This window comes from Sciurus vulgaris (assembly GCF_902686455.1).
Source record: "Sciurus vulgaris genome assembly, chromosome: 9".
In the NCBI taxonomy this organism is placed as follows: domain Eukaryota; kingdom Metazoa; phylum Chordata; class Mammalia; order Rodentia; family Sciuridae; genus Sciurus; species Sciurus vulgaris.
In genome coordinates this window covers 88,634,872-88,771,313 of record NC_136469.1, presented here as the reverse complement: position 1 = coordinate 88,771,313, position 136,442 = coordinate 88,634,872, and the positions used below count along the sequence as shown (strand labels likewise).

The 136,442-nt window shown below is 35.8% G+C and overlaps 3 protein-coding genes and 2 long non-coding RNA genes across 18 annotated transcripts; 2 read left to right on the top strand and 3 right to left on the bottom strand.

Annotated features, from left to right (window-relative positions):
* Positions 1–4,933: 4,933 nt before the first annotated feature.
* Positions 4,934–14,427, bottom strand: JCHAIN (joining chain of multimeric IgA and IgM). Its single transcript, XM_079153043.1, has 4 exons — positions 14,234–14,427; positions 10,785–10,911; positions 6,688–6,768; positions 4,934–6,100 (listed from the first exon to the last, which is right to left on the bottom strand). Exons 1-4 carry the CDS (start codon positions 14,295–14,297, stop codon positions 5,890–5,892), a joined length of 483 nt encoding a protein of 160 aa, XP_079009169.1. The 5' UTR covers positions 14,298–14,427; the 3' UTR covers positions 4,934–5,889.
* A 1,155-nt stretch (positions 14,428–15,582) lies between these two features.
* Positions 15,583–56,267, bottom strand: LOC306669157. The gene is made up of 3 exons (XR_013766041.1): positions 56,060–56,267; positions 32,269–32,374; positions 15,583–15,673 (listed from the first exon to the last, which is right to left on the bottom strand). It is a non-coding gene; the product is annotated as an uncharacterized lncRNA (long non-coding RNA).
* Positions 45,414–47,312, top strand: UTP3 (UTP3 small subunit processome component). Its single transcript, XM_079153009.1, has one exon. The coding sequence runs from the start codon at positions 45,574–45,576 to the stop codon at positions 46,981–46,983; it is 1,410 nt and encodes a 469-aa protein (XP_079009135.1). The 5' UTR covers positions 45,414–45,573; the 3' UTR covers positions 46,984–47,312.
* A 212-nt stretch (positions 56,268–56,479) lies between the features above and the next one.
* Positions 56,480–132,499, top strand: RUFY3 (RUN and FYVE domain containing 3). Of its 14 annotated transcripts, none has more exons than XR_013766033.1 (19): positions 56,480–56,953; positions 89,728–89,781; positions 101,255–101,428; positions 102,179–102,296; positions 103,436–103,537; positions 106,394–106,517; positions 108,208–108,269; positions 109,509–109,574; positions 110,854–110,923; positions 113,339–113,431; positions 114,921–115,004; positions 116,643–116,810; positions 117,635–117,732; positions 122,199–122,318; positions 123,359–123,449; positions 124,945–125,031; positions 128,115–128,142; positions 129,345–129,410; positions 130,966–131,088. XR_013766033.1 is itself a non-coding variant. In XM_079152981.1 (19 exons), exons 1-19 carry the CDS (start codon positions 56,617–56,619, stop codon positions 131,107–131,109), a joined length of 2,064 nt encoding a protein of 687 aa, XP_079009107.1. In that variant the 5' UTR covers positions 56,480–56,616; the 3' UTR covers positions 131,110–132,496. The 14 variants fall into 14 exon arrangements, 11 of the variants coding, with proteins under 11 accessions (XP_079009107.1, XP_079009113.1, XP_079009112.1 ...); XM_079152981.1 differs by having other exon boundaries at positions 124,945–125,009; positions 130,966–132,496; XM_079152988.1 differs by lacking the exon at positions 56,480–56,953 and adding an exon at positions 72,296–73,034 and having other exon boundaries at positions 124,945–125,009; positions 130,966–132,494.
* LOC306669158 lies at positions 60,547–72,079 on the bottom strand. Its single transcript, XR_013766042.1, has 2 exons — positions 70,032–72,079; positions 60,547–69,993 (listed from the first exon to the last, which is right to left on the bottom strand). It is a non-coding gene; the product is annotated as an uncharacterized lncRNA (long non-coding RNA).
* Positions 132,500–136,442: the final 3,943 nt, after the last annotated feature.

Here is a 136,442-nt window from a genome sequence, read left to right as displayed (position 1 = left end):
GATATATGCCATACCAGCATTTCTCAAGTTTTACTGTGCACATGAATCTTGGCAAAATGCATATTTTAATTCAGGAAATTTGGAACAGGATCCACTGTTTTGTAGTATTAACATGCTCCCTGGGGGTGATGGCTTAACATGTTGGTGGACAAAATGTGGGTGGCAAAGTGCTAGGTGATTTCCCTTAAGTAAGTGATAACTGCACATTTACCAGGGAAAAGATAGAAAGATCTTGATCACAAAAAAACTAAATAGCATCAGTTGAGTGGATGTGTATAAATGAAGAATGTATGTGAGAAATCTAATAGAGATAGAGAGGAACACAGATCCTCTCTCTATTCCTACATCTATGTTACGCTTCCTCCTAGCTCTTTGCCCTGCTCATGTATTCCAGAATTTTCTACTCTCATCTGTGAAAACCTTATTTAGTTAAAATATTCTCCAAGATTATCCCAACCCTAATATCCCCAGTGTCCCCAAAAGCTCACAGTATGTCATCTTTCATGTTTAATTACTTTTGTCCTATATCATGTGCTCATTTTTTCCTGTATTAGTCTTGCCTATAAAAGAAGCAGGAAAATTTCTAAAAAAGTGAGGTCAGTTCTTATTTCTCTTATGTATCACTCATAGTAATTGGCACTGTGCTGGGCACAGAGTAGAGGTTAAGTAAACTTCACTTTCTCTTTAAATACATAGGTAAAGTAATAAAACTTTATAAATTCCCCAAAATTAATAATTGAAATATTAAAATTAATAATCACTAACATTTTTGTAATTTAAAATATGCACTGTTTGTAGAATATCTAGAAAATACTAAAAAGGGAAACAAAAATATTTTGTCCTATTTCCCACAAGTCTTTTCTCATGTATGTATATGGAGTTGTTCTTAAAGTCATTCTTTTATGTAATATCCTAATTTTCCTCTTTGCATTGTATAAGCAATTTCTATAAGATTAAAAATATTTTTAAATTTTGTTTTTATTGTCTGTAAAATATTCAAGTATGTCTATATTATCATTCCCTTCATGATAAACTTAAAGCTATTTGTGGACTTTTTCTATCATAAATAATGTCATGATAAATATCTCTATTTCTCTTTGTAATTCTGGTTATTTCCTCAGAATTACTGGGGGAAATGATCTGAAAATGTGTTCAGACAGAATAATTGAGAGCACTGACTTTTACAGTCTTAAATCCAATTATCAGTTCTCCATATACTACTTATAAAATTTTAAGTGCTAGGGAGATAGCTCAGCAGGTAGAGTGCTTGCCTCGCAAGCACGAGGCCCTGAGTTCGATCCCCAGTACCGCAAAAAAAAAGAACTACCTGTCTAAAATTTTAAGCAAGTTAGTTCTCTTCACATTTCAGTTTTATCATTTGTAAAATGAAGATAGTGAATTTTTCATTGGGCAGTAAACATTAGCTAAAAATGCATATACATTGTACTTCATAAATTAACCACTAGGTGGAAGTGTAGGATTATAATTCTAAAGCCGCAGTTCTAAAGCAATTACCAGCTGCAGCAGAATCAATTTCTCCAGCTGCACCACAGTACTATTTAATCACCACGACTGGGGATAGAATTCAGTAATCTGCTCTAAGGAGTCCTCCAGGTTATTCTCATGCACTCTAAAGTTTGAGGATCGCTGATCTCATATATACCTTCATTTTCATCGGTTTATTGCCTTGGCAGAGAAAAAGTCAAAAGACAAATGAAACATAGTGACAACTGCAATTTACAGTGGATTATTCCCCACTTCACCCCTGACGATCAAACAAGTTTTATTATGGAAAAATTCAGAGTAATTCAGTACAAAAGCTGTACTGTCACATACATACATACATTCATACATACGTAGGGGATGTATCCTGATTTTTATAAAAATCTACAAGACATTACTTTTATTTCCATTTTTAAAAAGAGGAAAACACCTTTAAATTGAATTAAGTTGCCCAATGTCATTTAGTCTGTATTCCAATTTAGGCTGTGGATTTACCCACCAGATTATATAATACACCACTACTCCAAAGCAAAGACCTGGAAGTCCATTAAAGAGTAATTATCCTATCCCACTGTTCCCAGGTCAAGAAGTATGTGCATGTCTACTTATGAGTGTGCATAATCTGTATATTTGTGATTGTATAAGTGTAACTATGGTTCATTTTGAATATCAAGTCACATAAAACCATTAAAAAGTTACAATAGTCTTAAAGTGAAACCCGAGTGTTTAGCTTGGGTCTATTGGTTTCTAAGAGCTTGGCACAAAGAGTTATTACTCTAATTGTTAATTCATTTTCTTTTAATCTGGTTGGTGCTGAGTGCGCTCACTTGGACAAATGGTTTACTTATCAAGACCTATGCAGAGGAAAGAAAAACATTTCTCACCAAAGTTACCTACTTTTGCCTGTCATTTAAAAATGTTATTTGTTTAATTCAAACTTTAAAACAACATATAGAAGCTAGGTATGCAGTGCATGCCTGTAACCCCAGCTACTCAGGAGGCTAAGGCAGGAGAACAAGTTTGAGGCCAGTCTGGCAACTTAGAGAGACCATGTCTCAAGATTTTTTTAAAAAAATAATTTTAAGATGTGGTGTAGTTGTTGAGAATGTAGCTCTATAGTAGACTGCCCCTGGATGCAAAATCAATGGATCACAGAAAGTGTACAAATGACACATTAAACACAAAATGTCACATGAGCTGCAAGAAAATGTTACGGTGAACATGACTATCTAAGAACCCCAACTGATGTTTGTTAAAGTATGGGAGCATAAAGAAATAAATAAATATAGGTGAGTGATTCAGAGTTTTCATTACCATTTACTAGACATGGGAACAAGTCAAATTGCTATTTACCCACTGAGTTAGCATTCTCCTTTATAATATGAAAATAATACCCCAAAACATATTATGAAGATTAACTGAGAGGACATAAGTAAATTATTTGGCATGTGAAGAAATGCAATGTTCAGTATCATCATTAAATCAGACAGATCATAATTAGATATTATGTTAATTCAAACCCTGTAGATACAGATTGTGAGATGAGATCTGTTAGGAAAATACCTGTGTGGGAAAATGGGGAGGGAGCCAAAGGCTATATACAGTAGGAAGGAAGACTGGGTAGGTAATATCTAATGGTAATGCAGTGCTAAAAAATTTCAGCAAAGCTGAAGGACAGTCTCCAAGTCAGTAGTTCATCAGAAGAATCTTCTATCCCCAGAAACTGGCCTTAGTTTGCCACACTCACTCATCATTGGCTGGGGCATCTGATAGGAAAGCATGACCTCACAAAAACAGTGAGGGATGTTAAAACCATAGGTCAATTATGCTCCTTAAAGGAACAAATAAGTTCCTTTCATGACTGACGCATTAATTGCCTAGTGAACCCCTGCTGAATGTTCTACTAAAACAAGCAAACATGAAGGAAGCTAACAGGAAGGCTTTACTCTTTCATCATTAACCCTCATTTAGGAGTCATCAGCTACTCTGAATTTTTATTGAATGAGTAAATATTTATAAAGCACTGAGATTGACACTTAGTGCTAAATTGTTATTAACTTGGTGATCTTAGAATTTAACTGAACTTCTGAAAGAAAGAAGACTTGCAAGATTATAAATTTGCCATCCATTTCCAGCTAGTATTTAATGAGGTATAATGCTGGAATAAGGATCTTTCATACAAGAATTGAAAATGTAATAGCAAAATTATTTCCTGTTGGGTACACAGAGAAACTAAGGCAAAGATAAAAAGAGAGTAGAAGAAATTCTTTAAAAGTAGTCCCCCATAAATTCTCATAACATTTTTTAAAAAATATTTTTAGTTGTAGATGGACACAATACCTTTATTGTATTTATTTATTTTTTATGTGGTGCTGAGAATCGAACCCAGTGACTCACTCATGGTAAGCAAGTGCTCTACCACTAAGCTACAACCCTGGCCCCCTCAACATTTTAGAGCCTATTTCTTTGTCTTTATCACCTTCTGCCAAATAATTATAATTCTTTATGTACATATATTGTCTCAACTCATGTTTATTCATTCAATTAATACATATTGAGAGCCTCTATGTGCCAGATAAAGTTCCAGATGCTAGGGACATAAAAAAATGGGCAAAATAAAACTGCCTGTCCTTGTGGAGATTATACTCTAAAAAGGGGAAACAGACCAGAAACATGATAAATAGGTAAACTATATAAGTCTCCTTAAAGGTGATAAATACATGGGAAAAATAAATCAAAAGAAAGGAATAAGAGGTTTTTTTCTAATTAAAATTTTAATTTTTTAAGAAATAGAGTGGCTCTAACAGAGAACTTAGAGAAATCTAGGGAATGAGCAATAATGGTGATTTTCTTAAGCTTAATCACCATAGAACAGTTTTATGCAATAGATTAATAGTTAAAAACATTTACTAATTAAATGAAATTCAGTTAAAACCACATTCTAAATCACAGATGAATAAATAATGTATATGAAAACTATTATTCCTACTGACACACAAGAGAGTCCCATCCTCATCCTTAAAGAAAAGCTGAATATCAATATAATCACAATGGAAGTTACTAAAACAACTATCATTATTTTAAAAAGGAAACAGAAGAATGCCTCTTAGAGAAATTGACTTTTGCTAATCATTCACTCACTATTTTAAATAGAGAGTCAGTATGTACCTTCCATAATACCCTTAGATATATGTCATTTGGCCCTAACTTTCTGCCATAAAGTTTTATGTGCCATGAAGTTCTTGCCTTTTTATTAATTTTAGGTGTAAAATCACAAGGCCACCTTGAATATGTACAAATATGAATTCAATGATTAATACATCATTACACTATACTTACAAACTATTCATCAAACAAATTATACTTAATACACACATGAGAAAGTTAACACAAATGAATTTTCCCCAATAAATTATTTCACACAGGTACATGCTGATGAATCTATTTAATTGTTCAAACTGTGCTGGAGAATACATATTTTAGAATACATATTTCATTATTTAGTTGCAATATAGATGATTTATAATGGAAATTTCTTACATTAGCCTGATTGTCAAAAAATTTTCTTATTGGGGGCTGGAGAGATAGCTCAGTTAGTAGAGTGCTTGCCTTGTAAGCACAAGGCCCTGGGTTCAATCCCCAGCACCCAAAAAAAAAAAAAAAAAATTTCTTATCAAAAAAAGAAAAATTATATTACCTCTTGCAAAGTCTATGTGTCATATTAGAACATATTTTTATTTTCTTTTCTTTTTTGATGGTACTAAGGATTAAACCCAGGGCCTCTTGAATGCCTGGCAAGCAGTCTGCCACTGAGTCTCATCCCTAGCCCTCAAAATATATTTTTAAATGATGCATTTAATTATATCACTTTTAGCAGACTGGTTTCATAAATATTAGCGATACCACTTTAAATTATTTTTATAATTGGTTCCAAATAATTAGCTCTCCAATTATTTTTCCAATGAAGGCATATAAATGGCCTCTGTTTACACATGTATTTTCTCTACACAGCAAAACATTTTAAAAAGAGAACAGGATGTGCAAAAGCTCTGACTCTCCAAGGCAAAGCAAACAAACAAAAACAACAAAAGGCATTTAATTTATGTCTCTTGATTTTTGATTTTTAGTCTTCAAGTTTTAGTTTGTCCCTTTGTCTATTTTTTTAACCCCTTCAGAAAATCATAATTGACTGATTTTAATACCTAGAGTTGAGAAGTAATTACCTAATAAAATAACAATGTTATTATTTCAGTTATTTTGAGGGAAAGTTGATGTTACATCACCTAAAAACAATCTTGGTTTCAAATTTATTGCCAGTAAATATACTAACTTTCTGGATCAAAACGGAGAGCCTTTCAAGAAGAGTTGTGCAGCCAACAACTTTAATTAGTCTGGATAGCAGGAATCTGGAGTCAAAGCTGTTTGTACCATTTTGGTCTCACCACCATATGTAAGTGGGACCATAGCTGTGTAGCACTTGTTTCTATCATAGGTGTAGCAGGTCTCTGTAGCACTATCTTCATCACAGATATTGCTCTGGGTGGCAGTAACCACCTGATTATCCAGCTCCACTTCTATAGGATCACATTTTTTACAGCTGAAAAACAAACACATTAGAAGTCCCCATTAAATGCTATCTCAAAATATGAATGACTATGCATTTCTATCTCAATCAATTAGTTGTTGCAGCTCTAACCTATAATAAAGGATGAGTCCTTTCAGACCCAACCAGCTCTTCAATACAGAATAGTTTGAGATTTTTCAACCTTTAACATACAAAAATTAGTTGAAAATAAATAACAATTAGCCATATCTATACCATACAGCAACTTCTACTATGTTTATTCCCAACTTTATACTTATTTAAGTGAATTATTAATAGTCACAAGAATACTTTTTAAAAACTGTTTAATATTGGATTCTATCATTTCCAAAGAAACATCTGCATGTTTATAAGCTAAAATTCACTTACTGAACTATTTAGATAAACTGGAAATTCCTATACAAATGATAATAATTTCTTCTTTAGAATAAATTTATAGGTACTTTTTATATGTGTCAAAATTTTAGGAAGTTATAATACCTAGTAATTGACACAGTTATTAATGTATTCAAAAGTTCAGATTTTCAGAAACACAAGGTAAATTAAAAATTATTAACTTATTATGAAGGAAAATCTCTTACAGATCAGACAAATGGTACACGAATTTGGTTCTCAACGGTGAGGTAGGGTCAGAGATATTCTCCCTGCTGTTGAGAGGAACACTAAAAAAAGGAAAGAAAACAAAGAAAAATAATGGAATGCAAATATTATATTTCTGGTAATAGGTATAATGCTAGAACAGTATTTTTCATGACTTTAAGCACTCTATAGTAGTACTATCACTCAAGTTTTTACACGAATTTGCTGTATTTTAAGTATTTCCCACTTAAAACTCAAAGCAATCCTTTTGTCAACTCTCTTTGATTACTTGGCAAAACCCTGATTTTCCTTTAAAAATCAGTTCAAGTTTTATTTTGATCTATACACCCTCAATAAATGTCCTTCCCTGTAGTCTCATTAAAGCTCATATACATTTATTATAATAAATGCTATATAGTCACTTGTCTACAGAGTGGTTGTTTTTGTAAGCTATTTAAGTTCCTTAAGGCAAAAACACTTTTGTATTCCCAGTGCCTAACTTGATGTGTGATGTGGAATATGTTCAATACTTGTTAAATGAATAGGCAGATATTATTATCCACATTTTAAAGATGTGAAAATTGTAAATGAGAGGGGTTAGTGACCTAATCAAATAAGTAGTAATATTGAAACTTCTTCATGGTGCTGTCCCACAAAAAAATTAAAGATTATTGACTGTTCATATTATTTCATTAGCTTTAAACTATTTCACCTACATCATTTCTCCTCATATGTACCCCATATGAGGAGTACCAAAAGAAAGAAAGAAAAACGTGTGTCTCCTAACTCAAAATTTAGCAATAACATCCACATAAATATCCAAGCCAAAAACCTGAACATTGTCCCTGAATCCTCCTCCCTGTCACAGACCATATATCTAACCATCTCAGAGTCCAACTGACTCTAATTTTTTTTTTTTTTTTTTGCATATGTGAAATCCATCCACTTATCTCTTCTCATTATTACTGCCTTTGTTCAGGACACCACCATTCTCCTAGCTAGTAGTGACACCCTTTTGTCTTGACCCTTCCAATGCATTAGTCACATTATTACCCAAATGATCTTTCTAAAATACAAGCCCAATTTCCTTCTTCACCTAACCAACAATGTCACTTCCACAGATAACAGGGTATCATTAACATAGCATAGAAGGCAATCCAAAATATGCCCCTAACTCTCCAGCCTCATCTCTCACAATGCCATCATGTCCCTCTACATGCCATCTATAAACAACAGCTTGCATTTCCACAAACTTAAGATGGTTTTCTCAACAGTTAAAAAAGAAACAAACAGTAAGTACTCACAGTGTACCTGATACTATACTAAACATATTACATGATAATCTCATATAATTCTGCTTCCTTTTCCTGGAATGTTTTGTCACAACTATCAACCCTCTCACTCCCCATATGTATTTACCTAACCGACTCCCATTCAGTTAATAACCATCAACCATCCCACCACTTGCTACAAACACCCTTTCCTGCCTCCCACTGCAGCCCTCCTCCTGCTGCATTGGACTGAATGCCTTTTCACAGCATTCCTATAACATCATATGCCTTTCATAGCATTTACAATAGTATTGTAATTGCCTTTTTAAGTAATTAATTTAAGGTTTCCCATTAGACTGCAAATTATTTAATGGAATGGGCTAGTTTTATATAGATTGTTGTAACCCCAGCACCAACCCACAATATTTGGCACTCATTAAATAAATATTTGCTGAATGAATGAATGTATCTGTTCTTTATTATAGAGGCTCTTATCAAAAAAGATTTTAATAATGAGAAAAACATAGAATAAACATTATGAGGTCTACTATGAGTCAAACACTGTCCTTTTACAAATTATTATATTTAATCCTCAAAATTCTATATGTGTATGTGGATAACTAATTTGAGCCTGTTCCTAAACTGCAAAAAAGGATAAATGTCTGCATAAATATATATACATATATGTGTATATTATATATGCACATACAAATATACATACATAATTATTCCATTTTTACAGTTTAGGAAATAGGCTCAAATTAGTTAAGTAACGTCCCCCAAAGTCACATTATTGTACTAAGTGATGGAGCTGGGAATAATGCCATAATTACACAGTTAATTATGTGATTTATCTGAAAGTAATATGCTTTCAGTAATTTATCTGAAAGTAATATATTTTCAGAAACAAGATTAGGAAAAATCAATATACCTCAGGCAAAGATATATGAAGTAACTAAATTAGCTGATTTCAGTAAACAATATGATAAAAAGAATAATGTTATAAAAATGATGAATTAGAGAATCATGAGAGTTATTTGAAAAATGTCTCTTCTGGGTGTGGTGGCACTCAACAATTCCAGCTACTTGGAAGGCTAAGGAAGCAGGATCACAAGTTTGAGGCCAGCCTTGGCAACTTAGACAGACCGTCTCAAAATGAAAAATAAAAAGGGCTGGCAATGTAAGTCAGTGACAGAGCATCCCTGGGCTCAATCCCTAATATAACAACAACAAAAAAATGTAAATCTCCTTTTCCTTAAACATAAGATAAACACTCATCTTCAACATGGTTTAAATGTCAATGTCATGGATGCCATTCCTTTCAGTTACAGCCTCTGCAACTGTTCCATCCCTAACAGAGTAGTGCTAAGGATCTAAGTGATCAAAGAAAACCTGGTATAAGTGAAGGCTAGGCTAGATACTGTGGTACACGTCTGTAATCCCAGCAACTCTGGAAGCTAAGGCAGAAGGATCTCGAGTTCAAAGCCAGCCTCAGCAATTTAGTGAGGCCCTAAACAATTCAGCAAGACCCTGTCTCTAAATAAAATACAAAAAAGGGCTGGGAATGTGGCTCAGTGGTAAGCATCCCTGGGTGAACCAAAAAAGAAGTGATAGCTAAACTAAAACATGCAGTGTGAAGAAAAGTTAATCAGACTGAAAGGGAGGGGAGAAAGTTTTTCAAACAGAGGAACCAGTAAGGGATAAAGACAAGAGAAAGGAAACACTGAGAATGTGAAGAAATAAAGACACCGCAGAACTGCTATATTTTTTAACATGAAGGAAAAGTGGAAATGGACGAGCTTGAGAGTTATGCTAAGCTTCATAGATTAAGCATAGAAATTTGAAATATATCCTAATAATAATAATGGAGAAACCACCAAAAGGGTTTTGAGCAGCATAGTGATAATGATAACTGACACACAGGTTAGATGAATAAATAATAGCAAATATTTTTTAATGTATGACTAAACTAAACAAACTCTAAAAGGAAAAGACTTCTCGATTTATTTTACACTAACACTATGAAGTAAGCACTATTTCACCCCTATTTAAAAATGAGAACACTGAAGTTTAGAATGGATAAGCAACTTGTTTATAAATGCATGCAGTTATTACATGTCCCAGCCAGCACTTAAAACAAATTTTTTTAACACAGTATACTTTTCCCATGGATTAAATGGGATTGAACACTATATTTTCTTTCTATAATAGGTATTTGATTGGGGGAAAACTATTAAGGTAGGAGTATTTAATAAGGAAAACTTATTACTGATTGGAATCTCATTTTACAAACATTTTTAGCATTCTTGCTACTGAATACAAGCTATATAGCATATAACTCTGGAGTATGTGGAAGGTGAAACGAATACCTAAAACCCAATCTACAACTGAAAACTGAATCAAATTAGACAATTTGATCAGTCTGTTAATCTTAGTGCAGACATCTGAATATAGTGTAAAATACTCAGTTGTCCATATATGGTATAAAATAGGACTTTTAGTATTATCTAAAGTTTCAGTTTGAACTGATCAAAGATAACTCAGTTCTGATTCAAACTGAAATTACTCCATCTAAACAGGATACGTTAATGACTAGATCAGAACCTTTGGCTAGAATCTGATCTAACTGATTTTTTGTCTGGAACACTTTGTTCCTGTCCTCAGCTTCTACAAAATTGCCTCAAGCTCACTAACATGATTTGACATCATGTCAAGTACTACATGTCAAAAAGGAAGTAAAGATGTAGGTATTACATCTAAATAATGCTTAATAACATAAAGTATCTGTGCTAACAACAGGAACAAAACAAATATAGAATGTCACATACATAATTCGGATATTTCTCTCCACAATGTCCTCATTAGGATCTTCAGTAGAACGGATGATCCTGGTAGTAACACGGGCACACTTGCATTTGTTGTCAGCAAGAACAGTCCTCTCATCTTCATCTTGGGCTTGAAAGGTAAAATAAATTGTCAAAAAAATGGAAAACAAAAGTCTGTATATATATATACATATATATATATATCTTCTATTGAGTTCATTTATATTTCTTGCCTGCAGAAAAATTAACTTCAATCATTAATCAATTCCAGCATTTTCTATTTGTTTTTTTTCCTAATCTAAAACAGCTAAGTGGAAGCCAGATGTGGTGGTACACACCTGTAATCCCAGTGACTCAATGGATCCCAGTGAGGCAGGAGGATTGTATGTTCAAGGCCAGTCTCAGCAACTTAGTGAGACCATAATAAGCAACTTATAAAGACCCTGTCTCAAAATAAGAAATAAAAAGGGCTGGGGATGTGGAATGGTGGTTAAGCACCCCTGGGATCAATCCTCAGTACCAAAAGAAAAAAAAAGTTAAGTGGAATCTCACATCACAGTGAAAGAAATCCAAATGACTCTAGAAGTAATTTTCTCTTTGAACCTTGGGTCAGTCTATGAGAACCTGAACTGAAAGAATTCCAATTTTTATGTAATGCTTCTTTAGAGGCACAGCTCTTTGAATGACATAGCCTTATAAAAACCAGTGCTAAATACCATAGTGACGAAGAAAACAAAAATCTAGATTTTTCCCCAAAGTAACCCATTCAAAATAAACAAAAAATAGCATTAGCCTTTATGAATCCAATTTAAAATATCACATCCTAAAAAAAAAATCCTTATCCTTCCTCAAATCAAAAAAAAGTTCTTTTTTTGTTTGTTCATTTGCTTAAATTGCATTATAGGTAAGAACAGGCATGTTTTTCTCCAAGATACCTTATTTCCTAAGACTTTTAAATTATCTCCACCATAATTTCCTAAACTAATTATATTTTTAATGATAATAATCACATTATTGTGGTACAATGATTAAGTCAAATCAAATAAAGGCTATATTAATATTTCTTATAAAAGTATATATCTACATTCTATATATTTGAAAAAATAATTTAGAAAATATTATAAGGTACTAGCCATACTGTAATATGGCAATATTCAGAAAAAAATGAATAAATGAATTAATACACAGGTGACCAAAAGAGTTAAAGCCTTAACTCTTGAGTGTCAACATATATTGTCTAATCTAAATATAAGATAAAGAAGTCACGTTACAAAGATAAAAACAATTTCTTTCTGGACTTAGCTCATTTAACAGATATTTGAAGAGTTAAAAATATCAATATTTAATAGTGCAAATTTTAAAAATGATGTTAAATATCCTTACATTCTTATCATTTTAGCTAAGTGACCTTTAAAAATTTCTCCCATTATGCCTCAACCAAAAATTTGCAAAGATTTAGCATATGAATTTAGATTATAAGGGCTATATAATCAGGATAGAATTATAACTGGAAGTCTAATTATTCCTGAGATGATTCCCAGAGCAAAGACCTAATTGCAATATTTCAATCTTAATGATAACAGCTATTACAAAAACATTTAAAGATCATTGTTATTTTCCTTATAATTGCTTGAAGTACTTTATAATGCATTATTATCCCACTATTCATAAGATTTTAATAAATCTGACTGAAGTCTGTATGGATTGAAGAAGCATTGTGAAATCAATCCAAGATGGTAATATAAATTGTATTAATGTTCTGAAAAGAGTAAAATGATTCAAATGGTATCCTCTTCCCTACTTCTGTACCTATAACTCTCAAATGTTTTTCTCAATGAAATATAAAAAAGCATATAATGCATAACTAAAAACATACATTGAGTCAAGTAAAAGACTTGACTATTAAATATTAAATTTAAAATGTCCATATTGTATATGGCATGTAATTTATTTCCTTACTAGATACCTAAGAAGAGACTGTCATTACTGTTAATATGCAAAAATATTAGGCAGTCTAATCGACCTATCAGAAAAAAGTATAGATACTTTCAATTCATTAACCTCTAGATTTTAACATTCTCTCATAGAAATACAATATTTTTCCTAATAAACCTGTTATTAGGGATTTGCCTTACTTAATTCTAAGAGGGCTTGATAGACACAGTAGGTACTTAATAAATATTTAAGCTTAATTTAATTCTACTCAAACAAATAAGAAAATAATTACATAATGATGCATGGTAGATAAGACCACATGAGTTTACTAAAAGGTGGTTCCCTTATGCAGGCAGAACAGGATAGCAGTTAGGAGCATGAACTACAGGGTCAAACTCTACCTATCACTTGCTGCTGTGTGACTCTGGGTTTAAGTTATTTCACCCAAGTTTCAAATGCTTCAGCTATATGTTAGAAATAATAATGGAACCTAGCCTAATATAGGTATTATGAAAATCAAATGGAATGTGTAAAGCTGTTAGCATAATATAAAAACAGTACTCAATAAGTGATACCCATTTATATATAGCTACATATAATTTCATATATGTGCTTATAAGTATATTAACATGTTTATAAACATACTTTACATGTTTATGTATATTATATATGCTTTATTACTAATATTTTTATATTTTAAATATTATTTATTCTTAATGCCATTATTACATATGTTTGTAAAATAGCTATTCTTAATTACAGTTTGATTATGCTCTGTCTAGAAATAAAAACAGGTGCAGTGTTAGAATTAAACCAAATCATATCACTTCTAATTCATGTGCCCTTCTAGATGAAAACTATTTAACATAGCACTTCCATATCCCGAATGTGTTCCAATTTCTAAGTTTCCTGAAAAGTTAATAAGCAAAATACCAGAAGTTCAGCTATCAAGACACCAATGTGTTTAATGTTAAACATTGTTAAAGGTACAAACAGAGAAACAACATGTATCCCATTTGTTTACAATAAAAAAAAAAAAAAAAAAAAAACATTGTTAAAGGCTCATAATACATGTATGGTCCAGATCTAGGAAAGCTGTTATAATTAATACCAATCCCTCTGACTAAATAAAATCACAATGTATTCTATGTTGTACTTATGGTAATTATTACTTCATTTCTCTAGAATATTATGAGATAAGAGAATGAATAATTTTTAAGAATCAGTGTGGACATTCATATAAGTATGGTATCTACAGTTATCCAAAACAAAAAAAAAATCTACATTCTTGTTCTAAAGATTATAGTAGGTAAATAAGAGGAAAAAAAAGAATAAGAAGAATCACACTGAGTCTCATCTATATAAATATCACTACCCATATAAAGATTAAAGCATGTTAGAAGAAAGTGACTGGTTATCTGGCCAACCAAAGCATGAACATAAGTCTTCAAATCTGAAAAACAGATCTACAGTATATTTTTCCTTTTAGCTGAGTTTATTTTATAAATACCACATACCTGTCACAAGAACAGCCTTAATAAAAATGGCAAGAACTCCCCAGAAAAGCAAATGGTTCTTCATCTTGACTCCGCTTCTTTTGAAAAAGTTGAGCTAAAAAGTCAGGGTTAAGGTGTGTGTTCGCTAAGGAGTGTGCAAATGATGCTGCTTCTGCTTTCTTAAAATAACACTCCCTGTAGCTACCAAACTAAAAACAATAACCACTGCGGTCGAAGTCTGAACTTTAAATGCTGCAGTGGAAAGAAATGTATGATTCATATTAAAGCATTTTCCTCTAGGGTATCCCCCCAAAACCATGATTTGACACAATCACTTTTATACTGCATTAATGCTATATAAATGTGTAAATCAGAAAACAAATAATACTTTCAAGTTAGAAGTCTATTAAGAATGTTCAAATAGGGTTCTCAACTTTATTATATAGACATATTCATATTAATCTTCAAATCAAATATCTGACATTTGTTGTGGCTAGAACCACATTATTATTATTAATTTAATAATTAAGGGAAGGGAAGAAAAAGGGATGAAGGAAAAGAATAAATCAGAGTCCTTTAAGACCTCAGTTCTATCCTGTGTCAATTTTTTCTACTAGTCTTTAACTAAGTTACCAGATTTAAATATCTATGTATATTTTCATATTACTTTCAGTTATTTTATAAGTTCAAACATAATTAGAAGTAGAAATTGGTGAATATGGGATGAATCAAGTTGCCACATTTTAACTTGATAGCATTAAGGCAGACCTGTTTCCCCATCTAGTAACACCTTTCAGAATTATATGTTTATGAGATGATTTTTTTTTTTTTTTTTTTTTGGAGATGCCTCAACTCAATTGCTGAAATATTTTGCTTAAAATTTTTCACTTAATTCATGTCAAAAAAAAAAAACAAAACTGAGCTTTGGGATAGAGCACCTTCTACCCACACTCCAATATGCTAGAATTCCCTAACTCCTAGGACTGATTCCGGGAATATGTTGGTTATATTTATACGCAATGGCATCAAATCTGTTACTTTTGATTCTTAGGGTCTCCTAGAATATTAAGAGGTAATTAATACCACTTGGAAATCATAAGTAAGCAAGCTGGAAGTCAGAAATGGAGAAAGAGATTAAAGGTTAACACATAACTGCATTCCTTCAAAGAATGTGATATGAAAGTCTAGCAAAACTTAAAATGCCATCCACTAGAACAAACAATATTACTATAACAACAAAATTTATTCTCATTTTATTTCTACTGTTGGTGGAACTTAGAAACTACTTAGGTTTAAGAAAAATATACTGGAATCACATGAACAATTTTCTCTATTAGAAAAAAAAAAAAAGCCAGACATGGTGGCACATACCTATAATTCCAGATACTGGGTGGAGGGAGGGGAGTGAGGCAGGAATATTTCAAAATCAAGGCCAGTCTGGGCAACTTAGTGAGACCCTGTCTCAAAATAAAAATTTTAAAAATGGTTAGAGAGAGAGAGAGAGAGAGAAAGAGCGTGAAAGGAGCAAATTCAAAAAAGCACAGTACTTCAATTTGTGGTCAGAATGTCAAAAGAAGTGTAAATCACTCTTAAGGGCTCCTTGCCCCAACTATAGTTTCTAAATAACTGAGTTATTCTATATCCTGAAAAAAAGAGAAACCAAAAATTAAATGGATACTTTTTAAATTGATTAGTTCCTTGAAAATATATTCAAGGCTCAACTGCTTTCCCAAATCCCTGGGAACAAATTAAAGCTTCCCCCAAAATTTTTTATAAAAGCAAAGATTATTTAATTCATAATTACTAACCTAAATTAAAGCTCTATATTTTCTATTTCCATTCTTTTAATTTTATAGTTTATTTCTATTATGTAAAATGTTTTTAAGATGAACTAATTTAATAAAAATAAGTTGTGATAATTTTGTCACCAGAAGTGAGTGGCCTATGTTGGCAATATAGGATCTAGAGTGTTTTACCTCATGTAGTCTACAGATCATCTGCCTAGAATCACTTAACGTACTAGTTAAATAAAAACTTCTTGGCTACACTTAGAATTTCTGGAGATTTGGCCTTGGAGTATGCATTTTCAAAAAGCACCCAGTTGATTCTAATGTACACCAAGTCTGAACACTGGTAGACAGGCAGCCTGTGGAATAGTGGGGAGTAACTAGTAGCTTTATTTATGAAAGAGCAAGATTTTAAGAAGGGTAATTTAAAAAAAAATAGACTGAAAACAAACAGATTTCTATTTACATTTACAATTCTGGGCTATAGGTGATTTTTTCATATTCTTTTTTAGCATTAACTAAATATTTATGTCCCAGTTTAATTTTTAAATCATTTCATCTCCAGTATCAGTTATGTTCTTCCCACTAAAAAAAAATGCAAAAATGTGAATAGTAGGACCCTTTAGATTCAAGTGAGTTATATGAGAACTTAGCTACATGTTCTAAATACATTACCAAAAAAGGCTTATTTTACGTTCATATTTAATATTCATGTAGTAAGAGGCCTAGTGATAGACTCATCTAGAGAAAAGATATCTTAAGGGTAATTTAGTTACTCCCACTCAAATTCTATTTCAATTTCCAGTATACCAGACATTGCGAGTTCAGTGTTTGTTTGAAAACCAGCTGAAATAGCTGGATCCTATATTTTAGGATATTCAAATCATGACAAGATTTTATTTTCTTGAGACACTGAGAATATACTCCCCGTTTTCCTTGTCTCTCTAGTGACTCCTTACTCTCCTGGTAAATCTTCCTATGAATATTAAGGGAACCAACAGTTAATTCTCAGCTTTCTCTTACTCTCATTCTCTACCTAATTAATTTTATTTCATCCCATGGCTTTGATTATAGGACATGCTGAGAACCCTCAAATACATAATTCTAGCCTTGACTCTGCCCATGGAGCTTCAAATTCCTGTATACAACTTTCTATTTAGTATCTCCACCTGACTATCTAATGGGTCACTAAAACTTAATCAGGCAAAAGAGTACTCTTGATGACCAATTAACCCTCACAATCCTATATCAATTTCTTTCTATCTCAACTCTTCCCCATCTCAGAAAATGGCACCTCCATTCCCCTGGTTGCTCAAGCCAAAATTCTCTTCTTCAACTCCTTTCTTTTCCTCGCCCCTATATCCCATTTACCAATGTGACCTGTTGGTTTTACATTCCAAATCCACCTGATTCTCTCCCTTTCATTACCACCCTAGTCTAAGCAACCATCCTCTGTCCCAAATTACTAAATTAGCCTCTGTAATAAAAAGTAACTTTTCCTTTTCCCCAAGATAGGGACTAGGACACACAGTTAACAAAAATGACTAAGTACTCTTGGGAGAAAATCTTTACTACATGCACCTCAGATAAAGCATTCATCTCTAGGATATATAAAGAACTCAAAAATTTAACACCAAAAAAAAAAAAAAAAAACCCAATAAATGGGCTAAGGAACTGAACAGACACTTCACAGAAGAAATAAAAATCGATCAACAAATACATGAAGAAATGTTCAACATCTCTAGCAATTAGAGAAATGCAAATCAAAACTACTCTAAGATTTCATCTCAACTCCAGTCAGAATGGCACTTATCAAATAAATGTTGGGGAAGATGTGGGGAAAAAGTTACACTCATACACTGCTGCCTGAGACTGCAAATTGGGGCAACCATTATGGAACGCAGTATGGAGATTTCTCAGAAAACTTAGAATGGAACCACCATTTGACCCAGCTATCCCACTCAAAGGACTTAAAATCAACATACTACAGTGACGCAGCCACATCAATGTTTATAGCAGCTCAACTCACAATTGCTAAACTATGGGACCAATCTAGGTGTCCTTTAACAGATGAATGGATAAAGAAAATATATGATGGCATATTATTCATCTTTAAATAAGAATGAAATTACGGCATTTACAGGTAAATGGATGGAGTTGGAGAATATCATGTTAAGTGAAATAAGTCAAATTCAAAAAACCAAAGTCTGAATGTTTTCTCTGATATATGGATGCTAATTCACAATAAGGGTGGTGTGCTAGGAAAGAACAGAATTACTTTAGATTAGGTAGAGGGGAGTGAAGGGAGGGGAAGGTATATGGGGGTAGGAAGGATAATAGAACGAAACAGACATTATTACCTCATGTATATATATGACTGCATGACCAATGTGATCCTACAATATGTACAATCAGAAAAATAAGAAATTATACTCCATTTATGATTTATCAAAATGCATAAATGCATTCTACTGTCATATATAACTATTTAGAACAAATTTTTTAAAATTTAAAAAGACAAAGAACAAAAATATAAAAAAAGTTACTAAATAATCCAAATTCTAAAGTAAGCCAGATACTCTCTCCAAAAGAAGGAATAGAAAATAGCAATAGAACTCAACTTACTTCATCAAATTACTTCCATCAACCACCACCTGAGCACTCCCATACTCCCATCCTGTCTTTAGAAGACTAGAGAGAGAAAAGGGAAGTGTCATCATATGAGTTGTTGACCTTGTAGAAAGAGACTCCCTCTCCTTTGCCCTTGGGAGAGTGAAGTTTCCTTTCCCCGAAATTAGATGAAAAAAAAAAAGTTTAAGAAAATCACTCTGAGAGATTAGGGACCCTTAAAGAAGGGGAAATTGAGATGCATTATAGCATATTGAGCCTGACTAATTGGGTTTATCTCCAAATTTTACCACTCTCTAGCTGGGTGACATTGAAAAAACCTTAGACAAGTCACTTAACCTGAGTTCCCCTATCTGTAAAATGAGGAAAATAACAATACATACTTTTTTTATTAATGAAAACATGGTTGTGGATACATAGGAATATAGAAATGGATATATGCTGATGCTACTTAAGGTATGAATGAAAATATTAATAGTTTTTTTTAACTTGGGGTACATGGGGAAGTAAAACACTTGAAAGAAATGTTAACTTTGTTTGCAACAGGCTAAAGCTGGAAACAATATAAATGTCCAGAAACAAACTGGATAAACAAATTGTAGCATATCCATAGATGAATCTCAAAATAATTATTTCGAGTGAAAGTAGTCATATGAAAAGATAGTACTTACTATATAATTCCACATTCTTCATATATATATATATAGATAGATAGATATTTATTTATATATAGAGAGAGATATATATAAATATATAAATAGATATATAAATATATAGAGATATATATTTAGAAAATACAGGCAAATCTGTAGTTGGCAGAAAGCAGGTTGCCTGGGAAGGTAGAGACAGAGAGAGAAGAAATGGAGGAATATAAAGGAAAAGAACAAACTTTGGGAGATGATGGATATGTTTACTATATTGGTGGTAATAAACTCTTGGGTATATACACATCATAATTTATCAAATTATACAATTTAAATATGTGCTGTTCATTGTATGTCAATCACATCACAATCAAGCTCTTAAGTTCACATGTTCAGAATTCAATTTTTAAGTATGTTAAGCTTCTCTTGGATGTCCTTTATTAAGTTGAGGAAGTGTCCTTCTATTCCTACTTTGCTGAAAGCTTTTAACAGAAATGGATATTGGATTTTATATCCTTTTCTCTATTGATGGAAATAACCATATTATTTTCCTTTATTCAGTTTGTTACTATGGTGAGTTACATTGATTTTTAAATGTTAAACTGACCTTTCATCCTGGAATAAATATCACTTAATCATGGTGTAATATCCTTTTTATAAATTGTTGGATTTGAGGGGCTGGGGCTGTAGCTCCATGGCAGAGCTCTTGCCTGGCATTTGTGAGGCACTGGATTCAATCCCTAGCACCACATAAAAATAAATAAAATAAAAGCATGCTGTCCATCTACAACTACAAAAATATTTTTTTAATTGTTGAATTTGATTTACTAAAACTTTATATAATAAGGAATATTGATTGGAAATGTCCTTGCAATATCTTTGCATGGCTTTGTTATTATAATAATGTTGGCCAAAAATGAGTTTAGAAGTATTTCCTCCCTTCAATTTTCTGGAGGAGTCTGTGTGAAATTATTACTTTTTCCCTAAATGTCTGGCAGAATTCACCAGTGATGCCATGGCTTGGAAACTTTCTCTAAAGCAATAAGTTGAGGCAATAGTGGTGGTCTCCTTTTTTCTTCCCTGTCTTAGAAATCACTGTCTTTTGTTGCCAATGTCTTAAAACCCATCATTCAAAAATTTTGTCAATTTTTTTAAGTTGTTTCAGATGGGAGGGTAAATCTGGTTTCTTATTTCATCTTATTTGGGACTGGAAGTTGGAGACTTGAAGTTAAAAGTGAGTTTGAGAAGAAGCTTTTACACTGAAGTAGACTTTTAAAAATAGGTTTCAGGGGCTGGGGAGATAGCTCAGTTGTGCAGGGCAAGCACAAGGCCCTGGGTTCAATCCCCAGCACTGCAAAAAAAAAAAAGAAAGAAAAAAGAAAATAGGCTTTATTTTTATAGTAGTTTTAGGAGCACAGCAAATAAAACAATAAAACAATAATGGAAAGTTATGAAAAATTTTGTAATCTTCTTAAAATATCATCAAGAGAAGGCAAAGGAAATTTTACTGCAGTAATTTAGAAGCAATAATGGGGAAAAATATGGTTTCATGTTTAAAACTCATTCAACTATTAATTGCATTCATTTTTTACCCCACAAATCATTATTCACTAAGCAAAGTGATCTTTTCAAAAGGTAAATCACATCCCCTCTGACTAAAACTGTTCACTGGCTTCTCATTACATTTAAAATAAATTCAAATTCATTATCCTGTCTGATTTCCCACGACTCTGCCTTTCATTGATCATTCCCCAATCTTCTTCTACTCAGGATCTTTCTGCTTTCTAATCCCTCTGCCTGGAACTCCTTTCCATATCCTTGCATGGTTGATCCCTTATTCAAATATTAAGTCAAATGCCACTGCCTTGGAGAGAACTTTTCTTGTTATCATCCCACCTAATCACCAGTCACTGTCATATTACCTATTTTATTTTTTTCATGGTATTTTAAGAATTTTTTTTTTCATTGTATTTATCATTATTTGAAATTCTAATTTGACTTATTTGGTATCTGTCTCCTCCTTATTAGAATGCAAGTTCCTTGAGAGTAGCATTGTCTTGTTGCTCACTTCTGTTTCCAAGAACAAGCAAAGAAATATCTAAAATATATTGATTGAATTAAGGATGTGGAACATTTTTACAGGAATTGAAAGTTCCATCTATGTTTAAGTCCTCTAACAAATATTAGTATCTTTTTTAGATAGGCACCATATTGTCAATGTCCCTTTTAAAGTACAGTATCTAGATATGTATATAGTCAAGGGTTATCCTGTCAGTATGAAACATAGCAAAATTATAATATTTGTTAGTAAATCCACTTAAAATGATGCAGTCTCTTTTTTTTTGGTAGCCATGTTATACAATTGGCTTCAATTAAGTGTGTAATCAACAAAAATCTATTTTAAAAAAAAAGAGTTTCTATGCTGAAAAAAGATAGAAAGACCTCCATGTTCATGGATAGACTGAATTAGTATGTTAAAATGGCCACATTACCAAGAGCAATCTACAGATTCAGTGCAATCCCCATCAAAATACCAAGGATGGTCTTCAGAGAACTAGAAAAAAACGATCCTAAAATTCATATGAAAGAGCAAAAGACCCAGAATAGCCAAAATAATTTGGATCAAAAAGGGTAATGCTGGAGGCATCACAATGCACAATTTCAAATTATATTACAGAGTCATGGTAACAAAAAGGGCATGATACTGGCATAAAAATGTGTACAACTATAAAACAGAATAAAGTCAGAGAAAAATCCACACAGCTACAGTCAACTGATTCTTGACAATGGAGCCAAAAATGGACATTGGAGAAAAGACAGTCTTTTTAACAAATGGTTCTGGGAAAACTGAATATCCGTATGTAGAATAAGATTAGATCTCTATCAATCACCTTATATAAAAGTCAACTCAAAACAGATCAAAGACCTAGATATAAGACCAAAAACTTTGCAACTGTTAGAAGAAAACAAAGGGAAAACACTTCAATACATAGACCCAGGCAATGCCCTCCTGAATAGGACCCCTATAACTCAAAAAATTAATAGCGAGAATCAACAAGTGGAATGGCATCAAATTAAAAGCTTCTTCACAGCAAAGAAAACAACAAAGTGAAGAGAAAACCTACAGAATGGGAGAAAATCTTTGCCAGCTATTCTTCCAACACATAATTAATATCCAGAATATATAAAATCTCAACACCAAAAAAAAAAAATGGGCAGATGAATTGAACAGACACTTCTCAATGGAAGTACAAATGGCCAAGAGTTATATGAAAAATGTTCAACATCTCTAGTCATCAGGGAAATGCAAATCAAACATACACTTGAGATTCTATCTGACCCCAGTCACAATAGCAATCATCAAGCATATAAAAAACAATAATGCTAATGGGATATGGGAAAAAGGAACCCTTTACATTGTTGGGAATACAAGTTTATACAGTCACCACCATGGAAATTAGTATGGAGGTTGCTCAAAATCCTGCAAATATAACTATTTATGATACAGTTGTACTATCCCTCAGTATTTATCCAAAAGAATTAAAGTCAGTATGCTTTAGAGATATATGCATACCCATGTTTACTGCAGGATAAATCACTACAGCCAAATTATAGAATCAGTCTAGGTGTCCTTCAACAGAAGATAAAGATAATGTGGCATATATACACAATTTTTATTTTTTATTCAGCCATAAAGAAGAATGAATTTATGTCACTAGCAGGAAAATGGATGAAACTGTACAGCATCAAGTTAAATGAAATAAGCTAGACTAAGAAAGACAAGTATCTTTTCTCTTACATGTGCAAACTGGAGGTGGGAAAGAATGGAAAGCAGACTTATGGTAGAGGAAGAGGATAAGGTGGAAGGAGAAGGGAAAGGTACAAGGATGTACTGGGGAATGAAACTGCTCAAATTATGTTCCATACACATAATGAATATGCCACAATGAAATCCTCTATTCTGTATCATTAATATGTACCAATAAAAATAATGTTTCTATAAAGTATTAACTTTGAATACTTAAATAGTTGGGATTTGGGTATGAGATTTAGCATTGGTCCCTATGTTTTACCTTGCTAAACTCAGCATAACATTACAACTTATTACATTCTTCTTTAGTCCAGATTCTGAATCTGTACATATTAGTTATTTCTCTCAACCTCACAGTATCTGCAAACTTGACATACATGCCATCAGATCCTCATTTAAGTCATTAAGAAAATTACTCAATGGGGTAATGCTTAAGATAGATTTCCACGACACACATCTAAACTCCAATCTATAAGCTAACAATAACCCATTAATAAGCACATTTTAGTATAATAATTTATTTCTTATTTAACTGATATATCCATACTACCACACACTAAAATTACCCATTTCATCCATAACAACAGCATAAACATTTATCATAAAAAAGTCTCTGCTTCAGCCTATATCTTGAATATCATCTGATTTTTCTGTTAAAATCTTCTCTAATATAAAAAATAGAGCAGCATGGCATTTTGCCACTTAAACACTTAACAGCATAATATTTGTAATAGCCTTCTTGGCTTCAAATCTAAGATGTAGCCAATTTTCCTTTTAATGGATTAAGTTCATGTAATATAATAATGCATATTTCTCATTTGTCCTTGAATTTTAAAATACAAAACAAATTTTGGTAATAAACAGAATTGCCCAATCAACTAAAAAAAAATCAGAAAACAAATGCAGTCCACCTTAAACCTAAAATTAAATGTCAATCTCTAAATTCAAAGTGATTTAAAAGTCTTTTAGATTTTAGAAGTAACCTCTTGGTGTTTTCAAAAGTGACACAAAAGAAGAACTATATCTTTATGTGCAAAGCACTAAATATATTTGAAAGCATCATTAGTGTTATTATAAAGGATAAGTGAAATTAGAGTCAACAATCCTGAATCTCTTTAAAAATTATCTTGTTTTATTTCCTTAGCACTTTCATGAATAGACTTCAGAATCTCTACTGATTCTAAAGAAGAAAAAAATTAATTTTAAAAGACTGTAAAATGTATACATTTAAATTAAAGATTTTATATCTGAAATATTTACAGTGTGTAAAAGAGAAATTGCATGTATAGTTTTATAACCAGGAACACATAACCACCTTAGAAACCAGAATTAACTGACACTTCCACAAGGAAGATATATGTGGAGAAAGTGACATGAGAGTGTTCTCTCCCCAAAACACAGCTTCCCAAATTTGTTAAAGGCTAAAAGAGGGACAAATGAGAAGGCACCTATGCTGGTATAACAAATTACCACAGGATAAATGGTTTAAAACAATACAAATTGCTTATACTCAGAGCTCTGTTAAGTCAGTAGTCTGGGTAGGTTAAGCTAATGACTCTACTTCAATTTCCACTCCAATGTGGAAACCAACGTGTCAGGCAACCCATGCTCTTATCTTCTACACAGGGCAAGGAGCAAGGAAGAAAACCCCACAGATAGAGCAGGGTGTGTTTGGAGATGGGGGAAGCATAGTAAATGACACCGTGCACTTTTAGAGTAAGATTTTTTTCTATTTAAATTGTACAACTTTAGAATCTATTCTGAATTTTAGAATCAATCTTAGTCATTCTGAAGCTAAAAATGAAGTCAAGGTCTAACTTCCAGTTCTTTTTACCTCCTTCAATACCAAAAGACTATTTTTTCACATCTGTGTGGAATAATTTCTTCTAATTGGCTTTTTTTTAAAACCCTACACACTTTGGTATTTTTGCATGCAGAGATCACAATATTGATTTTTGTTTTGGTAGTTGTAGATGGACAGCTTGCCTTTATTTTATTTGTTAATTTTTATATGGTGCTGAGGATTGAACCCAGTGCCTCACACATGTGAGGCAAGCACTCTGCCACTGAGCTATAGCCCCAACCCCTACAATACTGATCTTCATCCAATACAGTATATGTAAAATTTATATATAAATATCAGTAGGCAAAAACTAAATTTAAGAAGAATTCAAACCAGGATGAAGAAACTTCATCCCAAACTCTTTAAAAATTAAAAAATTAAGACAAACAAAAAAAAGCTAACTCTTTTTTTCCAGCTTCCCACTTACACTCTTAGGGCAGTATTTTGTGGTTGAATGTTTATAAGGAGAATTGCACCTGTGCTGTGGTCTGTTTTTAAATAAACTTGCACCTGGCAGTGGCTTTTCATAACTGCTATTTGGGATACTACACGTCAGTTGTTTCACCATCACACAAAGCTCTTTTCCCCCACCACACTACCCTGTGAACAGGTACTGATTTTGTAAGTGGCCTACTTCAAAAAAATTGAAACATATGTTTAGATTTCATGATCATTTCTCTCAAGGCACAATAATAAACAAAGTTCCCAAGAAACCTCTCAAACAATGATAACATGAATAGTTCATGAACTCTAGCAGTATGATCCCTCTCTGCTTTAAGGAAACTTCTAATCTATTTTGGGGAGAGCCTTCTACTGCAGTCAAATGTCTGTTTTCTTTTTCCTATTGTATATGATTTGCTAATTTCTGTTTCAGAATCTTTTTATTCTGTTACTTTATTTACCATGAATCTTCCAGCCAATTCTCATCAAAAATCTTAAAATCTTTAATTCTAGTAAGCCCCTACTTCATGTCATCCCATTCAGTTCATTCCTTTATTCTCATTTCTTCATTGCCAACAAATTCATCTTATATCTCCAAATACCACTATCTAAAGAGCATATTATTGTACATTTTCATCATTTTCCTTCACATGTGTATAATTTTTCTCCTATACCAAATAAATGCCTTCTAGATACAGAGAAATAATCAGAAAGAGAAGTATCAAATGACACTCAAAAAAGGATATGAAGAGACACCAAAAGGGAACTATAGGGCTATCAGTATAGCGCAGTTGGTAGACTGTGCCCTTGCATGGTTGAGGGGGCCTGGATCCAATCTCTCTCTCTCTCTCTCTCTCTCTCTCTCTCTCTCTCTCTCTCTCTCTCTCTCTCTCTCTCTCTCTCACACACACACACACACACACACAGAACTATAAAGACATATTCAGGAAAACAGTGAGAAAATAAAATTTTTCTTGTTCTAACTCTTCTATTCACTGTTTATATCATTTGTAGTGATTTAATTCATAAGTGCTATACTAAATCCATCTTCCTCAATAACAAGGAAAAATTGTAAATTTATAATGGAGAATACTGAGTCAATTATTTACAAAATATTGGATGTAACTATAAAGATGTCTTTGTCTTAGAATATTTTTATTGGTTCTTTTTAGTTATACATAGCATTGGGATTTATTTTTGACATAAATATGAAAGCATGGAATAGCATCTGCTCTAATTCTGTCCAATTCTGTCCCCAGTACTTCCCCTTTCTCTCCCCTCCTCCTTCTCTCTGTTCCCTTTCCTCTACTGATCTTTCTGCTATTAGTTTTTTTTTTTTTAATTAGAGTCTTGTGGATACATATAATAGTGAGATTTACTGTGGTATATTCACATATGTACAAAGGAAAGCCAGATCAAATGCATTCCACTGTTCTTCTCTTATCCTGTTCTTCCTCCCTCTCCCTCAATTCAATTCCTCAGCTCCACTAATGTCTTAAGAGACACATCTACTTGGTATTTCTACCAAACAAAGAGCAAGACCTCTGTTATCAGGTATTGCCTGAGTTCAACAGAACTTTAGAGAGCTATTTAAAAATCTCCTTCCCTCAGTTTCATTTATAAAATGGGATGGCTATAGTATGTGCTTCATAAGATTGATGAGAATTAAATTAGTAAGTATAAAGCACCTAGAATATGGCTGCAACATATAAACAATTATTTCAGCATCCATTATTATTGTTCTTTTATATTAAGATAAGGTCTTCATTCAGATAAACATAAAAACTAAGCTATTATGATGGGCAGAAAAATGACTCATCAAAGATACCCACGTCCTCATTCACAATACCTACAAATATGTTACATTACCTGGCAGGGGAGAATTCAGGTTGCAGATGGAATTAAGATTGCTAATCAACTGACCTTCAGATGAGGTTGTCCTGGATCATCCTAGATTATCCAGGTGGGTTCAATATAATTACAATGATCCTTAAATGTGAAAGGAAGCCAGGTGCACACACCTGTAATCAAAGCCAGCCTCAGCAATTTAGCAAGGCCCTAAGCAATTCAGTGAGTCCCTGTCTCTAATAAAACATAAAAAAGGGCTGGTGATGTGGCTCAGTTGTTAAGTTCCCCTGGGTTCAATCCATGGTCCCCAAAAAAAAAAAAAAAAAAAAAAAACAGTGCGAAAGGAGACAGGAAAGTCAGAGAGAGAAATGTGAGGGTCTTACGCCGCTGGCACTGAAGGTAAAGGAAGGGACCAGGAGCTAGGGAATGTCGGCAGCCTCTAACAGTTAGAAAAGGCATGGAACAGATCCTCCCCTGCAGACTCCAGGAGGAACGGGGCCCTGTTGACACCTTGATTTTAACCCAAAGAGACCATGTCAAGCTTATAACCCTTGAGAGTATAAGAATAAAAAAATATATTGTTTCATGTCTCCAAGTTTGTAGTAAGTTATTATAGCATCAATAGGAAGCTAATACATCCATCTTTCTGACTCATAATTTCCTTGTATAGCTGGGGCAACCACATATTTTTACTTAAAAGAATTTCTCTTTAACACAAACTAAAATAAAGTTTCCATATGGCAAATGTGCAATATGGCCTATAAGGCTCAGGCTGCTTTCCTAGTCCTTAATTCAAATAGTTTTTCAATAATTTATTCTTTCATTGAGCAAGTATACATTGGCATTTACTCTACATGGTAGGGATGCAAGTGAATAAAATATGCATATCCTTCAGAAGCAAATACCGTATACTCAGTAATAAATACATTCTACTCAGTAATAATTACATTTTCATGATGATATGGTATGTTGTGTCACAGAAGCACAGATGGTAGGGAAGGATAGACAGGCTCATCCTCTCTCAGAGGAAGTGATATCTAGGCTAAAACTGTAAGTTGAGTGAAAATCTGGCCGGGAAAAAAAAAGATGAATATGTTCAGGTAGAGACTATAACAGCATGTTTTCAGACTTTATGTTTATATATACCTACCCCTAACCACTTAATACAGTGATGTTTGCTATGTAAAACTAAAACATTTCACCTACATTTATATTTGGCATTATTATTGTGTTTTGCTTTTTTAAGGTTGTACGGGGGAATGAACCCAGGGTCTTGTGAATGCTAGGCAAGCACACTACCACTGAGCTAATGCCCAGCTCCAAATTTATAATTATTATGTGATATGATTGTGAAGTAGTTATTTTATATAGATGACTATAATGTACACCTGATAATTTAATACTTTCATCCAGTTTAGTTCATTAGCAACTTGAAATAAGTTTTCAAATATAATATCAGAATATTAATCATTTACATTTCTCTCAAAACACTTAATGCATTCATATACTCACTGTTATCTTAAATATTATATACTATAACATTAATTACAGTAGTTAGTAATTACAGTATGAAGTAATGTTCTGATATGGCAATCAGGATAGTCAAATATAAATTGGAAGAAAATAATTTATATAGTAAATAAAGTTTTATCAAAATCAGAAGCAAAAGGTAAGGACTATATCTTCCCAAAGTTAATCAATGAAGGAACAACAAACCAGTCTCTGAATAATAATCTCAGAGTATACATTATGATTTTTGCTCATACTCTGACCACATCTACTACAATCATGATTTTCCAGGCTCCAAACAGAACTGGAAAGATGCAACATGACTGATGCTCCCTAATTCACCTATTTTATGCCATTATATTGGTTAAAAATGATAGTATGCCTCTGAGTAATCATAGCCTATAAATCTGAGGGTTCAAGTTTTTTCAATACCCACCAAAGCAGAAATACATTTGTCTATGGGCCACACAAGGTTTTCACTGGTGATAACACACATTACTATTATTATTATTATAAATAATAATGTAATTCAATAGTTCAGAAAACCAACCTCAAAGTGAGACACACTTGGGTTCAACCACCTATTATTTAATCTTGGGTAAATAATTTTACATTTTGAGCCTCGTCTGTAAAAAGGAAAATAATAAAGGCACCCTTTCTCATTGGCATGTTGTGAGAATGAAATAAGATAATAGACTTAAAGTAACTAGAACCACCTGGCATGTAATTAGTACCAACAAAAATAGTCAATGCTATTGACTATTGATAACAAGTGAAGAAATTCCAGACACTATTAAAACTTCTGGGGATGACAGAATGTGAACTAAGTAGATAAGAATGCTTTATCAGATATATTTTTGGTCAATAATTTTTCATAATTTAGTTTCACAAAGTTAGTAGTCTTAAACTTGAAAAGGTAATTACATATAGCTCATTTGTTAATCCAAGCCTTTTTAATTTGTCTCTCCCTCCCCCTCTCTCTCTCCCCCCCTCCCCTCCCCCCCTCTCTCTCTCTCTCTCTCTCTCTCTCTCTCTCTCTCTCTCTCTCTCTCTCGCCTGGCCTCTATAAGGTGAGCAACACCAAGCACAGTCCAAGTACTCCCCACAATGATATGCTACCCCACCACAGGCCCAAAGGCAATGGAGCCAATAAGATCATGAACTAGAACCTCTGAAACTGGGAGCCAAGAAAACCTTTTCTTTTTTTAAGTTGATTATCTCAGGTATTTTGTTATAGTAGTTACTGAAAGCTAACAAAGAGATAGTCCTGTAACTATAATGCAAGTATATAACTCTTGGTCCACTAGTTCATGTGTGCAAGCTACAATAAAAAAATCCAAAATCTTATTTTTTTTGTTTTCAGTTAAATATCAAGTATGGTCCCATGTTCCAACTGAATTTGAAAGACTCTAAAATCTCTCTCTCTCTAGTTCAGATCTTTTATCCAGGCTTAAGACCTATATATCCAATAGTCTAGAAGACATCTAGACATTTGAATATCTTCATAGACACCTCAAATGCAGCGTGTCCAAAATTTAACTTTCTCTAATTCCTGCCCCTGCTAAACTCTTTCCTCCAGAATTTTCCATCACAGTACAGAATAAATCATCCACTCAGTTATTAAAGAAAATGTGAGAGTGACTCTAACTCCCATTCCTCATACCTAATAAGATATTTAAATCCTATAATATTACCCCACAATCTGCAGAGTTCTCATATTCTTATCTTCAGGACCCTACCTAGTTTAGATATTAAAATTCAACCCTAGATGACTTTTATAAACTTTTCACATTTTAATCAGTTCTCCTATTTTACCAGATTTAAAACCTTCTAAAGGTTCCCCTTTGTCTTTAATGTAAAGTCTAATGTACCTCTCAATATCAAAACTAAATATAGATCAAGGTCACATCTGCAAACAGCTTATTATATTCTTAGGTTGCTTTTTAATAACTTCTAATACCTTACTGAAATTTAAGAGCTCTATTTATCTCATTATTTGATCAGCTATTGATTAGTATTTACTACATGTAAGTAATCATATTAGATAATAAAAGTTTTATAGAGAAGAATGGTAATATATCTGGCAGAAAACAAGTATATAACTAGTCTTGACATGAGAAAATGTTTAGACATGCCTAACATAGGAAGAGTTAAGGGACCATTAAATGTTATTGGAAGGAAGTATATCAGAGAAGACAGCCTGGAGATAATCATGATTTTAGGTGAACCCTGAAGGCCATGTAAGAATTGAGATGGTGGGAAGCATAAGCAAAGACCAAGAGAAAGAAATCTCAAAGGAGAAAAAGAACAATGAATAGTTTAATTTGGTTGGAATGCAGAATTCAAGAAGAAAAGTAGTAGAAGACCAATTGGAAAAATAAGTTGGGGGTAAATAAAAGCAGGCCCTGAATGTTAAGCTAAGAGCTAAGGACTTTACTCCATAAACAATGAGGGGTAATGCCAGGCATGGTGGTCAGGAGGATGAGGCAGGAGGATCACAAGTTCACAGCCAGCCTCAGGAAAAGTGAGGCACTAAGCAACTCATGAGATCCTGTCTCTAAATGAAATACAAAATAGGGCTGGGGATGTGGCTCTGTGGTGGAGTACCCCTGAGATCATTCCCCGGTATTTACCCGCTCCCTCGAAAAAAAGAATGAGGGGTGACTAAAGAAAAAAATTTTCACCTGAGAGCTTTACCATCAAAGCCATAATTATCATTGGAATAGTAGCTAATGTATAAATAATGGTATCTATAAGTTTCCTCATGGTTAAAATAATATTTAGAAAATGATTACAGAGTTTTTAATTGGATAAGTGTTTGGAAGAACAAGCAATGTCGCAATTTCATTAAATTCTTCATCTTGTAATTAAGAGTATCAAACCAAGTCATTTTTACATAAAAGCTTATAAAAGTTCAAATATTTATCACATATTTCAGTAGAAGTTTCATATCTTACTAACTAATCACTTTTGTGCCTTAAAATACATACAGGTCTTATTTGCAAAAAGAATCTGTTACATATTGGTTTCAGAGTAAGTGGTTCCTGACAGAAATGAAAGCAGATGGCAACTATACTTCACCTCTTTTTCTTTCCTACACCTAAAAATAATCCTTCTTCCTTTATTATACCAAGAAATAGTTTAGTGAGATCATGTGAATATACTATATAAATAGCCATTAGCACCAAGAATACATTTTCCCCTTACTACTCTCATATGAAATTACTACTTTTATTATTAACACTTCAAAAAACATTTAAAAGAAAAAAGCTACTTCTTATAACAACTTCAGTCATCCCAACCATTAAGATAAGTCTTTAATGCTGGGATAAAAAGTAAATATGCATTCAACTATCATCTTAAATTTACAAGAACTGTATATTAAATATTTCACTTTTAAATGTTAATTACTTTGAAATTTAAAAATTTAAAAACCTGTACTGATAACTGCAGAATCTTGAAAGACACTGAACTATTAAACATTACCGCTTTGAAATACTATAGTATAGAAATATATGCTACACTGAGAAAAGAAGCATATTTACCTGGACTGAGTCTCCACTGTTCTTCCATCCTCACCACGAAAGAATCTTATATAATCTAGCATCCACTTTGGAAACCATAATCTTCAGACTCTGAGTCTGAACTTGGCTGTGGACCCAAAGAAAAAAAATTACTGTCCATCTGAACAACATAATTCAAGCATAGTTATGCACAATTGATATGTATAAATCTAAGAAGTCCTAACTATACCTATACCCAGTAATCAAATGAATCTATTTTTTTTTTTTACCAGTCTCTGGAATTTGTCCGCATATAGCTATTCAAATAGTCAGTGAAGTGGCATAAATTAATAAACTACTTTGTCTTTTTTCTTTTTTAGAATTAGAGATTGAACTCAGAGGCTCTCTTTACCACTGAGCTACATTCCCATCTGTTTTTATTCTTTATTTTGAGACAGGGTCACACTCAGTTGCTTAGAGCTTCACTAAGTTGCTAAGACTAGCCTCTAATTTGCAATCCTCCTGCCTCAGCCTCCCAACTCACTTGGCATATGCTACCATACCTGGCTAATTTGTTCATTTTTTATGTTTGTACATGACCATCTAGACTTAGTGTACTTTGAAGAGAAATTTCAGGAACATGTTTAAAACTGGTATCCTGTTATAAGAGAGTTCCAATTGTTATTGTTCTAGCAGCCAAAAGAATTCAGTTATTTTACCAGTTCCTTATTCTCATTATGCATGCCAAAAATGGCAACATAGAATGAAAGGAAGCCTCAAATAAACAAAATGTTTTGAATGCTTACTACCTACGTAACAGAATACTCAGTAACATGGAGATTTGTGAATTAAAATTTCTTGCTCCTTATATTCAAAAAGAACGCAGTCTATTTGGAGAGATAAGATCTATATACTTGATCCCTTCACTCAATAGTCACAAATTCTTTTATGGAATGGGCTTGGTACTGAAGATTGCCTCCAGGGCCTCACACATGCTAGGCAAATACTTTACTACTGAGCTGCATTCCCAGCCCTTTTATAAATCTTATATTGAGAATGGATCTCACTAATTTGCCCAGATGAGGCTCAAACTTGGGGTTCTCCTGCCTCAGCCTCCCAAGTAGCTGGGATTAAAATCAAGTGCCACAGTGCCCAGCCAACCTAGATTCTGGGAATTAAAAAAATGACCATGTGGTGCCAGGTTAATGGCACAGGCCTGTAATCCCAAGAGCTTAGGAGGCTGAGGCAGGAGGATCAGGAGTTCAAAGTCAGCCTTGGCAACTTAGTAAGACCCTAAGCAACTCAGCAAGACCCTGTCCCTAAATAAAATATTTTTTAAAGGGCTGGGGATGTTTCTCAGTGGTTAAGTGTCCCTGGGTTCAATCCCCAGTACCAAATAATTTTTTTAAAAAGACTCTATGGGTGCAACCTTATGGGGTTCATAAACGTAGTAAAGTATAAACAGAGAAGCATGAAACATTATGAAATGCAGACAAGGATGTTCTTCGCCATTCCTGGAGAGATCAGGAAAAGGCTGTCACAGTAATATTTATAATTAGTCTTAAAAGATGAATAACAGTTTTACAGAAAGCACAGAAGAAACAATAAGTACAAAGGAAAGGATGTAAGAAAGAGCACAGCCTACATAAGTCAATATATAGTGAGACAGTGCCACCTGAAGTTGTGGTGGCAGTGAGTGTGGTGAGTGGAAGTTTCAGATCTATGCTGGAGTCAGACCACAAAGCTTATGAGCTTCTTCCTATAAACATTGGGAAGTATGTGAAAGACTTTAAATTGGGGATTGATATGGTTAAAATTGTTTGCTCATTGTTTTTTTAATTAAACCTCAAATGCAGTGAACTATGCTCTACAGTTGCTGATATATTATCATTATTGGTCTATGAAATGTTCCTCTTCAATTCCTTCTAATCTCCAGTCCTCATCCCATTATTTACCCCTCCTTAAGCAATTGTTCTTTTGTGTTTATATTATTTTGTTTGGATGTGTTCTCATAAAATACACATTATTATATTGTTGCATGTGTATTTTATGTGAATGGCATCCCATCACATATAATATTCTGGTTTTGACTTTTTGCCCTTAGCACACTTATATTGCTATGTGAATATATAATCCACTGCTTCCGATCACTGAGTGGTTAAGAACATAAGTAGGAAAATAAAATAACCATAAAATTGTATCTTATTTTTATTGTAAATGACATAAAATTTATCATCTGAACCATAAGTGAAAGGTGCTCTTAATAATTACACTAGAGAGGTTTCAAGATGGCGGCCTAGAGGGTGGCTGCATTTCATGTTGCTCCAGGACTCATGATTCAAAAGAGGAGATATTGAGACACTTGGGACCAACTCAAAGCAGCCGGGTGATTCTCACCCATTGGGAAGGCATCCCGGATGGGACGGTGGTCCCGGAACGCAGGGAACTTTGTGAAGTAGAGCTGCTGGCCAGACGCCCCTCCCCACCGCTGGAGCAGTGAACTCGGACAACTGGGAGCATCCTAAAGGAGGCCGCTCGGCACAGCGCTGGGACTCGGAGCAACCACTGGGGCTCCGGCGGCTGCCCAGGGGAGGAGTGGCGAGGAGAGCTGTGTGGACTCAGAACACCGGGGCCTGCCCCGAGGAGGAGGAGGAGGAACGTGGCCACTTGGATGCAGAGTGACTGCACCAGAACTACAGGCGGTTGCCAGAGGAGAAACCGCGCAGCGAGCTGTTTGGACTCAGAACGACGCTTCTGAACACCGGGGCCTGCCCTGAGGACGAGGAGGAGGAAGAGGAGCGCGGCCGCTTGGATTCGGGTGACTACACCAGAGCTACAGGCGGTTGCCAGAGAAGGGGCTGCGTGGCGAGCTGTTTGGACTCTGACCACTTCTGAACCCCGGGGCCTGCCCGGAGGAGTAGGAGGAGGAGGAGGAGGAGCGCGGCGGGTCGTTTGGACTCGCAGTGACTGCATTAGCGCTCCAGGCGGCTGCTCAGAGGAGAAGGCGAGTGGTGAGTTGTTTGGACTTAAAGTGACAGCTCCTGAACACAGGGGGGCTGCCTGGAGGAGAAGCGTGGTGGGTCGCTTGGTCTTGAGTGGCCGCACCAGAGCTCCGGGCGGTTGCCCAGAGGACCCGTGCAGCGGGTCACGTGGATTCAGAGCCACTCAGAGAGACCGCTCCTGAACACCCGGGGGGTTATCTGGAGAAGGAGGAGGAATGGGGAGGGTCACTTCGACTCGGAGTGATTGATTGCCCAGGGCTACGGGTGGTTGGTAGGAGGAGGAGGCATGAAGTGAGTTTCTTGGACTCCTAGTGTCCGCACCGGAATACTGGGCGGCTGTCTGGAGGAAGAGGCCTGTGGCGGGTCTCTGGGACTCAGAGCAATTGTTCGGGGCCCCAGGTGGCTGCTCAGAGGAGGGGCCGCATAGCCAGGCGATTAGGTGCAGAGCAGGGTCCCAGGATCTAGGAGGCTTCTTGGTGGAAGAGCCGCACAGAGACAGGCTTAGGGCAGAGCGAAGGTTCCAGGCCTGCGGGCAGATTCTCAGAGGAGGGGCAGCCTAAGGAGATTCATCTGCGAAGGGTGAGGCTCCCAGGCCCAGGAGGTAGGGCCGGGCCCCTGGGAACTTTGCAGAGGAAGGCAGCCCAGCCCAGGCGGTAGCTGTAAATTGAGGGGAACCTCTAGGAGGGAACTGACCAGCGAGACCTCCCCACCGGGTGAGTCTTCCCTGCCGGGTGAGGTTTCCCCACAAGGACGGTAAAACCAGAGACTCAGGCCCAAACAGGCCTTGCCTCAGCCCGCAGCCTAGTTACCCTTTGGATGACCATTGGTCAACAAGTGGAGGCACCTCTGCCCACTAGCAGGGATTATACCCCACCTGAAGGACACCACACCTAGAGAGGCAGCTTCCTTGTGGAGCACCGCATTATCAACTTCCTCCAAGACTTCAGCCTACTGAAGGCTAAGGGGGGATATATATAGAAATCTTCAGGGACATTGTAAGTCAATAGAGGAAATCTGCAATATCTCAGCGGTCCACTGATACCTGAACAATATGAGAAAACAAGGAAAGAAAATGCTGCAAACAAATCTAGATGTTACATCAATAAAACCCAATGACAGCATGGCAGAAGAAATGACAGAAAAGGAGTTCAGAATGTACATAATTAAAATGATCAGAGAAGCAAACGATGAGATGAAAGAGCAAATGCAAGCATTGAATGATCGCACCAATCGACAGTTAAAAGAGCAAATACAGGAAGCAAAAGAGCATTTCAATAAAGAGTTAGAGATATTGAAAAAAAACCAAACAGAAATCCTTGACATGAAGGAAACAATAAACCAAATTAAGAACTCCATAGAAAGCATATCCAATAGGATAGAACACCTGGGAGACAGAACCTCAGACATTGAAGACAAAATATTTAACCTTGAAAACAAGTTGAACAAACAGAGAAGATGGTAAGAAATCATGAACAGAATCTAAAAGAACTATGGGATATCATGAAAAGGCCAAATTTAAGAATTATTGGGATTGAGGAAGGCCTAGAGAAACAAGCCAATGGAATGAACAATTTATTCAATGAAATAATATCAGAAAATTTCCCAAATCTGAAGAATGAAATGGAAAATCAAGTTCAAGAGGCTTATAGGACTCCAAATACACAAAATTACAACAGACCCACACCCAGGCACATTATAATGAAAATACCTAACATACAAAATAAAGACAGAATTTTAAAGGCTGTGAGAGAAAAGAACCAAATTACATTCGGGGGAAACCAATACGGATATCAGCAGATTTTTCAGTCCAGACCCTAAAAGCTAGAAGGGCCTGGAACAACATTTTTCAAGCCCTGAAAGAAAATGGATGCCAACCAAGAATCTTATACCCAGGAAAACTTACCTTCAAATTTGATGATGAAATAAAATCCTTCCATGATAAACAAAAGCTAAAAGAATTTACAAAAAGAAAGCCAGCATTACAGAACATTCTCAGCAAAATATTCCATGAGGAAGAGATGAAAAACAAAGAAGCAAATCAGCAAAGGGAGGAATTATCCTAAAGGAATTGTCAAATAAAGGAGGAAACAAGTTGTGTCAAACAAATAAATAAACAAAATTTAAAAAATGAACCAAATGACCGGGAAACCAAATCATTTCTCTATAATAACCCTGAATGTTAATGGCCTGAATTCATCAATCAAAAGACATAGACTGGCAGATTGGATTAAAAAGAAAGATCCAACAATATGTTGCCTGCAAGAGACTCACCTCATAGAAAAAGATACCCATAGACTAAAGGTGAAAGGATGGAGAAAAACATACCATGCACATGGACTCAGCAAAAAAACTGGAGTATCCATCCTCATTTCCGATAATGTGGACTTCAAGCCAAAGTTAGTCAGAAGGGATAAAGAAGGACATTTCATACTGCTTAAGGGAAGCATAAATCAGCAAGATATAACAATCATAAACATCTATGCCCCAAACGGTAGCTCATCCATGTATGTCAAACAAATCCTTCTCAATTTCAGAAACCAAATAGACCACAACACAATAATACTAGGTGATTTTAACACGCCTCTCTCACCACTGGACAGATCTTCCAGACAAAAATTGAACAAAGAAACCATAGATCTCAATAACACAATCAATAATTTAGACTTAACAGACATTTATAGAATATACCATCAAACCAAGAGTGAATACACTTTCTTCTCAGCAGCACATGGATCCTTCTCTAAAATAGACCATATATTATGCCACAAAGCTAATGTTAGCAAATACAAGAAGATAGAGACACTAGCATGTATTCTATCAGATCATAATGGATTGAAGTTAGAAATAAATGAAAGAGTAAAACACAGAAACTATTCCAACATCTGGAGATTAAACAACATGCTATTATATGATGAATGGATAACAGAAGATATTAGGAAGGAAATTTAAAAATTCTTAGAGGTAAATGAGAACAAAGAAACATCATATCAAAATCTCTGGGACACTATGAAAGCAGTACTTAGAGGGAAATTTATTTCATGGAGCGCATTTAATAAAAGAAGTAAAACTCAACAAATAAACGACCTAACACTACAGCTCAAAGTCCTAGAAAAAGAAGAACAGACCAGCACCAAAAGTAGTAGAAGACAGGAAATAGTTAAACTCAGAGCTGAAATCAATGAAATTGAAACAAAAGAAACAATACAAAAAATTGACAAAATAAATAGTTGGTTCTTCGAAAAAAATAAACAAAATTGATAAACCTTTAGCCACACTAACAAAGAGAAGACGAGAGAAAACCCAAATCACTAAAATTCGGAATGAACAAGGAAATATCACAACAGACAGGATTGAAATACAAAACATAATTAGAAGCTATTTTGAAAATCTATACTCCAACAAAATAGAAAATTTCGAAGACATCAACAGGTTTCTAGAGACATATGAATTGCCTAAACTGAACGAGGAGGACATAAACAATTTAAATAGATCAATTTCAAGTACTGAAATAGAAGAAGTCATCAAAAACCTACCAACAAAGAAAAGTCTGGGACCAGATGGGTTCTCAGCCGAGTTCTACAAAACCTTTAAAGAAGAGCTCATTCCAATACTTCTCAAAGTATTCCATAAAATAGAAGAGGAGGGAACCCTCCCAAACTCATTCTATGAAGCCAATATCACACTGATACCTAAACCAGACAGAGACTCATCAAGGAAAGAAAATTTCAGACCAATATCCTTAATGAACATCGACGCAAAAATTCTCAACAAAATTTTAGCAAATTGCATACAAAAACATATTAAAAAGATAGTGCATCATGATCAAGTGGGTTTCATCCCAGGGATGCAAGGTTGGTTCAACATCAGGAAATCAATAAACGTAATTCACCATATTAATAGACTTAAAGTCAAGAATCACATGATTATTTCAATAGATGCAGAAAAAGCATTTGATAAAATACAGCACCACTTCATGCTCAAAACGCTAGAAAAAATAGGGATAGTGGGAACATTCCTTAACATTGTAAAGGCCATTTATGCTAAGCCCATGGCTAATATCATTCTAAATGGTGAAAAACTGAAAGCATTCCCCCTAAAAACTGGAACAAGGCAGGGATGCCCTCTTTCACCACTTCTATTCAACATCGTTCTTGAGACTCTGGCCAGGGCAATTAGACAAACCAAAGAAATTAAAGGGATACGAATTGGAAAAGAAGAACTCAAACTATCCCTGTTCGCTGATGACACGATTATATATTTAGAGGAACCTGGAAATTCCACCAGAAAACTCTTAGAACTCATAAGTGAATTCAGTAAAGTAGCAGGTTACAAGATCAATGCCCATAAATCCCACGCATTTTTATACATAAGTGATGAATCTTCAGAAAGAGAAATTAGGAAAACTACCCCATTCAAAATAGCCTCGAAAAAAATAAAATACTTGGGAATCAATCTCACAAAAGAGGTGAAACACCTCTACAATGAGAACTATACAACACTAAAGAAAGAAATTAAAGAACACCTTAGAAGATGGAAAGATCTTCCATGTTCTTGGATAGGAAGAATTAATATTGTCAAAATGGCCATACTACCTAAAGTGCTATACAAATTCAATGCAATTCCAATTAAAATCCCAATGACGTACCTTACAGAAATAGAGCAAGCAATTATGAAATTCATCTGGAAGAATAAGAAACCCAGAATAGCTAAAGCAATCCTTAGCAGGAAGAGTGAAACAGGGGGTATTGCAATACCAGATCTTCAACTCTTACTACAAAGCAATAGTAACAAAAACGGCATGGTATTGGTATCAAAATAGAAAGGTAGATCAATGGTACAGAATAGAGGACACAGACACAAACCCAAATAAATACAATTTTCTCATACTAGACAAAGGTGCCAAAAATATGCAATGGAGAAAAGATAGCCTCTTCAACAAATGGTGCTGGGAGAATTGGAAATCCATATGCAACAGAATGAAACTAAACCCATATCTCTCACCATGCACAAAACTAAACTCAAAATGGATTAAGGACCTTGGAATCAGACCAGAGACCCTGCATCTTATAGAAGAAAAAGTAGGTCCAAATCTTCACCTTGTTGGTCTAGGATCAGACTTCCTTAACAGGACTCCCATAGCACAAGAAATAAAAGCTAGAATCAACCACTGGGATAGATTCAAACTAAAAAGCTTTCTCTCAGCAAAGGAAACTATCAGCAATGCGAAGAAAGAGCCTACAGAGTGGGAGAATATCTTTGCCAATCATACTTCAGATAGAGCACTAATCTCCAGAATCTATAAAGAACTCAAAAAACTCTACTCCAAGAATTCAAATAATCCAGTCGACAGATGGGCTAAGGAAATGAATAGACACTTCACAGAAGAAGATCTACAAGCAATCAACAAACATATGGAAAAATGCTCAACATCTCTAGTAATAAGAGAAATGCAAATCAAAACCACCCTAAGATTCCATCTCACCCCAATTAGAATGGCGATTATCAAGAATACGAGCAACAACAGGTGTTGGCGAGGATGTGGGGAGAAAGGTACTCTCATACATTGCTGGTGGGGCTGCAAATTAGTGCAGCCACTCTGGAAAGCAGTGTGGAGATTCCTTAGAAAACTTGGAATGGACCCTCCATTTGACCCAGCTATCCCACTCCTTGGCCTATACCCAAAGGACTTAAAATCAGCATACTACAGAGATACAGCCACATCAATGTTCATAGCTGCTCAATTCACAATAGCCAGACTGTGGAACCAACCTAGATGCCCTTCAATTGATGAGTGGATAATGAAACTGTGGTATATATATACAATGGAATATTACTCAGCCATAAAGAATGATAAAATTATGGCATTTGCAGGCAAATGGATGAAATTGGAGAATATCATGCTAAGTGAGATAAGCCAATCTCAAAAAGCCAAAGGACGAATGATATCGCTAATAAGTGGAGGATGACACATAATGGGGGGGAGGGAAGGGTTAGTGTTAGGGTTAGAGTTAGGGTTAGGGAGGGGGGCAAGTATGGAGGAAGGAATTACTGTATAGAGGGTAAAGAGGGGTGGGAGGGGTGGGGGGAAGGGAAAAAATAACAGAATGAATCAAACAACATTACTCTATGTAAATTTATGATTACACAAATGGTATGCCTTTACGCCATGTACAGAGAAACAACATGTATCCCATTTGTTTACAATAAAAAAAATAATAATAATAATTACACTAGAATAACAAGTTTAACAGGGCTATCCAGAGTAAATCATGGTCATCCTGTGTGCCTAAAATCCATAGTGTTCATCCATGACATTTTACTGAACTACTCTTCCAGGGATGATCACCCAGGTTATCTCCAATTCTCTTCTACCAAAACAAACGAACAAACAAATATTTTCAAAAACCCTAATAGAGACCCCTTATAAATAGACCTGAATGAGAATTCTAAACCAAAATGTTATCTGTAATGATCTGTAAATTTCTACATAGGTCATTACTGAACATTGAAAAGAGGAATAAAGTGATAAAGAAGGAAATTATAGTAGTTAAGCACTTAGGTTAGTATGAAAGGTTTTATCAGGGAATTAACAGAAAGGATGTTGTGGGTCAAGATTTTAGGAAGGCCATGTATGCTGCGAATTTTATCTTGATATGAACTGAGAGTTACTGAATGTTTTTGAACCAGGGTATGGGGTAACAGAAATGGAAGATACTGGAACTTCTGATACTGATAGTAGGAAAATACTGGATCAAATACAGCACAGACACTAAAAATTGGGAGACATATTAAAGGAAATTTTTGGGGGGGTGATTCAGAGGATTGAATTCAGGGGCACTTGACCACTGAGCCATATCCTCAGTTCTATTTTGTATTTTATTTAGAGACAGGGTCTCACTGAGTTGCTTAGCATCTCGCTTTTGCTGAGGCAGGCTTTGAACTCGAGATCCTCCTGCCTTAGGCTCCCAAGCCACTGGGATCACAGTCATGTGCCACTACACCCAGTTTATTAAAGGAATATTTGAAAGTCAGTACAGTATAGTAATTATAGAACAGCATGGATTCTGGAGCTAAGACTGTTGGGTGTTTGTTTTAGGACTAGGGATTGAACCCAATGACACTTTTACCACTAAGCTATATCCCCAGTCCTTTTTATTTTTTTATTTTGATAAAATTAAATCACTAAATTGCTGAGGCTGGCCATGAATTTACAGCAATATGATCATCCTCATTTAAAATATCCAAAATAGTTTCTACTATACAAAATAATATGTGCATTTTTGGTTCCAGTATGACTACAAATTCTCAAATAATCTGCATAAAAATGAACAGAGCAATTGGTATTTCTTTTATATGACTAAATGGAATAGTGCTTAGATATAAGAAAATTGTAACATATTTAAAACAAGGATATAATTATAATCCCAGTTTAGATGCAACATTCTTTAAGCAATATTCCCAAAGTAACAATCTAGAAGAAATTTCTTATACCACTGGGTTTAAGACACACCCCCCACCCGGCCCTACATTTTAGTATCCTGTGTATGTGTTTGCTATGGTTTTTTCTTGTGGGGGCGGGGGTTGTTTTGTTTTGTTGTACTGGGGATTGAACCCAGGGGCGTTAAACAACTAAGTCACTTCCCCAGCCTTTTTAAATTTTTTTTTATTTTGAGACAGGGCCCCACTAAGTCAATGAGTCTGGCTTTGAATTTGCAATCCTCCTGCCTCAGCCTCCCCAATGGCTGGGGTTACAGGCATGCATCACCATGCCCTGTTGTATTTCTACCTGATGATAAGCTCTTTGAGGCCATGTCTTCTTTCTACTTCATTACATGCTCTGTAACTAATTTGCTTTTGGATGTACTATAGTACATGTTATACTATAAATAGTAAGTAGTTAAGATATGCTGAATGAAAAAATTAAAACTTAACATTAAAAAATTAACTTCAAAGCCCAGCATCATGGCATGTGCTTGTAATCCCAGTAACTCTGGAGGCTAATGCAGGAAGATCAAGAGTTTGAGGCCAGCCTCAGCAACTTAGCAAGACCCTGTCTCAAAATAAATTTTAAAATATAAGGGTTGGGGATGTAGCTACATGGTAAAGTGCTCTGGTTTCTATCCCACTACCAAAAAAAAAGTATGTCATGGATAATGGATTTTTACCTGCATGTTTTCATTAAACTGTACTTTGTAAAATCTTATAATGCTTAAGACACTGTTAAGCAATTTTGAAACATTAATTCAAAATATAACTTTTCTGAAACTTTGTATTATTTTTCTAAGGACATTATACTTCCTGCAAAGAAATTGTATGTCACCATTAATTCTTACAACAAACAGAAGTTCAGCTTCCAACATGTGAAGGTATTATTAACTTTGAACCCATCATATGCAATGTCTATAAACTTAAACATTAAATTACAGGGCAATTTTTTCATATCTCTAGCCCTGACAATATTTCTACAGACCAGTTTGACTAATTCTTCCCCTAGAACCACCTTCTTCCAAATACTTTCATCTATAATCCTGGGTTTTATCACCCAGCAAAACCTAACCCCTGGAAAAGACCATAGACCTTTACCCACACCTTCCCTCATTTATGTAAAGAGACAAAGGACTGACAACTCTCCAAATCTGGTGTTGGATCTGTTCCTGGTTTCTCTGTTGGATTTCCTTGTGTAATCTCCCCAAGCCTGTTTCCACATGTATAAAATTAAAGTCAAAAATTAATCATCCCGGAAATTCCTTCTAGCTCAGGTTATCTCCCTTAGACATGATTATACTTGCATGCATTCATTTATTCACTCACTCAGCTTTATACAGCACCTAAGATAGGTAATCAAATACTGTTATTTTAATACTTATTTGTTGACTGAAAACCTACTTTGTGCCAAGTATTGTACTTTAAAATCCAAGTGTTCATAGACATCCACCCAGTACTACTGAGGAACTTGGGGGGAAAAAACAACTTTAAGGGAGTTAAAGAAAAGATAGCCGAGGTGCATACAGCTGAAATGCCCCCAGTTTGGGCAGGAATACCAAATCCTTTTAAAGGCGGCTGGTACGTACAGGGACATTAACACAATGCTGAGAGTTTTCAGAGTTGAAGGCTGGCTAACACCGGAATGTGTGTTTACGTATTCACAGTACTTAGCCCGGTCATAATTTGAAATGTTCTCTACGATTCGTCGATGAGCTTGTAGCCCCTGCCAGACCACAACTGCGGGAACCGCATCTGCTTTGGTCACCATTGTTCTCTCACAGCCGGACATGATTAAAGCACGCCTTTGGTGCTTTAATCTATGTTGAAGGAGACGCACTCTCGGATGTGTGTCTCTCAATGGTCACTAAATGTTACAACTACACTCTAAACAATAAGGGATTTATTCTTTAATAAACAAGAGTCCTTCCCTGAAAGTTAGAATGTGATTTCCCAAGCATCTGGGAAGACCGTGCCTTTCCTCTTTACAAAAGGATCGACCCTAGAACCCACTTGAGTTCCTCAGGAAGTCAAGCCCTACAGTGATGCTCTGCCTCCCACCGCCACCCCTCGGGTCACCTAGGATTTTCAAATGCACGGGGAGTGGGTCACTGAGCCCTGCGGTCAGGGAGACGCATGATGAACTCAGCACAGCCGAGACCACCAACCTTCGCTCTCGCCGCGACACGGCCATGAGAATTTAGAAGCCCATTTGGCGGCGCATCTGCAAGTTGCAGCGGGGAAAAAAAAAAAAAAAAAAAAAAAAGGAGAAAACACACTAACTTAGATAATGATAAGATGAGAAAACAAACCCTGGCGCGAAAACGATCTCCACAAGCATTCCACTCCCATGTACAATTATCTAGGCCGCCTCGGGATCGGTCCTGAGCGTGGGGAACCAGCGCCCCCGACTGGCCAGTGCGAACTGGGTTTATCAAGCTGTCAAGATTCAGAACCCCCGCCCCAGCCACGCCCAGCCTCGCGAGATAAAGTACAGTAGTGTCCTCCGGAAAAGGCTCAGCGGAACGGAATTTCCTCAACCTGTTGTTCCTACACGGAAAGATTTTAATTCGCCGGATCCGACTGGCATTAAGAGAACACAGCGAAAAAAAGGAAAGCGCTATCAATGTGACTAGGCCATGGGACCGAGCGGAAGTCCTTGTTGACACGCCACGCGGAGAGCATCCTGGGGCCGGAAGGAAGTGATAACTCCCCCAGCCTACTCCGGCGCCGGTAAGGTCGCGTGGTAGGAGAGCGCGCGGCTGTTTAAAGCGGCTTGCTGCTGGAACGCGTTGTTCGTGTGCCAAGGCCCGGGTGGCCGAAATCCCGGCGTTGCTGCAAAACGTGAGGCCGAGGGAGAACCATGGTTAGGAGATCCCAGCGGCGCGGAGTGGCCAAGTGGGCAGCTGTGCGAACCAAGGCAGGTCGCACCACCACAGATGAAAATGAAGACTTAAGATCGCCACCCTCACCCGAAGACTCCAGCTACTTCCAGGATCAGGTAGATGATTTTCATGAGGCACGATCTCGGGCAGCCTTGGCCAAAGGCTGGAGCGAGGTTGAGAGTGGGGATGAGGATGGCGATGAGGAGGAGGAGGTGCTGGCCTTAGACATTGACGATGAAAACGACAAAGATGAAGAGAGTACGGGGGATGAGGAGGATAGCGATGATGATGATGATGGTAGTGGAAGCTCCGTGCAGAGTGAAAATGAGGCCTTGGTGGATCCTAGTTTGTCGTGGGGTCAGAGGAAAAAGCTTTACTATGACACAGACTATGGTTCTAAATCCCGAGGCCGGCAGAGTCAACAAGAAGTAGAGGAGGAGGAAAGAGAGGAAGAGGAGGAGGCACAGGTAATTCAGCGGCGTTTAGCCCAGGCCCTACAAGAGGATGATTTTGGAGTTGCCTGGGTGGAGGCCTTTGCAAAACCAGTGCCTCAGGCAGATGAGGCTGAGACACGGGTCGTGAAAGATTTGGCTAAAGTTTCAGTGAAAGAGAAGCTGAAGATGTTGCGAAAGGAATCACCAGAGCTCTTGGAGCTGATAGAAGACCTGAAAGTCAAGTTGACAGAAGTGAAGGATGAGCTAGAGCCATTGTTACAGTTGGTGGAGCAACGGATCATTCCATCTGGAAAAGGAAGCAAATACCTGAGAACTAAGTATAACCTCTACTTGAACTATTGCTCCAACATCAGTTTTTATTTGATCCTAAAAGCTAGAAGAGTCCCTGCACATGGACATCCTGTCATAGAAAGGCTTGTCACTTACCGAAATCTAATCAACAAACTATCAGTTGTGGATCAGAGACTGTCCTCTGAAATTCGTCATCTACTCAAGGGTGATGCTGTAAAGAAAGAACCGAATGCAAAAGAAAAATTCACCAAATCCAAGCCAAAGTCTGTTTCAGAGACTTCTGCTTTGGCTGTAGATCTCTCTGATGGCTCTGATTTTGATGAAGCTGCATTGAAACGCTACAAAGAAATAGAAGACAGGCAAAAATTGAAAAGAAAGATAGAAGAAAACAGCATTGAACAGGCTCTTGAAGATCAAAATGTAAAGAGAGCCATTACCTATCAGATTGCTAAAAACAGGGGACTTACACCTAGAAGAAAGAAAATTGATCGAAATCCCAGAGTGAAACATAGGGAGAAATTCAGAAGAGCCAAAATTCGAAGAAGAGGCCAGGTTCGAGAGGTTCGTAAAGAAGAGCAACGCTATAGTGGTGAACTATCTGGCATTCGTGCAGGAGTTAAAAAGAGCATTAAGCTTAAGTAAAGTCTTCACTGAACTTACATAAGGTTTTTGCCAATAATTTTAGATCAATAAATTTTTGTTTTAACTGAAATGACTATTTATGTATGATACCTAATCTTTCAAAATTTTTGTTAACAGGGAAATTTTACTTGGGTTGTTGATTGATTTATTTGCCCTTCAATTTACATTATAGTCTTACTGAGGGAGCAGTATGAAAGTGCTTAGGGAAAGATTGTGTTGAAAATAAGTTCACCAATATTTTGTCAGGTATTAGCCTAAATTTCCCAGCTAATTGTAGAGCTTTACAGGAACTAGAGTATTTGTATAACTTTTCACATTAAGAGAATGCACCTCTGACTGTCATCTTCTTTGTAAGATAACCTATAAAATAGTTCTGATGTATATTTCATTTACCTACCTACAATTCTTGAGTAGGATTCTTATTAATATATGGGTTTAATGTTAACCTGGATTTTGCACGTTCTGTGAAAAGCATGGGAATAAAGAGCTTTGGTTAAAAGTAGAAAAAGAAAAAGGTATACCTAAATTAGGCCAATTTGTAAATACTTTCTAATAGTCTTTCATGTGGTAAATAAGGCAAAAGTTCCGTTTTTCCTTCTGTGGTGATTTACAATGGTTGTTAATATTCATAGTCACTTCGCTGAAAATTTGTTATGCTTACTGGTAGGTAAGTGGTGACTTTAAGTGGTAATGCAGTTACAATTTATAGTTATCCTGATCTTCATAACTGAAAAATATTGTTAGTGAACCTAAAAATACTCAGGATGAAGCCAGGGAAGAAAATGAGAATATAGTGAAGGAAAGCACAAAAATAGTCACCTCTGCCGCTGTTTATTCATTAAACATTATGTTTGGGATGTAGAGAGGATCCACAGTTAATATTTATTAAACACTTGCCAAGTAATAGTTGTGTATCACCTCATCTAATCCTTAGGTAGTACTGTTCTCTCAGTATCACAGATGAATTTGCTGAAATTCTAAGTCAACTTTCTAAGGAATATTTGCTTGGGATGTGAACTCAAACCAACTTAATCTGAGCAGTTGTTCTTAACCTCTCTGGCTTAAAGCTGCTTCCTCAGAGTACCGCTCATACCAGTTTATTTTCTTTTGTCTTACAAAGAAAAGAGGTAAGTTAGAAATAAAAGTAACACTTAGTACTTATTAAGGTACTTTTCTGAGCACCTTATTTGTATTTATTTCCCTATTCCTCAACAAACTGGTGTGGTAAATTGTACTATCTACATTTTGAAGGTCACATAGCCATTAGTTGTGAAAGACAGGATTTCAAGCCACTCTTTCTGACTTCGAAGCCCAATCCCATACTTCTTTTGTAATAAAATAGAAAAACAGGCATACAAGTCTGGAGTTACTCACCAGGGGGACTTTTTTTGTAGAGTAGTGTCCAAACTAGGCTGTCTCATACATGTTAGGTAAGCATTGTACAACTGAACTACATGGTACCCCAGCCACTAGGGGAATTTAGAGTTAATTGAACTCGAGTTTTATTTTATTCATCTATGTGAGGCTTAGAGAAGCCTTTTAAACAGTAGTAGGAGCAGACTATAGTTAAGACTACTCAAGTTCCTAAGCTGGCTCCATCATTAGTACGTTGACTTGGGTAAGTTACTCGCTCACCCTGAGTTTTTCCCATCTAAAATCTGAATAATGAGAGTACTTATTTTGTAGGGTTATTATGAGGCTTAAGTGAATTAATAGATGTCAAGCACTTAGAACAGTATTGCATAATAATCACCTAAAAAGTGTTAGCTTATCAGTAAAAAGATTAATATCCTAAGTTTGGGAGAAATAAGGGGAATACTAAATCTAGAAATCTGGAGCAGGGCCAAAAAGGGATATGAAGTTTGAAAGCATTTGGTGCTCTATGTCAAATTCCTGCTATGTATATATAGTTGGGTTAAGAATAAAATGTCTTAAAGACAAATCTTTGATTTAGGAAAGTGGAAAAAATTAAACCTGACATTCCTTACCAACACTTTATTAATTCATTCTGTAATACCTAGGATGTAGATAGTTCTGTCTTATAGACAAATCAAAGTTGCTGGATTTAATATTTACATCTCCAGAATTTGTTTTAATATTTAAAGAAGCCAGGCACAGTGGCTAACATCTGTAATCCCAGCAACTCGAGAGGCTGAGGCAAGAGGATCACAAATTCAAGAACAGCCTCAGTAATTTAGTGAGACCCTGTCTCAAAAATTTAAAAATGGGCTTGGGGATGTAGCCTAGTGATAAAGCAACCCTGGGTTCAATCCTCAGTACAAAAAAAAAAAAAAAAGGAAATTTAAAGAGCACTGAGATGTGCTGAGTACTACTCCATTTTCGGTTTTCTCAGTACAGGGGACTGAACCCGGGAGTGCTTTGCCACTAAGCTATATCCCCAGCACTTTTTATTATTTTGAGACAGGGGCTTGCTAATGTGCTGATGCTGGCCTTGAACTTGCAAACATTCTGCCTTAGCCTCCCAAGTCACTGGGATTTACAGAGACCAGCATGCGTGGCCTGAGTACTATTCTGAGGTATGAATAATAAGTTGCTAATCAGTGTAGTGGTCATTTTTCATAGTGACTGTAAATTCCAGGAGCTTCATCAAGCCAGAGTTCTAATGAAGTAGATTACTGGTGTTGAGCATCAGTATAAAGCACAACCTGGTGATTGGGTTTGGTTTGTGTGGTACTAGGATTGAATCCAGGGACTCATGCATGCTAGGCAAGCACACTACCACTGAGCTACATTCCTGGCCCACAACCTGGTTTTATGGTAGCATGTTAAAATACGGACAGCTATGGAAAAATTAGACAAAAACATCAAAATTAGTGATCCAGTGCCTTACTCAGCTGAGTTAAACAGCTGATTGGTTTAGGGCAAGTTTTCTCTAAACCAGTTTCTTATCTATATTCTTAACTATAAGAAATTAAATAAGCATGCCCCTTTTGTGTAGAAATAAACTTTATTAACCTAAAAACTACCTTATAGTTGTGTTTGGCAAACTAGAAAGTTAACATTTTGTGATCTTAACACTAAAAATTAGCTTAGGACTGGGCAACTTGGGAGACTAAGGCTGGAGGTTTCTATATTCAAGAATAGCCTGGGGGGTTGGGGTTGGCATTGTGGCTCAGTGGTAGAGCACTTGCCTAGCATGTGTGAGGCCCTGGGTTCAACTCTCAGCACCGCATATAAATAAATGAATAAAATAAAGGTCTATCAACATCTAAAAGAAAAAAAATTTTTTTTTTTTTTAAATAACCTCCGGAACTACCTCAATGAAAATAATTTGAAAAAGAGTAGGAGATATAGCTCTATGGTAGAGTGCCCCACGGTTCAATCCCAAGTACAAAAAAAAAAAAAGTTCAGATATTGAGTAATTGTAATCATTTCCATATCTCACACAAGAAAAAATATCTAGCTAAGGAATGGCTGGAATTGTTTATTTTGACTTGTTTCTGAGATAAAAGAATTTTAATTTAAATGTAATTGTTAGCATTACTGAAATAATTCAGGAAAGATGAAACAGAATACTTTATATGTCAGTATATTTTACACTGAATAGATGATCCCAAAGAAGTGTAGGATTTAATTAGAATTTTAAATGAAAACAAAGTTTTTTGTGGTTATTATATTTTTATTCTTTCAGATACTCATTCCCATTTGTTGTAGTTAACTTTAGCTATGTACTCCAGATGATATATTTTCTTGAAAAAGTGAAGCTTTAAATGACAGTAAATATAAGAATAGACATTTGTTAAACTACAGAATAAAAGCTGGTGGAAAATAGTCAAATGTTTGCCTTTAGAAAGACAGAATAGGGTAGCAATTAGAAGCTTGATCTCTGAAACCAGACTGAGTTCACATTTTGCTTCTCTACAGTTTTGTCATTTGCCATGTGTCTTTAATCTACTTACCTGACCTCTGCCCATTTCCTCTGAATAACATAACTGTTTAGAGCCATTAAGTAGTTAATCCATATAACATTTTAAAAAGCATTTGGCAGGTAGTTTGTAATTAGTTACTATTAATCCATTTTTTAAAAGTACTTCATTTGAATGAGTTAGTTTCTCCTTGATTTTACCATAATTGTTCTTCATCTAGAATGCCCAAGAATCAGTTGGTAAATTTAAAATACATATTCCTAGGCCAGGCATGGTGGTGCATGCCTATAACCCCAGGAACCTGGAAGGCTGAGAGAGGAGAATCTCAAATTTGAGGGCCAGCATCAGCAACTTAGGTAGACCCTGTCTTGAAACAAGAACAAATTTTTAAAAGAGCTGGGAATGGTAAAGCACCCCTGGTACTGGGTTAAATCCCCAGTACCAAAAAAAAAAAATATATATATATACACATACACACACACATACAGATTTCTATGCCCTATCTCATATTCTGGTTCAGCAGGTCTAGTGTGAAGTCCAGGGCTTTCTCATTTTAACAGGCATTCCACAAGATTCTGATCTAAAATGGTCTACAGAACTTGGAAACATAACTCTGGCACACTGATTTTTTTAGGTTCCTCTCAGGTTATGATATTAAGCACATGAATAAAATTAACTACATGAATGAAACATAATGTATACAGGATTACAAAACCTCAAGGGTAGCCTTAAAGAATCTGTTGAAAATAGTGCCCTGACCCGACAAGAGCCTTAGGATAGGTCTAATCAACATTCTACATTCCATGTCAGTAGGTTTCTAGACTCCCTTGAGCCAAGAGTCCTGGAATCTCAGAAAACTTTATGCTCAGGGAATATTACTTTTACCATGAGTAGAGGAATGAATTATTCAAATTAAGTAAATGACAACAAAATTTTATTAGTGCCTAGAGTTTTTTTACAATTAAGTGAGCTTTTTAGACATTTTATTGAATAAACATAGAAAAGAAAATTAAAGCCTGATAAGAATAAAACTTTCCCTGATGGCCACCGACAGAATCAAAGAATTTTGATAGGATCTTAGGAGTCTGAAAAGTGAAGGAGAGCTGAAAACTACTTAAAGGAATACATCTTTTGTACACTGTAAAATGGAGAATATAGGCCTATTACAATTAAAGCAATTAACTGCTTAAATAAGATACTACCGGAGCCTCAAAAAGAGGCATGTCGGGTGACCAGAAAAAATGTCATATGTTAGAGCAGAATCTTGGTAGGAGAGTGAGAAAGTGGGTATGGCAACATGAGGAATGCCAAGCATGTTAAAGTTAAGCCAACAGGAGATGAAGGAAGGTAGTGAGAGAACATGGAAAGGTAGGGGTTAGATCATGAAAACCTTCCTAGGTACTTAAGCTTATATTGTATGAGAAGCCAATCAAGGTTTTTGAGAAATGGTACAACGTAATTGGTCGACCTTCAGAAAAGTAAAAATTATACTACTAGTATTTGTTGTTGAGAAAGGGAACTGGGATGCATTAAAACCAGAGGCAGCAAAACCAAGTCTTTTGCAATAATTAGCAAGAAAAGAGTAACATTTAAATTAAAGCAGAGAGAACAAATTAAAGGACATTTGAGAGAAATCTGGAGAGCGTAAGAAGTGAAACAAACTAGATGAAATCATTAAAAGGAAAATAAAAGCAACCAACCAGATGGCTTCAGCAACATTATTAAAATACTAAACACACTAAATAGACACAAACTATCATAAGTTCCTAGGGGTTTGGGACTCAATACCAAAGGAACACAACCTTCCTGTTGGTAAATCCTAATTAAAGATATAATTATTTAACTATTAATCAAAATAACATTTTCTAATATGAAAGTAACATTTAGACTGCATGCAAAGACAAAAAAAATAGAAAAATACATCCATGTTTCTACCACCCAGAGAAACTCATTAGTGGGTTAAACTAAATATATTGCTTGTATTTTTCTTTTTAATTTTTTTAGTTGTCAATGGATCTTTTATTTTAGTTATTTACACGTGGTGGTGAATATCAAACCCTGAGCCTCGCACATGCCAGGCAAGTGCTCTACCACTGAGCCACAACTCCAGCCCCTTGCTTATACTTCTTAAGAACAATAAACAGGATGTACAACTGACTAATTCATGTTTTAGAAAAATAAGTCAATAAATTAATGAGTCATCAAAATTTATTATGCAGAAGTACAGTGGACACTTACATTTTTTTCACATTTGAAGCATTATAATAACGTATAAATAAACTGCATTTATTAAAATTAGTTTAACATTGTTTTGGAGGTGTTTGTTTTGGTACCAGGGATTTAAACCAAGGGCACTTAACCACTGAGCCACATCCCCAGCCCTTTTTATTTGTTGAGACAGGGTCTCACTAGGTTGCTAAGACTGCTTCAAACCTGTGATCCTCCTGCCTCAGCCTCTAATGGCCTGTGCCACCATGTCCAACTTTAACATGAAGTCTTAAATTAAGAGTTTTCTCAAGTACCATACTGAAGTGATTCAAGGAAACCATTATCTTATAATTAATCTTGTACTATACTGAAAAAAGTAAATCTACCCTTTTCAAGTGGTATCTTTTCTGATTCACAGCACAAGTAGCTTATACTAAAAACACATTATCATCCATGACACTGATCTCTACAAGGCTTTTGCTATAATCTAAACATCTATCTTTTTCAGACCACCAAAGGGTGTTTAAAAACCACACATGGGTAACTAAAACTGCAGATAAAAAGGTACCTCCTGCTTTGTTTCACAAGAAAATTAAGAGCTTGATTCTCATTTATAATGCTTGGATTTTGTCACTCTAAAACAAAATAGCATAGGAAGATGTTCTGTGCATTTTCAAGAAGGAACAACATAGTTAGCCTTGTTTGTATTCCTGGCTTCCTTAAATGTGTAGCAGCTGAATCAGCCCTTTACGTCACTAAGACTAATGCAGAGCTGTGATTATATTATTGATCTAAAAGCTAAAAGCATAAAAAATTAGGAACTTGGAGTACTATCACCTTTAAAGAGAAGTTCATAGTCTTGCGTATAAATTTTAAAGGACTAGTATTTCAGCTGATTTTTGGTATTTATCATACTGTTAATGACAATATAACAAATAGAACCATTTTCAAACTAGAGAGGCACAAAAATACAATAAACTGCAAGATTCCACAGATGTCAATGTTTCTATACCTCTGTTTAAGTATCTTGGCTTAACAAGAAAGGATAAAGCTGGCTTTACTCTAGATAGCATTTCATACCTTAACTTGGTGACTTCCTTGGCTAATTAGATTGGCCTTTCTCAAGAATAATTCAGAAAATCCTACAGAACCTGGCTGGGGAGTGGAAGGCAGTGAGGAGAAGCTGCTGGAAGCAAATCATGAAGACCAAGTATATGAAGATGAAACAGAGTTGTAGTAATCTTCAAGTCTACAGAAATGTATGTCATCTAAAGTCAAGAGTTAAAGCCAGTAGTCATGGTGCATGCTTGTCATCCAGCAACTCAGAAGGATTGCAAATTCTGCACTAGCCTGGAAAACTTAGTAGGACCTTGTCTGAAAATAAATTTAAAAGGGGGTGAGGGAGTAGTTCAGTGGTAGAGGGTCTCTAGGTTCAATCTCCAGTACCACACACACACAATAAAATGAAAAGTTTAAAAAAAAAAAAAAAGAATTCAGGAGGCTTCTGATTTCTTTTCCTTTACCTACAATGAGATAAGCATAGACTCTTGCCAAACTCTTACTGAAACATTGCAAAATATCTTTATGAAAGAACCTGGCAAGCATAAACTGATCCTGCCTTGCAGTGGCAAATGCCTGTAATCCAATTAACTCAGGAGGCTGAAGCAGGAGGACCACAAATTTGAAGCCAGCCTCAGTCATGTAGCAAAACCCTACCTCAAAGTAAAAGATAAACAGAAAGAAAGAAAAAGCGAGACAGGGAATGTAGCTCAGTGATAAAGTGATCCTGGATTCAATCTGGCAGCGGGGGGCAATTCTCACCCACATGCCCTTTGGAATTTCTTAATACAAAAACAAAATGAAAGATGCAGTTCAGGACAGGTATTAAAGTCATATATCTGGAATCTTTTTGTTTTTCTCTTTGAAAACATACAACTCCTGCAAGAAATGTCTTTTTACCAAGATTCGCCCCCATCAAAAAATTAAAGCACAACAAACCTCCATGCTAAGAAAAAGCATTTTTCTCCCAACTGATTTATTTTTGTAAGTTACATACTGTTTTGTCAAAATGATTAAATATAGTTAAAAATAAGTACTTAACCTTATATTAGATCATGTTTTAAAAGCCTTACTTATACTTCTTAACCTTCATAGGATCACTACAAGTTATATTTATATAATCATTTTACAGAAGAGGACAAATGACTTACTCAAATAGGCAGGACTAAGATCAACAGGTCAAGGAAATGCCAGAAAAAGCTACAGAAGAAAATTTTAAAAGATTGCTTGAAGTTAACTTCTTGTAGACATTTTCTTTTTAAATGCTAATTTTCAAAGAATGGTGAAGAATGATATTAGAAGTCTCACCATAATCTCTGGTGGTAATTCAAGAGTGATTTACAGAGAATAACAAAAAAAAGGTTTACTTTTCCTTTCAGAGAAGTGTGACTTCCTCTACAGAGGGAAAGACAGAAAGGAGGGAAAAACAGGTGGGCAAAATGTAACACAACAGTGATTTTTAACTGTGAGTCAACATGGAGTCTATGCCAGCATTTTGCAACCCAAACACAAAGCTAAATAGCTAGGAATCCAGGTTAAAGAAAAACGAAAACAACTGGAAATAGTCTTTCATAGAGAAAATTACTTCTGGGATTGATTTAAATATTCAAAATAAAGCAAGGTGGTCAACTAGTCGCAAGAGACAGGTCTTTGAAAGTGAAAACTGTCAACCTGTAAGAGACAAGTGTCATATAAATTCTAAACTGGTTGGCTTAAAATGCGCTCCTGCACATACGGAGTACTGGAAAACCAAGGAATTAAAACAAACAAGATTTCTATACAACGCGGACACGAAACAAAAGAGGAGGTGGAAGGGAGACACGTTTTCTCTGGTTTATCGTATAAAAAGCTCAAAAGAATCAAAACCGTGAATCAACGGCTGAAGTTCCAGTATGAGAATGGTAAATAGCACAGTTTAATACCTGGTAGGAGAGAGGTTCCTTTTAAAAAAAAAAAAAATCAGTGTCGCCTCTTAAACCCAGATTTTTGTGCCTCCGTGCTACCGACAAGTTGGGGGTTGCACACAAAAACACCCCTAGATATTTCGCCGGGTCTCCCACCTTTATGCGCCAGCGGGGAAACACACCTGACCGCCTCAGGACGGGTAAGGACCGGCCCCGGCTCCGTCTCCTCCCCCAGGGTCGGGAGGGAAGCGGAAGGTAGGGAGCGGGGAGAGGAGGACGCTGCCCCCTAGGGGAGCCGAGTCGCAGGCTGGGGGCCGGGGCGGGAGGGGCGGGAGGGGCGGGAGCGGCGGGTAGGAAAGCCAAGCCGTCGGGCGGGGCGGTCCCACCAGCTGGCGCGGACCCGGCGGGGCGGGCTGTGGCCCCAGCGGCGGAGCCCAGGCGCCCGCCCGCGGACAAGGAGAAAGGTGGCGGCGACGGCGGCGCGGACGGGACGGGGCGGCGGCTCCTCGCCGTGACCCTCTGCCTCCCACCCAGGCTGGGACGCGAGTCCGCGGCGGCGGCGAAGCTAGGAAAGCATGGCTGAGACCACCGCTGGTGGTGAAAGTTGCCGCGAGGAGCCGGCGAGGGGCGGAGAGAAGCGGCCTGAGGAGCCGCGCAGCGCTGCCGCGGGGGGTGCGGACCGAGAAGGCGAGGCGGGGCCGCCGCCGGCCTCTCCCGCCGGGCAGTCGGAGCCCGACTCGCCGGTGGCCGCCCCCTTCTTCCTGCTCTACCCGGGCGATGGAGGCGCGGGCTTCGCAGCGCGTCCGCCGCCGCAGCAGCAGCGCTCCTGGAGGACCCCGCCGTCGCCGGGCTCCCCGCTGCCCTTCCTGCTGCTGAGCTACCCGAGCGGCGGCGGCGGCGGCGGCAAGCACCGTGAGTGGCGGGGGATGGGGACGCCGGCAGGAAGCGGGCATTCGGCGGGGAAGGGCCCGCCCGGCCCCCGTGGAGCTCCGCCTCCCGCTGTAGTCCCGCCAGGCCGGCCGGGAGGCGGGGGTGCTAGACGCGGCCCTCGGGAAGTCCTGACCCGGGGCGCCAGGATGAGGGAGACCGGGACGGCCGTGGTCCGAGCACGGACTGTTTACCTCCGAGTGTTCCCAGGCCAAGGGCTCCCGCCCGGCCTGGTCTCCCTCCTCTCCGGAGCTGGACGCTAGTTCTCGCAGCCTCCCACGTGCTCGGGCCGGGGCGTCAAGCCACCCGCCAGCCTCCAACCCGGCTGTCTGCCCCAGCCGGCCAGTGGGCTGGGACCCTTCCCGGGAGAGTAGAGGAGGGGCGGCGCCCGCAGACACCGCGGCCGGGGCGGCCCGCCTTCCGCAGGTTCCTGGCGCCGCGACAGCCAAGTAGGTGTGGCTGCCGCGCCGCTGAGGCCCGGGCGGCCCCAGCGGTACTAGTGAAATTTTTTACTAGCGTTCACACCATACCCATAAATATGACAGATACGCCTCCCTGAAAGGGAAGAAAAATTTGAAGAGACGAGCAAGATGACGAGAAGGGAAAAGTGTGGCTTAGGAAGGGCACCTGCCAGTGTTTCATCTTTTGTCAGGAAGAGGCCTCCACGTTTGAAAGCCACTGTCACTTGTGAGCCCTCGAAATGCAGGGAACCCCTCTGCGTGCTGAATTTAGTCAACAAATGCATATTGCTACTGCTAATGAGCGGGCTTCTAGAGTAGGTAATGTGAGGATTCTTGGAAGAGTGTTAAATCTGGCATAAAAAGACAAGGTCCCAAAGTATGATAATGTGACTGGCTTACAAAGTATGCTGTAAATGTTAGATACCTTGCTTGGGATGAGTGTTCCTGTTTTTTTCTCTCTCTCTCAAATCTTTATAACTGCTCAGCACTGCCAAGAAATTCTGACTTTGTTTTTTCTGCCTCCTGCTTCAACCCGTAGGAAAAGATAAGCATTTGTTGAATATTTCTTAGGTGCGTGTACTGTGATTATCATAGTTAACATGTCTCTGTGAACCAAATATGATGCCCTTTTCAGATGAGAATACAAGATCGAAATAAATTCTATAATTTGTCTTCAGTAATAGCCAAAGAGAAGGAATGAAGTTGACCCAGATTCCTTGTCTCCCAAGACCATGTTCTTTAATCAAACAACAGAGATCCAAAACTGAAATGGATTATCAGGGTTAACTGTAAGGGTCCACTGGATTCACCGGGTGGTAGTTCAGTATTACTTCTCTTTGTTACTTACCTGGAAACTGGGCCAAGACTAACCATTGAGTAAAAGTCTTATTAACAGCAGTGTAAGTGTTGGAGTGGTCTGCAATATCTCCAGATGGGAGTGTCTCTCGGTAGCAGAAATGAGTCTTTTTGTATAGCAGAAGAGGTAAAAACAAAAATATAATCAACACTAGCCTTTTTCTAAGGAATCTGCTTTCTACTTTGTACTTAAATACAGTCTTTTTCTTCTCTTCAAAAGATTCTATTTCTCTGTAATTTACTTATCAACCACATCACTATATAATGACACTCCTATCAGTTTTTTGTGTAAAGATTATGTGCAAGATACTGTTGGCCAGTGTCAGTTGTTGAGATCGAAATTTCAATTCGTTTAGTTGATTTGATTGTTTGCTTAAAAGCAAATAAAATTGCTTAAAAATAAAGGTTGACTTATTTTTCTAAGTATTGTTAGAAATTGGGAACTAAGTGTGATCTTGATCAGTAAATGGAAGACTTAAAGCTAAAATATCGTGAGTATAATACTCTAGTTGACCTTATAATAATACCAAGTGAATGGAGTGATTTGCTAGCACAAAAAAGTTGTAGAATTTCTTCATGGTCTTTATTTCAGAAATAGTTAATTGATGTATAAGTGCTCAGAAAAATTGTTGGGAAAATGCACAAGTTTTACTTCTTCTGCTTTTAAAGACCAATCACTGAACCCACATCATATTAGTTAAAAAAAAAAAAAAATCAGTGTTACATATTTTATTCAGATGTAAAATTGAATTTAAGTGTTTTTTAACTTTTGAGTTTTTAATTTTGTGATATTTTTATGTACTTTAGAACCCAAATCTACTTAAAAACAAATACTGTAAATGTGAATGAAAATACTTTCTTGTTGTCCTGTAGAGTCAATGCAGTATTGCTTTCTACAATGTACCTGAACATCAGAACTCTGATTCTCCTGATCATTCATTTAGGAAACCTGAGATTAAAGTTTTAAAAAGACCCCCCTTTTTTTTTTTTTTTTTTTTTTTTTTTTTTGTACCAGGGTTACTTAACCACTGAGCTGAGCCACATCCCCAACCCTTTTTGTATTTTATTTTGAGACAGGGTCTCGTTGAGTTGCTGAGGCTGGCTTTGAACTCGTGATCCTCCTGCCTCCTGAAAAACCTCATTTTATTTAACAGGACAGTACTTGAACCCAAGCTCAATACCAAATAATATGGGAACTAAGATCTGCTTCCTGAGCACTTGGTTTTTAACTCCTTAATATATGTGCCAAAAGTATATAATATATAACAGCTTGTAAAGACTGTGTAGTAAAGTAGTATTCTCTCTTTATTTTTAGAAATGTGACTATACTCAGACTTTTTAAATTAACTTTTACATTTGAGTTTAGAAACTTTGTTTTTAAATGACGGTGCTGAGGCATAGCAAAAAGGTGTGCAAACAGAAGAGGTAGCCTTAACTTTTTAGTTTTTAACAAAGGTGTGCAAACAGAAGAGGTAGCCTTAACTTTTTAGTCTTCGACATGTATAAAATCTTGTAGGATAAAATGTTCATAAAAAAGCTTTTGTAAATACAGAAGTATGAAAGAAGTCTTCTGATGTACCTTGTCTCTTTCTGAAGCTTTGAGTGTGGCATATCTGCTCAGTTTTTCTGCTTCTAACTTTTAAATCTGATATTCTCACTAGGCAAGGTAGTACATGCCTATAGTCCCAGTGGCTCAAGAGACTGAGGCAGGAAGTTGCACATTTGAGACCAGCCTCAGCAATTTAGCAGGACTGTCTCAAAATAAAAAGGTCTGTAGGCTGTAGTTCAGTGGTAAGGCACCCCTGGGTTCAATTCCTAGTACTAAAAGCAAAACAAAAAATACTCATATTCTCTTCTCTACCAGACCTTTTTAAAATGGATTGTATAAAAATTATAATAGTAGCACATAGAACTATTGTGATTATCTAGATGTTTTACAACTTAAAAAAAGTACAAAGACTAGGAATGTAGCTTTTTGTTTTGATTTCAAAAAAAAATAGAAAAATGGGGCTGAGGTTGTGGCTCAGTGGTAGAGTGCTTGGCTTGCATGTGTAAGGCACTGGGTTCCATTCTCAGCACTGCATATAAATAAACAAATAAAGGTCCATCAACAACTAAAAATTTTTTTAAATAGAAAAGTACACCTTAACAAAGTACTTTACTCTTTGTGGGCCTCAATACAACCCCCCACCCACTTACTCCTTTTTTTTGGAGGATACCTGTTTCTGAATTTGGTGAGTTTGCTTCCCAAACTTTTTCATGTATTCACAAATACATGAGTTTGTATTTCATGGTGACTCCTCCCTCTTGGTGTATGAAATTCCATGCCAGTTTCTCTTCAGCCATCTGAAAAGGAGCTACTTGCCTGCCGTGGTGCAGTACTTTTTTTTGGTGGTAGTGGTAATGTGGATCAAACCCAGGGCTTCACATGTGCTAGGCAAGCAGTCTACCATGAGCTACACCCCCAGCTGCTGCAGTACTTTTAATGCCTTTTTCCCCCCATTCTAACATTAGAAGTCTTCCTTGTAAATAGTGCAGGAAAAAAAAAAAAAGTCTTCTCCTTAGAATTGTATGGGAGAGGCATCCCTGCCATTTGCATTGTTCACAGCTTCTATTTACAGTTATTCTTTTTCCAGCCCTCAAAGCTACAGCAAACATTTATGTTTAAGACAATACTGTGCAAATTACCTATATCTCTGCCCTTATCTTTTCTCTCCCAGTTAAAGAGTGTACAAAATGTCGCACTCACAAAAAGAATCTTGAAAGATACTGGCAATGTTACTATGACTACCCACTTCAAAGAATACCTAACAGAGTGCCATGGTTTACTCCAGGATAATGCAGAGAATGAGGCATCTAGATGGAGCTGATTATCTCTCACAGAGCACTTGAAAAATCCATAGTGTGAGGAAAGAACTGCCAAATTACATGTAAACCCAGGAATGTGTTTAATGGCAGAAAATCAATTTTATGTTTTACAGTTTCATGTGTGTATAAATAGAATAAAGAATATACTGATTCTTGCTATATTTGTTGTAATTTATCCTCATGAATGTTTCTGTTACTTTCAACTTTTTTTTTTTTTTTTTTTTTTTTTTTTTAATCTCAAGACAAAGTCTTGCTAAGTTGCTTAGGGCCTTAGTAAGTTGCTAAGGCTGGCCTCAAACTTGCTGTCCTTCCTTGCCTTTGCCTCCTTAGTCTCTGGAATTATATGTTGTACACCACCATGCCCAGCACTCTTTCTTATTTTTAAATTACTTAGTAGTTCTCTAAAAAGCTTTATTCCTAGTTGGGAGCTGAAGATGCATTAATCCTTTCATCTGTTGTATGCTTTTTTTTAATTTTGAAAAGATGAAAGTACTTTATTTGATTTTGTAAACATGGAATGACCTGCCCAAGCTGGGTGATATGGGAGCAAGGGTCAGATCATCAGGACCTTCACACTAGTAGTTCTTGAAACAACAGATTTATTTGTGGCTTTTTAAAAAGCTGCCCCTTGGTATGTTCAGTGTAGATTGGTGCCTCTATCTATAATATTATTCATTAATAATTATTCATTAATCTGTTAGTCTTCAACTCTTTTCCAACTATTTATAAAGCAAAGACACCGTCTGATCCCATTAATACAATTTTGTCAAATGGTAGATCGAAGCACCCATACCAGAGAGAGAGAAACCCTTAGAAATGTAGCACCTTCCAACAAGATGTAATTGTAGATAAATGGAATTTGTAGAGAACTGGAATTTAGCCCTTTAGAGTGTCTGAATACATATGGCTTCTTTCTACACACAGCAGAAATGACCTGGAACACTTGAACCTCTTTGAGTGTGGGTAGCTGGATCCTGCCCCAATTTCCTTCCTCAGGACTGAACTGTCCACTGCTTGCCTTCCTGATTCTTTATTACCACTTTTTCACCACTCTGCTTAAACTATCACAGTTTGTGTTCACAACCAATTTCTCCCATTCTCTTCTGCCTCCTTCCTTTTGTTTTACCCACTTTTCTGGCCTGGCAGTATCAAAAAAATGAAATCACATTTCTGATGGGCAGAACCACAGTTTCAGAATTTTGAATTTAATCTGAGTCTTGACTTTTTTTGCACTGCTTTCCTCTTGATAAGCATATGTTCATTCTTATAGACAAGAGTTTTCTCTTCATACTTTCCATCTTAGCTTCATTTTGGATACTAGAGGATCCTAAAAGACACTTCATTAACAAAAGCTTTACTATAGTTCTGTACCCCAAGCAGTAACCCATAAAGAATATGACTGGTAAGATAATAACAGTAGTGTTAGCTAACCCAAGTTTAGATGGTCATCTCATGGAAAAATCAGTGTCCAACAGGCAAGTGTTGGAGAGAAAGAAAGGCTAAATTTATTCAGTGGCCAAAGAATGAAAAGGGAACTTTGCTTACAAATCAGCTTCTCAACTCTAAGGGGTTGAGGGGTTTCAGATAAGGAATAGGAATAATAAGGGAGGGTGACGGGCTAACAAAGGGGAGATATATTCATGTGTTTTCTTGGAATAGAGATCTTCCAGGAACTTGGGTGCTACTGCTTATCCTTCATGATAGCTAGTAGGTATCTTTAGCTAAAGGAATAGCAAAGAAGAATGGCAAAGAAAGCAACCTTGGGGAGTAACCGACAAGTATTGGAAACTAGACACAGTGGCATACACCTGTAATCCCATCAACTTGCTGGCTAAAGCAGGAGGATCCCAAGTTCAAGGTCAGCATAGGCAACTTAGTGAGACTCTGTCTGAAAATAAAAATATAAGGCTGGGGTATAGTTCAGTAGTTGACTGCTCCTGGTTTTAATCCCCAGTACTAAAATAAAATAAAAGACAAATATTGGCTTTAAAAAAATATTCACCTGACAATATTGTGTCTTGAATCTTTTTTGTTTTGTTTGATTTTTCACAGAAATCTGCATATTAAAGGGGTAGAATTCTATCAGAACCTAAGAGACCATGTTTTTCTAGTGTAGGTTGTAGATAGCAAAAAATCTAGATGAATAATGATGAAAGTATAGCAGAACTAACTGGATAAAATAATGATTTTTCTTTGTTGGTTAATATTTTTGAAAATTCCTTAAATAAGTAAAAAAGGTTGATTGTAAGTTTGCTGCCCCTCCTTCATTGCACAATAGGCAACCCTCATAGCCATCATAATTAAATAGAATCTCATTGTAATGAACTTTATAGGATATCACAACTATTATATTTCTGCCCAAATCTTATTAATATTGAAACTTCTCCCTACAGTGCAAAGGGGCTCATGTTTCAGTTTTAAGATTTGTTTGAAGAAGTCAGTACTACATCATAAGCATTAAATAATTTGAAATCATGGGAGGGGATCGGGTATAGCTCAGTAGAGAATGTGCTTAGCATGCAAGAGGGCCTGGGTTTAATCCCTAGCACAAAAAAAAGAAAAAAAAAAAAAAAGAAAGAAATTATATGAAAGAAAATATTTTTAGAATTATAAAACAGTGGTACTTGAGAGATAAGTATTAATATGGTCATGGCCTATATTGTAGCTTTATTTGAATAATTGTGAGAAAGTCCATAATCTACCTAAAACTTCCAAGCACTGCTGGCCAAGGTGGTATTCCTCATGGCAAAGCCCATTTTAGTAACTGCCTAGCTCCAGACTTGCTCAGTACCAAGCAGACATGGCACTCAGTATTGGAGGGAATGGTGGGGCCAGATGGTTTGAAAGGAAAGTAATGGTAACCTCGAAATGGGTAGAAAAGAAGAGGTTGGCAGGACAAGTCTACAAGAGGCAATAGAAATGAAAAGTTGTTTTAGCTTATTGTCTTTTAGAGTGTGTTTTTTTTTTTTTTTTAACTTTAGAAACTATTGAGGGACTCTCCACAGACATCTGCTTCTGCTATCTTTTTTAAGAACTTAGGAAATCTGGTCACCTGATATGAATGCTTTGTAAAATTCTGACCCATCACATTTCTTCCTTCCCCAGAACTCAAGAAATGCCACAGTATGCCCTTTACTCAGATCTCCTTTTGACTTTACTCTGTCTCAGTCATAAACATTGATCCTTACAAACCTTCATTTCATGCTGGGTTTTTTGTTTTGTTGGGTTTTGTTTGGTTTGGTTTGGTTTGGTTTGGTTTTCTAGAACTCTCAAAGGCAGAAGCACTTATTATAATAATGGTAACAGCTGATATTTACTTACTGGTTACTTTGCCAAGTGTCATGCTAAACCTTTTACTTACTTCATCTAACTCTGAAGAAGTTAACACTACCTCCATGTCATCATGAAGATATGGACACAGACAAGTAATTTGGCAAGCTTGTTCAACTTCTAAGTAGTAGGCCTAGGATCCATTGTGGGCATTCTGCCTCCAGAGTGGACGTGCTCTGCCATCCTCCTTCATCCCCTCCCACAACTGAAGTCTGGTCTTAGGTTGAAGCCTCTTTTTCAGGCAACAGCTTTCTATTCCTTGTTCTACTCACTAATGCCCTATTTTCTAAAAATAAATGAATGAAATTCACAAGTCACCAGTTCGATAGAGAAAGTAGTTATGAGGATGAATGGGGACTTAGGAATTTCATAAACGCCTATAATTGTTTCTTATGTATTGCCTTGTTCTATATCTGCAGTGGTTAACCTGTTGGTTTCCTATATGTAATAAATGAGTGGATCTATTGTGCATACATCCTATGTTAAAATGATCTGTTTTGAGACCTAAATATAGTTTGGTTTTATAGAAGTGGGGATTGATTTTTCAAGGTTAAAGTTAAACAAGAGATTAGAAAATACCAATGCAAGAATCTAGAGTGCTTTAGAGTTATACATCTATACTCCATCTGTTAAGAGTCTGGTATTTGGTAGGTACTATTTTGAGCAGATGTATGAATGACATCCAAAATAGGCAGATATCTTGTGGAGGCTATGCTCTTTGTGAAGCTAATTATTTAGTTTCATTTTGCAGCTGACTAAATTGAGGTAAGAGGAGGATAAATTTCCCAGGGTCTTGTAAGTAGTCTGTAGCTTTACATATGTAAATCATTGCTTTCTGCCACTCATAAATGAAATCAGTTTTACATTCTTATCCTCTACTTTTTCTTAATTGGTGTATTATAGTTGTACATAATGGTGGGATTCAATTTGCTTTTTTTTTAAATTAGAGCATTATAGTTATACATAGTTAGGTTCATTCTGACAAAATCATACATACATGATCTCCCCCTTTCTCCTTCCGGTCTCCCTCAACCCTGCTCCCCTTTTTTTCCCTCTATTCTGCTAGTCTTCCTTACACTTGTTCCTTTATTTATATTTGATTGGTTCTTTTTACTTATACGTAGAGGTGAAATTCCCTGTGGTATATTTATATGTGACATAACATGATTTTTTAAGAATTCATATCATTTAAAACAAAAAAAGTAGAAATGAATGACCACCAACATGAAAATTAACCAAAAAAGCCACATATTTACCTACAGTGGAACATAGCTTTATGATACAACGACCGAAAAAGATAAACTATAGCTAAATACTAGTTTGCATGAACCTTAGAAAATTCATTTAGTGAAAGACTTATTATATGCAACATGAAATCCTCTGTATAAAGTTTTTAAAAAACTAAAGTTAAATGTATCATTTAGCCATACATGTGTTTGTGATAATAATTTAAAAATAAGGTAATGATTTACAAGAAATTCAAGAAGTTGCCTTAAAAGGGAAGACAGGTTCAAAAGAGAGAAGCAGCACATAAATCCATGTAAGCTGTTGGTCCATTTCTCCAGTTGGGCAATGTTTCATGGATATTGATTCATTCTTTAAAGCATTAAATTATGTGTCGAGTTTGTTCCTGGTGTGTGTGTGTGTGTGTGTGTGTGTTACTAAGGATTGAATCCAGGGCCTCAAGCATGCTAGGCAAGTACTCTACCACTGAGCCATATCCCCAGCCTGAGTTGGCTCTTTAAAGAAGGTCTATAATTAGTTATTTTAAAAAATTATTACCCCCTTCATTTATCTTTTCCTATTTCTGGATGTACCAAAATTTTTTTTTCTATTTTTTTGTTTGTTTGTTTGTTTTGTTTTGTTTTGTTTTTTAAGTACTGAGGATTGAACTCAGGGCACTCAACCACTGAGCCACATCCTCAGCCCTATTTTGTATTTTATTTAGAAACAGGGTCTCACTGAGTTACTTAGCACCTCACTTTTGCTGAGTCTGACTTTGAACTCACAGTCCTCCTGCCTCAGCCTCCAGAGCTGCTGGAATTTCAAATTTCTTAATATTGAAGTTCCAACTGAATGAGTAAATGTGGTGGGACCTCAGCGAGTTGGTTTTTTCAGCTGTCCCCAGAGTAGTAGAAAAGTGAACCAAGGGCATTGTTCTTTCTGATGCTTGGGAAGAATTTGGTTTACCCCTTGCCAGCACATAACAGGAAAAATATGTGCTGGGTTCTCAGTTTCTCAGAAAATAACCACTTATGAAAAACCTGAACTAAATATGTAAGCTGAAGAGCTAAGTGGAAGGTTTATTTTGTGAAGCATTATGGTGTAAAGTGTGAAAGAGAAAAACTGATTTCAAAAAATAGTCTTCAAATCTTTTTCTGAGTTGAGACTCATTTTTAGGAAATCTCATGAAGCTTATAAGAACAAAGCCTGTGATGCTTTCTTTTTTTTTTTTTTTTTTTTTTCCTTTTTATTTTCTCTGAATAAAATTTAGTTTGAGGGCAGAGTTGGGGTGGAGTGTTGAAATTGCAGTGTATAAGAAAACAGACTTTGGCAGCATCTATACGAAAAACAGCTTGGAATGACAGATGTGCCACTTGCTGATTGTGTGATCTTGGGCCAGCTACTTGGATGAACTTAGGTTTCCTTGCATGTAAGAGGAGATATTCATATCTACTTTGCAGCATTCCTGAGACAATTTGATATGTTATTTGTAATACACCTAACAGAAAACATAAATATAAATGATGGCTATCTTGAGTAATTTTTTCACACTGTGAAATAGGGATATTGGGCCTGACAAATCAATCTTTGCCTTATAGTATCAGCTGAATATAATATACTTTTAAGAGGAATACAACCGTTGAATTTGAAATGTAAATTTTGTTTGCTTTGAATCAACCTTAATGTGGAAAATTCAGGTGAGGTAAGCAAGTGAAACATAGTACATAGTATTTTGGGGATCATTATCTTGGATTTAAACTTCACCTGGCCTGTTAATTCTGTCTTATGGCCGCAAACTACACTCCTGCCCTCCTTACTACTGTCTTACAAATATGTGCCATTATTGGCAAATGGGATCAAATGAGAAAATAGTTCAATACAGTTTATAATGTGGATACGAGGGAAAAAGTTGCGGTTTATGTCTTACTGTTGACTTAACATTATTTTTATATGTTAAACTAATATGCTTACTTAGTAAAAACCCAAATGTAAAAGTAGCAGTAAGCAACATTTAGAATTAATTTTACTAGTCTTCTACAAATAGTGCCTTTTTCATAGTAAATTCATTGCTTTATGAATAATCAGTAACTGTACTGAAGAAAAAATGGTGACTACTAGTGGAAGTACAGGTTTTCTTGCCCACCCACTCATTTCTTCCTTCTGAAATGATCCTGCCACAGACTGATAGATGTGGGAAACAAGCGTAAACAGCTTTTTGTCTCCTTGCCAAAAGTTTTAGTTGTTTTGGGCTTCCCTCCCTGTGTCCTTTACCTGGAGAGAAAGAGATTAGAAATGATCTTTAGAAGTGATGTAAGCTAGGTTTCTTGCTTAATAACCTGGACGTTCCTGTTGTGCTAGGATGTTGTAATCAGTCCACATCTCCTGAATTCAGGTACAGTAGTCCTCTCTTATCCATGATTTTGCTTTCTGTGGTTGCATTTACCTGAGGTCAACAGGGGACCAAGATATTCCAGAAATAAATAATCATAAGTTTTAAATTGCACACTTTTCTAAGTAGTATGATGGAATCTTGTGCCTTCCGACTTCATCCTTCTCAGAATATGAATTATCCCTTTGTCCAGTGCATCCATACTGATGGTGCTATCCTCCCATAATGAGATCAGCTGTCCTGATATTACAGTGCTTGTGTTCAAGTAATGTTTATATAGTGTTATAGCACTATCACATGCTTCTATCATTCACCTCACCTGGACATTGTATCATCTCATATCATCACAAGAAGAAATAGGATTTCAAGGCAAGTTATTTTGAGACACAGACCACATTCACATAACTTTTATTACAGTATATTGTTATAAGATTGTTTTTATTAGTAGTTGTTGTTAATCTCTTATTGTTCCTAATTTATAAATTAAACTGTATCTTAGCTATGTATGTAAGCAGGGTTCATTCAGAACTATACCTGACTTCAAGCATCCACTGGGACTCTTGGGGCATATCCCCTGGAGGAAGTGGGGGACTACTGTATTGGATCCCAGGCATTCAGATTTATTCATGCATTCATTTTTCTCTATTTTAAGAATATATTAGTTACCTAGAGTCTTGATGTTACAAGTACAGATAGTCAAGGCTGTTTGAAGTTGTGGTTCCAGGAACTATATTCAGTGTAATTTAAAGGTTTTAATAACCATTTACTATGTTTGAAGTATCATATGGAATAAAGTGAAACTATGAACTGTGTACTTTATGCTTTAGTGAATAAGAAGGACATGTTTGACTAGAAAGGAATTGAACTGTATTTAAATGTGAATGTATTAAATGAAGACCCATTCATTTGGATATGTAAGCTCTGCTTCCTCCAAAAGGTGAGTCTGTCTTACTATTACATGTCCATTATCCAGATCACCACCATGTATACGGAGCACCTATCAATGAATATTTGCTGACATAAACAAATGACTTTGGGTCCACATATAGGATGGTATTGAGAAAAAAATAGATAGAAATATATAAACCAGTAGTATTTTATTTTCCTTAATAACTTGCTGATTTTTATTCCTGATTATAAATAAGCATATATATACAGATAGTATGTGACTTATGATTTGTCAAATTTACAGTGGTATGAAAGTGATGTATACCCAGCAGAAATTGTACCTTGAATTTTAAATTTGAATCTTTTCCCAGTCTAGCCATATGCAGTTTGATATCCTCTGGAGACACTTGGCAGTGGCAGTGAGCTCCAAATCCTCCTAGGCAGCCATGCAGTAACAAGGGTAAACAATGGGTACTCCCCAGTACACAGATGCTCCTTGACCTACAATGAGGTTACATCCAGATAAACTCATCATAACTTGAAAATATCTTAAGTCCAAAATGCATGTAACTTCATGGTAGAACAAGGTACTTAGCACACTTGATGCCCTGAATTCAAGCCTCAGGACCCCCCAGAAAATGCATTTAATACATGTAAACTATCAGACTTCATAACTTAGCCACTGTACACTGTAGAATATCACTTGTATTCCCTTGTGGTCATTTGGATTACTTGAAACTGTGGCTCATTGACACTACCCAGCATCTCAAGAAAGTATTGTACCAGTATATAGTTAGCCTAGAAAAAGATCAAAATTCAAAATTTGAAGTACATTTCAACCAAATGCATATCATTTTTGCATGATCATTAAATTGTATATCAAACCATTTTAAGCCAAAGACAGTATATACTGTGCTGCAAAGCTGTGATTTTTGATAGGTTAGGTGTGTTAAATGCATTTTCAACTTAAAATATTTTCAACTTAGGATAGGCTTCATAGGATGTAACCCCTTTGGAAATCAGTATGTGCATTCTTGTACCTATTTACACTCCTAACAATACAAAAATGCCTATTTAACCACAGAATTTGGTTGTTAGCATTTTTTCTTTAAGCTCAGTTGCAATTTAAGTTGAATCATTTATGAAATTTTAGTAATATTCAAGGGAAATTTTTTCTTTTCATTTTCAGAAATTAGGTAAATTAAGATGTCCCTCTGATAATGATAAGGGGACAGACAGAGGCAAGTGGTGAGAACACAAGGTTAAGGGAATAATTCTATAAAATGGGCCCACTGTGCTGACCCCACATGTTTTCTTTTCCAAGAGGGAATTTAAATGCAGCCCTGCCTGGCTTAAGTGGACAGGATATTTCACATTCCTCAGCAAATTACCTTTTATCTGTAGGAAAGATGCAGGCCTGAAATAATGTCAATAAAAGGAACCCAATCCTGAAGAGGGAGACTTTTGAGACCTTTTCACAGAGCAGATCCTGGAACTTGCGGAGATAAGGATTATTCTTCCTAACCATAAAATCTTTAAGAATTTGTGTTTAAGAATCCAATTAGCAGCCACTAGCATGACCCAAAGTGACCTGGAGTTGTCATGGTAGTAGGTAAAAAAAAAAAAAGTCAAGAGGTGGACCTGGGCAGACTCTCTACAAACTTCTCTGTGATTGCCAATAAAACTAGTACAGTAGAGGCATGCTATCGCTTTCCTCTCTGAGAGGAACCATTCTCTCCCTTGAGTGTCCCCTTTTCCCCTTGCCCATCCCTTCTAATAAACTCATTGCCTGTTAACTCCAAGCCACATGTCTGAAATCTTTCTGGCTTGATTGCAAGAATCTATGTTTGAAGGGTGGGACCAGTCTTCAGGCTGCCTTAGTTTCCCAGAAGGCTCCAGCCCTGTAACAATAAGAATCCCTAGAGCCAGAGGCAGTGGCACACACCCGTAATCCCTGTGACTCAGGAGACTGAGTCAGGAGAATTGAAAGTTTGAGACTAAACTCAGCAAGTTAGGGAGGCCTTAAAGACTTAGTGAGACCCTGTCTCAAAATATAAAAGGGCTGGGAATGTGGCTCAGCAGTTAAGAGTCCCTGACTTCAGTCCCTGGTACCAAAAACAAAAAGACAAAAAAAAAAAAAAAAAAAAACTAAATTAAGTTTATTTTTTAATCCCTGGAACATAACCAGGCACAATGTTGCATACCTATAATCCTAGCAATTTGGGAGACTGAGGCCAACCTTGGCAATTTAGTGAGACACTGTCTCAAAATTTAAAAAATTTAAAAGGGCTGTGAATGTAGCAACATGGGAAAGAACCCATAGGCTCAATCTCTAGTATCACAAAAAAATAAAAATAAAAAGACTCCCTAGAACAGAATAATCTTGGTTTCTGTTTCTTGAAACTGTATGTTTCTCCTTAAAAATGGAATTCTTAAATTAAAAAAAAAAAAAAGTTTTCAATTGTTTAAAACATTTTCAAAGTCCTCAGCATTCCTTTCCTTAACACTTAAGTAGTTCAGAAAGTGAATACCTCCCCTTTTGCTATCAGCTATCAAGGCATAAACACCTCATTGGATGATGTAGATGTGTGTGGTTTGTGTGTGTGTTGGTTGATTTAAGAGAAAATGTGTCTTCAGTACATTATGAGATGGGAAGATATTAAAAATATAACATGGTTTTACTTTTCCTGCATATTGCAAAAATATGGTAAATATAGCAATATTAAAAAGGGAGGAGATTGCCTTTAATCAGTAAGGATTTTTTTCTTTAACCTTCATTTCTGCACAGTCTAAAACTGTCTTTGTACTTCGGAGAAAGAAATTATAAATGCCTGAAAATAAGGTATTTAAGTTAAAAACTTGCCTTCACTTTTCTTAAAATACCACATTTCTTATAGTATTTTAACAGATATGTATGTATGGATTAAAGAATTATATGCTTTATAAATCAATCAGTTGTCTCTTTTACACCTTTGCAGTGAAGTATTATCCAGTATTAATTGTCCTCTTGTTATTCAGCCCTTCTATTCCAAAGTGAGGTGAATTGATGAGGATATGTGCATTGCATTATGTCTGATCACAGTTTGACTAGCACAGTCTGGAAGTGGGTTGTACAGAATGAGAGAAAGCAGCCTAATTGCTCTCCCCGCATCAGCAGCATCTATAAAGCATCCTGGGAATCGCTCCCCCTACGTTCAGAGCAGCTGGTCACATGAGCCTGAATTTTCAGTTCAGTTCATTAGTCAGCCATTTTGGTCAACACCCTGCTTACTGCGCACAACCAATCCTGTTAGAACTCAGCATCCTGGCTCATCTGAGCAGATCCTGAAAGTGATTTCTGCAGTTTGGGATTTTTTTAAAGCTAAATTGAAAATATAGGCTTATTTTTCATTCATTTTTTTGTTTATGTATTTTTTATTTTCCTTGCACAAAGAAAGGATTTCTTCTTTTTCGTGCTAAGGCCAGTTTTTTAAAAAACCAGCTAAGGCAGGATTGGCTGCACAAGATTTGAAGCCTATTGCTCAACTGGAGAAGAGGGTAGAGAAGAAAAGATAAAAGGAGAGGACGCTGGAGAAGACAAGCATCATTTTATTTTGCTATGTGGTAGGAACTGTCAGTAAGAAAAGATAGGGTAGAATTGTTTATCTTGAGCAGTTGGTTTCCTTGATTTTTTTGTTTATTTGTTTTTAGGGTTTTTTTGTTTTTAACCTCCCCCACCCCTTTTCCTGAAAGCTTTGTTTCAGAGCTTCAGATTTGGGGATTTTGGTGAGGAGGTTTTATTATATTTCCAGTGTGTGAGAGAGAGTAGGAGAGAGTGTGTTTGTGTGTGTGTGTGTGTTTGTGTGTGTGTGTTGTGGTCCCAGCTGAGTCATCATGTCTGCTCTGACTCCTCCGACCGATATGCCAACCCCCACCACTGACAAGATCACACAGGCTGCCATGGAGACCATCTACCTTTGCAAATTCCGAGTGTCTATGGATGGAGAATGGCTCTGCCTGCGAGAGCTGGATGACATCTCACTTACACCTGACCCAGAGCCTACCCACGAAGGTATGGTCAGATCTCCATTCTCTAGTGTGTCTCCAGCATCCTCATTGTTATAGGGGCTAGGAGGGTCAAGGAGAGGTGGGAAGAACCTGCATGCTAAATTTTTAACAAATCTGGAAACCTTTTGTCCTTACCACCCAGCTTCCTTCTCTCACTTACTGTGAAAAATATTTTTTCCCACCCATCGAGGTCTCCTTTTCAAAGATGCTAGTGCATTCAGAGTTCTTTGTCTTTAAGCCTCTAAGGAGAAATTTGGGTCACTTTTCATGTCTGACCCTAATCAATAATGAAAAAGCTATTAATTTGTTCATATATTAAAATATTATAGAAATTGCAGTGATTCTTAAAAGTAAATTAAGATAATATGACTATAATTATAGGATTATACATAGTAACTACAGTAGAAACACTAGAGGGGTATCCTGTCATCAGGATATAATGTTAAAGAGCCTATGACATCTAGAAAATAGTTGATAAACTGTTTTCATCTTACTAATAAGTATTAAGTTAGATGAGAGCAGTTTTATATTCACTTTTTTTAATGACTATGGACCTTTAAAAAGCAGGTTGAACATAAAAAGGATAAACATGATTAATACGGTAATTGCTACCCATGGACTTTCATGGGTCATTGCTCTTCATAAGTTATTTGTGTTAACTATTATGATTCATTTGAAATTTCCACTGTCAGTGTCCTTGAAATCTTTGTGGTCTCTTGACTTACTTTCTCCTAGAACCTCCCTTAAATTGTGAAGCATTTTTAGCTTCTACCCCTTAATTCTCTTAATGCCAAGCTGGAAATAGTTTTGTTTTTAATACACTGGCTTCTCAGATTGTGTTTACTCTCTAGTTTAAAATAATGAAGATAAAACATGCTTGCATGTAAGGAGAAATTCTTTATAAATATCTGCCTGATATTTAGGCAAATCTACAGGATAGAAAGGGCCATGAGGTGAATTACCCATAGCAGATAGAGTTAGGAAAAGTGATTCCTTACCCTTGACCTTGTTGCAATCTTATCATGACTCAGATTTCACCCATTGTCAGACTTAGCGTTAAGAAAGTTTTAGAGAGGGTTAACATCACAGAGCATAAAGCAGTCATTTTGTATATATCTTAAGAACAATGTTTAAGTAGTCTTGAAGACCTTTTGTGTCTCTTAACAATTGGTTTGTCAGTTAAACAGCTTCCTTCAGCTATGCTTCAGAATGTGCCCAAAAGTTAGAAGACATTGACTGAAATTCTATACAATGCCCCTACTGTTTAAAACAGCCTCAAAGCTTTAAAAATCTTTAGGTAAGAAAACAATTTTAAAAGGCTACCAAGAAGTCTTTTAGCAAATACCTCAGTGTATATATTTTGTTGGAAAAAAATCTCCATCCATTTTTTAAAAAATAAACTTATTAGTGCATATTAATGATACAGAATAATGAGTTTCATTACATCAAATGCATATACCTTATTTGGATCATTTCTACTCCTCCAATCCCCATCCATTTTGAAAGTAATGCAATATGAACTATTCTCAATTATAAAATCCAGTTTGTCAATATCTCAAAGTAATTTTAATAATTTTAGTACTTTGAATATATGATTTTTTTTTAGTTTAGAGTCCAATGAGTGAGCAAAAGTGAGCTGTTTGGCTCATGTAAGCTTTTGTGTGGTACTGTTTGAATTCTTCATTGAGAAATCTGTTGCCACAGATATTATCACAGCACTATGGGAAATGTATGACAGCTGCAAACTAAGCTATAAGGGGCACATCCTTTGATTAAGGAAGTCACAAAATAAGTTTCCAAAACCTTTAATCAACTATAGAGGATTGAAGGAAATAGAGAAATTCTGACAGTGAATTTGAGGGTTTTACCTTCAGTTAGTCAAAAAAAGTAGTTATTTCTTATAATGAAAGAAGACATAGGCCATGACGGCATATATGAGTATAATGATCTAGGAAAGCAGGTGGTACTTTATGGGGGGTTTTATTTCCTTCTTCCACTGGTAACTCTGGGTGTCTAAACAGTCATTTGGATCCAAGAAATGTCTGTTTTAATAATAGTGTTAACACTACTGTTAATACTAGTGAAAAGTATTAGATTTAGTTTAGCTGTAAGCATTTGAATAGTGGACAGTAATTATATGAATCTCACCTTATTGACAAAATGGAGCCCCTGGTGCCTGGACCACTCATGAGTATCCAGACTACCTCCTGGCTGTTTCACAGAGAGAAATTGACCACACAAATCCCCTGTCTGCTAGAAAAGAAAAGGAACAAAAGGGTTCCCTCTTTTTTTTTTTTTTTTTTTTTTTTTTTTTTTTTTTGGTACCATGGATTGAACTCACAGGCACTCTACCACTGAGCCACATCCCATCCCTATTTTGTATTTTATTTAGAGTCAGGGTCTCACTGAGTTGTTTAGTGCCTTGCTTTTGCTGAGGCTGGCTTTGAACTCAAGATCCTCCTGTCTCAGCCTCCCCACCTGCTGGGATTATAGGCGTGGGCCACCACTCCTGGCAAAGGGTTCCCTCTTAAGATGATGATATAGACTGTGTATCCTCAGCATAGAAGCTTTGAGGTTTCCAAATTTTGTCTTCTAAAACAGTTTCTGCACTTCACTGTGCAGTCTACAGTATGCATAGGCCTGGACCAAGTATTTCTGCCTCATCCTGTTAGATGGGAATAAAAAAGCATTTGCCTCCTTATCTGAACATTTATTGGTAAGCAGTGAGGTGATCACTCTCTTTTTTACATATTCTCTTTTTTAAAACCAGGGGCAAATCTACAACAACTTTGATTACAAATAGATTTCCCCTAAAGACAAGAGCCCAGGATTGAGTCCACAGGAAAGGAGAGGGTAGGGGTCAAGAGAGGCTTCATGGAATAAGTGAGTCTTGATGCAGATCTTAAGAGATAACTTGGTGATCACTGTATATACATGGGACAGGGCATTTCAAGTAGTACCTACTGAGTTGACCAAGCCTGGAAATAGCAAGTCGTTAGGAACATAGCATACTTGTGTTTGGCACAATAGCGTATAAGACTAGAAAGATTGAGGATAGACTGAGAAGCCTGGACTTGATGCTAGTAAAAAGCTAATGGTTCTTTTTGTCTGAACCTGAAATAAGGTTTTTAATATGGAATGACAACTCTTATAGCAATGTATTAGATGGATCAGAAGGATATAAGCTCTCCAGGGACCTCTTACATGATGACTCAAATGATCCAGGTCACAGATGATAATCTCAAACTGAAACTATGAGAGTGATCACAAAAGGGAAGGAACAATCACTGGAAAAGTAGAATGTATTTGATGACTGAGTGGCTGAAGGGCTAGAGAATGAAGGTGAGGCAGTCCCTGGGGTGACTGCTCAGTGTTTGGCTCCAGATCCTGGCTTCCCTTCACCAGTAGGGAATGCAGAAAGAACAGAAGGTATGAGTCCCTGATGCTAATATGTTGTGACCAAAAAAAAAATCAAAACACCTATGCTGGCTTAATATAGCTTCCTTAAAGAGTTCAGTCTTTACTCAGTGTGTGGGACAGAAAAGGGAAAAGAGTGAAACTTAAGTGTACATTGAGCAGTTTTAAGATATAGCTCATTTTCCTTTTGTCATGTCAACACTAGAGGAGCAGCCTTATTTATATAAAATTCATTTTGCTTTTTTCTGATTTAGAAAACATGTACCATCATTGAGATGACCCGCCAGAGACATTCTCTGAGTGTTTTTAGTTTCTGAAAGCATAGTGGAGTTTCTAAGAAAAGGAACTTCTAAAGTACTTTGGAGTGTTTAGAGAATAAATGCCCTTTGTTTTTCTCAAGAATAGAAGCAAAACACCTCAATTAGACCTTTAAGCATCATTATAATTATTTCAGAAATTGTACCATTGCTGAGATTAAGTGATACGCTTTATATTATAATGGTTTGTTCACATTTACATCTGGATTTTTGGAGTAGCATTCTTGAAACAAGTATATATAATTCCAGGATCAGGAAAACAATAAAAAGAGTTTTTCCAGAAATTCCATATAAATTATATGTGTACACACAGGCACACACATGAAGGACAGATTCCAGTATTACTTTCATTTAATCAAATATTTAACAGCAAACTCAGCTATAGTTGTGACTCCACTTATAAAAAGATTACCCTATAACAAGGTTACACAATTAGCAATTTGTGTATTGAAAAAATCTTTTCAATATCTTAAAGAGAATCTTTAAAGAATGAAGTCCTGAGCCTTTGTGTTTTCTCTTTTATGTACCTAAGTTGAAAGACACCAGTAGTTTTGTATTTCAACTAAGAAATATCACCTTTACCCTGTTAAGCGTGTGTGTTCTCTCTCCCTCCTCTACCCTCTCTTTCTTTCTGGAGGGGTACTGGGGATTGAACCAAAGGAGCGTTACCACTGAGCTACATCCCCAGCCCTTTTGAAACAGGCCTTGTTGAGTTGCTGATGGTCTCATTAAATTGCTCAGGTTGACTGACCTTGAATTTGCTGTCCTCCTGCCAGGCTTATGAAGTCTTCTACAGACATAGTTTTAATAGAATTTATGGTATAAGTTAAATTCCTTATAGTCCTTAAACTAATATCCAGTTTTAAGCTCATTTCTTATTTTCTTTCACATTCCTACCCTCCTTTGTCATATTTGGGATATCTGTGTGATTTAAGTATCTGACAAGTTATTTAGACCTTGATTTAAAATAATTCTTTTTTCTTAGGCCCACTTATTGAACATAAGTTGGATTTTTTATTTTATTTTATTTTATACTGTGGATTTAACCCAGGAGTGCCCTACCAGTGAGCTATACCCTCAGTTCTTTCTTGTTGTTATTTTGAGACAGGGTCTTACTATGTTGCCCATGTTGACCTCCAACTCAGGATCCTCCTGCCTCAACCTCCCGAGTCACAGGGATTATGTGTGGGCTATCATGCCCAGATAAATTGGATTTTTATTATAAGGCTTTTTTATGGCAGTGAAAATATTTTCTTTGCCAAGTATGGTGGTGCATGCCTGTAATCCCAGCAGCTCAGGAGGCTGAGGCAGGAGGATCGTGAGTTCAAAACCAGCCTCAACAAAAGCAAGGTGATGAGCAACTCAGTGAGACCCTGTCTAAATAAAATACAAAATAGGGCTGGGGATGTGGCTCAGTGGTTGAGGTTTGAGTACTCCTGAGTTCAACCCCTGGTACCCCCCCACCCAAAATGAAAGTATATTCTTTGTGGAGAATTGAAAATTCCCAAATAGAATTTTGGCACAGAATAAAAAATGATCATGAAGAAATCTGCTAGTATTTAATAAATCTAATTAGAATTGGCTGGATATTAGGATATGGTCAGTGGTAGTGTTTTTGTTTTTGTTATTGTGGTGGTGGTTGTTTCTGGTTATCAAACCCAGAGTACTCTACCACTGCATCCCCAGTCCTTTTTTTTTATTTTGAGATAGGGTCTCACTAAATTGTCAAGGCCTTCTGAGTCACTGGGAATACAGGCATGCACTACTATGCGTGACCCACCAGTGGAGTGCTAGCTTAGAATGCATGAGTCCCTGGGTTTGATCTTTAGCATCACAAGAGAGAAAAATAATTAGGTGAATATTAATTAGGTTTTAGAAAACTTCAGTATTCTCAAATTAGGGATATACTAAGGACAATAAAGGGATTATTACAATTAGGGAGTGATTTGGCTATTGGTGCTTTAAGCTACTATGGTAGTTATTATTAATTTAGAGATATAGGGTAGTGGTTAAAAGTATATATTTTATGTCCTAGATCTGGATTTAGTTCTTTACCCCACTACTCAATACTCATGTAAGCTTGCTCAGGTTACTAAATCACTCTTTACCTGAGTTTTCCTCCTTTCCTTATTGGTGGTAGTAACTACTCAATGTTAGGATTCAATGAGATCACTAATGTAAAGTACCCTATAAGCAGCAGCAGTTCCCACTAGTAGTTCTGAAGCATAATGGGAGCCACAACAGTTTAAACCATATTTTTAAGGATATTATCATTAATTTACTTTTCTATTTTTATATCTAATCTTAAAGAGTAGTCCAAACTGGTTATTTACCATATTAAAGGTGAACATTAGTAGCTTGAACTCAGATTTTAGTATTGCCCATTTCTTGGACTTCTGTGAATAAGAAAAATAAATTGGTTAAAAATAACACTCAGTTATCAAGAAATATGTGCATCTCTATTACTGTTTTTAAGAATAGAGAATCTGATGAGAGATGATGCTCAAATAGTCATTTTAATATAGTACAATATACCATTAAGTCACAAAGGCAGCTATAAGCTTTTAAATTACTCTTACTTAGAAAACTTCTTCCCAAATACAGATAATACAAAACAGACTATGAGAACACTATATAGGGGCTGGGGTTGTGCTCAGTGGTGGAGCACTTGCCTGGCATGTGTGAGGCACTGGGTTCAATCCTCAGCACCACAGAGAAATAAATAAATGAAAGTATTGTGTCCATCTACATCTAAAAATATATTTTTTAAAAACACTATATATTAGGTGGACATGTAAAGAAAAGAACCTTTGCTCAGGTCTTTGACTTTAGAGTAATTGTAAAGCAGAGCACGGGATAGCAGAATTCGCATTGCTATTGCATAACACATTTCCCCTTGGTAATTATATTGCTCTGGTGTCCTTTTAGACATCTGACATTTGTACTATTAATGTATACAGAGAAGCTTATATGAAACGTGAGTCTAGTACTGATAGTGCACTCCATGCAAAGATTTTGTTTTGGTCTGTTAGTTGGTCAGAAATATTTATAGGGTATTCCTTGATGCAAAGGGAAAAGGGGCTAATAAGTCAATAGCCCTTCCTCTCCATGAGTTCGAGATAAAGGTAAAGAGGTGAAACATATTTTAAATAAATAAACTTAACCTCTTTTAAATAAGACAATAAGAATAGTTCCCCCCAATTAATAGAAAAATAAGATGACTCAATATTGACTAACATATACATGCAAATTTTTTGTTAGATTCCTATTTTCATTTATTTATGTGAATAGTTTCCATATCCTTCTGATGATAAGCATGTGTTTTCTTCTGCCAAGAAAATTTGGGACATGTAATGCTCAAAAAATCTTAAATGAAACCACTTAAGTTAATGAAAATTCAAGGCTATAGCTATTTTCATAAGTAAACATGTTAATAGCATAAGAAGTACCACTTAACTGAATTTTAAGCAACCTTTCTATATTTACTACAAACTGTATAAACACAGGTGTGTATGTATAAAATTATATAAACCATGTTTAAGGCATCTATTTTTATAGTTTTCTTTTGTGATTAACCAAAAATAATGCTGTCCACGTTTAGGGCCTGAAAGAGACATATTTGTGCTTCATTCCACAGCACCCTCTTTTGTCTTTTCTTTTCATTTCCATAGCAGCCATGATCTAATCAGGCCATATTCAGATTCCTAGACCTATTTTTTAGCTTTCTCCAAAGTTATCTCTTCCCATGCCCGTTTCATAAAATTACCAGATGAGTCTCGTGATTGTATAAGAACTTTTCATTCATATACAAGAGACCTATTGGAGGCAGCCTTCTGTATTGATCATAGAATATTCCTAGAAGAGTGGTGGTAATAGTGGTTTAGCAGTAGGAGATACTGGTACTTGTTGAGCAGTTACTTTGTGTAGGAGCTATTTGATCTAAGTGTTACAAATATATTATTTATTTTAGTCCCTATGGCAGCCCTTAAATTTAGGTACTGTTATTATCTCACTTTGCAAATGAGAAAGTCGACCCTACAGGATGTAGTGATAGAGTCAGGATTCAAACTTGGGCAGCCAATGGCTCAATCCATTCACAGCATTCATGTCTCAGAATACAGTTGACTGGGAAGTCTTCCCAGTCTCTGGTGACTCGTTTCCAGCAGTTTTGTACATAATAGAACATAGCATTGTCCAGCTGAGGTCCTGAGAGCATCCAGATGAGCCCAAAGAATGCCATTTGGGAATTCTTGGTGATTGCTGTCAATTTAATTGAAGACCAGATCCCAGCTTTTTATCCATTCATTTTCTTTTTTCTCTTTTCATTCATTTTTATAAAGTGCACAAAAATATTTACATAGTTCCAAAGACACACTGCCAAACAGCAAAAATGGTACACTTCTGAAACTGACCTGACTGGCAGGCAGTACTTCTACATGCTAAATTTAAAATGTTTTTCACATGAAAGTACAAAAGTGTTCCAAAAAGCTGTTCATGGTAGCAGTAGTGTTCACAATTACAGATTGTTTGAAATAGTAACTGCACTGAATCCTCTTTACCCAAGCATTCCCATGCTTTTCTGCAGGTGATTTTCTTTGTCCCATGTGTTTTCAAACTCCTTTTCAACCTACTTTCCTATTCCAACCAGGCTGTTGGTTCTGTACTTCACCAAAACCCTACTAATTCTTGTTATACTATTCCCTCTTCAGATTTTTTCATGCCAGTGTTAACTTGGGAAAGGGAAAGACCCCTAATCCCTTCATCCACAAATCCATCTCTAACAAAGCTGATACCTTCATTTCTTGAGTCATTGGGTGCTATCTGTGTCACTTGTTTGAATATGCTTGGAGTTATTCTCCAGTTTTTTAGTTTTAATGAATGTAATTTTTCATTTTTGAAATAATATAGGAAGTTTGTTGGGGAAAAACTTTTTCATCCTTCAGAATGCTTCTGTGTACTATTTGTGTCAGATACCCAACAAATATCAGGTAAACTCAGTTATTCCCTGTAGGCCCAGAAAATAATTCATTTTAAAAGAAAAGATTATTGGAATTCCTTCCCCTTTTATATACAATTTGATTTTTGGTTTCTGTTTTATTTGGATTTTTATTTTTTTTATTGTTTATCGCATGTTCTGAAATCAATGTCTATCATATTTGGAAAATAGGAGTTTAGTATAATTAATAATTTGCTATTATTTTTTTTTTAATATATCTACTGATAGTGCTCAGTACTAGTGGAAGTATGGGAAGAAAACATTGGGGGCCTCTGCCAGTAGAGAGTATATATTGAAACAGCCTTTCTGAAAAATCACTTTATCAGTATGAATCAAGGGGCTTAGGAAATTAGTTCCCAGTGATCATAACAGGCATTTATTTCTCTAAGGAAATATCAGAAATATGGGCAAAAAGTTTACATATGCATATTAATAAAACATTCTGACTTATGGTAGCAAAACCTTGAAAGCCATTTAAATAACTTACGAGGAAAATTATTTACCAATTTGTGAAACATACAACAAGCACTAAAAATGGTGGAAGAATATTTAATGGCATACAGGAATGTTTTAAATATAAGAATTTGAAAAACCCTCTCCCAAGCCGCATATGTACTGTGGTCACACTTGTTTTAAATGCAAATACACTTAATACAAGTCAAAGGAAATGTACCAGAAATATAAAAAGTGATTATCTCTGGTTAGTGGAATTAAAGGTGATTATTATGATATTCTTCATGCTTCTTTATGTCTTTAAATAGTCTACAAAAGGGTTATTGTTCTAGTCAGGAAAAAAAGTGGATTTTTTCCCCAAAAAAATTATGAAAATTAAAACTATGTGTTCATTCATCTGTCTTGCTTATAGCAAGTATCTTTCCTTGACAAGAGTTTCACACATCTGTGAGTAGAAACAATCTCCTGAAAACAGTTACCATATTCGATTTTCAATTTTTTTATTTTTCCCTTAAATATTTTGAGTTTTTCCGGGGCACAGACCTCTTTATTTATTGGCATGCTTTGTTTTTCACAGCCATCAAAATGCTGCATGCAGAGCACAGGGTGATCTGCTGTATCTAGACACAGTATCTGATACAGTATTTGATTTATTATTTTCGTAAGTATTCAGAAACAAAATGTGGATTCTTAGAATTTCTTTCTCTGTCAGGGAGAGTTCTAAGGATTTAACTCGGGGTTGCTTTACCACTGAGCTAGCTAGCTACATCATCAGATATCAGACCTTTTTTTTTTTTTTTTTTTTTCCTTTCTTTTTTTTGGGTACTGTAGATTAAACTTAGGGACACTTGACCACTGAGCCACATGCCCAGCCCTATTTTGTTTTTTTTTTTTTTTTTTTAGAGACAGGATCTCACTGAGTTGCTTAGTGCCTCACTTTTGCTGAGGCTGACTTTGAACTTGAGATCCTCCTGCCTCAGCCTCCCTAACCTCTCGGATACAGGTGTGCGCCACCACACCCAACATCATCAGGCCTTTTTATTTTTTATTTTGAAACAGAGTTTTGCTAAGTTGCTGAAACTGAGCTCAAACTTGGAATTTTCCTTTCTCCGCCTCCAAGTTGATGTGATTACAAGCATGTACCACCAATGCTAGGCTGTCAGAATTCTCTTCTTCACAATATTGTGTTATTACTCTTTGCTTTGGCTGTGGCACTCCCCCACTTTTGTAATCGGTCCTTAGTGAAATTAGTTTAGGAACATTTGTTGCCACTTGCACAGTTACCCTCAGATCGACATTGTCACAAAATTGTGATTTTGTGTGCATAAGACAATCTGTGAACTATTCAAAGCAAGAAGGTTGTAGCTTTTAATACGATCTCAGAAGCCTACAGGGCAAAGTTCTTTGTACAAGGTTCATCTTTTCTTTTTTCTCTGCTTTGAGAACAGCCTAGATAGTCACCCTTTCAAGGTAAGTTTTACCCACCCAGCCCATGGGACTTTGTAAAATCTGAAATCTGGGTGAAAAATGCCAGTAGATTTGTTCTTGTACCCCAGTCCCTACCTAAACCACAGAGAAGGTGCATGATGCCTTTGAGACTAACATGCTTGTTCATAAGCTCTGCTTGGACTTCCCCATTTCAGGCCTTCTTTCAGTTTTTCCCTACTGATATTCCTGCACTGGTATCTGCTCTAGTGCAATATCCTTAATCATAGTGCCTAGTAGTCTTTGCTCTCTAGTCATAAGCTTTTTCTGGACTTCCTTAGAACAGAATGTCTAATTTTTCTGCCTTTCGTTTATGTATTTTTTCTTTTAGTTGTCGATGGACTTTTATTTTATTTATGTATATGTGGTGCTAAGAATTTGAACCCAGTGCCTTACACATGCAAGGCAAGCACTCTAGCACTGAGCCACAATCTCAGCCCCACTTCTGCCTTCCTTACAAGGAGTTCACACGAACTCATCTTTGAGTTGTCATCTTTTCAAATGGCCCTGAAGTCATTTGTCCTAAACCAATCATTGAAATATGAATAATTTTCCAAATGTATAGGTTAGACTAATGATGGAGCTCAAATGAAATACAAGTTGTCAGAGTCCTGAGCCTGGTTACTGAGTACTGGCTAGAAAGAGAGCAAGCACTGTGAGAGCATCGACCATATCCTCTGCTTTTCATTTAAGGTTCTGTATTATTCTGGGTGTTTGCTGGTGCCCTTCTTAGCAGGTAGAGAGTTCAACGGGAAACATTTTTTCATGTGCTTCCCCTAGGCATCACCAATCTGCTGTGACTGCTGTGAAGTACTTTTGAGTATAGAGGACTAAATACTAAAATCTATTCCTTTGTAATTTTTGGTATTTGAATTTTTCCAGAGAACAAATAAAAAGATCTGACGAGCTTAAAAACACTTTTGTAGAGGAATAGTGAAACAGATGTGTCCCCAAAGTGGTCGCTTAAGTAATTATTTATTTTTATATGATTAAATATTCCCAAAATAAAAATTTCTGAGTTAGCGTGTTAAAATAATGGTATATTTTTAAAGAAAATATCTTTAGTATTGGCATATATTTTTTAATAAAAACAACTTTATTTTGCCAGTTACAGAAATTATAAATTTGCCTTGAAAAGTTATGGGATACAAAAAATATGAAATACAAAATAATGCATTTCACCTAAAATTTTAACACCTTCAGCTATTAAATGTATACATACAACATTGATTTGCAACCTCTTGCCATTTTATGCATGTAAGATCTTATACCTGTGCTGTGTGACCTGCGTTTTTTTTTCCCCTTGTGGTATCTTTCCACACCAGTAAATAGAAATCTCTACCACTTTGTTTAATGTCTTCAGTTGATTGAATGTGCTGTAATTTCTTTGACTATTGCCTTATAGACATTTGGGTTGTTTCTAAATTGTCTTACCACAGATAGTTTTGGTACATAGCTGTATGTACAGCTTGAACATTTTACCAATTTTAATTTGTAGAACTGGAAGTTCTAGATCAAGTACAGTTATTTAATTTTTTTGTAAATATTTCCAAGGTGCTTGAAATATTTTTAAGACATTTTTAATAGCATGGTGTCATAAAATTTTATACTGGCTACTTCTTCACAATTTGGGGGGTTTTTTTGTTTGTTTTTTGGGTTTTGTTTTTTTTTTTTTTTTTTTTTTTTGTCTTTCACTGCTGCAGTTAGTTGCATTTTCACATACTGTATTAAAATCTAAACTTTCCAGTATACAGTTGAGTGTTGGTTTTTTTTTTTTTTTAAAGACAGTAGATTCAGCATGTGTGAACCACATCTTTTTTAAAATACTAGTAACAGGGCCCCAAGCAGAAAATGCATTTTACTATTACTCATGCCATAGAAATTTTCACTTTTCTAAAATTTCTAGAATTTGCTTTCTGAAATAAAAGGCTGCTGGGATTTTCTTCCCCTTTTCTGGACCTGTAGAACTTAGGGTGTATATGGGATGGATGTACTACATTTCACCTGAGACTTGTACAGTGTGGAGTCCTGTGGGCAGCAGCAGCATGAAGTCTCTCAGAGCTGAAGTCTGAAGTCTCTCAGAGCTGTCTCTGCCAGTGTACCCTTTCAGGCAAGAGGGCAAAGGGTCTACTGATGGGGCCCTTTTTCCTTATTCCCTCACTCCCTATCAGGCCCTATCCTCCATGGGCTTCCAGTGTCACCTGCTGGACTTACTCTATCTTCACTTACATCTCTATCAATTCCTTTTTAAGTTGGTTTAATATTACTTGAGGTCTCCTCAAGGTCAGTGTCTTAAGCTCTAACATCTTTATAATTTCTGTTGCTTTCCTTAAAGTCCTGTGCTCACCATAAATATGTAATCAATATTAAGTGGCTCAAATGTTGATAATTTAAGTTTTATGTTTTCTAAGACCATTTATAAATCCTGGCTGATATTTTTGGTTTTAGTATACTATGGGGAAAAGATAAACCTTGACCTAAATTATTGATTTACTAGAACAGAACTCTTAGTATTAATGAAAATGAGCCTGATAATACCTTTGCTAATTTTTACTATATTACCAAGCTAATTATAGTACTTCCTTAATGGCACCTCCATTGTTAAACTTGTCATTTGGCTTACTTAATTTGACTTGTTTTTCCTTGTGTTTAATATTTAGCTTAGTTGCTTTTTAAAAATTCTTTTCACCCTATTTGTTTTTATTATGGCTAAGAATCCAGTTTGTAGCCAAGTAAGAGCACATGGTTCACTTTGGTTTCTTATAAACCTATAGTTTACATTGAGTACCTCTGAAGTGCTAAGTTCTTTAAATTCATTACCATTTAATTTTTTCAATACTTTTTAAAGGAGTTTTTGTGATCTATCAGTATTTGGAGCTTCAGGAAGGTGTTTCCCTGAGAAACTATGATATACTTTTAAAAATTAACACTCTAAATCAAAGACTTGTAACCTCTGGAAGACAAACTAACTCCCAGGCCTTGTAAACTTTAACTGTAACTTTATTATTTATAGTAATACTGCTGGAGGAAGGCTATACCAAGAAGAGAGATTGCACAATCCCGATACATAAACAAAGACGAGGCATATTTTGAGCCTATTCAATTACTCTCTGGAAGGAGAGAACTTAAACCAGATCCCTCATCCAAAGGGAAAAAGAAGCAATTATGTAGGGAACATGGCCATGCTGGCAAGGAGTGTTTCTCATTTCTCAGCCTTGCCTTTTGTCAACACCACAGGATCAGCCCATGACCAAGGGCTCATCCGCTCTCCGCAGAGCAGTGCCTACATCCCAGCCCTGCCTCAACATCAAAGCCAGCGCCCCTTCTAGCAGACTACACTACCGTCATTTATTGAGTTACCATGTACCTTAAGAGCAAATAGTTTACAGTATGATCTGATTAAATATTTCCAAAGCTGTATAATTAATCTGCTGTTTCATCGCTCTTAGACCTGAAACAGGATGATAGCCAGGAAAATAAATAAGCCTTAAATAAACTATGCTTCCTAATTCAAGGCCTTGGTACAATTCCAGCCTTGTGTCTGAATTTCTTGAGTAAAAGTCTTTGTTCATATGCACCTTTAAAAAAGATCACTAAATTCTGTTAAGTGCACTATTTTAACCCAGGTGTTTGTAGTGGTTGCAGTGTTTCATTCCAGTCACGTGGCACTACACACACTGCAGACACCCCTTTTTTGCCTAGTCAGTGTTTTGAGCAGGGATTCTGAGGCTGTTTAGGCAGACTTTGGAAACTCCCCCTTACCATGTGCTTTAATATTTCTTTTATATATCTGGCACAATTCTGATTTGTGCAAATCTAAATTATTAATTATCTTTAGAAAAATGTAATCCAGACTTGTCTATGGTAGCAACTAGCAAGGCTTTAGATCTTTAGATTGCTCTTCTCTGTAATTTGTGAATGCTTATTATTATGATACAAATTAATGTTGATATACTTCGTGTGTGTGTGTGTGTGTGTGTGTGTGTGTGTGTGTGTGTGTGTGTTTTATTGGGAATTTAACCCAGGGCCTTATACTGGCTAGGCAAGCATTCTACCACTAAGCTACATTTCCAGACCTTTTTATTTTTTATTTTGAGGTAAGAGTCTTACCAAAGTGCACAGGCTGGCCTTGATCTTGAAATTTTCATGCCTCAGCCTCCCAAATCACTGGGATTTTAGGTGTGCACCACCATGCCCAGCTTGCTGTGCACTTCTTTGACTTATATATTAGATGCTGCTATTATTATTTTTAATAACTTGAATATATTCCAGAAGGTATAATTTTAACAATATATTTTACAAGCCAGGTTTGGTAGTTGCTGTAATCCCAGCAACTCAGGAGGCTGAGGCAGGAAGGTCACAAGTTCAAAACCAGCCTCAGCAACTTAGCAAGTCCCTAGCAAATTAGACCCTGTTTCAAAAAAATAAAAATGAAAATAATAGAGATGTAGCTCAGTAGTTAAGCACTCCTGGGTTTAATCCATAGTTACATACTCTACCACTGAGCTATGCCCCTAGCCCCTGATATCTATTCTTTATTAAAATAAAATCCTGAGATGCTAACTTAAGAGAACAAAATTAAGGGAAAGACAGCCCTTTTACCTTTCTGGGGGAGGTAGGTTCTCAACTGATTTCATTACTCTGAGAATTAAAACTTTAAACTTTTTTTTTCTTTTAAGAAAACAGAAAATGTGTCTGGTAGAAATAGAGAGGTTCTCTAGATGGGACATGCCAAAGAAAAAGAGAGATCCCTCATACCCACTGCACATTTCTAGGTGCCTACCAAGAAAATCACTTTTCTAGATTTTCTCTACACAACTCTTAAAGGATCTTTTTATTTCGTTTTAGTAAGTAGGATTTTATTTTATTAGGTGACAAGTTAACTTCTAATTAAGTAAAATAAAGAATAAAATGGGATCTTTATACTATTAACTTGCAAGGTGGCATAGCATGTCAGTAAAGCAAATGATGTATATAGTTAAAAGTACATTCTTGGCCCTGGGTTCAATCCCTAGCACCACCCAAAAAAAAAGTATATTTTTATAGATCTGTGAACCTACATAGTAGAAATCTGTAGCATAGTCTATTGTCGAAAGATTTTACCTGAAAATAACATATGCAAATATGTCTACATATAATGTATTTCAGCACCAATTTACTATAAAATTATGGTAGCCAACATTTTTTGTATTTTTTCTGTGTAAGATAACTTCTAAGTGTTTTACATATATAGATCCGTGAATCCAAAATTTTTTTGGAATTCACAACCTATTTCCACAAATTTGCCAAAACTTATTTGGTGAAATAACATGACTGAAATTTACTTGAGGGTGTTTATACTCCTTGTCCAATTTAATCTGAATGTTCACTTATTTCCTGCAAAAAAAAATATTAATGTATTTGATTATGGGTGCTGCTTCAGATCATACTAACTCTTTATGCTGAATAAACAGTTGGCTTTATTGAATTTTAAGTGATTTACTTTGTATCTTCAAAGCAACATCCTTCCCTTTTGTGTTTTAGGAAAGGGCAGTGTTGGGGGCATTATATTTATTTGTTGTTAATTTAAGAAAAGTCACTCATTTGCATCTTGAGATTTGTCCTGGGTCTAAAAAATACTCTACATGATTTTCTGCTTCACTGAAGTGATCAAAATAAATGTTGAATGATGTTAATGTTGTATATACTTAGAATACAAGTGTCTAATTTGGTTTTCAATAGAAAAAAGTCTCTGTTGCTTTTTTTGTCAAATATGCATTTTTGTTTCTTTTTGTTAGAAACTTTTAAATTACTAATCTTATCTTTGAAACATATTTAGGAATACTCATTGATACCTCTGCTTAGTAGATTGTATTCCCAGACCTTTCAACTGTTAATCTTTGCACTAAAACAAGACCAAAAAAAAAAAAAAAATACTAAGAACTTCCCTTTCAGTTATCCTTTTGGAAATCTTATTTTAATAGCACTTTTCTTTCTTGGCTTGCATGACATTTTATCTTTCTTTTCCTTTCTTTTTGCCGTTTGCAAAGACTCTTGGGAGGATTTGACAGATTTGGTGGAGCAAATGCGCGATGATACAGAAGGTGCGTGCCACACCAACATCTTTCAGCTTTTTTCTTTATTTCTTTTTTAAATTTTCTAACCACCTTTTAATTGTTTTTCATAAGAAGAAGGGTCAGATTTAGGTTTTATTTTCCATGGCAATAACTGAGAAAACTTTATGCTTATGATTTCAAGTAAAATAGCATTAGTGTATATTTACACTGATCTTTTAGGATATTCCTTAAATAACTATATTTAAAAGAGACATTATTTCAAGATCATATCAAGTTTTTCTATGGCTTATTTTTATTTGTTGGGAAGGATAAATTTTATCATTTACGTATACGTGTGTGTGTGTGTGTGTGTGTGTGTGTGTGTCTGTCTGTGTCTATGTCTAAATTTCACAGACGAAAACAGATCCCAGGAACCTAAAGTGATCTGGCATGTTGCTGTGATTTGCACATTCCCACAGTATTAAACACTTTCAACTTTAACATATAAACAGCATTACTTTCTAGTGGAATTATTTTGACAAGTAGCAGATATGTTATAATACATGAACATTTCCCAAACCAAAAATTATTTCTTCTGTAATTCTTCCACATAAATATCACTTACTGTATCCACAACCAAGCTTATTTTGACCCTTTTCTCCAAATCAATTACTAAGTTTTGTATTTCTATTTATAGCACACTATTCTAATGTCCATGGGCAAAAAAAACCTTAGGCTATTCTTGACTTCACCATTTCCTTAACATATTTTCCTCAATTCAACCCTTTCCAAATACTTTAGTTCCTCGTGGCAGGCCATTTGATCTCCTCCCCAAAATTCATTTTGCATAAGTCTCTCAGATAAATCATCCCAAGTAAATTTTAACCACACTGATTCCCTACTCAAAACCTACAATGGTTCCAGTGATTTTGTAGGAAACACTAGAAAAGTTTCATCTCTCATGATTATCAGCTACATAAACGCCTTAAGAAAGGGCCCAGTATCAGGGTCTTTTAGCCTGGTTATAAACCAGTAAAGACATGTAAGAGCACAGGAGGTCCAAGAGCATTTTCCCCCCAACGTTTTACAGGTGAGACAAAGGAATGAGGAAATTTCTCCAACATCCCTCAAGGAATGTGATAGAGAGATCTAATTGTTCTACATCAGAGATCTAACTGTCCTAGGTCACAGTGTTGTTCACAACTACTTCTATGGAATAAATTGAGTAAAGCAAAGAACTCTAAGACTATATTTCCCACCTGAATGCCTATGTTGTATCAAAACAAAGAAGTCTGACTATTGTCCTAGCTTCTAAATGTTCCCAGAGATATTTCCAGCAGTGGTGTTTTGTGGCATGGAATTTGTCAGGTAAAGATACCTGAAGAAGTTTGGAAGACTCTCCAAAACTAAAATAGATTATATTATGATATTGCCGCACAATGAAGAAATCAGCATGGTTTCATAGGGAACTGTAGTACAAGCTTGAATTATAAAAGAACATCTACTGAGGCCTAGAGAAATGTATACCTAGCCAAGAATGAGTAAGATGTACAAAAGAATGGTTTTGGAAAGAAGTCACCAAATAAGCTCACTCAATGCTAACACCAATTGAATGGGCTTTTTTTTTTTTTTTTTTTTTTTTTTTTTTTTTAATTATATTTGGAGATAATAAGAAAACTACTAGTTTCTTACTGGAGGCTAGCAATTAGACCGCGACCTGAAGCGAGAGAAAGCAGAACTTCCTTTTTACTTTTAGTTGAGAAACTCTTTAAAGTATATAAAGTAGAATAGCATGATGGCTCCTTTATCTCCATCATCCAGCTTCAGTAATTGTCAGTTTGCTAGTCTTACTTTATCTGTTTCCATAGCTTTGTTTATGGAACATTTTAAACTGCAAACTTTACATGTTATCACCTATAAATACTTAACTACCACACCTAATAAAATTAGCAGTAATTTCTTAAACACATTTAATATTCATCCCATTTTCAAAATCTGTTGATTGACTCAAAGTATTATCTTTCTGTTGGCTTATTTGAATCAAATTCCATATAGGATATGCATTATTAAGTCTCATTAGTTTTTTTTTAAATACAGCTCTATTGAGGTACAATTTACATACCATAAAGACTACCACTTTAAAGTATACAAATCACTGGATGTTAGTCACAAAGTTCTGTGCTTCTGTCACCACTATCTAACCCTAGAATATTTTCCTCACCCTAAAAAGAAACCCCATATATATTATCAGCCACTGTCTATTCCTCTTTCCTCTCAAACCACTGGCAACCACTAGTCTATGTTCTATCTCTGTAGATCTGCCTATTCTGGACATTTCATATGAACAAAATCATAAAATATGTGGCCTTTTGTGTCTGACTTTTTCACTTAACAGGTTTTCATTGTTCATCCATGTTGTAACATGTATCATAACTTCATAACTTTCATGACCAAATAATACTCCATTGTATGAATACACCACGTTTTGTCTATCCATTTATCTGTTGGTGGACATTGGACTTGTTTCTACTTTGGGACTAATTCGAAGAAATGCTCTTTTGAATAAGAATGTGCAAAGTTTTATGTGGACATGTTTCACATTGGGAATATATCTAGGAGTAGAAGGGCTAGATCAAATGGTAACTTTTATGTTTAACTTTTTGGAGAACTGCCAGTCTGTTTTCCAAACAACTGAACTATTTTCATTTCTACCAGTAATGTACAAGGATTCTAATTTCTCTGCATCCTTACTAACACATTTTCTTTTAAAAAGGAAAACTATAATAATCATCCTAAGTGTGAAGTGGTTTCTTATTTTGGCTTTGATTTGCATTTTTCTTCTAAGAGTTTTATAGTTCTAGCTCTCACATTTTGGTCTCTGATCCATTTTTAGTTACTTTTTAAAAAGTCTTTTGCATGTGGTCATTCAGTTGTCCTGGCACCATTTGTTGAAAAATACTATTCTCTACCAATTGAACTTTTTTAACATTCTTATCAAAAACCAATTTATGGACTAGGGTTATGGCTTAGTGGTAGAGTGCTCACCTAGCACACATGAGGCCCTGTGTTCAATCATCAGCACCACATAAAAATGAAATAAAGGTATTGTGTCCACCTACAACTAAAAAATATATTTAAAAAATTTATAATAGTTGTATGAGATTGTTTCTGGACTCTAAATATTCCATCAATCTCTGTGTCTGTACTTAATGACAGTTCCACATCATGTTGATTTCTGTTGCTCTATAGTAAGTTTTGAAACCAGGAAACGTGTCATCCAATGAGTTGGCAAGACTGTTTGGCTATTGTGGGTTCCTTGCATTTCCAGATGTACTTTATGATAAGTTTATTAATTTCTGCAAAAATACAGCTGGGAGTTTGACAGGGATTGCCTTGAATCTGTACATCAATTTGAGGAGTACTGTCATCTTAGCAATATTAAGTCTTCAAATTCATGAACATGGGAAGTCTATTTATTTTGATCTAGTTTTATTCCACAAGATTTTATGATTTTCATTGTATAAAATTTACATCTTTTGTTAAATATATTTGCTGCTACAATAAATGGAATTCTTTTAAATGTCATTTTAGAATTTTTCATTGCTAATGTGTAGAAATATAGTGATCCCCCCCCTTTTCCATAGGGATGCATCCCAAGACCCCCAGTGGATGCTTGAGACTGTGAATAGTATTAAACCCTGTATATACAATGTTTTTTCTGCAGTAGATAGCAATGATAACATTTAATTTATAAATTAGGCATAAACAGAGATTAACAATAATCAAATAGAACATACTGATATAAATAATGTGAATGTGATTTCCCAAAATATTTTATTGTACTATATGTCTTAGCATACAATTTTTTTTTTGACTTGTTGAAAAATTTTCATGTAAAGAGCTTTATAGCTTCTCTTTGGCATATGCAAATAGCCTGTGTCACTACTCTTGCACTTTGGAACCATCATTAAGGAAAATAAGGGTTACTTGAGGCAGTAGCATAAGATTTTATCACACTACTCAGAACAGCCAGCATATAATTTAAAACTCATGAATTGGTTATTTCTAGAGTTTTCCATCCAATATTTTCAGACCATAGTTGATGTCTTACAGAAAGCAAAACCTTAGAGGAGATTGCTATACAATTCAATTTTGTATTTCAATCTTGTACCCTTCAACCTTATCAAACCCATTTACTAGCTAATACTTTTTCTGTGTGTGTAGATCCCCTCCCCAGCACCCCATACTGGGAATAGAACTGAGGAGTGCTCTACCACTGAACTACATCCCTAGCCTTCTTTTCTTTTCTCTCTCTTTTTTTTTTTTTTTTTTTTTTTTTTTTGTTTGTTTGTTTTTTTGTTTTGTTTTGGTTTGGTTTGGTTTGGTTTGGTTTGGTTTTTTGTTTTTTAGATAGTTTCTTGCCAAGAGGCTCACCGCAAACCTCCTACGTACTACCTCAGCCTCCCAAGTCTCTGGGATTACAGGAGTGTGCCACCATACCCAGCTTGAGTGTGTAGATTCTTTTGGGATTTTTTTTAATATATAATATCATGTCAACTACAAATAGTTTTACTTCTTCCTTTCCAGTCTGGATGCCTTTGTTTGTTCTCTTGTCTTACTGCCCTCCTGTACAGCGTTGATTAGAAATGGTGGGAACAGGTATCCTTATCAGTTCCTGAACTCTAGGAAAGCCTTCAGTCTTTTACTATTAAGTATTAATGTTAGATGTGAGTTTTTCTTGGATACCTTTTACCAGGTTAAGGAAGGTCCCTTCTCTTCCCAGTTTGTTGAATGTATTATTAAAGGATGTTGGATATGTCAAATGCTTTGTCTGAATTGAGCATGGTGGCTCATACCTGTAATCCCAGCTACTCTGGAAGTTAAGGTAGGAATATCACAAGTTCAAAGTTAGCCTGGGAAATTCAACAAGACCCTGTCTCAAAAATTTAAAAATTGAAAATAAAAAGGGTTGCAGGGGGAATGATGGTAGAATGAGACAGACATTATTAACCTATATACATGTATGATTATACTCCTGGTATGACTCAGCATCATGTACAGCCAGAGGAATGAGAAATTATAATTATGTTATGCTCCATTGGTGTACAACATGTCAAAATGCATTCTACTGTCATGTGTAACCAATTAGAACAAAGAAAAAAAGGGGTATATAGCTAAGTGATAGACCCAAGGTCCAACCCCCGCAATCCCCTGCCAAATACCACACATACATACACACACATGAAGTGTTTTGCCCTATTGAAATATCATAATTCATATGGTGTTTGTTCTTTATTCCATTAGTTTGGCATATTACATTGATTTTTGTACCAACTTTGCATTCTGGTACAAATCCCACTTTGTCTTGCTTCATAATATTTTTTGTATATTGCTAGATTTGGTTTGTCAGTATTTTGTTGAGGATTTTTGCTTCTATAGTCATAAGGAGTTTTGTAGTTTTCTTCTGTCCTTGTTTGTTTTGGATCTCTTACAGAATGAGTTGGCAAGTTGCTGCTTCTTCTGTATTTTGGAATAGTACGTAAAGGACTGATGTTAATTCTATAAATGATTGATATAGTTCAACAATGGTCCTGACTATGGGTTTGTGTTTTTCTTTTGTTTTGTTTGCAGTATAGACAGCTGAACCCAGGGCCCTCTGCCACTGACCTACATCCTAGCCCTTGACTAGCTCCTTTAACAGGTTTCAACCCAGAGAAAGTGTTACCTAAGTAAATTTTCTCTTTATTTCTATTGAGTACAAGTATATAATGATCTCTTAAAATACATTAAGCAGAAAAGATAGATATGAATAAAAATATATAGATAATCTAAAGGTCCTAAGACTATCATTTTTAGTAAATGAGAATTGATAAAGGTTCTCATAAAATAAATGTAATTGAACTAATTAAATGATGGTTTTGCAATTTTTTAGTACCTTCAGTTATGTCTTTCACAGTCAAAAACAACTCATTTTATGCCCAATTTTATATTTTAAAACAATTATAGCAAAAGCTAAAAATAGATTTACTTTGGAATTGTTGATCTTTAGTTATTCCCAACATAGAGTAAGTTTTCCTCTGTTTTTTTTCTGTTAGTTATTGTAATTTCATATAATAACTCCCAGATACTTTTGAAAAGCCTGAATAACAACTGTTTTGTTTCTTATATAAAATAAAGCTTTGATCTGACAATCAGAAATTCTGAGGAAAAACTGCTATTGTGCTTCATAAATTATTCCCACTTGACCAGGAACTGGGTGTAATGCAACATACTAATACTAGCATAACATTAGGTACGCGTAACTTTTCCTTCAGTTATTTATAAAACATTTCAAGACTGAGTATGAGCGTTAGTCATTGTACTAGAAGATGAAATAAGATTTTGGTCAGATGAGTGATTTTCACAACAGTGTGATTCACCATCACTCTTAGTCATGTGACTTTGGACTCCCTTTGTCACCACTATTAATGAGTTGTGTGATTCTAACTTATATGGAAATTTGCAGTTCAAAGAAATACAATAGTCACATGGTCTTGAAAGAACTTTGATTTGAAAACCAATCTGTGTAGCCTATTCTTTTTTTTTTTTTTTTTAAAGTTCTGGGGCTTGAACCCTGGGGTACTTAACCACTGAGCCATGTCCCCAGCTTTTTTATTTTGAGACAGGATCTCGCTGAGTTGCTTAGGACCTTGCTAAGTTGCTAATGCTGACTTGAATTTGCAATCCTCTTGCCTCAGCCTCCCAAGCCACTGGAATTACCAGCATGTGCCACTCTCCTAGCTCATTGCAGCATATTATTCTAACTGTATTCCCCACCAATGTGATTTGTACCACCACCCATCTAATCACCAGAACTAGAAACACAGAGATTATCCATTCTTGTTAGCTCTCCCTTTTCCTTCATGTGCAAATGGTCATAGAGTCTTGAAATCATGACATTCTACCCCAGGCCTCTCAAAGCTCTCCCCCTCTTCTCCATACAGCATCCTCTACTCTAGTTTCATCTTTTATTACTCTTCTCAACTACTGCAGTAGTCCATTCTTACTGCCCAACTTCGAGTTCAGGTTCCCTTCCGATCCATCTTCAACAAGGATACTAAAATGAGGTCTCAAAAATTCAGAATTTGTGACATCACACCTCACATTAAAATCTTCATTGAGTTTAAGGTAAAATCCATACTCCTTAAACAAGATCCTTAGCAATTGATCCTTGGCTCTGTCTTGTGTCATTCTCAACACTTAATGTGAATCTTAACCTCCTGGCATATTTTTCTGAGTATGCCTTGTTCTTTCATATTTCTGTGTGCCCAGTCTGTCCCTTCCGTCCTACTCCCTCAGCAGCTCTACTCCTATCCCTTACTTACCTAATTTATTTTTGTCCTTTAAGATTGAACTTAAAAGTCTGTTCCTCTGAAAGTGGATAAACACATATTTATCCCTTAAATTTGAAGAAAAAATAGGGAATTAGATCAGATACTCTTCATCTATATATGTTCCCTTAGCATCCTATGTATAGGAGTTATTATTGTAATGAATTTGTAGTGCTTTTCAAAATTGAGAAGTACACCCATGGGTAGAAAAAATGATATTATACATGCAGCCTGCCTGAAACCCTAGAATGATGCCATGTCTACCATCTTTGCCTTAAAAATATAGAAAACTTACATCCAATTCCATAGAATAGGCATATTTCATTTAACATAAAAACATTTAAAATTATTTTTTCTGGCATAAAACTGATCTCTGTCAAAGATGATAATGTTTATCCTGAAGTTTCAAGTGTTCACTATGCACTGCCCCATCCTGTTTTCCAGAAGTGTTCCAGAAGGCAAGTTTGAAAAAGAGAAAAGTAAGCATTTTGATGACAGGGTACTTAGGACTATTACCTCTGTAATCCTAGCCTTAAGCAGTGTCTAAGCACAGTAGATGTTCACTATTAATTAAAAAGTAATAAAATGAAAGTTCAGCATTGAAATAATAGTGTTAAATGTTAGCTCTGTGAGATTTTTAGATTTTTACTATTTTTCTCATAGAAAAAAATAGGACTAATGACATTGTGAAAGTCATGCTTTTTTTTTGTTTGTTTCTTTTTTGGTGATGCTGAGTGTCAAACCCCAGGCCCTACATATGCTTGGCTAGTGTTCTTTGACTGAGCCACACCCCAACCAAAAAATTATGCATTTTTTTAAAAAAATCACTGTCCTATATATACCATGTGAAAAAATCTATTTTAACTTTTGTAAAGTATGAAATATGTAAAAAGATCACATAAGTAAATTTTCACATACTCAATAAACTTTTACATACTCAGCACTCTCAAATAACCAGCATCCAAATTCACAACAGAAACTTTACCTCTGCTGTTTCTCTGTTCTCATCAAGTCATTGCAGCCCTTTTTTATAGCATAAGTGAATTGTGCAGAATTATTTTATACTCAAATACAATTCAAGACAAGTAACAAATAAAATAGAAAAATTGTAAGTACTAGTTGTTTTCAGTAGTTTAATTTAGTACTAATCAGGAGACATAATTAAAATTGTCTATTATTGACCACATTGTTACATACTGTCCAACACAAAAATGTTCATAAACATTAAATGATATTTATTGTAACTTCCGTGTTAATTAACTATGAGAAGTGCATTCTTTTTAAGCTCATATGTCTAGTAATCATAGTACCTAGTTCTTGTTTGACTTTCATTTGTTTGAAGGGGCAGTTCTCAAGAAGAAGGGGGCCTTCATTTTTTGTCTCCCAGGGGACCTTCAATAATATTTGAAGACGTGTTTGGTTGTCATAACTGAAGGATTCTACTGACATCTAGTGGGTAGAAACCTGAGCTACTGGAAATTTACTGTGACTTGCTGCTAGTCACAGTTTACAGCCTGCTTCCAATCTAGTGAGAATTAGTCCCATGGGGAAAGCTAGATTTAAAGTAAAAACATCATGCCTCACCCATGAAAGAATTGCCTAGATCAAAATGCCAGTAATACCAAGGTTGCAGGTAGAGTTTAATAAAGAATGGGTGGGTTGTTCATGTTTGGTACAGATTAACTTAAATAAGTTCTGTCACCCCACTCCATGAGTATGTCAGGAATTTAATTCCAGGAGGCACTAATCTTTCTATAGCTTGTGTCCCCCAAACCCCAATCACATCTTCAACATTTTTGCTACTGATTATAAGAGGAACAAAATGAGACAGTACAGACGGATTAGTTTGAGTAATTTGGAAAAACCTCTCAAAGCATGATGCTGTCTTCAAATCTGGCTCTCCCAGTGGGACTAATTCTCACAAGGACGAGAAGCAGGGTTGTAAACTGCCACTAGCAGCATTGTTAAATTTTGTTAATTACAGGCTTGACGCACAGCAAGTGTGGCCTTGTGGGCAGGCTGTTATCTAAGTCCAACAGCACTCTCCTGCCGCCACCTGTTGGGGGGGCTTAACTGGGGAGTCCAGTTGCTCTCCACAAACATTCATAACCTACACACCCAGTGATTAGAGGAGGTCATAAACATAGGAGTACACAAAAGTGCTGGTAATAAGTGAAATTAATATTTGGAAAAGTTATTCTTCATGGCTGTCTTTCAGAAGATAGTTTTTTGTATATATCACTGTGAGCTTATTGTTGTTTTTTTTTTTTTTGCTAAGGATCAAGCTCAGAGTCTTATGCATTCTAAGCAGGCACTCTACCACCAAGCTACACCCCAAGTCCCTTACTCAATCCTTGACAAGTTGATCTACCATGAACAAAGAAAGCTGTGTTTGAAGCATGGTCCTAAAACATTTGTTGATATGCAATAAATAATTAATTGGAATATAGATCAATTTTAACTTTCATGTAAAGTATTTCTCTAGAAATATTACCTGAGAAAATACTACAGCATACCAAGATTTGTATAGTTGGAACTGTAAATTTGGAAGCCCTTAAACTTAATGGAGATTACTTTAGAATCTGACCATTTGACTCTGCTCATTTAACTGAAAGCAGATATAAATGAAAATGTGTGAACAAAATTACTTGAGATAATTTTCATAAAATGTTTTATGTTAACTGAATTATCTGTACTATGGAAGCACATGGTTTAATTAGTACTTTTGTCTTCCTAAGAAGAAATGGACTGTTTCATAGAGCTCTGGACCTTTTTTAGGTTTTTTTTTTTTTTTTTTTGGAGGGGGCGGTGTTGTTTTGTTGTTGTTGTTTTGTTTGTTTGGGGGAGCCAGGGATTGAATCCAGAGGCACTCAACCACTGAGCCATATCCCCAACCCGTTTTGAGACAGGGTCCCCCTCAGTTGCTTAGAGCCTTGCTCTGCTGTTGAGGCTGGCTTCGAATTCATTCTTCCTGCCTCAGCCTCCCGAGTTGCTGGGATTAGAGATGTGGGCCACTGTGTGCAGCCTATTTTAGTTTTTAATAAAAATTTGATGTTTTGGAGGATACATGGAGTATAATGGAAAGAACATTAGCTTTCATGTCAAATCCAAGTCCAAATACTGCCACTTATGAACTGTGTAACCTTGGACCACTTCACTCTTCTGTGCCTGCGTTAGTACCTGAAAAGAAGGGAGAATACTTAAATGATAGTAGTAAGTTAATAGGTAAATAAGATAATCATGTAAAAGAATAATCATGAGAAGGAAAGGATTAACATTATTTGGAGTCATCATTTCATTTATAGGTAGATCATACTGCTCAAGAGCACATGGTATGGAGTTGGACACATGGGATCTGAACTGACTTGATCATTGATGACTCTCTCTGCGCATGAACCAGCTACAGCTATTTGATAGGCATAGAATGTGATCTTGGGCAAATCACATAGTGAGTTGGGGAAGAACCGTTGAGGCTTAAGTATAATTTTCCTTTCCTGCACAATGCCTTGCACAGGTTAAACACCAATAAATGAGGGTGGTGAGTGCCTAGATTGTTCTGAGTTCTGTCAGATAAAATGTGGTACTTAGTCCCTTTCCTCAAATAGATTATGTTTGGTTGTGAGAACCATATACTATATGCTGTCTTAAAAATTCAGAAATTAATTAAATTAGTATAAATACTAATAATGTAGTTTAAGTACTTTATTCTTTTTTCCTATATTGGCTTTATTTTTAGAACTCTTTATAAATGGTAGAGAGAGGGACAGACAAGAGTGGAAGCAGAGAGACCAGTATGAAGGCCAGTGTAAGCTATGTTGGGTGCCCAGATAGGGTGGTAACAGAGGTGGTGGTAAGAATACAAAAAGGCTGTACTTAAGGCTTAAGAGTTGATAAAGTAATTAAGTTTTGCTGCTTCATCGAGGATGTTCTAAATGGAAGCAAACATCTTTTTTTTTTTCACAGCAAGTACATGGCTAAGAAGAACATACAAGTTCTATAGTATGTTGCCACTTCCTTGCTTCATCAGAAGTCACCACCAGTCTTACCTATCATTGCTTTTATACCATCAGTGCACATGTCACCATGGTGAAATCTCACTGGATTTTACAATTCCCATAACCAAACTTCATCCTGTTTCCCTTTGACTGCAGATCCAAATTATCTCATGGCTAATGAACGTATGAACCTGATGAACATGGCCAAGCTGAGTATCAAGGGCTTGATTGAATCAGCTCTGAACCTGGGGAGGACTCTAGACTCTGATTATGCACCCTTGCAGCAGTTCTTCGTGGTGATGGAACACTGTCTGAAACATGGCTTAAAAGGTGGGCCATGCATGCAGAATACAAGTATGCATGCAGTTTCCCCACAATACATAGTCAAAAAGAAAGTATTCTTTGTGGAGCTAAAGAATAAAAGACTTGAATTAATAATATTAATCCTTTGAAGTGCAGTCTGTATGAGAGCAGAGCTATGGTTGACTTAAAGGACTTACAGGACTTAAAAAATATAGATCATTAAATGTTAAGAGTTGGAAGGGCCATTATAAGTAATTAAACCCAATAAAGCAGTTCCATCCAACTGGCAGGCAATAGGCCTGCCAGTAATGGAACATGACTTGCCCACGGTCACACAGGGACAGAGCAGGTGCAAGAACTCAGATCTCCTGACTCTTGTTTCAGTTCTCTTCCTACTTAACCATAGGCTTTTGAGGCAGGACCTGGACTTGTTCACCTTCACTTTCTCCCTTCTCAATATTCAGTTTGGGAAATAATCTTTACCATTGGACTGTTTTCTTTACTAATACCACATGGTTTAGTAATTATTAAAATTTTGTATTATAGGGCTAGGCCACACATTCTTTCTGAAAGAAGGACTGAGTATTATTGGAAAGTAGACAATTTTATTTTCACAAAACTTAATATGTTCTGAAAGCATGAATAATTTTAAAATTCTCTAATAACTTAGGATTGGATTCCTGAAAAAGACATCTAACAGATGGGAGAGAAGTGTGTGTATTTTGAGGGACTATGTTGTAAAGAACATTTAAATACTGCTTTGTTTTGTCACCTTAGCCAAGAAGACTTTCCTTGGGCAAAATAAATCCTTCTGGGGACCTCTAGAACTGGTAGAAAAACTTGTTCCAGAAGCTGCAGAAATAACAGCAAGTGTCAAAGATCTTCCAGGACTCAAGTAAGTCTAAGGTTGAATTCTGTTTCTCAAGAACAACATTCTTGGCTAGGGATATAGCTCAGTTGGTACAGTGCTTGCCTTGCAAGCATGAGGCCCTGGGTTCAATCCCCAGCACCACAAAAAATTTTAAAAATTAAAAAAAAAAAAAAAAATTCTTATTATTTCTTATTATTCTTATTATTACTAAAGATAATAATACCTATAATCATTTTGTATAACATCACAAAATGCATGTTGTTATGAGTAAACACTGCTATAAGAGAAATGGTTATGTAGAATTTTAATAAAAGTGTGCTCTTGAAGGATAATTATTCATCTGAGAGAGATTGGCTTCATGTTAAAATACCAAATTTCCAACCCAACCCCAGTACTGGGGACCAAAATTAGGGCTTCACGTCTGCTAGGCAAGCACTGTACCACTGAGCTATAGCCCCAGTTCAACATTTCCTGTTTTTTAAAAGCACTTGTGAGAATCAATGCATCTCAAGAAATTCAATCTAAGGAGTTATGATGCCTGGCTTGACTTAGATAAATAATGTATTTGGTGGGGTTCAAGAGCCAACATTAAATCGGTTGTCAAATGAACCTCAGGAATTGACACCTACAACCTATCTTAGAACTTGAAAAACAGTAATGATCACCCTCCCAACTGAGATTAGTTTAATCTTAATCAGATAGAAACTTAAATTGCCTGTGTTCATATTAGTATTTGGGTCCTTATATAATCCATACTAAACCTAAAAGTATTTATCAATACTAATCTGGTGGAACATTTCTAGATTTCAGAAGTAAGTCTTGTCTTCAAATAGTAGTCACATTCAGTATTTTTTTTTGGTAGTGGTACTTGGGATTAAACTCAGCTTTGTACATGTTAGGCAAGCACTCTACCACTGAGCTACAGCCCCAGCCCCCTCATTTAGTAATTAATTCTTTGCAAGAGCTTTTGTCCCAAACGCACCCCTGGATCTTACTATTCCTCACAGAATTCCCTGTTTAGGACTGTAGGGAGGCAGGTTATGAGGAACACTTCAATGTGCTCATTATACTGGGAGACCATTGGAAAATGAAGTGAATCTGTTCCACTGTGACCCCTGCAACTGTCACTTATGTTTTTAGTCATTTTGTCTCTGTTCTTGTAGGACACCAGTAGGCAGAGGAAGAGCCTGGCTTCGTTTAGCATTAATGCAAAAGAAACTTTCAGAATATATGAAAGCCTTGATCAATAAGAAGGAACTTCTCAGGTATGAACACCTTCTTGAATTTTTTTCTTTCCTTGATATGTTCTATGTAATAAACTGAATCATATAAATTTTTCCATTTCTTAAGTCAGAAACAGTTGATTCATAACAATTTCACTAATATTTACTTCCACACTTCACATATCTGTATTTCCAAATGGATGTTTTATACTGTTTATGTACTATCACTCTGACATACATGGTTCTTTGCAGGGTATGCCAAACCATAACACCTCCAGAAAACAGGGAAGACTTTGACACCTTAGCATGTGCCCAGGCTCAATAAGATAAGAAGCTGACTTGTAAAATTAAATTTAAAAACAGCCCAAAATATTCCAAATGGATCATAGATGTAAGTAGGAAAGATAAAACAATAAAAGAAAACAAAGAAGGCAAAAATTTCTTAAATGATGCAAAATTTGCTACATATAAAGGGGGGAAAATGGATAATTTGGGTCACATTAAATTGAAGAACTTATATTCATCAAGACACTCTTAATATTAAGAGTGAAAGTTCAGAGTGAAAGATGATTGTAATACATATATTCAACAAAAGTTGCATATTCAAGGTGTATTAAAAAGCTATCAGACTGGTGATATAACTCAGTTGGTAGAGTGCTTGCCTTGCAAGCACAAGGTCCTAGATTCAATCCCCAGTACTGCAAAGAAAAAAAAAAAACAAAAACAAAAAAAACCCTCTACCAATCCAGTAAGAAAAAAGCAGACAAGCAAATATAAAAATAGGCAAAAGGCCAGGCACAGTGGTGCACGCCTGTAATCTCAGCAGCTTGGGAGACTGAGGCAGAAGGATCATAAGTTCAAAGCCAGCCTCAGCAAAAGTGAGGCACTAAGCAACTCGGTGAGTCCCTGTCTCTAAATAAAATATAAATAGGGCTGGGGATGTGGCTCAGTGGTTGAGTGCCCCTGTGTTCAATCCATAGTACCCCAAAAAAAAGAGAAAAAAATAGGCAAAAGACTTGAACTGGTATGCTTTCGTTTTTTGTTTTGTTTTTGTTTTGTTTTTTTGAACTGGTGTTTTGAGAGGAAATTTAAATGGCCATTAAGCACGTAAAAAGATACCTAATTTCACTACCCTTCACATAAATGCAAACTACAACAATGTAATACTGCCATACCACCAAAATAGCTAAAATGAAAAACAGATAACATCCATGTTAGTGAGAATGTGAAGTAACTTTAATGTTCTACCGATGAGAAAGTTAATTGGTACAAAATTTAGGAAGACTTTTTGGCACTATCTATCGAAGTAATTATAAGCATACCCTATGATGCAGTGATTCTGGTTACAGCCAATAGAAATGCAGTTATCTTCAACAAAAGACATGAACAATAATGTTCATAGCGGTTAGATCATTTGTAATAATCTCAGATAGTAATAGACCTTAAGAATCCATTCATAGTAGAGTGAATAAGTAAATTGACATCCTACATAGCAACTAATTATACATAGCCACATGGATGGAACTCTCAACTACAATGTTGGGCAAAAGAAATTAGACACAAAAAATACCTTGTGTTTTGTTCCATTTATGTAAAGATTGGAAACTCATATAAAACTAATCTTCTGTGATAGGAAAGAGGCTACCACTGGCCAGGTGGGGTAGTAAATAGGGAGTGGAAGGGAGCATCAGGTGGTATCAAGTTTCTGGTAATATATTATTTCTTAATGTGAATACTGATGGCATGAGTGTGTTTTCTTTATGAAAATGCATCTAGCTATGCCATATGATTTGTATACTTTCGTATATTCTATGTAGGTCACTAAAATTTTCAAACAGACATTCAAATATAGCAGATTGCTTGTGATAAATAATATGAGGATGAACAAGTAACAAACAATTTAAAGAAATGACTGGTTTTTGCTGGGCAGTGGTACACACCTATAATCCCAGCAACTCAGGAGACTGAGGCAAGAGGATCACAAATTGGAGGCCAGCCTCAGTACCCTGTATCAAAATAAAAAGGGCTGGTGATGTGGCTCCGGGGTTAAGTGCCTATGGGTTCAATTCCCAGTACCAAAATATATATATATATATATATATATATATATATATATATATATATATATATATATCCATAAGTCATTTGAAAAATTATTTATCAAAGTCTAACAAATGGGGGCTGGGGATATAGCTCAGTTGGTAGAGTGCTTGCCTCACAAGCGCAAGGTCCTGGGTTCCATTCCCAGCACCGCAAAAAAAAAAGTCTAACAAATGGTTGGTAGATAAAATTATAAGGTTCGTGTATGTTGTTTCCTTTTCTTCTTTTTTTCTTTAATGAAAACTGATTGTACTAAAGAATTAAATTATGATTCCTTGAAAATTTTAAATCATCTTCAACCTATTATGCATGTTGCTTATTAGGCTAGGTTTGCTAATTAAGCAAAAATGAATATATATAATTCATCTGTTCACATTTTTAAGATGTTTATTCACTGCATTAAAGGAATATTGTTTTTAAATATAATTAAACATAAAACAATTTAAGGAGGCATTAAATTTTTTAAAAATTTAAAATTTTAAGATGCATAAAAGATTTCAGAAGTGTCCAGTGATGCATCACAAATACAAATATATCAGAAAAGTCTAACACTTCAACGAAAATACCATTCCAAATATCTTTTTTTCAACCAGATCACCTATTATCCAGAGTCTATTCATGTACCTGTTATCTAAAATAACATATTTATGAAACCCTTTCTTTTTAAAAAATTTGTCACTCTCATCATAGATGACCATATTTACTCTGAGGCAAGCATTTTTCTCTTTGCTTCATGATTATGTCATTGGATTTTTGAGATTTTATGATAGTAGAATATTCTGTGCATGTCTCTTACAGTGAATTCTATGAACCCAATGCCCTCATGATGGAAGAGGAAGGAGCTATAATTGCTGGTCTTTTGGTGGGTCTGAATGTCATTGATGCCAATTTTTGTATGAAAGGAGAAGATTTGGACTCTCAGGTATGGAAATAATACTTAACCAAGTATGTCACTTTGGGTTCGGTTATCTCAGGAATTGGGTTGATTAGATTATATCAACTGCAAGGAGAGTCATAAATGAAATTTCCTTTAATTTTGATGTGAGTATGAAAAAATTAGATTTTTGTCTTCTAGAATGTTTTGTCTTCTAGAATGTTTTTCCAAATTCTTATCTTGGCTGCAATTCCTGTTAAATATATTTAAAAGTCAGTATAGCCAGGTGTAGTGGCACACACCTGTGATCCCAGCAACTCCAGAGGCTGAGGCAGGATGACAAATTCAAAGTCAGCTTGGGCTATCTCAAAGAATTAAAAGGAGTGGGACTGTAGCTCAGTGGTAGTTCAATCCCCAGTACCACCACCACCAAAAAAAAAAAAAAAGCAAGCCAGTATAGCATGGTCTGTAAGAGTACAGACTCTAAAGTCAAACTGCTTCGTTTTAAATTGTCTTCCTCATTTTCTAGCTGAATAAATTACACAGGCACTTAGCTTTTTGGTTCTTCAGATTCCTTGATATAATTTAGGAATTTTTTTTTTAAGAGTATTTAAAAAAAAAGAGTATTTAAGCTAGGCATGTTAGTACACGTCCATAATCCCAGTGACTCAGGAGGCTGAGGCAGGAAAATCAAAAGTACAAGGCCAGGCTCAGCAATTTAGGGAGACCCCAAGCAACTTAGCAAGCAAGATCTTATCTCAAAACAAAAAATAAAATGGGCTAGGGGTGTAGCTCAGTGGTAAAGTGCCCCTGGGTTCATTCCCCAATACCAAAAAAAATAAAGAGAGAGAGAGTATTTCATGGAGTTTTTGTGAGGAATAAAGAAGTTAGTACATGTAATTCACTTAGAATACACCTTAGTACATATTATTTGCCCAATAAATAAAGATGCTGCTTTTTCACTATGATTATTTCTCACCTATTCTATATGAAATAGTATGATGAATTTGTTAGGTTTTACTCAGAAAATAGAAGATGAAATATAGTTCAATATGGATTTTAAAAAAATAAACTGAATAATTAAATAGCAAATCTTGAAAAATGAAAATATGCACAACAATGAAAGTTTGAAAGAATAGACACCAAAATGTTATTGCTGGTCTTCTTGGGGTAGTTGAGATTATGGGTATTTTATATTACTTTGTTTTTCCTATTCTCTGAAACTGCCGTAGGGAAATGTGCATTATTTTTGTAATTGTAACTTTTAAAAAATTATTCCTAAAAGCAAATAGAAATTCAGTAGCAAAATGCCTAAGTAAAAGAAAGGAACTTTAAACCTTATATACATTAAGTATTCTGTTGACTGTCTCAGTTAATGATCTTGTTTCCTAGTCCTATTGATTTAATCTTGATCCTTCTAACTCACAGCAATTCTTGATTATATTAAAAATAAAACATTAAGGGCTGGGGATGTATCATTGGTAGAGTGCTTGCTTGCCCAGCATGCCAAGAACCTGGTTCAATCCCTAGGGCTGAAAGGAAAAAAAAAGTAAAACATTGAATTGAATTTGTATTATAAATTTCTGGTGATTGTCATAACTATATTTATTATTTTGAGTGCCTAGAAAGAGACATTTTGTTGTTATTGTTTGTTTTTGTTTTACTCCTACAAAAAGACATTGTTATGCCTTAGAAAAGTATCAAAATTTTTATTAAATTCTGAAAATTTTCTCTGTAGGTTGGAGTTATAGATTTTTCAATGTATCTCAAGGATGGGAACAGCAGTAAAGGTAGTGAAGGGTATGTGCAAAGAATATTAGATTTCTTTTTTCTTTTGATGTGGTATTCTCCCCACCCCCCACACCTTTGGTCATATTTAAAGTTTACAACAACACTGATTTAACTGACTTGCCAAAAGAATTTCTGATAATACAGCTTTTTAAAAATCTTGCTAAAAATGTCTATTTGTGCCTCTTGCTAAACCCATTTAGATAATTTTTCTGCTGTGTGATTCAAACAAAATAAAAATTAATAATCTAATTCTTCATCTCTTAATGTTTGTAAACATGATCATTTTGACCAAAGGGATTGCAATGTCAGTTGCTTAAAATTTGCAAGATGAAATATGCATCATGGGGTTATATATAATATTAACATCAAGGGGAGTTGAGTGAAGGGCATATGGCAACTCTGTACATTTACAACTTTCTTATAAAGCAAAAATTATTTCAAATAAAAAAATTAAATACTATAGTACTTGCTGATTAGAGATCAGAAATATACCTCATACCCTTTATACATTTAGCAGATGAAAGTATACTTAGTTTGATATTTTTAATCTTGGACATTGAGTTAAAGCTTGTCATTTGTGGGGGCTGAGATGGGTCTCAGTGGTAGAGTTCTTACTTGCCTAACTCACATGCCTAGCACAAAGGATGCCCTGAGTTCAGTCCCCTGCACTGCCAAAAGAGAGAGAGAAAGTGAACTTGTGCCTATTATAGATTAGTTAGTTCTAAATGACCTCCTTTTCCCACACTTTATTTTCTCTTGTCATAATAAACACTAGACCTTTACAAGTCTTTTTTACCACTCACTTTGAATATAAATAGCACTTAAAGGTAAATGTATAGCCTTTAGGAACAGCTATATTATACTAGAGTTTAATAGAATTCCTATGATGAATGGAAAATTGTTGCCATAAACAATACTAGTGAAGCTGAAAAAAATGTATTAACTTGCAAGAAGAGACTTTCTAAACTTAAATGCCACTGATTATAGCTATTTATACTTATAACCTAAGTTATTAAAATTTATAAGCTATAACAGGGGCTTTATTAATGTAGACTTTTTACTTTTAAACTTCCAAGTCTTTCTTGTTGATATGTGGAGAGGGTTATCATGCATCATGTTTATCTTATTCAGTGTCTGTGCCCCAATTTTCTTCTCATGTTTTATGAAAAGATGGGGTGGGAGACAGGATATATCTTGGTGTTTCTTATGTTATTTATTTTATTTCTATAACTTCTCTTTTTCTTCCAGGGATGGTCAGATTACTGCAATTCTGGACCAGAAGAACTATGTAGAAGAACTCAACAGACATCTGAAGTAAAGAATGAATAAATAATAATATTTTACTGGGGTTTTGTTGGGAGAGAAGGGAAGTATAAAATGATAAGAAGTGAGGAAAAATTCAGACAGTATTCAACAATATATAAATGTAGAATTTCTGCTTGGCAGGCACTGAGTTAGGCATTAGATAAATGAGATGTAACTGTTTTGGTGACCCTTAGTGAAAAGCAATATAAGAGACAATAACTAGTAATTAAGTAAATACATTCAGTTAAGAATTTTAAAATGTGTGACCGAGATATTTGAAATTGTCAGCCCACTTGGTGCAGTAATAAAGCCACAGATTTCAATATTGAACTTGGATAAACCATTCAGTACCTTAGTTCCTTTATATATCCTTCTCCCTTGTATTTCTCACTTATACATTGAATTGAGATATTAATTTACTCTCTCTTCATCATTACTGCCATTAATGTACCAAGCATTCACCAAGGATTTCAAAACACAAAATAGTTTCCTCTGTCCCAAGACCAATAATCTTAAAAACTATTGATATTCTCAAATACTTTGATGTAATTGTAAAGACTGCTGAGTAATTCAGCAGAATAACTAGTATATACAAAAATTACCTTGTTTCTAATTCATAGAACTTTTATAAATTCTGTGAGGAAATCTATTTTTTTTTATTGTAAACAAATGGGATAGAGGAAAGCTATTTTTAATTTGACTTACAATGTGATTATAGTATCAGTATAAATTTTGAGTGTTCTTCATTCCAGCTAACAAATTCAAGAACAGTTTATTTTTTCTTGGGACCAAGAACTAATCATGATTATAATGAACCATGGAGATATCATCAAAGCAAGGATACAGTTACAGCTGACAATGAAATATAAACATGACTCTTACATTAACTTAAATTATTTATGCTTTCCATGCCTTAGTCTCTTTATCTGTAATTGAAGACATCTAATACATAGGACTGTTGAAAGAAATAAAATAAATTATGCAAATAATTTTGAACAGTGCTTGATACATGTAAGCATTTAATTCATGTAGCATGTTGTTGTTATTTATAGATAAGCCCTGAAATTTACCATGTAGCTCATTAGCTCTTTTTAATTGAACAAATACTTACTACAAACTCTAATGCCAAAGATATATCAGCTAAGGCAGACAGCCATTTGTAAGCTGTCTTAGAGCCTACAGGTCTATCAAAAATTGTTGACATTAGACAATGAATAAGTGCTGGGTGTTTCAAAAGAAAAGTACAGGGCATTGTTTTCAAAAGATATCATTGTTTTTCTCTTGATAGTGCTACTGTAAACAACCTACAGGCAAAAGTAGATGCATTAGAAAAATCAAACACTAAACTCACAGAGGAGGTAAGTGTTTTGGAAATTCTTTGACCTATAAAATTTAATAATGTACATTAGTGGAATCAATCATTTCATATAACCTTAGAAATGAAGGAGTTGACTTTTCAAATATACCTACTCTAGTACAAAACTTTTTTTTTTCTTTTTGACTGGTCAGTTGGCTTATTCTAGTATTTTCATTTAACCTAGTTAGACTGCATAGGCATGTTATCTAAGTATCTTTTGTGTGAGTGTTTTGTCTGAGCTACCCTAGAGTAAATATTCAGCATATAGCATGATAGTCATTCAAAAAACATTTTGGGCACTAGGTGCTAAAACTGCACAAAGATTTATATGTGCTAGACACTAATTTGTGTGTTCCAGACAGGCAAGCTCCTGACTCCCTAGATTCTTATATTCTTCTTGGGACAGTAAGACAGATAAGATGAAGATCACTCTTCAAAAGACCAATAATTCCTGCTTATTTGTCAAACTACTTATGTGTCATGTGCTCCTGAATCAGTTAACTTCTGAGAGGCCCAATTCGCTCACTGGCTTCTAATCTCACAATTACTTGAAAGCTCAGATAAGAATAGATATGTGATCAAACACCCTAGGTAAATGTATGATTACATAAATGGTATGCCTCTACTTCATGTACAACCAGAGAAACAAGTTGTATCCCACTGGTTTACAATAAAAAAAAAAGAACAACATAATAAAGAATCAAACAAAAAAAAAAAGGATATGTGAAAACTCTTAGAAAAGTTACTAAAGAGAATAATAACCTCATATGTTCCTTCTGATTAATAGACACTTTCCCTAATTTGCTGAAGACTAAGTTGCAGATTTTTTTCTTTAATAGCATTAAGTGCGTGTGTGTGTGTGTGTGTGTGTGCTGTTTGTGTTGCTGGAAATTGAACTCAGGGCTTATGCATGCCAGGCAAGCACACTACCACTGAACCCCTTTGCCAGCCCTTTTAATTTTTTATTTTTAGACAGGGTCTGGCTAAGTTGCTTAAAGCCTCACCAACTTGCCAAAACTGGCTTTGAACTTGAGATTCTACTGCCTCAGCCTCCCAAGCTGCTGGGATTACAGGCATGTGCCACTGCATCCAGCAGCATTAGATGTTTCTATGAAAATTCTCAAGTAAAATTTTCCAAATTATTGCAAAGAATTTATCTTCTCTGTTTCTAGTTATAATGGACCTGCTATATTCAGTGAGATAAATTGGGTTGAATAAAATCAAATTGGCACACTGGTCAGGAATATGCTATTCCTTCAGAACAAATAAATTTAATTTTAAGTGCCTATTTCTCAACTCTATGGGCTTTAATTTTGAATGAAGGGTATATAACTTTAATTTATGGATATGACCCTTAAAATCTATCCCACAAATCTTTTAGCAATCTAGCACAAACATTTCTATTGAGAGTCTTCTGCTATATTGAGGCAGTATGGCATAGCAATTAAACAAAGTCTCTAAAGTTACCCCACTTAGGTTCATGTCCTGACCCTGGCACTTGCCTGCTTTCTCATCTCAGACTAAATATTTTAAGGCTTTATTCCTTGGCTTACTTATCTGCAAAATGGGAGTAATAATACTTCATAAGATTATTATGCACATTATTTAATGAACAATAAGTTCCTAGTACAGGGCCTAAAACATAGTAAGCACACAATAAATACAGCACATTCATTTTTTTTTATTTTTACAGACTGCATTTTGATTCAATGTGCACAAATGGGGTACAACTTTTCATTTCTATGTTTGTACACAATGTAGATTCACACCATTCATGTAATCATCCATGTACATAGGGTAATAATGTTACCAGCACATTCTTTTTTTTTAATTCATTTTTATTGTAAAAAATGGGATACATCTTGTTAGCACATTCTTGAAGTAAGCAATTTTCAGTTAACACTTGTGCATGGAAAATAGTTTTAAAATAAAAGCAGCAATAGGAGTTTTTTTTGTTGTTGTTTTGTTTTTTAACCTACATTAAAGCTTTTTCTCCTGGGGCTGGGGTTGTAGCTCAGTGGTAGAATGCTTGCCTAAGCATGTGTGAGGCACTGGGTTCGATTCTCAGCACCATATATAAATAAATAAGTAAAATAAAGGTCCATCAACAATTTTAAAAATATTAGAAAAAAAGATATTTCTCCTGAGTTCCTTTTTTTTTTTTTTTTTTTTTTTTTTTTTTTTTTTTTTTTTTTTTTGCAGTACTGGGGATCAAACTCAGGGCCTTATGCTTTCAAGGCAAGCACTCTACCAGCTGAGCTATCTCCCCAGCCCCGAGTTCCTTTTAAGAACATTTTTATTGGGTTATAAATAGCTTTCTTTATTTCTAAGAATATCCAAGCCTAAAATTGTTGCCTGACCGATCATAAATCATTTTATGCTGTTAATTAAAATAAGAATAAAATTTCACCAACAGCTTGCAGTTGCAAATAACAGAATTATTACCTTGCAAGAAGAAATGGAACGAGTTAAAGAAGAGAGCTCCTACATATTGGAATCCAATCGAAAGGTGAATCTTAACTGGATTTATAAAACCTTCATAGAGAGTATGTGAATGTGTTAGCAATAGGGAGCAGCCTCTAGAGAAGACGAAGACATTTGCATGTATCACTCACAGTTTTTACTTTGTCTCTATGCATAACTGAGTGCATGATGAAGGGACTGGAAGGGTTTTGCCCTTTCCCTTAAATCACACTCCTTGGCTTTCCTCTAGGTACATAATGTTTAGCTTCAAGAAAGTCTAATTTCATTCCTTTTTTTTATTAATGATTTTTACCATAACTAAATGATATTTGTGATATTAAACATGCCATTGTTTTCGTACTATGTGACTGTTTTGTTAAGGACACTTCCTTTATCTCCTATCACTGGGAGTCACCATATAAATTAATTTTCTAGGTAACTTTATCCCCTAAAGAACCAAATATTTATACACATCTAATTAAATTTTTGTGAACCTTTTATATATTGCACTTTCCCAAGCTGCCTTAGAAGACATAATTTATATCCATAATTTTAAAGTATTACAATTGTTCCTAACAAGTAATTTTCTCTGTGAGAACAAAGGCAGTTTTGTATGTGTAGGTTCTTTGACTAATGCATAGACTTCAAGAAATCACTGTGAATGCTCAGAAGAGTATAAAGACCTACTTATTTTTAACTTTGATCGCTGGATAGTTGAAGACATGAGACATGAGATCTCTGGAGAATTAATGTAGTATAATTTAAACCTTTAGCCAGCTCATGTTTTAAAGTAAATACTGTTTTTCTTAATTTAAAGACTGATTTTTAAAACATCTAAGACTTGTTTTTTGTTTTGTTTTGTTTTGGTTTGGTTTGGTTTGGTTTGGGTGATTTTGTTTTTGTTTTTGTTTAGGGGGATACTGGGAATTGAACTCAGGGGCACTCAACCACGGCCACATCCCCAGTCCTGTTTTGTATTTTATTTAGAAACAAGGACTCACTAAGTTGCTTGGTGCCTTGCCCTTGCTGAGGCTGGCTTTGAACTTGTGATCCTCCTGCCTCAGCCTCCATAGGCATGTGCCACCACGCCCAACCATAAGACTCATTTTGATAACTTTTTTTTTTTTAAAGGTACTGGGACTTGAACCCAGGGGAACTTTACCACAGAGCTACATCCCCAGCCTTTTTATTTTTTATTTTGAGACAGAATCTTGCTAAGTTGCTGAGGCTGGCTTCAAACTTATGATCTCTTGCCTCAGCTTCCTGAGAAGCTGGTATTATGGCATGTACTACCATGCCTGGCTCTGTCTCATTAACTTATCTTAGGATTTTAAATAAAGGAGCAGGAAACTTCCAATTCAGCCTACCCTTTTTAAATGTACTTTACATCTTCAGTTTCCTTACTGTCTTCATTCATTTTTGTAAGTACTTAGGTATCATAATTTTTCCTTAGTAAATAACAATGCCAGTATCTGCTAATGCTGTGTAGATTATTTAAATCCTTAAATATTCAATACTTTATTTATATTTTCAAGGGTCCTAAGCAAGACAGAACTGCAGAAGGGCAAGCACTAAGTGAAGCAAGAAAGCATTTAAAGGAGGAGACACAATTACGATTGGTAAACTTTGCTTAAGTTCTAGTAGTTCAGGACAAGTGAAAAGGTAATGGCCTACTTAGAGATTTCATCTTACAGACCAAGATCTGGAATATCAATATATAACATTTTTATAATCCCATAAAACTGTTTCTTAACTTTTCTTAACGCACATTCCCTGTGTGGCTTTCTCAAACCACCTCCCCCCTTTTTTTTCTTTTTGCATGTACTGTTTGTATTACAGGAACACTAGGTATATAGAATTTTTTTATCCCCACTCCTCCCTCAGTCCTCATTACTGCAAAGCTTGAGGTGTCTTCTTGGACATCTTCCCCTTAGCAGAAATCAGGAAAATAGATCATATTCTTATTTTTACCTATTACTTCTGAGTTTACTTTCAATCTAAAATATAGATGGAAAAATGTATCATCCAGTATTAGTCTTAAGACTTTTTTTAGAAATTAAAATATATGGCATGTATGTGTTTAAGAATTTGTAAGATATCAATAAACCTTGGTATTAGCATATTAACTTTTCCTGAAGTTCAGATAGGATGACAACAAAAGGACCATCCCCCATATTGTCTCTAAAAATAGAGAAAAGCCCAAAAATAAGGAGCGATTTAATATGTAATAAAAAGTTATTATAAATTAACAGTGTGCTACAGAACTTAAGATTGTCTGAAAACATAATAATGTTATTTTAACATCTTTAAAACAATTAGTATTTGCCTTCTATGTGTTTGCAAATAGATCTCAAAATACTTCTCACAAGGAATGTCCTAGAAATAATGTCAGCATCTTCAGATACAGCATGATTCATTTTATATAATGTTAATCATGTGAAGAAGGGAATCTCAGTTAAGCAGCACATAGTAAAAAATTCTTAAAATTTTTGTGTTCTTTTATCATAATGAGATAAATATTTGTTAAGAAGGCAAGAAACTAAGAAAATAGGCAAAGTACTAGGTACGTCCTAGGCACAACTCAGGTCTCTGTATCTTTGCTGATCTAAATAATGTTGCAATCTTAATGGTTGAAACAAAAAGGAGTTTGATGTTAAGTGTACCTAAAAATTCAGTTGGCCTATTGACAATTCCTAGTAATTGAGATGTTATCCTTGAGGACCCAGAGTGTGTTCTAGGTTCCTTGGGCTCTTGAATATATCAACATTTAAACTTGGGAGAATTGCAACTATTTCAGTTTCTGCTTCTACTATAACACTTATGTATAGTTCTGTAAGGGCATATCAGTTGTCTTAAAGTTCATCAAAGTGCCCTAAGTGTGTGCATATTTTAGACAATAAATAGCATTGTCTTTTCTTAATATTTTGTAATTGTAGATGAACACAGTGCCTTTTTTTAAATATATTTATTTATTTTCATGAAATAAATCATGAACCCACACATGCAGGCAAGCACATTACCACTAAGCCAGAACCCCAGACCTTAGCATTGTCTTTAACCTAGTGATTTTTCAGATTTGTAGATTATCATACTTATCTTAATTATTGTTCATGTCTCTGTAAATGAATGATATTTTTGGCTATTTTACCAGAATATTCAGACCTGAGAGTTTTGATATAACCTTTCCTGTGAAATTTTATTGTTTGTCCTTAGTTGACGAAAGGGAGTATAATCAATTTATTTACCTCTGGTGGCAGGATGTTGAAAAAGAGTTGGAGATCCAGATCAGCATGAGACAGGAGATGGAATTGGCTATGAAGATGCTGGAGAAGGATGTCTGTGAGAAGCAGGATGCCCTGGTGTCTCTGCGGCAGCAGCTGGATGATCTCAGAGCTCTCAAGCATGAACTTGCTTTTAAGCTGCAGGTAGGGGAAATATGAGGAATAGATTCACCAGCTCTCTGAAATACTGGAGCTCCCTCCAGCCCTCTTGTTCTGTAGAATCACACTTAAGAGGGGAGAGTCACTAGGCACTGACACACACCCAGAATCCCAGCTGAGGGGAGGCTGAGACAGGGGGATCAAAAGTTCAAATTCAATCTGGGCAACTTAACAAAACTGTCTCAAAATAAAAAAAAAATTTTAATAATTTTAGTTGTAGATGGACACAACTTTATTTTTTTATGTGATGCTAAGAATTGAACCCAGTTCTTCACAGATGTTAGGCGGAGCCACAACCACAGCCCTCAAATTAGATTTTAAAAAGTACTAGAGATGTAACTTAGTGTTAGATCGCTTGCCTAACATGCATGAGGTTTCACACACACACACACACACACACACACACACACACACACAAAGGATCAAACTTTCATAAGATTCTCAATTGCTGTTTTGAAAAATCAAGCCTACTTCTCATATTATAAAGGGGTTTGGGGTCTTTTTTTATCCTATAATTTATACTGTATCTTAAGATGCCAGCTGAGTTATGTATTCCATTAGATTTTAAATGGAACATGATAAATTGATGAACCTTCTGATGTTATGATAAGGTTACATATGAATAATACTAATTTCAACCAAATTGCTTTGGGGGCTTTTCTTTTCTTTCTTTCTTTCTTTTTTTTTTTCCTTGCCTGGAAATGTATGAGCATTTCTATTTTTCTGTTTCCCACTTACCATCAGGTTCAAAAAGCATGTGTGATTATATTTCAGAATTTTGTTATATTCTATAATTCTTTTCCATACAGAGTTCAGACTTAGGAGTAAAACAGAAAAGTGAACTCAACAGTCGCTTGGAAGAGAAGACTAATCAGATGGCTGCTACCATTAAACAACTGGAACAAAGGTAAAAAGTGCTATTCCTTTAGTCAAATACTTTGAGCTGCCAGTGCTTCAAGTGAGGAGAGTGTGCTCTGCATTTGGCAAATCAAAAATATATGAAATTCTTCCAGCCCTAATCAGACATGACAAGAGAAAGAAAGCCAGTTTAATTTTGTTTTCTAAAACGTCATTGAAAATATTGTTAAGAAAAACATGTAAAGTTAATATTAAAGGTCTATGGCGGAGACTGTTAACTGTTCACCCAGCTTGGATCTCCCTCTCTTCCATTATAATAAAGTTGTATTGTGCACATACACACACACACACAAAAGAACAAAAGAAATGTCAGTCAGCCTGTCCCGACTACTTTGAATATTAGAAATGGGAATTTAACCAATTTCACTGTTGAGTCTTAGAAGTATATCTTACAAGAATGGAAGGAGATTTAAATATGTTTGTAATTGTGTGATTTTATTGTTCATCACTAAAGCCTTTGAATACCTTGGCACTGGGTGATTTAGGGGTTCCAAAAGATAGTTTAGAAATAGAAATAGAAGGCTAGAGTTGTGGCTCAGTGGTAGAGCACTTGCCTAGCACCTGTGAGGCACTGGGTTCAATCCTCAGCACCAAATAAAAATAAATAAAATAAAGGTATTGTGTCCATCTACAACTAAAAAAAATTTTAAAAATAAACAAATAGAAAGATCTATTTTGGATCTTTCCTTTCTTTAACCCTTTTCTCCCTTCTCTCCCATCTCCCTTTTCTGTCTACTTGCTCCTAAATAGTTGTTTAGCTTCCACTGACATCCCCAGTGTATATCTCTCTCTCTGACTTCTATCAGGAGACCAGTCTTGAGTTTTCATCCTCTGATCAGCCATCTCCCACCAGTACTTAGAAGTCTGTCTGCCCAAAAGCATCTCTCTCCCTCTGATAGGCTCTTACTTCTCCATTTGTCTGAAACCACTGTTGGTAACTCAGCAACTAAGAGTAATAATATGGCCGAGATTTCAGAATTGAATGCAGCATGGCACCCAGGATCATTCAGCATTTCCACCTTTAACACCTACTTATCACTCTTTTTTTACTTGAAAAAACTAAACTATTGATTCCTGGATATGCTTTCCACTTTTTTCATCCATTGCTTTTCTGATAGTTCCATCAGTTAGAAATGCCCTTCTCCTTCCTGCTTCCATATTCTTCAGATACATTTTTTTACATTCAACCTCAGATGTTACCCCCTCATGCACACTCCAAAATGCTACTTTTCTTTTTTTTCTCCATTCAGGGGATTGAACCCAGGGGTGCTTAACCACTGAGCCATATCACCAACCCTTTTTTTATATTTTATTTAGAGACAGGGTCTCACTGAGTTGCTTAGGGCCTCACTAAATTGCTGAGGCCCTAAGCAATTTAGTGGTAGAGCACTTGCTTAATGTGTTCAAGGCCCTGGATTCAACTCCCAGTACCACCAAGAAAGAAAAAAAGTTCCCTCATTAAATATACAAGGCATAAATTTGGTAGATATGTGAATGAATGGGTGATTTCTTTTATTCAGATGATTCTTAATGAGGGAAGGTCCTGAACAGCAGTGCATATTTATTGTGAGCTTAAAAGTTAATTGCAGATTTATAAATAAGCTCAAAACCTCTGATATGGGTGATAAATAAAAAGTATCTATAAAAAAGAAAGTTAGCCTAGTACTTGCTCATAGACAGTAATATGTTTATACCAAATCCATTTTAGTGTTTATAAATTGTACTCTTGAGATGTATCACATTTTTCACGGATTTTTAGACTTGGCATTTAAAGCAGACAGAACTAAAATATGACTTACCTCTCTGAGTATTAAGCTGATTATTTCTCTTGCTATCTTTGTTTTTCCTATTTATTCATGTCCTCATTTCCCTTTCACTTAATTTTCATTTTTATTTTATTTGATCTAGTGAAAAAGATTTGGTGAAACAGGCAAAGACCTTAAATAGCGCAGCAAATAAACTGATCCCAAAACATCATTAGGCGTTTCGCAGTTGGTCACCTCACAATATCACAAGTTAATTGTAAGAGGAAGAAATCTGAAACTTATTATGTTTAAACTCTGATTCCATATAAAATGTAACCAAAAGTTGACTTTGTATTTGTTGGACTTTTAAAAATAACAATTATATATATATAGGTTGGGGTTTTTTTCTTATTTTCTCCCCTGAGTTAGAAAATTTGGTGCAAGTTTCTAATTAAATGCCAAATAAACTGAGAAATTACTTCTGAGTTGACCAATAAATAAAAATACCATTTAAAAAGAAAAGCCCAGAGAATTGAGGCTCTGTATATATATTAATGATGCCTTTACAACCTATTCCTTGCTAATATCAGATTCTAGGTGCATCGTTAATGTCTGCATTCAGCAAGCCTGTTCTGTCATTGCAATGTAATGAACTAGAGGTGACTACCATGTAAACTTGGATTCTTCTAAAGTAGTTCTGTGTCTCTTAGGCCATGACCCCTTTTCAATTTTGTTATGTAGGTTTGATCCCCAAACTAAGGATAAGTACTTAGTATTTCATTACAGTTCTATTCTCAGTAACCAAGATTGCTTGCAACTTTTTTGCCTTAGTGACTTTGAACAAAAAGAAAATACAGCATCCTTATATTTCTTTAAAGTACATAGAGATAAATTTAGTAATTAGGTAACTTATGATAACATCATATTGTGGAAGCTTGAGAAAACCCTCCTAATATTTGTCATCTTCTACCTCTGCCACTTTTTTCTGCAATTCCACTTTAGCTCAGAGAGAAAAATTTTAATAAAAACGCTCTTCTCCTATAAACAAAATGCACTATACATTTTTCAGATCTATTCTGCTTTTCCTACTGGAGTAAAGAGGATAAGGCATATACATGAGTAATGATTTCCTGCCTGTTATTCCTTAGTTTCTGATATTAAGAATTTCTGTTATTTGTTGTTTAGATGGGTTTGCTAATGGTTCTGGGAAACTAACAATTTAGTAATTAGAAAAACATTTCAGATTAAGAAATAAATGATAAAGGTACATCTTTATTATTATTTAGTATAAAAATAAAAGTTCCCAGTAGATATCCACAAGCAATATTAGCAGGACTTCTTTTTCTAAGTGACTACCAATCTAACCCTTTCTAGGCTTTACCTTATAAATAATCGTATAAATACTTTGATTTTTTTTTTTTTTAAAAAGCGACTTTTGATGTGGGAATACAGGCCTTTATAATAAGCCTTCATGCTGGCAGGTCTTGTCAAAATGTTTGCGATTTTTTTTGTTTGTTTTTTTGTTTTGTTTTTTCTGATTTTGGTATGCTTTGCAGCATTTCAGCTGCTAAGGTAGGGACAGAGATAACCCATTTGCTTCCAGCTCTTGAAATTCTTTACCTTCTTCTTGGCAAAACCAGAATTAAGAGAGTAAGGTAGATTTCATGTATGTTTTAAAAGCCTTGCACAAATTTGAACCAAAATCAAGTTGAAGAACATACGCCAGAACCAACCATATGAAAGATCCTGTGTTCTTGAGCTTATATTAGTTCTTATCATTTTGCACCTATATAAATAAAATGCTTACTACATTCTTATCCACATCAACCTTTTGTGGTGATGAGTTGCCTTTTCTATGGGCATTTGGAAGGAAGACTCAAACATGAAAATAAAACCTTTTAAATTACACATAGCATGCTTCTAAATTCTATTATATCAAACTCCAAGTGTTTCACCTTCTAAAACATGATTCTTATAGGTGCAAAATTATAAGTTTAGAAGAAAGCATCCATCAGAATCTTCCAGAGAATGTGGCAAGGAGTCTTATAAGGCCCAGTGCTGAATTCTTTATTCACTTAGTCACACATGACTTGGTAGGAATTAAAAGGAAAGAGACAGCCAAACTTGAAAAAGACTTTTCCTTGTATAATAACCTGAAGCCTGGGTAAAGGTTGATGTATAATATCCTATGATTTAATATATGTAGTTTGAGGAAAGGACCAGAAAAATGATAAAATCTCACTTATAAGGTAGTTACCCAATTACAAGTTCCAGTTATGTATGTAAAACAAACAAGAAGTACCAAATCAAGTAGGAAATAAAAATAAATGAAAAAAGTGGATAAAACTCAAATTACTGTGTACTTGAGGTTGGCTTTGGATATGAATTTTTTAAAAAGTGATGTTTTATTGTTGATCATCTAATGACTGTAAACTGTAGTGCTAGAATAAAAAAAAAAAATGGAAAATCAGCTTTTCCTCTGCCTGGTTCACCTTCATCTTGCTTTTCTTTAGAGTTTGTTTCTTCTCCATCTGTTTTCCCTCATAATTTTTTCCCCTGTGTCCTACAAAAAGTTTTTTTTTGTTTTTGTTTTTTCTTCTCTCTCTCTACACCTTCCTCCTTGGGTTATTTTATTTTGTGTTGTGAACTTGGTCTTCCTCCCCACCATGGCTTTTGTTTTTTATCACAAGTTCATATGGCTCACATCCAGATTGCGCCAGGCTGAGCGAGGCCGCCAGTCTGCTGAATTGGACAACCGACTCTTCAAACAGGACTTCGGAGACAAGATCAACAGTCTACAGCTGGAAGTGGAGGAGCTCACCAGGCAGCGGTGAAGGGAGGGCAGCTTGAGCTGACAGGGTGGTCATGGGCAGGTCCAAGGCCAGACGCAAGGAGGGAGTCTTGGGACTTGCAGCCATCTCAGCTCTGTCTTTCTACTGTCCTTTCCCTGGAATTGGAATTCTGAAAGCTTCACATATATCACCATTCCCCAAATCCTGTCAACATCCTTTGTGATTAAAGAATTAGGAAATTAGAGGTCAGGGTCCTAGATAAGTAGTAATGAATAGCCAACATAGCAATAATATTAGTATTTCCTGCATGCCTCCTGTGTGACATGTACTTTACAGAGTTCTTCACCACACCCAGTGTCTTTCATAGGTTATCTTGTTGCCCCCACTTTCAGATGGAGTTAAAGCTTGGGAGGGTTAAGTGTGTCTGAATTCACAGTTAAGCTACTGTGTGGTAACACTATCATTCAAAAACCTGTTTTCTGACTCCAACACTAACCACTCTTCCATATTATATTTCAAATGTGACTCACTTTTGTGCTGAAGTCACTGACTTCAAACAAATGGAACTTCGTTGGATATAAAACCCACAGCTACAGAGATCACTGGTGGTTGAGGGTAGAGTACATAACTTTAAGAGAGACCAACTAATTCTATGAAATGGAACTTTAATAACCATACTTTGATACTGTATCTTACTGAAAATGCTATCGTTTGGTTATGGCAAATACTACTAATTGTCATTCCAGTGACCACAACTCTTCACTAAGAGTTAATATAAAATGCTGACATTCAGAAGTTGCCCTTCCGGCTCTGGGCAGTCCTAGAGTGCATCCATAATCATCCAAGAAAGATTAAGCACGTTTTATGTTTCTTAACCTTATTGGTTTATGGTACTTTAAAGCTTGGCTGTCCGTATGTGTCTGGTAACTTTTAATTCATCGAGTATTAAGACTTAATTACTGAACTTTAAGAGTCTGGCCAAAAAAAAAGTTAAAAAATAAAATAAATATTTAAAAAAGGATTTTGGAATATGAATACAGAAATTCAAATTTTCAATCTTCTCTCCCACCTATCCCAGGAACCAGCTTGAGTTAGAACTAAAACAGGAAAAAGAAAGAAGGTTACACAACAGGAGCACCCCAGAAAAGGGTCAGAAGCCAGAACCCAAGGTGGTAATGTTTGTTATTCTCTTGTTGATTTGCTTTATTTTAATTTTAAGAGGCTATCTGGATGAGCCCATGGGTTTCATACTTTATTGCTGTGGCCCATGGTATAGAGAGAGCAAATGAGCTATACTGGAGAGATGAAAGCTTGATTCCAAGTGTTCCTCTAGGATACTCCCAAATATAATTTCATTTGGAAAGGGGGTTGTAATAATAATTTCCTGTTCATTTTTTTAAATAAGAATTTTGCTGTAGCTTAACAAAAATATGCTGCTTGGATTTCTGCTAATATTTCTAAGTCATGAGAATTTCAGTCTGAGCATACTCAAGGAATTTCTTTTGGAAATAGAGAATGAGGCTTGAGGAGGAAAGTAAAACAGAGTGGTTTTAAAGAGCAGAAATAAAAATTCCTACAGAACATTCTTAAATGGAGATTTCAGGCGAGAAAGCTAAAATTGGATAAGATCAATTTCTTCAAGTAATGAAATCCAAAAAGCATGAGGTACTTTTTGAATCAAACAAACACAGAGAAATTGCCTCCTTTATGTATGTTATTATATATAATAAAGCAAGACCTATAAGATTCTTATTTAAAATTTCTAGAGAAGGAGCTGTTAATTTGCCAGAGAGTTTAAAAAAAAAAAAAATGGTAAATGTGCTAGGCACAGTAGCACATGCCCAGAATCCCAGCAGCTTGGGAGCCTGAGGCAGGAGGATCATAAGTTCAAGGCCAGCCTCAGCAACTTATCAAGGCCCTAAGCAACTTAGCGAGACCCTAAGTTCTCAAAATAAAAAATAAAAAGAGATGGAGATGTGGCTCAGTAGGGTTCAGTTTCTGGTACCAAAAAATTGTAAATGTCAATGTGATGTAGTACCTATTACTAATTTTGTAAAGTGTGTGAAGAGCCACTCTATGTAAGCATGCTGTCTTTATTGTTTTAGTTTAGTGAACATAAAGTCTGAAGGAGTCACAAAGGTGTACTGAAGTCTTACCTTATTTTTTCAGTGATTTTTTTATGTTTTTCAATCTTAAACTGCCTTGTAGTAGAGTTTCTAGAAGGGTAATTATTACATAAACCTCCTTTCCTTGATACTTGAGTGGTCTGAGAACACACATTCCACTCTTGGAAGCAGATGGACTGCAGTTCAAAGCATGCAACAGTGTGTGGGGGTGGGGGCAAATGCGCAAAATTTGTCCCTAAAAACTGCCAAGACAGGGCTTAAGAGCATTGTAGAAATGCAGGTGAAACTTTACATGGTCCTTCAGAGTAGAAAACTCCCTGAGTTACATAGGCTGTACAAGTCGTTGTGGCATTTGGGCATCTACTTGATTGACTTTCCAGAGTATTACACAGTCTGCTAGATATGGCTATGCTTGATTTTACCAGTTTTGCAGAGCTCAGGAAAAAAATCTCATAAGAACTAACTGTTATCTAGGTATCTTGAACCTACTTTACACATAAATAAGACATTTTGAAATTGGGCTATTTTCTTTTGGCAGGATGGAAAGCACAAAATTCAAGAGGAAAATGATAAAATTAAAAAGTCCCTGGAAGAAAACCACAGGTGTTTGTTAATTAAGTATTAAGTAAGATATAAAGTCACTTGGGGGCAGTGGGAAAGAGGGAGCTTTTTTAATATACATTGTCTTTGACAACAGGCAAAACACTGACTTTTAATATTAATATACCAGAAAGACATTTGGAGGGGAAAGTGAATAAATAACACAACCAAATAACATATTAAACTAAACTTATTAGGTTATTTCAGAACAAAGAAGGGTAATCAGGCTGTCCTCTGACTTTTCCTTGACTAATTCCAAGAGTCAACTTAAAAGATTAGTTCTCATTTATACTGAATTGGTATCCCAGGAGAAAGTAGCATAGGTTATAGCATTTCTTAGATTCTTAAATATTCCTGAGTACAGCTTGTTTTCACCTATGTGCTGTTTCAAATACTCTCATTTCCTTCTCTTATTTCTCCTTTTTCTTAAGAATCTGAAACAGCTTAACTTCATTCCTGTTTCTCAGTTTTGCATCTGATCTCACTATGAAAAACATAAGATCATTTCAAGAAAGCTGATTTTTAAAAGTAATTTTAGCAGGTTAGAAATAAAATATATAGTGCCACTGTATCAAAAATTAAGAAGGTTCAACTCTATGACATTCTGGAAAAAGCAAAGCCATGGCGACAGTGAAAAAAAAAAAAAAAAAAAAAACAGTGATTGCCAGTGGCTGAGGGGAGAGATGAGATCGTGGGATCATGGACAATTTTTCAAGTAATGAAGCTGTTCTGTACACTACTATAATGGTGGATATATTGCATTACACATTTGTCCAAACTTATAGAATGTACAACACCAAGAACTCTAGACTGTGGGCTCTGGGTGATGATTATGTGTCAATGTAGATTTACCAGTTGTGACAAATGTACCACTCAGGGGCAGCACATTGACATTGGGGGAGGCTGAAGGTGCAGAAGGACACAGGACGTCTCTACTTTGAATTCAGTTTTGCTGTGAATTTAAATTTGCTCTAAAGTTAAGTATATTTAAAGCAGGGTGAGAGGTTAGTGATAAGGAAAGATAGATAACCATAAAGGGGTTTTGAAATAACTGTATAGTGTCTACTCCAGGGAGCTGTCCCTACCCAGGCTTTGATATCTTAAGAATGAGGTATAGTGTCATCTTGGCTCTCTCTAAAGCAAAGGTAGCTTCTGGGGAAGTTAACAACATAATCCAATGGTAGGCTGACTATGCAGGGACTTAGTCAAAATATCCCCTTCCTTGCTGCCAAGGGCAGAATAATTTCTGGGTCTTTAATTTTGCTCTCAGAGAACATGGTTTAATATAAGACTAACCTTAAACTTCAATCCATCTAGCCCAGCGTGGTGACCCATGCTTGTAATCCCAGAAACTTGGGATACTGAAGCAGGAGGGATCACAAGTTTGAAACCAGCTTTTACAACCTAGCAAGACCCTGTCTCAAAATAAAAATTTAACAAAGGGATATAACTCAATGGTAGAGCCCCTCTGGTTTCAATCCTCAGTACTGCAAAAAAAATAAAAAATAAAGAACATTTATTTATATTTAAAAAAATATATATATAGCCCATCTGACATTACAGATCAACATAGTCATAGGGAAGGGAACTAAGACTGTAAAATTAACCTTCCATATGCCTTTCAGGGTCAGCCTAGTTCCAGTCTAAAATGAAGTCATTAATTGGAACTATCAAGAGTGTCTATTAAATGCCAAGTACTGATTTAGGCCCTGGGAATATAAGCCAATGCTTCATTATACTTATCTGTACTGTACTCTACAGCTTAGAAAGTATGTTTCACGGGATGGGATTGGGACTCAGTAGTAGAGCACTCACCTAGCATGTGTGAGGCACTAGGCAAATTTGATCCTCAGCACCCAATAAAAATAAATAAATAAAATAAAGGTATTGTGTCCATCTACAACTAAAAAAAATATTAAAAGAAAAAGTGTGTTTCACATTCAGTATCTCCTTAAAAATTTAATTCTCTTTCAAAAATGTAACCGTCCATTCCTACTTCACAGATGATAAAACAGGATCATAAAGAGGCTAGGTGACATACTAAGTTGCCTATACTTATCGTATATCTTCTGGTTTTTTAAATATTTTTAGATGTTGATAGACCTTTATTTATTCATTTATTTATATGTGGTACTGAGACTCGAACCTCATGCCTCATGCATGCTAGGCAAGCACTCTACCACTGAGCCCCAACCCCAGCCCTATATCTTCTGTGTTTAAGTACTTTGTACTCACAGGATGGCAACTTCCAGGGTCTATCCCAGCCACAATTGCAATCATGGAACATACCAGTCTTCTTGAGATTGTTGTCCAAGGTATATTTGAAAACCTGGTCCCCACATGGTATATGTCTTGTGATCACACTGCCACTTAACTGAAAAGAAATGAAATGATTGTAAAGTGTGGCACATTTTCCCCAGAACTTCTGGGCTTTACTTCTCTCCTTTAGGTTCTATTCCAAGTTAGAGAAGTCAGGGTTAGCTCAGTGTAATCACATGAAGAAATAGTTCAGCCTGAATGGACTTTCATGTGACAATATCATTCATTTTCCTTTCCCTGATTAATTTGCTAAAGCAAATTGACATTTTATGAATATTTGGGAGAAGAGACTAATATATGACATAGAATAATGGATAGATTTCCATTATAATAGATAGAAAAAGGCTATTAAAAATATATGTCGCCTCTGGGGTTTTATATGTTAGAAAACATTAATATTGGGCTGGGAATATAGCTCAATGATAGAGTACTTGCCTCAAATGCATGAAGAGCTGTGTGTTAAGTTCTTAACACCATGAACTGGAAAAAAAAAAAACCATGAATGTTATTTTCTTGGTAGGAAAAAGGAAGTGTAAAATATAACTCAATCTGTTTGTAAATGGGAACCATAATGCAGATCAAGGGTCAGATTCCAATAATAGATTTAACAACCAAAATGTCCAAAATCTGGGAGGTCATAATTAATAATTCAGTTGTTCCTCGCAATATCAAAGAACTCCAGTATTGCTTGTTTGGCAAACTATTTGTCTTCTGATCATTTACTAAAATGATATAAATGGAAATATAGTAAATTGGTATTTGTTATGATTTTTTGTTTCTACATTGTAGGCTGCTGTCTCACCCTACAGAGGAACAGGTAACTGAGCCTCCCATTTTAAAACATCTTGTAAAATTATGAAGTTGGTGCACCATGCCTACCCAGTAAACAGTATGAGAACAAGATAAATGCTATAGTCCTCTGCGTACCATCCTTTTAAGAATGTCCTAAATAATGTATTGCCTAAAGCTTGCATACATGTTGGAAAACGTAAATGCCAACATTTTCTTGCTAATAAAAAGGAAATATAAGTCCAGATCTGTTTGTAAATGAGAACCATTATGTAGGTCAAGGATCAGGAAGTAGCAAAGCCTTGAGCAATTTGCTACAATTCTCACTTCTTATTTGAAATTATCTCTTGACGTACTTTGAGACCTAGGCTCTCTTTCCTTTACTTTTTCCTTATATAAAATGGAAATAAAAAATACTTTTTGATCAGTTAGAAATAAACAAATGCATATAAAATACAAATATAATAGTCTGATAACTCCACAAGAAAGACCATAAGTGCTACTGTGCTTGAGTCACTCTATGACTTAGCTATTAGGATATAAAATGAAGCCCACTGCTTTCCCTTTTTGAGGGTAGAGTAAAACAAGAAGGATAGGACAGTTTTTAAAACTTTTTTTTTTACTTTATGCTTCTGTGTGCTTAAATTTTCTATTTAAGAAATAAAACCATTTTTTTAACCATGTTGTTTTATTATAAAAATTAAAAGTTGGGGGCTAGAGTTGTGGCTTACTGGTAGATCACTTGTCTAGCATGTGTGAGACCCTGGGTTCAATCCTTAGCGCCACAAAGAAATAAATAAAATAAAAAGATCCACTTAGGATTTTAAAAAATTAAAAACTGTAAGGATAGTGTTAGGGTTATAAGAGTTATATCAAGGTGGTAGGAATATGTGAATTTTGTTTCTTTAGTTTCCAGATGGTCTGTAGTGTGGCTACAGTAGCTAAAAATTATGTAGATAAAAATGCATGTTCTGGCCAAGCATGATGGCACACACCTATAATCCTAGTACTGGGGAGGCTGAGGCAGGAAGATCACAAGTTCAAAGCCAGCCTTAGCAATTTAGCGAGGCCCTATCTCAAAAAATAAAAAGGTCTGGGGGATGAGGGTCACTGGTTAAGTACCCCTGGGTTCATTCCCCAGAACCAAAAAAAAAAAAAAAAAATGCATGTTCTGAGAACATTCATGTTTCTGGTGCTGAGGAAAAGTAACTGACTCACTGTGTGCTTTAGGATCAGCCACTGCTCTCTGAAAAGCCACAGATGTGTCAGCTATGCCAGGATGACAGCCTAAAAAAGGTAACTGGTGAGAAATGAACAGGTTCTTCATGGGAATGTTCACTGCACCACTAGCCCCCTTTCCAGGAATAGCAGGGACTTTGTCGTGTAGAGCAGAGTACATTCCTTGGTGCCAAGCGTGAGGTGGGAAACCAAGGGAGCAAGTGTTTATCAGGTACCTAGTCTTTTTGAGTCATAGTAATTCATGTTGGCAAATGGTATGAATAATTATACATATAATTTTAAGCAAATAATTTTATTTAAACATGGCACTTATCAAAGTGACTCGAGTCATAGTGATGAAAAAGTCCTGTCTCAATCTGACTTTAGGTCCAAAGTCAACACTCCTTCCAGTATTTCAACCTGCTCTGAACAAAGGGAAATGAGCTCTTCCCACAGTCCTCAGATCTCTGCCTGAGTACATTGCCAGTTTGTGATAGTAGAGTGTAGACAGGATGAAGGAAGCATTCAGAAAGGAGTGTCCTTGATAGCTGGGACTGTACCTTGCTAACAGTATACTCCCAGCATCTCATATGATACTCAATTCATAGTACATGCTCAAGAAATGTTAAGTACAAGTGAGTACAAAAAACAAGTACTTGGAAAAGCATGAGAAATTTGCCCAAATTCTGGGTTACATCACCATTTTTGATCATGCTGAATTTTAGCAAACAAAATTATTATTATGATCTAGTCTTTGCTTAGCAGAACCAGATAATGGATGAACTGCCTTTGAATATTAGAAGTTGCAGTCACAGAAATATGTTCCAAAAGAGAAGAAATTGCTAATCAAATTCCAACTTTCAGAGCCACTGAGAGGAACTTCACTATGTCATTGGAAAAGTTTTCTCAGTTTTCAAATGTTAGTGACTCCCCCATTCCACTGCACCCTAGGAAGATTAATTGCTTGGGATGAAAGTAGTATTTCATGGGGGGAATTATTCCTCACGACCTTTTATGATGAGTTCTGTGCTCCCTGTTCAACCATAGCAGTGACACTACCGTCATAACAAACATGCTCTCCAGTGCTTGGCCGCTAAAGATTCAGAATGTCTATAGAGACCAGCTTCCCTATTAAACATGATGGAGGTAGCTGTGCGCCTGCCTCGCCGATATCCCAAGTAATGTGCTTATAGAGCATCACAAGAAAGCATTAAGCACATGAGTGTGTTAGGAATTCTGTTTTCAATTCAAAGTCAGCAAATTTTTTAATCCTAGGCTGTTCACCAAAGCCATTGCTAGGTTACTGCCTTATTGTATATGCTTAAGTACTTGCAAACTAAATTAGCCCACCTGAAAGTCATGTCAGGCTCGCATGTATGAAATGTATTTTCAAGACTGAACAGTTTCTGTGTTTGTGTTCTTTTGAATGTTGTGGCATTGCTGCTTCTCTTCATTTAGATCCAACAACTAGACATGAACTTCTTTGAGTTTAGTCAGCTTCTACCTGGCACATAGCAAATAATCAGTCCGTACTTGATTAGGCATTGAGCACTGACCATATTCAGCCTTTCTATCCTATGCATTCTTTGCCTTGCTTTTCTTTTCCCCACCTAACTTCCTCTTCTCCTTGTAGAATGTGTGTAAGAACTGCAGAGGAACCTTCTGTAATGCCTGTTCAACAAACGAACTGCCTCTTCCCTCAAGTATCAAGCCTGAGCGAGTTTGCAATCCCTGTCACAAGCAGCTGATGAAGCAATACTCCACCAGCCCATCATAAGGCTGGAGAAGGGACCTGGAACAAATTCTCACACAGGTGCATCTTCTACCTGTTAGATGTTAGGACCCCTAAAGCCAAATTCTGAAAATCATCTAAGTTGATAGGAATGATTTAGGTAAACCAGGTCCAGGGAGAAAAGGCAGTGGTCAGGTTTGCTGGAAATTTTGCTCATTTTCCCTAATGATTGTATAAATAAAAAAAAAGTTACTGAGTTGGGCCTTTCTTCTGTAAATCTAACAATCCCATTTTGAAGGGCTTATTTTGTTTCTTGGGAAAGGCTGTTTTTTTGAGTGTGGGGTTGATGTAATAGGAAGAATCCAAGCATATAAGAATTTAAAGAAAGGAGCTGGAGATGTGGCTCAGTGGTAGAGCACCTCCCTAGCATGCACTGTAAGGTGAAAACAAAAAAGAATAGAAAATTGATCATCTTCCGCTATTACATTTGTAGCTTCAAGAGGGAACAATAAATGTTAACTGAGATCAGAATGATGTTACCTATTTTCCCAGGTGCTGCTAGACATAAACATTGTTTCCTCTTTACTCCCATTAACTACCTCTTTACATATCTCTACCGAACTGTGAACCCAAACTCAGGGAAATTAGAGAGTAATATAAATTCTGAATGTATTGAAAACAATATTGTGTAATATATTATAATTTCAGGACCAGAATTTTCTGGTCTTGGCCTACAAGTACTTTCATTATCAGAACAAGAAAGAACACTGTTATTTTTCCACTTAATGACTTCAAATGTAAATAGCTGCCTTTTTCAGAGTCCCCTACCACAAAATAAGCCATCTCTTTCCCAGTCTCCTCTTCTTCTTCATGTCATAAGGGAAATTGTAAGCAGTACTGATTGAAGCAAAGCTAAGTCAGGTATAGAATAAAGCAGATTTAATTTGTTGATGGCTGAGAGCAGTTAGTTCATATTTATTAAATTATTCCTTGAATAAGGAATTCCTTATTCTGAACCAAGAGTCAGAACTGGTAGGCTGGTTTCTTGGGAAGGACAATACTCAAACATCTCCTAGTAACAGATTGGGAAAAGGCAGTTGCACTCAACAAGGAAAAGAAAGAAATGATTATGTTACATATGTCTAGATTGTTTGATTCTAATGAAGACCTGAGAAGAAATTATTCTATGACTGGTTTAGAATGCAGGGGTAAAAACATAAACATCCTGGAACCATGTTATTTGATAAATTCTATCTCTTAAATAGGGTTTCAGCCTGGGAAAGAGTTGTTATTCCAGAAGTCTAGCCTGTTACTTGGTGACACTAAAGAATACCTGAGGAAAATAAAAATTAATAATTCTAGCCTCGTTGGTTGTCTCTTATTTCCTTTAAATAACTTTGTGTGTGAGAGGGCCTTCCTTTTTTGGGGGGAAAGGGAATGGTCAGGGGGGTACGTATGTGAGCCAGCACCGGGAATTATCCTTAGTTGGCAAATGTTATTTTATAATTAGTTTTGAATTAAATTGAAAAGAGACAACTCCATAATTAGGAATATAGAGACAAAAAAGGAATTAATTATTTGAGTGTTCATTTAGAATTGCAGCTGCATGGCATGGTGATGCGTGCCAGGATACTGGCAACTCATAAGCCTGAGGGCAGGATTGCAAGTTCAAGACCAGACTCAGCAAGACCCTGTCTCAAAATAAATTTAAAAGGGCTGAGGATGCAGCTTAGTAAGTAGAGCACTCCTGAGTTCACAAAAAAAAAAAGTTTTATTGCACATAGTTAGCCATTTCTTATACACTAAAAACTACAAAATGGTGCAGTGACTGGAGAGCTGTATGGCAATTTCTAAAATTAAGCACAGATTAGCAGCAAACCCATTTCTGTGCATATACCCAAAAGAATATAAAGCAGTAGCTCCTAAAGATAGCTCTGTATTTGTGTTCACAGCAGCATCATTCATAGTAGCCACACACACAGTGAAATAGTATTCAGTCTTAAAAGCAATTTAATGAGTACAGAGTTTCAGTTGGGGAAGATGAAAAGTTCTGGTGAGAGGTAGTTGAATGCTAATGTAAATGAACTTAATGCCACAGAACTATACACTCTTTTTTTTGCAGTGCTGGGGATTGAACCCAGGGCCTTGTGCTTGCAAGGCAGGCACTCTACCAACTGAGCTATATCCCCAGCCCAGAACTATACACTCTTAATGGTTAAAATAATAAACTTTACATATTTTTACCAGTTTTTTAAAAATTGTACATTCCATATGGGTATAGAAAATAATCACAAATGTATATTTGGGGTTATTAAATACACACATAGTTCTGTGCATTGAGAGCTTAACCGTGGGCATACCCAACATTCACATGTTGTTTTCTAATATAATTCTCCAATAAAAGGAACCAAAGGAAAGCTGGGGATTTAGCTGAGTGGTAAAGCACTTGATTAGCATGCACAAAACCTGGGCTTGATCTCAGTCCCACAAAAAAAGAAAACTGAAAAGGAGTCCAAGGGCTTCTTGGAGAAATGGCTGGGACATTCCAGATCTGGGGCATCTTGTGCCTGAAAGTAAGGAAGTGTACACTACAAACAAGAGGGACAAAGGAGTCTTCTGAAAGATCTCCCAGTGGTCAAAGATGAAACATTCTGAGCAACAAAGTAACATTATAGGAGTATAGTAAAATATAAGTATCCTGAGTCCATATTGATATAAATGACCAAGTCAAAACATGACAGCTCCTATACAGGAAAATTTTGAACAATTTATGTAGGTAATTCCACCCACTTCAAGGTGAATGAGCTTAATTCCCCACCTCTTGAGTGTGGACTGTGTTCAGTACGTTTCTTCAAATTTTTAGAATATGAAGAGGAGAGTAATTATAGTAATCTAGCAAACACCATCTTGGCCAGGTCATCAAAATTTGCAGTGGCATCAATAATATGTACCCTTGATGTGATGTGAAGAGAATGCCCTTTTTGATCTTCCCAAAAAGCTCCAGGCCAAGCAGAAGAAAAAAAAGAAATCCCCATTTGAGAGACATTCTACAAAATAACTGACCAGTGCTCCTTTGAACTGTCATCAAAAAAAAAAAAAAAAAAAAAAAAAAAAAAAAGTCTGAGGAGGTTAAGGAAACAACCAAATGTAATATGGTAGTCCCTAAAATGAAAAGGGTATTAGAAAAAAGCTAAGAAAATTTCAAGTGTGGAAAAGTAATGTGCCAATGTTGATTCCTTAGTTGTGACACATGTATAATATAACAGTGTAAGATTTAACAGTAGGTAAAACAGGTGAAGTGTACACAGGAACCCTACTATTTTTGTGTTCTGTGTGATAAATTCTTCTAAAATTAATCTCCAGTACCAAAAAAAGGGGGGAAAAAAAAAAAAAAGCCAGCCAGTGGAACACACCTGTAATCCCAGCAATTGGGGAGCTTGAGTCAGGAGGACCCCAAGTTCCAAGCCATCCGCAGCAACTTACAAGACCCTGCTTCAAACATAAAAAGCACTAGATAAAGTGCCCCCAGGTTCAATCACTAGTACAAAAGGAAAAAAAAAAAAAAAACTTTTAAAAAACTGTGCTTTCATATACATCTAACCTAATAAAACCTGACTAAACTCACTAAAAGCAGTTTATTTCCAAATAGGATCTAAGGACTTTTCAGGGATAAATAGATGTAGAAATGTGATGATTAGATCATTTGTCTTAGTCAAGTTATAAAAATATATTATGAAACTCTTAAAGGGGATTAAACCATTCTCTGAAAGGAATCCAGGCCTGGCCTAGTGGTTTTGAAATAGTTCTCTGGTCTACTGTCCATTACAGCCTCATTTCAGCTTTGATAATGAAAAAAAAAAAAAAAATGTAAAGGTGTTTTTAAGGATTATATTTTAGAAGTATAGTAAGTGGCCCTGTTTGGATTTATAGTAAAATTTCTTTAAAATAACTTAGCTTAATATAGTTCCCCAAATGTTCTACGTGGCCAACTCTCAATATGATTCCTAGAAACTTGTTGGCCTGAGAACTGTCAAACATTAAGGTCTTCTATTTTATTCTCAAACCCCTGAGGACAGGTTGATTTCATGGTTAACACACTAATTACTTTTGTATAACTTTTGCAGCCAGTCAATACACGAAATCAGAAACCAAGTATCTGACAAGCACAATTTTTACACACAGAATAAAGACACAAACTTTATTCAGTTTATTATCTTCAAAATGTAAAATTAGTTTAAAAATAGAACCAGTAAGCCATTATAAGCATTGCTGAGGATATCAGTTCCCTAAGAGTTAAGTAAGCATGGTGAAGAAGTAACTCCAGCCACCAGTGGGCAGGCAGATGCGAAGGCTGCACATGTCTCCAGGAACCATTAATGCCTTACCATTTGGGGGGTACTGCTTTCTAGCACAAAAGTATCATTCGTATTCAATTACAAGGTCAATTGCAAATACGACATTTTTTTAAACTTTTTTTTTTTTTTAGTTGTCAATGGATCTTTTATTTAAATGTGTGGTGCTTGAGTATCGAACCCAGGGCCTCACACATGCCAGGCAAGCACTACAACTGAGCCACAACTCCAGCCCCCAAAACATTCTTATAGATTAGAGCAGGTTAAAAACTACTATGCTATATCACTTACACTCCCTGATTGCTTTCTTAAAAAGACAAGGAATGGATGGAATTACAAGCCGCTGACCAGAAAGTGAGTCCACCAGAAATTGTGAATAACTGATTTTTATTCCCAAATATCTGCCATTTTCTGTCAAATGGCAGAAGAAATCCTCTTTCAGTTAGAACCAGATGTTTTGGGATCAGAAATCTTTGAACGTACCTATGCAATTTACCTGTGGGCTTCAAAGTAAGATTCTTGCCCCCCACCCATCCGAGAGTGCTAGGGATCTAACCCAGGACCTAACTTAGTGCATGCTAGAAGCACTTGGTGATTCTTGTGAATGTCATTGAGTCCATTCATATTTTAGTCTACTTGGCTTAACACAGCTTCATGCCTTACCACCAGGCACCTTCAGAATCATTTCACTGAGATGCCAAATTCTGACACAAAACCAAAAACCATAAAAGGGGAGACATATGAATCTAGCTATGCCAGGCATGGTGGCATGGGCCTGTAATCCAATTACTCTGGAGACTGAGACAGGAGAATCATATTCAAGACTAGCTTAGGAAACTTAGTGAGATGCTGTCTCAAAATAAAAAGGGCTAGGGATATAGTTCAAGAATAGTGTGGAGGCCCTGGGTTCTATCCACAGCACCACAAAAAAAAAAAAAAAAAAAGAAAGAAAAAGTATCCAGGCATGTAAAGACGATTCCTCACATGGTAAGAAATGAGAACACAAAAAGTATTTAAAGCTCACTG

Bases quoted from the DNA above. Each gene is read 5' to 3' on its own strand.
- JCHAIN (XM_079153043.1), bottom strand. From the start codon at position 14,297: ATGAAGAACCATTTGCTTTTCTGGGGAGTTCTTGCCATTTTTATTAAG. The intron at 10,912-14,233 runs GTATGTGGTATT...TTACCTTTCAAG, and splicing joins TAAGGCTGTTCTTGTGACAG to CCCAAGATGAAGATGAGAGG. The intron at 6,101-6,687 runs GTAAGAGATTTT...TTTGTTTTTCAG, and splicing joins GTGTACCATTTGTCTGATCT to CTGTAAAAAATGTGATCCTA.
- UTP3 (XM_079153009.1), top strand. From the start codon at position 45,574: ATGGTTAGGAGATCCCAGCGGCGCGGAGTGGCCAAGTGGGCAGCTGTG.
- RUFY3 (XM_079152981.1), top strand. From the start codon at position 56,617: ATGGCTGAGACCACCGCTGGTGGTGAAAGTTGCCGCGAGGAGCCGGCG. The intron at 102,297-103,435 runs GTAAGTCTAAGG...CTGTTCTTGTAG, and splicing joins AAAGATCTTCCAGGACTCAA to GACACCAGTAGGCAGAGGAA. The intron at 117,733-122,198 runs GTAAAAAGTGCT...GCTCACATCCAG, and splicing joins ATTAAACAACTGGAACAAAG to ATTGCGCCAGGCTGAGCGAG.